The following is a 144,179-nucleotide window of genomic DNA, read 5'->3' as shown; positions in this document are numbered from 1 at the left end:
AGGGATTAGTACAGGAAAATGATAGAATCCGGGCGAGTACCTGGAAAATGTAGAATCCGTCCGAGTACCGAAAAACTGTCCGAACGAGTACCGAAAAATGGTAGAATCAGGGTCAATACAGGAAAATGATAGAATCCGGGCGAGTACCTGGAAAAGGTAGAATCCGTCCGAGTACCGAAAAACTGTCCGAACGAGTACCGAAAAATGGTAGAATCAGGGTCAGTACAGGAAAATGATAGAATCCGGGCGAGTACCTGGAAAATGTAGAATCCGTCCGAGTACCGAAAAACTGTCCGAACGAGTACCGAAAAATTGTAGAATCAGGGTCAGTACAGGAAAATGATAGAATCCGGGCGAGTACCTGGAAAAGGTAGAATCCGTCCGAGTACCGAAAAACTGTCCGAACGAGTACCGAAAAATGGTAGAATCAGGGTCAGTACAGGAAAATGATAGAATCCGGGCGAGTACCTGGACAAGGTAGAATCCGTCCGAGTACCGAAAAACTGTCCGAACGAGTACCGAAAAATGGTAGAATCAGGGTCAGTATAGGAAAAGGATAGAATCCGGGCGAGTACCTGGAAAAGGTAGAATCCGTCCGAGTACCGAAAAACTGTCCGAACGAGTACCGAAAAATGGTAGAATCTGGGTCAGTACAGGAAAATGATAGAATCCGGGCGAGTACCTGGAGAAGGTAGAATCCGTCCGAGTACCGAAAAACTGTCCGAACGAGTACCGAAAAATTGTAGAATCAGGGTCAGTACAGGAAAATGATAGAATCCGGGCGAGTACCTGGAAAAGGTAGAATCCGTCAGAGTACCGAAAAACTGTCCGAACGAGTACCGAAAAATGGTAGAATCAGGGTCAGTATAGGAAAAGGATAGAATCCGGGCGAGTACCTGGAAAAGGTTGAATCCGTCCGAGTACCGAAAAACTGTCCGAACGAGTACCGAAAAATGGTAGAATCAGGGTCAGTACAGGAAAATGATAGAATCCGGGCGAGTACCTGGAAAATGTAGAATCCGTCCGAGTACCGAAAAACTGTCCGAACGAGTACCGAAAAATGGTAGAATCAGGGTCAGTATAGGAAAAGGATAGAATCCGGGCGAGTACCTGGAAAAGGTAGAATCCGTCCGAGTACCGAAAAATTGACCGAACGAGTACCGAAAAATTGTAGAATCAGGGTCAGTACAGGAAAATGATAAAATCCGGGCGAGTACCTGGAAAAGGTAGAATCCGTCCGAGTACCGAACAACTGTCCGAACGAGTACCGAAAAATTGTAGAATCAGGGATTAGTACAGGAAAATGATAAAATCCGGGCGAGTACCTGGAAAAGGTAGAATCCGTCCGAGTACCGAAAAACTATCCGAACGAGTACCGAAAAATGGTAGAATCAGGGTCAATACAGGAAAATGATAGAATCCGGGCGAGTACCTGGAGAAGGTAGAATCCGTCCGAGTACCGAAAAACTGTCCGAACGAGTACCGAAAAATAGTAGAATCAGGGTCAGTACAGGAAAATGATAAAATCCGGGCGAGTACCTGGAAAAGGTAGAATCCGTCCGAGTACCGAACAACTGTCCGAACGAGTACCGAAAAATTGTAGAATCAGGGATTAGTACAGGAAAATGATAAAATCCGGGCGAGTACCTGGAAAAGGTAGAATCCGTCCGAGTACCGAAAAACTATCCGAACGAGTATCGAAAAATGGTAGAATCAGGGTCAATACAGGAAAATGATAGAATCCGGGCGAGTACCTGGAGAAGGTAGAATCCGTCCGAGTACCGAAAAACTGTCCGAACGAGTACCGAAAAATAGTAGAATCAGGGTCAGTATAGGAAAAGGATAGAATCCGGGCGAGTACCTGGAAAAGGTAGAATCCGTCCGAGTACCGAAAAACTGTCCGAACGAGTACCGAAAATTTGTAGAATCAGGGTCAGTACAGGAAAATGATAGAATCCGGGCGAGTACCTGCAGAAGGTAGAATCCGTCCGAGTACCGAAAAACTGTCCGAACGAGTACCGAAAAATGGTAGAATCTGGGTCAGTACAGGAAAATGATAGAATCCGGGCGAGTACCTGGAGAAGGTAGAATCCGTCTGAGTACCGAAAAACTGTCCGAACGAGTACCGAAAAATGGTAGAATCAGGGATTAGTACAGGAAAATGATAGAATCCGGGCGAGTACCTGGAAAATGTAGAATCCGTCCGAGTACCGAAAAACTGTCCGAACGAGTACCGAAAAATGGTAGAATCAGGGTCAAAACAGGAAAATGATAGAATCCGGGCGAGTACCTGGAAAAGGTAGAATCCGTCCGAGTACCGAAAAACTGTCCGAACGAGTACCGAAAAATGGTAGAATCAGGGTCAGTACAGGAAAATGATAGAATCCGGGCGAGTACCTGGAAAATGTAGAATCCGTCCGAGTACCGAAAAACTGTCCGAACGAGTACCGAAAAATTGTAGAATCAGAGTCAGTACAGGAAAATGATAGAATCCGGGCGAGTACCTGGAAAAGGTAGAATCCGTCCGAGTACCGAAAAACTGTCCGAACGAGTACCGAAAAATGGTAGAATCAGGGTCAGTACAGGAAAATGATAGAATCCGGGCGAGTACCTGGACAAGGTAGAATCCGTCCGAGTACCGAAAAACTGTCCGAACGAGTACCGAAAAATGGTAGAATCAGGGTCAGTATAGGAAAAGGATAGAATCCGGGCGAGTACCTGGAAAAGGTAGAATCCGTCCGAGTACCGAAAAACTGTCCGAACGAGTACCGAAAAATGGTAGAATCTGGGTCAGTACAGGAAAATGATAGAATCCGGGCGAGTACCTGGAGAAGGTAGAATCCGTCCGAGTACCGAAAAACTGTCCGAACGAGTACCGAAAAATTGTAGAATCAGGGTCAGTACAGGAAAATGATAGAATCCGGGCGAGTACCTGGAAAAGGTAGAATCCGTCAGAGTACCGAAAAACTGTCCGAACGAGTACCGAAAAATGGTAGAATCAGGGTCAGTATAGGAAAAGGATAGAATCCGGGCGAGTACCTGGAAAAGGTTGAATCCGTCCGAGTACCGAAAAACTGTCCGAACGAGTACCGAAAAATGGTAGAATCAGGGTCAGTACAGGAAAATGATAGAATCCGGGCGAGTACCTGGAAAATGTAGAATCCGTCCGAGTACCGAAAAACTGTCCGAACGAGTACCGAAAAATGGTAGAATTAGGGTCAGTATAGGAAAAGGATAGAATCCGGGCGAGTACCTGGAAAAGGTAGAATCCGTCCGAGTACCGAAAAATTGACCGAACGAGTACCGAAAAATGGTAGAATCTGGGTCAGTACAGGAAAATGATAGAATCCGGGCGAGTACCTGGAGAAGGTAGAATCCGTCTGAGTACCGAAAAACTGTCCGAACGAGTACCGAAAAATGGTAGAATCTGGGTCAGTACAGGAAAATGATAGAATCCGGGCGAGTACCTGGAGAAGGTAGAATCCGTCTGAGTACCGAAAAACTGTCCGAACGAGTACCGAAAAATGGTAGAATCAGGGATTAGTACAGGAAAATGATAGAATCCGGGCGAGTACCTGGAAAATGTAGAATCCGTCCGAGTACCGAAAAACTGTCCGAACGAGTACCGAAAAATGGTAGAATCAGGGTCAAAACAGGAAAATGATAGAATCCGGGCGAGTACCTGGAAAAGGTAGAATCCGTCCGAGTACCGAAAAACTGTCCGAACGAGTACCGAAAAATGGTAGAATCAGGGTCAGTACAGGAAAATGATAGAATCCGGGCGAGTACCTGGAAAATGTAGAATCCGTCCGAGTACCGAAAAACTGTCCGAACGAGTACCGAAAAATTGTAGAATCAGGGTCAGTACAGGAAAATGATAGAATCCGGGCGAGTACCTGGAAAAGGTAGAATCCGTCCGAGTACCGAAAAACTGTCCGAACGAGTACCGAAAAATGGTAGAATCAGGGTCAGTACAGGAAAATGATAGAATCCGGGCGAGTACCTGGACAAGGTAGAATCCGTCCGAGTACCGAAAAACTGTCCGAACGAGTACCGAAAAATGGTAGAATCAGGGTCAGTATAGGAAAAGGATAGAATCCGGGCGAGTACCTGGAAAAGGTAGAATCCGTCCGAGTACCGAAAAACTGTCCGAACGAGTACCGAAAAATGGTAGAATCTGGGTCAGTACAGGAAAATGATAGAATCCGGGCGAGTACCTGGAGAAGGTAGAATCCGTCCGAGTACCGAAAAACTGTCCGAACGAGTACCGAAAAATTGTAGAATCAGGGTCAGTACAGGAAAATGATAGAATCCGGGCGAGTACCTGGAAAAGGTAGAATCCGTCAGAGTACCGAAAAACTGTCCGAACGAGTACCGAAAAATGGTAGAATCAGGGTCAGTATAGGAAAAGGATAGAATCCGGGCGAGTACCTGGAAAAGGTTGAATCCGTCCGAGTACCGAAAAACTGTCCGAACGAGTACCGAAAAATGGTAGAATCAGGGTCAGTACAGGAAAATGATAGAATCCGGGCGAGTACCTGGAAAATGTAGAATCCGTCCGAGTACCGAAAAACTGTCCGAACGAGTACCGAAAAATGGTAGAATTAGGGTCAGTATAGGAAAAGGATAGAATCCGGGCGAGTACCTGGAAAAGGTAGAATCCGTCCGAGTACCGAAAAATTGACCGAACGAGTACCGAAAAATTGTAGAATCAGGGTCAGTACAGGAAAATGATAAAATCCGGGCGAGTACCTGGAAAAGGTAGAATCCGTCCGAGTACCGAACAACTGTCCGAACGAGTACCGAAAAATTGTAGAATCAGGGATTAGTACAGGAAAATGATAAAATCCGGGCGAGTACCTGGAAAAGGTAGAATCCGTCCGAGTACCGAAAAACTATCCGAACGAGTACCGAAAAATGGTAGAATCAGGGTCAATACAGGAAAATGATAGAATCCGGGCGAGTACCTGGAGAAGGTAGAATCCGTCCGAGTACCGAAAAACTGTCCGAACGAGTACCGAAAAATAGTAGAATCAGGGTCAGTATAGGAAAAGGATAGAATCCGGGCGAGTACCTGGAAAAGGTAGAATCCGTCCGAGTACCGAAAAATTGACCGAACGAGTACCGAAAAATTGTAGAATCAGGGTCAGTACAGGAAAATGATAAAATCCGGGCGAGTACCTGGAAAAGGTAGAATCCGTCCGAGTACCGAACAACTGTCCGAACGAGTACCGAAAAATTGTAGAATCAGGGATTAGTACAGGAAAATGATAAAATCCGGGCGAGTACCTGGAAAAGGTAGAATCCGTCCGAGTACCGAAAAACTATCCGAACGAGTATCGAAAAATGGTAGAATCAGGGTCAATACAGGAAAATGATAGAATCCGGGCGAGTACCTGGAGAAGGTAGAATCCGTCCGAGTACCGAAAAACTGTCCGAACGAGTACCGAAAAATAGTAGAATCAGGGTCAGTATAGGAAAAGGATAGAATCCGGGCGAGTACCTGGAAAAGGTAGAATCCGTCCGAGTACCGAACAACTGTCCGAACGAGTACCGAAAAATTGTAGAATCAGGGTCAGTACAGGAAAATGATAGAATCCGGGCGAGTACCTGGAAAAGGTAGAATCCGTCCGAGTACCGAAAAACTGTCCGAACGAGTACCGAAAAATGGTAGAATCAGGGTCAGTACAGGAAAATGATAGAATCCGGGCGAGTACCTGGACAAGGTAGAATCCGTCCGAGTACCGAAAAACTGTCCGAACGAGTACCGAAAAATGGTAGAATCAGGGTCAGTATAGGAAAAGGATAGAATCCGGGCGAGTACCTGGAAAAGGTAGAATCCGTCCGAGTACCGAAAAACTGTCCGAACGAGTACCGAAAAATGGTAGAATCTGGGTCAGTACAGGAAAATGATAGAATCCGGGCGAGTACCTGGAGAAGGTAGAATCCGTCCGAGTACCGAAAAACTGTCCGAACGAGTACCGAAAAATTGTAGAATCAGGGTCAGTACAGGAAAATGATAGAATCCGGGCGAGTACCTGGAAAAGGTAGAATCCGTCAGAGTACCGAAAAACTGTCCGAACGAGTACCGAAAAATGGTAGAATCAGGGTCAGTATAGGAAAAGGATAGAATCCGGGCGAGTACCTGGAAAAGGTTGAATCCGTCCGAGTACCGAAAAACTGTCCGAACGAGTACCGAAAAATGGTAGAATCAGGGTCAGTACAGGAAAATGATAGAATCCGGGCGAGTACCTGGAAAATGTAGAATCCGTCCGAGTACCGAAAAACTGTCCGAACGAGTACCGAAAAATGGTAGAATCAGGGTCAGTATAGGAAAAGGATAGAATCCGGGCGAGTACCTGGAAAAGGTAGAATCCGTCCGAGTACCGAAAAATTGACCGAACGAGTACCGAAAAATTGTAGAATCAGGGTCAGTACAGGAAAATGATAAAATCCGGGCGAGTACCTGGAAAAGGTAGAATCCGTCCGAGTACCGAACAACTGTCCGAACGAGTACCGAAAAATTGTAGAATCAGGGATTAGTACAGGAAAATGATAAAATCCGGGCGAGTACCTGGAAAAGGTAGAATCCGTCCGAGTACCGAAAAACTATCCGAACGAGTATCGAAAAATGGTAGAATCAGGGTCAATACAGGAAAATGATAGAATCCGGGCGAGTACCTGGAGAAGGTAGAATCCGTCCGAGTACCGAAAAACTGTCCGAACGAGTACCGAAAAATAGTAGAATCAGGGTCAGTATAGGAAAAGGATAGAATCCGGGCGAGTACCTGGAAAAGGTAGAATCCGTCCGAGTACCGAACAACTGTCCGAACGAGTACCGAAAAATTGTAGAATCAGGGTCAGTACAGGAAAATGATAGAATCCGGGCGAGTACCTGGAAAAGGTAGAATCCGTCCGAGTACCGAAAAACTGTCCGAACGAGTACCGAAAAATGGTAGAATCAGGGTCAGTACAGGAAAATGATAGAATCCGGGCGAGTACCTGGACAAGGTAGAATCCGTCCGAGTACCGAAAAACTGTCCGAACGAGTACCGAAAAATGGTAGAATCAGGGTCAGTATAGGAAAAGGATAGAATCCGGGCGAGTACCTGGAAAAGGTAGAATCCGTCCGAGTACCGAAAAACTGTCCGAACGAGTACCGAAAAATGGTAGAATCTGGGTCAGTACAGGAAAATGATAGAATCCGGGCGAGTACCTGGAGAAGGTAGAATCCGTCCGAGTACCGAAAAACTGTCCGAACGAGTACCGAAAAATTGTAGAATCAGGGTCAGTACAGGAAAATGATAGAATCCGGGCGAGTACCTGGAAAAGGTAGAATCCGTCAGAGTACCGAAAAACTGTCCGAACGAGTACCGAAAAATGGTAGAATCAGGGTCAGTATAGGAAAAGGATAGAATCCGGGCGAGTACCTGGAAAAGGTTGAATCCGTCCGAGTACCGAAAAACTGTCCGAACGAGTACCGAAAAATGGTAGAATCAGGGTCAGTACAGGAAAATGATAGAATCCGGGCGAGTACCTGGAAAATGTAGAATCCGTCCGAGTACCGAAAAACTGTCCGAACGAGTACCGAAAAATGGTAGAATCAGGGTCAGTATAGGAAAAGGATAGAATCCGGGCGAGTACCTGGAAAAGGTAGAATCCGTCCGAGTACCGAAAAATTGACCGAACGAGTACCGAAAAATTGTAGAATCAGGGTCAGTACAGGAAAATGATAAAATCCGGGCGAGTACCTGGAAAAGGTAGAATCCGTCCGAGTACCGAACAACTGTCCGAACGAGTACCGAAAAATTGTAGAATCAGGGATTAGTACAGGAAAATGATAAAATCCGGGCGAGTACCTGGAAAAGGTAGAATCCGTCCGAGTACCGAAAAACTATCCGAACGAGTACCGAAAAATGGTAGAATCAGGGTCAATACAGGAAAATGATAGAATCCGGGCGAGTACCTGGAGAAGGTAGAATCCGTCCGAGTACCGAAAAACTGTCCGAACGAGTACCGAAAAATAGTAGAATCAGGGTCAGTATAGGAAAAGGATAGAATCCGGGCGAGTACCTGGAAAAGGTAGAATCCGTCCGAGTACCGAAAAATTGACCGAACGAGTACCGAAAAATTGTAGAATCAGGGTCAGTACAGGAAAATGATAAAATCCGGGCGAGTACCTGGAAAAGGTAGAATCCGTCCGAGTACCGAACAACTGTCCGAACGAGTACCGAAAAATTGTAGAATCAGGGATTAGTACAGGAAAATGATAAAATCCGGGCGAGTACCTGGAAAAGGTAGAATCCGTCCGAGTACCGAAAAACTATCCGAACGAGTATCGAAAAATGGTAGAATCAGGGTCAATACAGGAAAATGATAGAATCCGGGCGAGTACCTGGAGAAGGTAGAATCCGTCCGAGTACCGAAAAACTGTCCGAACGAGTACCGAAAAATAGTAGAATCAGGGTCAGTATAGGAAAAGGATAGAATCCGGGCGAGTACCTGGAAAAGGTAGAATCCGTCCGAGTACCGAACAACTGTCCGAACGAGTACCGAAAAATTGTAGAATCAGGGTCAGTACAGGAAAATGATAGAATCCGGGCGAGTACCTGGAAAAGGTAGAATCCGTCCGAGTACCGAAAAACTGTCCGAACGAGTACCGAAAAATGGTAGAATCAGGGTCAGTACAGGAAAATGATAGAATCCGGGCGAGTACCTGGACAAGGTAGAATCCGTCCGAGTACCGAAAAACTGTCCGAACGAGTACCGAAAAATGGTAGAATCAGGGTCAGTATAGGAAAAGGATAGAATCCGGGCGAGTACCTGGAAAAGGTAGAATCCGTCCGAGTACCGAAAAACTGTCCGAACGAGTACCGAAAAATGGTAGAATCTGGGTCAGTACAGGAAAATGATAGAATCCGGGCGAGTACCTGGAGAAGGTAGAATCCGTCCGAGTACCGAAAAACTGTCCGAACGAGTACCGAAAAATTGTAGAATCAGGGTCAGTACAGGAAAATGATAGAATCCGGGCGAGTACCTGGAAAAGGTTGAATCCGTCCGAGTACCGAAAAACTGTCCGAACGAGTACCGAAAAATGGTAGAATCAGGGTCAGTACAGGAAAATGATAGAATCCGGGCGAGTACCTGGAAAATGTAGAATCCGTCCGAGTACCGAAAAACTGTCCGAACGAGTACCGAAAAATGGTAGAATCAGGGTCAGTATAGGAAAAGGATAGAATCCGGGCGAGTACCTGGAAAAGGTAGAATCCGTCCGAGTACCGAAAAATTGACCGAACGAGTACCGAAAAATTGTAGAATCAGGGTCAGTACAGGAAAATGATAAAATCCGGGCGAGTACCTGGAAAAGGTAGAATCCGTCCGAGTACCGAACAACTGTCCGAACGAGTACCGAAAAATTGTAGAATCAGGGATTAGTACAGGAAAATGATAAAATCCGGGCGAGTACCTGGAAAAGGTAGAATCCGTCCGAGTACCGAAAAACTATCCGAACGAGTATCGAAAAATGGTAGAATCAGGGTCAATACAGGAAAATGATAGAATCCGGGCGAGTACCTGGAGAAGGTAGAATCCGTCCGAGTACCGAAAAACTGTCCGAACGAGTACCGAAAAATAGTAGAATCAGGGTCAGTATAGGAAAAGGATAGAATCCGGGCGAGTACCTGGAAAAGGTAGAATCCGTCCGAGTACCGAACAACTGTCCGAACGAGTACCGAAAAATTGTAGAATCAGGGTCAGTACAGGAAAATGATAGAATCCGGGCGAGTACCTGGAAGGTAGAATCCGTCCGAGTACCGAACAACTGTCCGAACGAGTACCGAAAAATTGTAGAATCAGGGTCAGTACAGGAAAATGATAGAATCCGGGCGAGTACCTGGAAAAGGTAGAATCCGTCCGAGTACCGAAAAACTGTCCGAACGAGTACCGAAAAATGGTAGAATCAGGGTCAGTACAGGAAAATGATAGAATCCGGGCGAGTACCTGGACAAGGTAGAATCCGTCCGAGTACCGAAAAACTGTCCGAACGAGTACCGAAAAATGGTAGAATCAGGGTCAGTATAGGAAAAGGATAGAATCCGGGCGAGTACCTGGAAAAGGTAGAATCCGTCCGAGTACCGAAAAACTGTCCGAACGAGTACCGAAAAATGGTAGAATCTGGGTCAGTACAGGAAAATGATAGAATCCGGGCGAGTACCTGGAAGGTAGAATCCGTCCGAGTACCGAACAACTGTCCGAACGAGTACCGAAAAATTGTAGAATCAGGGTCAGTACAGGAAAATGATAGAATCCGGGCGAGTACCTGGAAAAGGTAGAATCCGTCCGAGTACCGAAAAACTGTCCGAACGAGTACCGAAAAATGGTAGAATCAGGGTCAGTACAGGAAAATGATAGAATCCGGGCGAGTACCTGGACAAGGTAGAATCCGTCCGAGTACCGAAAAACTGTCCGAACGAGTACCGAAAAATGGTAGAATCAGGGTCAGTATAGGAAAAGGATAGAATCCGGGCGAGTACCTGGAAAAGGTAGAATCCGTCCGAGTACCGAAAAACTGTCCGAACGAGTACCGAAAAATGGTAGAATCTGGGTCAGTACAGGAAAATGATAGAATCCGGGCGAGTACCTGGAGAAGGTAGAATCCGTCAGAGTACCGAAAAACTGTCCGAACGAGTACCGAAAAATGGTAGAATCAGGGTCAGTATAGGAAAAGGATAGAATCCGGGCGAGTACCTGGAAAAGGTTGAATCCGTCCGAGTACCGAAAAACTGTCCGAACGAGTACCGAAAAATGGTAGAATCAGGGTCAGTACAGGAAAATGATAGAATCCGGGCGAGTACCTGGAAAATGTAGAATCCGTCCGAGTACCGAAAAACTGTCCGAACGAGTACCGAAAAATGGTAGAATCAGGGTCAGTATAGGAAAAGGATAGAATCCGGGCGAGTACCTGGAAAAGGTAGAATCCGTCCGAGTACCGAAAAATTGACCGAACGAGTACCGAAAAATTGTAGAATCAGGGTCAGTACAGGAAAATGATAAAATCCGGGCGAGTACCTGGAAAAGGTAGAATCCGTCCGAGTACCGAACAACTGTCCGAACGAGTACCGAAAAATTGTAGAATCAGGGATTAGTACAGGAAAATGATAAAATCCGGGCGAGTACCTGGAAAAGGTAGAATCCGTCCGAGTACCGAAAAACTATCCGAACGAGTACCGAAAAATGGTAGAATCAGGGTCAATACAGGAAAATGATAGAATCCGGGCGAGTACCTGGAGAAGGTAGAATCCGTCCGAGTACCGAAAAACTGTCCGAACGAGTACCGAAAAATAGTAGAATCAGGGTCAGTATAGGAAAAGGATAGAATCCGGGCGAGTACCTGGAAAAGGTAGAATCCGTCCGAGTACCGAAAAATTGACCGAACGAGTACCGAAAAATTGTAGAATCAGGGTCAGTACAGGAAAATGATAAAATCCGGGCGAGTACCTGGAAAAGGTAGAATCCGTCCGAGTACCGAACAACTGTCCGAACGAGTACCGAAAAATTGTAGAATCAGGGATTAGTACAGGAAAATGATAAAATCCGGGCGAGTACCTGGAAAAGGTAGAATCCGTCCGAGTACCGAAAAACTATCCGAACGAGTATCGAAAAATGGTAGAATCAGGGTCAATACAGGAAAATGATAGAATCCGGGCGAGTACCTGGAGAAGGTAGAATCCGTCCGAGTACCGAAAAACTGTCCGAACGAGTACCGAAAAATAGTAGAATCAGGGTCAGTATAGGAAAAGGATAGAATCCGGGCGAGTACCTGGAAAAGGTAGAATCCGTCCGAGTACCGAAAAACTGTCCGAACGAGTACCGAAAATTTGTAGAATCAGGGTCAGTACAGGAAAATGATAGAATCCGGGCGAGTACCTGGAGAAGGTAGAATCCGTCCGAGTACCGAAAAACTGTCCGAACGAGTACCGAAAAATGGTAGAATCTGGGTCAGTACAGGAAAATGATAGAATCCGGGCGAGTACCTGGAGAAGGTAGAATCCGTCTGAGTACCGAAAAACTGTCCGAACGAGTACCGAAAAATGGTAGAATCAGGGATTAGTACAGGAAAATGATAGAATCCGGGCGAGTACCTGGAAAATGTAGAATCCGTCCGAGTACCGAAAAACTGTCCGAACGAGTACCGAAAAATGGTAGAATCAGGGTCAGTACAGGAAAATGATAGAATCCGGGCGAGTACCTGGAAAATGTAGAATCCGTCCGAGTACCGAAAAACTGTCCGAACGAGTACCGAAAAATTGTAGAATCAGGGTCAGTACAGGAAAATGATAGAATCCGGGCGAGTACCTGGAAAAGGTAGAATCCGTCCGAGTACCGAAAAACTGTCCGAACGAGTACCGAAAAATGGTAGAATCAGGGTCAGTACAGGAAAATGATAGAATCCGGGCGAGTACCTGGACAAGGTAGAATCCGTCCGAGTACCGAAAAACTGTCCGAACGAGTACCGAAAAATGGTAGAATCAGGGTCAGTATAGGAAAAGGATAGAATCCGGGCGAGTACCTGGAAAAGGTAGAATCCGTCCGAGTACCGAAAAACTGTCCGAACGAGTACCGAAAAATGGTAGAATCTGGGTCAGTACAGGAAAATGATAGAATCCGGGCGAGTACCTGGAGAAGGTAGAATCCGTCCGAGTACCGAAAAACTGTCCGAACGAGTACCGAAAAATGGTAGAATCAGGGTCAGTACAGGAAAATGATAGAATCCGGGCGAGTACCTGGAGAAGGTAGAATCCGTCAGAGTACCGAAAAACTGTCCGAACGAGTACCGAAAAATGGTAGAATCAGGGTCAGTATAGGAAAAGGATAGAATCCGGGCGAGTACCTGGAAAAGGTTGAATCCGTCCGAGTACCGAAAAACTGTCCGAACGAGTACCGAAAAATGGTAGAATCAGGGTCAGTACAGGAAAATGATAGAATCCGGGCGAGTACCTGGAAAATGTAGAATCCGTCCGAGTACCGAAAAACTGTCCGAACGAGTACCGAAAAATGGTAGAATCAGGGTCAGTATAGGAAAAGGATAGAATCCGGGCGAGTACCTGGAAAAGGTAGAATCCGTCCGAGTACCGAAAAATTGACCGAACGAGTACCGAAAAATTGTAGAATCAGGGTCAGTACAGGAAAATGATAAAATCCGGGCGAGTACCTGGAAAAGGTAGAATCCGTCCGAGTACCGAACAACTGTCCGAACGAGTACCGAAAAATTGTAGAATCAGGGATTAGTACAGGAAAATGATAAAATCCGGGCGAGTACCTGGAAAAGGTAGAATCCGTCCGAGTACCGAAAAACTATCCGAACGAGTACCGAAAAATGGTAGAATCAGGGTCAATACAGGAAAATGATAGAATCCGGGCGAGTACCTGGAGAAGGTAGAATCCGTCCGAGTACCGAAAAACTGTCCGAACGAGTACCGAAAAATAGTAGAATCAGGGTCAGTATAGGAAAAGGATAGAATCCGGGCGAGTACCTGGAAAAGGTAGAATCCGTCCGAGTACCGAAAAATTGACCGAACGAGTACCGAAAAATTGTAGAATCAGGGTCAGTACAGGAAAATGATAAAATCCGGGCGAGTACCTGGAAAAGGTAGAATCCGTCCGAGTACCGAACAACTGTCCGAACGAGTACCGAAAAATTGTAGAATCAGGGATTAGTACAGGAAAATGATAAAATCCGGGCGAGTACCTGGAAAAGGTAGAATCCGTCCGAGTACCGAAAAACTATCCGAACGAGTATCGAAAAATGGTAGAATCAGGGTCAATACAGGAAAATGATAGAATCCGGGCGAGTACCTGGAGAAGGTAGAATCCGTCCGAGTACCGAAAAACTGTCCGAACGAGTACCGAAAAATAGTAGAATCAGGGTCAGTATAGGAAAAGGATAGAATCCGGGCGAGTACCTGGAAAAGGTAGAATCCGTCCGAGTACCGAAAAACTGTCCGAACGAGTACCGAAAATTTGTAGAATCAGGGTCAGTACAGGAAAATGATAGAATCCGGGCGAGTACCTGGAGAAGGTAGAATCCGTCCGAGTACCGAAAAACTGTCCGAACGAGTACCGAAAAATGGTAGAATCTGGGTCAGTACAGGAAAATGATAGAATCCGGGCGAGTACCTGGAGAAGGTAGAATCCGTCTGAGTACCGAAAAACTGTCCGAACGAGTACCGAAAAATGGTAGAATCAGGGATTAGTACAGGAAAATGATAGAATCCGGGCGAGTACCTGGAAAATGTAGAATCCGTCCGAGTACCGAAAAACTGTCCGAACGAGTACCGAAAAATGGTAGAATCAGGGTCAGTACAGGAAAATGATAGAATCCGGGCGAGTACCTGGAAAATGTAGAATCCGTCCGAGTACCGAAAAACTGTCCGAACGAGTACCGAAAAATTGTAGAATCAGGGTCAGTACAGGAAAATGATAGAATCCGGGCGAGTACCTGGAAAAGGTAGAATCCGTCCGAGTACCGAAAAACTGTCCGAACGAGTACCGAAAAATGGTAGAATCAGGGTCAGTACAGGAAAATGATAGAATCCGGGCGAGTACCTGGACAAGGTAGAATCCGTCCGAGTACCGAAAAACTGTCCGAACGAGTACCGAAAAATGGTAGAATCAGGGTCAGTATAGGAAAAGGATAGAATCCGGGCGAGTACCTGGAAAAGGTAGAATCCGTCCGAGTACCGAAAAACTGTCCGAACGAGTACCGAAAAATGGTAGAATCTGGGTCAGTACAGGAAAATGATAGAATCCGGGCGAGTACCTGGAGAAGGTAGAATCCGTCCGAGTACCGAAAAACTGTCCGAACGAGTACCGAAAAATGGTAGAATCAGGGTCAGTACAGGAAAATGATAGAATCCGGGCGAGTACCTGGAAAAGGTAGAATCCGTCAGAGTACCGAAAAACTGTCCGAACGAGTACCGAAAAATGGTAGAATCAGGGTCAGTATAGGAAAAGGATAGAATCCGGGCGAGTACCTGGAAAAGGTTGAATCCGTCCGAGTACCGAAAAACTGTCCGAACGAGTACCGAAAAATGGTAGAATCAGGGTCAGTACAGGAAAATGATAGAATCCGGGCGAGTACCTGGAAAATGTAGAATCCGTCCGAGTACCGAAAAACTGTCCGAACGAGTACCGAAAAATGGTAGAATCAGGGTCAGTATAGGAAAAGGATAGAATCCGGGCGAGTACCTGGAAAAGGTAGAATCCGTCCGAGTACCGAAAAATTGACCGAACGAGTACCGAAAAATTGTAGAATCAGGGTCAGTACAGGAAAATGATAAAATCCGGGCGAGTACCTGGAAAAGGTAGAATCCGTCCGAGTACCGAACAACTGTCCGAACGAGTACCGAAAAATTGTAGAATCAGGGATTAGTACAGGAAAATGATAAAATCCGGGCGAGTACCTGGAAAAGGTAGAATCCGTCCGAGTACCGAAAAACTATCCGAACGAGTACCGAAAAATGGTAGAATCAGGGTCAATACAGGAAAATGATAGAATCCGGGCGAGTACCTGGAGAAGGTAGAATCCGTCCGAGTACCGAAAAACTGTCCGAACGAGTACCGAAAAATGGTAGAATCTGGGTCAGTACAGGAAAATGATAGAATCCGGGCGAGTACCTGGAGAAGGTAGAATCCGTCCGAGTACCGAAAAACTGTCCGAACGAGTACCGAAAAATTGTAGAATCAGGGTCAGTACAGGAAAATGATAGAATCCGGGCGAGTACCTGGAAAAGGTAGAATCCGTCCGAGTACCGAAAAACTGTCCGAACGAGTACCGAAAAATGGTAGAATCAGGGTCAGTACAGGAAAATGATAGAATCCGGGCGAGTACCTGGACAAGGTAGAATCCGTCCGAGTACCGAAAAACTGTCCGAACGAGTACCGAAAAATGGTAGAATCAGGGTCAGTATAGGAAAAGGATAGAATCCGGGCGAGTACCTGGAAAAGGTAGAATCCGTCCGAGTACCGAAAAACTGTCCGAACGAGTACCGAAAAATGGTAGAATCTGGGTCAGTACAGGAAAATGATAGAATCCGGGCGAGTACCTGGAGAAGGTAGAATCCGTCCGAGTACCGAAAAACTGTCCGAACGAGTACCGAAAAATGGTAGAATCAGGGTCAGTACAGGAAAATGATAGAATCCGGGCGAGTACCTGGAAAAGGTAGAATCCGTCAGAGTACCGAAAAACTGTCCGAACGAGTACCGAAAAATGGTAGAATCAGGGTCAGTATAGGAAAAGGATAGAATCCGGGCGAGTACCTGGAAAAGGTAGAATCCGTCCGAGTACCGAACAACTGTCCGAACGAGTACCGAAAAATTGTAGAATCAGGGTCAGTACAGGAAAATGATAGAATCCGGGCGAGTACCTGGAAAAGGTAGAATCCGTCCGAGTACCGAAAAACTGTCCGAACGAGTACCGAAAAATGGTAGAATCAGGGTCAGTATAGGAAAAGGATAGAATCCGGGCGAGTACCTGGAAAAGGTAGAATCCGTCCGAGTACCGAAAAACTGTCCGAACGAGTACCGAAAAATGGTAGAATCAGGGTCAGTATAGGAAAAGGATAGAATCCGGGCGAGTACCTGGAAAAGGTAGAATCCGTCCGAGTACCGAAAAACTGTCCGAACGAGTACCGAAAAATGGTAGAATCTGGGTCAGTACAGGAAAATGATAGAATCCGGGCGAGTACCTGGAGAAGGTAGAATCCGTCCGAGTACCGAAAAACTGTCCGAACGAGTACCGAAAAATGGTAGAATCAGGGTCAGTACAGGAAAATGATAGAATCCGGGCGAGTACCTGGAAAACGTAGAATCCGTCCGAGTACCGAAAAACTGTCCGAACGAGTACCGAAAAATTGTAGAATCAGGGTCAGTACAGGAAAATGATAGAATCCGGGCGAGTACCTGGAAAAGGTAGAATCCGTCCGAGTACCGAAAAACTGTCCGAACGAGTACCGAAAAATGGTAGAATCAGGGTCAGTATAGGAAAAGGATAGAATCCGGGCGAGTACCTGGAAAAGGTAGAATCCGTCCGAGTACCGAAAAATTGACCGAACGAGTACCGAAAAATTGTAGAATCAGGGTCAGTACAGGAAAATGATAAAATCCGGGCGAGTACCTGGAAAAGGTAGAATCCGTCCGAGTACCGAACAACTGTCCGAACGAGTACCGAAAAATTGTAGAATCAGGGATTAGTACAGGAAAATGATAAAATCCGGGCGAGTACCTGGAAAAGGTAGAATCCGTCCGAGTACCGAAAAACTATCCGAACGAGTACCGAAAAATGGTAGAATCAGGGTCAATACAGGAAAATGATAGAATCCGGGCGAGTACCTGGAGAAGGTAGAATCCGTCCGAGTACCGAAAAACTGTCCGAACGAGTACCGAAAAATGGTAGAATCTGGGTCAGTACAGGAAAATGATAGAATCCGGGCGAGTACCTGGAGAAGGTAGAATCCGTCCGAGTACCGAAAAACTGTCCGAACGAGTACCGAAAAATTGTAGAATCAGGGTCAGTACAGGAAAATGATAGAATCCGGGCGAGTACCTGGAAAAGGTAGAATCCGTCCGAGTACCGAAAAACTGTCCGAACGAGTACCGAAAAATGGTAGAATCAGGGTCAGTACAGGAAAATGATAGAATCCGGGCGAGTACCTGGACAAGGTAGAATCCGTCCGAGTACCGAAAAACTGTCCGAACGAGTACCGAAAAATGGTAGAATCAGGGTCAGTATAGGAAAAGGATAGAATCCGGGCGAGTACCTGGAAAAGGTAGAATCCGTCCGAGTACCGAAAAACTGTCCGAACGAGTACCGAAAAATGGTAGAATCTGGGTCAGTACAGGAAAATGATAGAATCCGGGCGAGTACCTGGAGAAGGTAGAATCCGTCCGAGTACCGAAAAACTGTCCGAACGAGTACCGAAAAATGGTAGAATCAGGGTCAGTACAGGAAAATGATAGAATCCGGGCGAGTACCTGGAAAAGGTAGAATCCGTCAGAGTACCGAAAAACTGTCCGAACGAGTACCGAAAAATGGTAGAATCAGGGTCAGTATAGGAAAAGGATAGAATCCGGGCGAGTACCTGGAAAAGGTAGAATCCGTCCGAGTACCGAACAACTGTCCGAACGAGTACCGAAAAATTGTAGAATCAGGGTCAGTACAGGAAAATGATAGAATCCGGGCGAGTACCTGGAAAAGGTAGAATCCGTCCGAGTACCGAAAAACTGTCCGAACGAGTACCGAAAAATGGTAGAATCAGGGTCAGTATAGGAAAAGGATAGAATCCGGGCGAGTACCTGGAAAAGGTAGAATCCGTCCGAGTACCGAAAAACTGTCCGAACGAGTACCGAAAAATGGTAGAATCAGGGTCAGTATAGGAAAAGGATAGAATCCGGGCGAGTACCTGGAAAAGGTAGAATCCGTCCGAGTACCGAAAAACTGTCCGAACGAGTACCGAAAAATGGTAGAATCTGGGTCAGTACAGGAAAATGATAGAATCCGGGCGAGTACCTGGAGAAGGTAGAATCCGTCCGAGTACCGAAAAACTGTCCGAACGAGTACCGAAAAATGGTAGAATCAGGGTCAGTACAGGAAAATGATAGAATCCGGGCGAGTACCTGGAAAACGTAGAATCCGTCCGAGTACCGAAAAACTGTCCGAACGAGTACCGAAAAATTGTAGAATCAGGGTCAGTACAGGAAAATGATAGAATCCGGGCGAGTACCTGGAAAAGGTAGAATCCGTCCGAGTACCGAAAAACTGTCCGAACGAGTACCGAAAAATGGTAGAATCAGGGTCAGTATAGGAAAAGGATAGAATCCGGGCGAGTACCTGGAAAAGGTAGAATCCGTCCGAGTACCGAAAAATTGACCGAACGAGTACCGAAAAATTGTAGAATCAGGGTCAGTACAGGAAAATGATAAAATCCGGGCGAGTACCTGGAAAAGGTAGAATCCGTCCGAGTACCGAACAACTGTCCGAACGAGTACCGAAAAATTGTAGAATCAGGGATTAGTACAGGAAAATGATAAAATCCGGGCGAGTACCTGGAAAAGGTAGAATCCGTCCGAGTACCGAAAAACTATCCGAACGAGTACCGAAAAATGGTAGAATCAGGGTCAATACAGGAAAATGATAGAATCCGGGCGAGTACCTGGAGAAGGTAGAATCCGTCCGAGTACCGAAAAACTGTCCGAACGAGTACCGAAAAATGGTAGAATCTGGGTCAGTACAGGAAAATGATAGAATCCGGGCGAGTACCTGGAGAAGGTAGAATCCGTCCGAGTACCGAAAAACTGTCCGAACGAGTACCGAAAAATTGTAGAATCAGGGTCAGTACAGGAAAATGATAGAATCCGGGCGAGTACCTGGAAAAGGTAGAATCCGTCCGAGTACCGAAAAACTGTCCGAACGAGTACCGAAAAATGGTAGAATCAGGGTCAGTACAGGAAAATGATAGAATCCGGGCGAGTACCTGGACAAGGTAGAATCCGTCCGAGTACCGAAAAACTGTCCGAACGAGTACCGAAAAATGGTAGAATCAGGGTCAGTATAGGAAAAGGATAGAATCCGGGCGAGTACCTGGAAAAGGTAGAATCCGTCCGAGTACCGAAAAACTGTCCGAACGAGTACCGAAAAATGGTAGAATCTGGGTCAGTACAGGAAAATGATAGAATCCGGGCGAGTACCTGGAGAAGGTAGAATCCGTCCGAGTACCGAAAAACTGTCCGAACGAGTACCGAAAAATGGTAGAATCAGGGTCAGTACAGGAAAATGATAGAATCCGGGCGAGTACCTGGAAAAGGTAGAATCCGTCAGAGTACCGAAAAACTGTCCGAACGAGTACCGAAAAATGGTAGAATCAGGGTCAGTATAGGAAAAGGATAGAATCCGGGCGAGTACCTGGAAAAGGTAGAATCCGTCCGAGTACCGAACAACTGTCCGAACGAGTACCGAAAAATTGTAGAATCAGGGTCAGTACAGGAAAATGATAGAATCCGGGCGAGTACCTGGAAAAGGTAGAATCCGTCCGAGTACCGAAAAACTGTCCGAACGAGTACCGAAAAATGGTAGAATCAGGGTCAGTATAGGAAAAGGATAGAATCCGGGCGAGTACCTGGAAAAGGTAGAATCCGTCCGAGTACCGAAAAACTGTCCGAACGAGTACCGAAAAATGGTAGAATCAGGGTCAGTATAAGAAAAGGATAGAATCCGGGCGAGTACCTGGAAAAGGTAGAATCCGTCCGAGTACCGAAAAACTGTCCGAACGAGTACCGAAAAATGGTAGAATCAGGGTCAGTATAGGAAAAGGATAGAATCCGGGCGAGTACCTGGAAAAGGTAGAATCCGTCCGAGTACCGAAAAACTGTCCGAACGAGTACCGAAAAATAGTAGAATCAGGGTCAGTATAGGAAAAGGATAGAATCCGGGCGAGTACCTGGAAAAGGTAGAATCCGTCCGAGTACCGAAAAACTGTCCGAACGAGTACCGAAAAATGGTAGAATCAGGGTCAGTACAGGAAAATGATAGAATCCGGGCGAGTACCTGGAGAAGGTAGAATCCGTCCGAGTACCGAAAAACTGTCCGAACGAGTACCGAAAAATGGTAGAATCAGGGTCAGTACAGGAAAATGATAGAATCCGGGCGAGTACCTGGAAAAGGTAGAATCCGTCAGAGTACCGAAAAACTGTCCGAACGAGTACCGAAAAATGGTAGAATCAGGGTCAGTATAGGAAAAGGATAGAATCCGGGCGAGTACCTGGAAAAGGTAGAATCCGTCCGAGTACCGAACAACTGTCCGAACGAGTACCGAAAAATTGTAGAATCAGGGTCAGTACAGGAAAATGATAGAATCCGGGCGAGTACCTGGAAAAGGTAGAATCCGTCCGAGTACCGAAAAACTGTCCGAACGAGTACCGAAAAATGGTAGAATCAGGGTCAGTATAGGAAAAGGATAGAATCCGGGCGAGTACCTGGAAAAGGTAGAATCCGTCCGAGTACCGAAAAACTGTCCGAACGAGTACCGAAAAATGGTAGAATCAGGGTCAGTATAGGAAAAGGATAGAATCCGGGCGAGTACCTGGAAAAGGTAGAATCCGTCCGAGTACCGAAAAACTGTCCGAACGAGTACCGAAAAATGGTAGAATCTGGGTCAGTACAGGAAAATGATAGAATCCGGGCGAGTACCTGGAGAAGGTAGAATCCGTCCGAGTACCGAAAAACTGTCCGAACGAGTACCGAAAAATGGTAGAATCAGGGTCAGTACAGGAAAATGATAGAATCCGGGCGAGTACCTGGAAAACGTAGAATCCGTCCGAGTACCGAAAAACTGTCCGAACGAGTACCGAAAAATTGTAGAATCAGGGTCAGTACAGGAAAATGATAGAATCCGGGCGAGTACCTGGAAAAGGTAGAATCCGTCCGAGTACCGAAAAACTGTCCGAACGAGTACCGAAAAATGGTAGAATCAGGGTCAGTATAGGAAAAGGATAGAATCCGGGCGAGTACCTGGAAAAGGTAGAATCCGTCCGAGTACCGAAAAATTGACCGAACGAGTACCGAAAAATTGTAGAATCAGGGTCAGTACAGGAAAATGATAAAATCCGGGCGAGTACCTGGAAAAGGTAGAATCCGTCCGAGTACCGAACAACTGTCCGAACGAGTACCGAAAAATTGTAGAATCAGGGATTAGTACAGGAAAATGATAAAATCCGGGCGAGTACCTGGAAAAGGTAGAATCCGTCCGAGTACCGAAAAACTATCCGAACGAGTACCGAAAAATGGTAGAATCAGGGTCAATACAGGAAAATGATAGAATCCGGGCGAGTACCTGGAGAAGGTAGAATCCGTCCGAGTACCGAAAAACTGTCCGAACGAGTACCGAAAAATGGTAGAATCTGGGTCAGTACAGGAAAATGATAGAATCCGGGCGAGTACCTGGAGAAGGTAGAATCCGTCCGAGTACCGAAAAACTGTCCGAACGAGTACCGAAAAATTGTAGAATCAGGGTCAGTACAGGAAAATGATAGAATCCGGGCGAGTACCTGGAAAAGGTAGAATCCGTCCGAGTACCGAAAAACTGTCCGAACGAGTACCGAAAAATGGTAGAATCAGGGTCAGTACAGGAAAATGATAGAATCCGGGCGAGTACCTGGACAAGGTAGAATCCGTCCGAGTACCGAAAAACTGTCCGAACGAGTACCGAAAAATGGTAGAATCAGGGTCAGTATAGGAAAAGGATAGAATCCGGGCGAGTACCTGGAAAAGGTAGAATCCGTCCGAGTACCGAAAAACTGTCCGAACGAGTACCGAAAAATGGTAGAATCTGGGTCAGTACAGGAAAATGATAGAATCCGGGCGAGTACCTGGAGAAGGTAGAATCCGTCCGAGTACCGAAAAACTGTCCGAACGAGTACCGAAAAATGGTAGAATCAGGGTCAGTACAGGAAAATGATAGAATCCGGGCGAGTACCTGGAAAAGGTAGAATCCGTCAGAGTACCGAAAAACTGTCCGAACGAGTACCGAAAAATGGTAGAATCAGGGTCAGTATAGGAAAAGGATAGAATCCGGGCGAGTACCTGGAAAAGGTAGAATCCGTCCGAGTACCGAACAACTGTCCGAACGAGTACCGAAAAATTGTAGAATCAGGGTCAGTACAGGAAAATGATAGAATCCGGGCGAGTACCTGGAAAAGGTAGAATCCGTCCGAGTACCGAAAAACTGTCCGAACGAGTACCGAAAAATGGTAGAATCAGGGTCAGTATAGGAAAAGGATAGAATCCGGGCGAGTACCTGGAAAAGGTAGAATCCGTCCGAGTACCGAAAAACTGTCCGAACGAGTACCGAAAAATGGTAGAATCAGGGTCAGTATAAGAAAAGGATAGAATCCGGGCGAGTACCTGGAAAAGGTAGAATCCGTCCGAGTACCGAAAAACTGTCCGAACGAGTACCGAAAAATGGTAGAATCTGGGTCAGTACAGGAAAATGATAGAATCCGGGCGAGTACCTGGAGAAGGTAGAATCCGTCCGAGTACCGAAAAACTGTCCGAACGAGTACCGAAAAATGGTAGAATCAGGGTCAGTACAGGAAAATGATAGAATCCGGGCGAGTACCTGGAAAACGTAGAATCCGTCCGAGTACCGAAAAACTGTCCGAACGAGTACCGAAAAATTGTAGAATCAGGGTCAGTACAGGAAAATGATAGAATCCGGGCGAGTACCTGGAAAAGGTAGAATCCGTCCGAGTACCGAAAAACTGTCCGAACGAGTACCGAAAAATGGTAGAATCAGGGTCAGTACAGGAAAATGATAGAATCCGGGCGAGTACCTGGACAAGGTAGAATCCGTCCGAGTACCGAAAAACTGTCCGAACGAGTACCGAAAAATGGTAGAATCAGGGTCAGTATAGGAAAAGGATAGAATCCGGGCGAGTACCTGGAAAAGGTAGAATCCGTCCGAGTACCGAAAAACTGTCCGAACGAGTACCGAAAAATGGTAGAATCTGGGTCAGTACAGGAAAATGATAGAATCCGGGCGAGTACCTGGAGAAGGTAGAATCCGTCCGAGTACCGAAAAACTGTCCGAACGAGTACCGAAAAATGGTAGAATCAGGGTCAATACAGGAAAATGATAGAATCCGGGCGAGTACCTGGAGAAGGTAGAATCCGTCCGAGTACCGAAAAACTGTCCGAACGAGTACCGAAAAATAGTAGAATCAGGGTCAGTATAGGAAAAGGATAGAATCCGGGCGAGTACCTGGAAAAGGTAGAATCCGTCCGAGTACCGAACAACTGTCCGAACGAGTACCGAAAAATTGTAGAATCAGGGTCAGTACAGGAAAATGATAGAATCCGGGCGAGTACTTGGAAAAGGTAGAATCCGTCCGAGTACCGAAAAATTGACCGAACGAGTACCGAAAAATTGTAGAATCAGGGTCAGTACAGGAAAATGATACAATCCGGGCGAGTACCTGGAAAAGGTAGAATCCGTCCGAGTACCGAAAAACTGTCCGAACGAGTACCGAAAATTTGTAGAATCAGGGTCAGTACAGGAAAATGATAGAATCCGGGCGAGTACCTGGAGAAGGTAGAATCCGTCCGAGTACCGAAAAACTGTCCGAACGAGTACCGAAAAATGGTAGAATCACGGTCAGTACAGGAAAATGATAGAATCCGGGCGAGTACCTGGAAAAGGTAGAATCCGTCCGAGTACCGAAAAACTGTCCGAACGAGTACCGAAAAATGGTAGAATCAGGGTCAGTACAGGAAAATGATAGAATCCGGGCGAGTACCTGGAGAAGGTAGAATCCGTCCGAGTACCGAAAAACTGTCCGAACGAGTACCGAAAAATAGTAGAATCAGGGTCAGTATAGGAAAAGGATAGAATCCGGGCGAGTACCTGGAAAAGGTAGAATCCGTCCGAGTACCGAAAAATTGACCGAACGAGTACCGAAAAATTGTAGAATCAGGGTCAGTACAGGAAAATGATAAAATCCGGGCGAGTACCTGGAAAAGGTAGAATCCGTCCGAGTACCGAACAACTGTCCGAACGAGTACCGAAAAATTGTAGAATCAGGGATTAGTACAGGAAAATGATAAAATCCGGGCGAGTACCTGGAAAAGGTAGAATCCGTCCGAGTACCGAAAAACTATCCGAACGAGTACCGAAAAATGGTAGAATCAGGGTCAATACAGGAAAATGATAGAATCCGGGCGAGTACCTGGAGAAGGTAGAATCCGTCCGAGTACCGAAAAACTGTCCGAACGAGTACCGAAAAATAGTAGAATCAGGGTCAGTATAGGAAAAGGATAGAATCCGGGCGAGTACCTGGAAAAGGTAGAATCCGTCCGAGTACCGAACAACTGTCCGAACGAGTACCGAAAAATTGTAGAATCAGGGTCAGTACAGGAAAATGATAGAATCCGGGCGAGTACCTGGAAAAGGTAGAATCCGTCCGAGTACCGAAAAACTGTCCGAACGAGTACCGAAAAATGGTAGAATCAGGGTCAGTACAGGAAAATGATAGAATCCGGACGAGTACCTGGACAAGGTAGAATCCGTCCGAGTACCGAAAAACTGTCCGAACGAGTACCGAAAAATGGTAGAATCAGGGTCAGTATAGGAAAAGGATAGAATCCGGGCGAGTACCTGGAAAAGGTAGAATCCGTCCGAGTACCGAAAAACTGTCCGAACGAGTACCGAAAAATGGTAGAATCTGGGTCAGTACAGGAAAATGATAGAATCCGGGCGAGTACCTGGAGAAGGTAGAATCCGTCCGAGTACCGAAAAACTGTCCGAACGAGTACCGAAAAATGGTAGAATCAGGGTCAGTACAGGAAAATGATAGAATCCGGGCGAGTACCTGGAAAATGTAGAATCCGTCCGAGTACCGAAAAACTGTCCGAACGAGTACCGAAAAATGGTAGAATCAGGGTCAGTATAGGAAAAGGATAGAATCCGGGCGAGTACCTGGAAAAGGTAGAATCCGTCCGAGTACCGAACAACTGTCCGAACGAGTACCGAAAAATTGTAGAATCAGGGTCAGTACAGGAAAATGATAGAATCCGGGCGAGTACCTGGAAAAGGTAGAATCCGTCCGAGTACCGAACAACTGTCCGAACGAGTACCGAAAAATGGTAGAATCAGGGATTAGTACAGGAAAATGATAAAATCCGGGCGAGTACCTGGAAAAGGTAGAATCCGTCCGAGTACCGAAAAACTATCCGAACGAGTACCGAAAAATGGTAGAATCAGGGTCAATACAGGAAAATGATAGAATCCGGGCGAGTACCTGGAGAAGGTAGAATCCGTCCGAGTACCGAAAAACTGTCCGAACGAGTACCGAAAAATAGTAGAATCAGGGTCAGTATAGGAAAAGGATAGAATCCGGGCGAGTACCTGGAAAAGGTAGAATCCGTCCGAGTACCGAACAACTGTCCGAACGAGTACCGAAAAATTGTAGAATCAGGGTCAGTACAGGAAAATGATAGAATCCGGGCGAGTACTTGGAAAAGGTAGAATCCGTCCGAGTACCGAAAAATTGACCGAACGAGTACCGAAAAATTGTAGAATCAGGGTCAGTACAGGAAAATGATAAAATCCGGGCGAGTACCTGGAAAAGGTAGAATCCGTCCGAGTACCGAACAACTGTCCGAACGAGTACCGAAAAATTGTAGAATCAGGGATTAGTACAGGAAAATGATAAAATCCGGGCGAGTACCTGGAAAAGGTAGAATCCGTCCGAGTACCGAAAAACTATCCGAACGAGTACCGAAAAATGGTAGAATCAGGGTCAATACAGGAAAATGATAGAATCCGGGCGAGTACCTGGAGAAGGTAGAATCCGTCCGAGTACCGAAAAACTGTCCGAACGAGTACCGAAAAATAGTAGAATCAGGGTCAGTATAGGAAAAGGATAGAATCCGGGCGAGTACCTGGAAAAGGTAGAATCCGTCCGAGTACCGAACAACTGTCCGAACGAGTACCGAAAAATTGTAGAATCAGGGTCAGTACAGGAAAATGATAGAATCCGGGCGAGTACCTGGAAAAGGTAGAATCCGTCCGAGTACCGAAAAACTGTCCGAACGAGTACCGAAAAATGGTAGAATCAGGGTCAGTACAGGAAAATGATAGAATCCGGACGAGTACCTGGACAAGGTAGAATCCGTCCGAGTACCGAAAAACTGTCCGAACGAGTACCGAAAAATGGTAGAATCAGGGTCAGTATAGGAAAAGGATAGAATCCGGGCGAGTACCTGGAAAAGGTAGAATCCGTCCGAGTACCGAAAAACTGTCCGAACGAGTACCGAAAAATGGTAGAATCTGGGTCAGTACAGGAAAATGATAGAATCCGGGCGAGTACCTGGAGAAGGTAGAATCCGTCCGAGTACCGAAAAACTGTCCGAACGAGTACCGAAAAATGGTAGAATCAGGGTCAGTACAGGAAAATGATAGAATCCGGGCGAGTACCTGGAAAATGTAGAATCCGTCCGAGTACCGAAAAACTGTCCGAACGAGTACCGAAAAATGGTAGAATCAGGGTCAGTATAGGAAAAGGATAGAATCCGGGCGAGTACCTGGAAAAGGTAGAATCCGTCCGAGTACCGAAAAATTGACCGAACGAGTACCGAAAAATTGTAGAATCAGGGTCAGTACAGGAAAATGATAAAATCCGGGCGAGTACCTGGAAAAGGTAGAATCCGTCCGAGTACCGAACAACTGTCCGAACGAGTACCGAAAAATTGTAGAATCACGGATTAGTACAGGAAAATGATAAAATCCGGGCGAGTACCTGGAAAAGGTAGAATCCGTCCGAGTACCGAAAAACTATCCGAACGAGTACCGAAAAATGGTAGAATCAGGGTCAATACAGGAAAATGATAGAATCCGGGCGAGTACCTGGAGAAGGTAGAATCCGTCCGAGTACCGAAAAACTGTCCGAACGAGTACCGAAAAATAGTAGAATCAGGGTCAGTATAGGAAAAGGATAGAATCCGGGCGAGTACCTGGAAAAGGTAGAATCCGTCCGAGTACCGAACAACTGTCCGAACGAGTACCGAAAAATTGTAGAATCAGGGTCAGTACAGGAAAATGATAGAATCCGGGCGAGTACTTGGAAAAGGTAGAATCCGTCCGAGTACCGAAAAATTGACCGAACGAGTACCGAAAAATTGTAGAATCAGGGTCAGTACAGGAAAATGATACAATCCGGGCGAGTACCTGGAAAAGGTAGAATCCGTCCGAGTACCGAAAAACTGTCCGAACGAGTACCGAAAATTTGTAGAATCAGGGTCAGTACAGGAAAATGATAGAATCCGGGCGAGTACCTGGAGAAGGTAGAATCCGTCCGAGTACCGAAAAACTGTCCGAACGAGTACCGAAAAATGGTAGAATCACGGTCAGTACAGGAAAATGATAGAATCCGGGCGAGTACCTGGAAAAGGTAGAATCCGTCCGAGTACCGAAAAACTGTCCGAACGAGTACCGAAAAATGGTAGAATCAGGGTCAGTACAGGAAAATGATAGAATCCGGGCGAGTACCTGGAGAAGGTAGAATCCGTCCGAGTACCAAAAAACAGTCCGAACGAGTACCGAAAAATTGTAGAATCAGGGTCAGTACAGGAAAATGATAGAATCCGGGCGAGTACCTGGAAAAGGTAGAATCCGTCAGAGTACCGAAAAACTGTCCGAACGAGTACCGAAAAATGGTAGAATCAGGGTCAGTATAGGAAAAGGATAGAATCCGGGCGAGTACCTGGAAAAGGTTGAATCCGTCCGAGTACCGAACAACTGTCCGAACGAGTACCGAAAAATTGTAGAATCAGGGTCAGTACAGGAAAATGATAGAATCCGGGCGAGTACCTGGACAAGGTAGAATCCGTCCGAGTACCGAAAAACTGTCCGAACGAGTACCGAAAAATGGTAGAATCAGGGTCAGTATAGGAAAAGGATAGAATCCGGGCGAGTACCTGGAAAAGGTAGAATCCGTCCGAGTACCGAAAAACTGTCCGAACGAGTACCGAAAAATGGTAGAATCTGGGTCAGTACAGGAAAATGATAGAATCCGGGCGAGTACCTGGAGAAGGTAGAATCCGTCCGAGTACCGAAAAACTGTCCGAACGAGTACCGAAAAATGGTAGAATCAGGGTCAGTACAGGAAAATGATAGAATCCGGGCGAGTACCTGGAAAATGTAGAATCCGTCCGAGTACCGAAAAACTGTCCGAACGAGTACCGAAAAATGGTAGAATCAGGGTCAGTATAGGAAAAGGATAGAATCCGGGCGAGTACCTGGAAAAGGTAGAATCCGTCCGAGTACCGAAAAATTGACCGAACGAGTACCGAAAAATTGTAGAATCAGGGTCAGTACAGGAAAATGATAAAATCCGGGCGAGTACCTGGAAAAGGTAGAATCCGTCCGAGTACCGAACAACTGTCCGAACGAGTACCGAAAAATTGTAGAATCACGGATTAGTACAGGAAAATGATAAAATCCGGGCGAGTACCTGGAAAAGGTAGAATCCGTCCGAGTACCGAAAAACTATCCGAACGAGTACCGAAAAATGGTAGAATCAGGGTCAATACAGGAAAATGATAGAATCCGGGCGAGTACCTGGAGAAGGTAGAATCCGTCCGAGTACCGAAAAACTGTCCGAACGAGTACCGAAAAATAGTAGAATCAGGGTCAGTATAGGAAAAGGATAGAATCCGGGCGAGTACCTGGAAAAGGTAGAATCCGTCCGAGTACCGAACAACTGTCCGAACGAGTACCGAAAAATTGTAGAATCAGGGTCAGTACAGGAAAATGATAGAATCCGGGCGAGTACTTGGAAAAGGTAGAATCCGTCCGAGTACCGAAAAATTGACCGAACGAGTACCGAAAAATTGTAGAATCAGGGTCAGTACAGGAAAATGATACAATCCGGGCGAGTACCTGGAAAAGGTAGAATCCGTCCGAGTACCGAAAAACTGTCCGAACGAGTACCGAAAATTTGTAGAATCAGGGTCAGTACAGGAAAATGATAGAATCCGGGCGAGTACCTGGAGAAGGTAGAATCCGTCCGAGTACCGAAAAACTGTCCGAACGAGTACCGAAAAATGGTAGAATCACGGTCAGTACAGGAAAATGATAGAATCCGGGCGAGTACCTGGAAAAGGTAGAATCCGTCCGAGTACCGAAAAACTGTCCGAACGAGTACCGAAAAATGGTAGAATCAGGGTCAGTACAGGAAAATGATAGAATCCGGGCGAGTACCTGGAGAAGGTAGAATCCGTCCGAGTACCAAAAAACAGTCCGAACGAGTACCGAAAAATTGTAGAATCAGGGTCAGTACAGGAAAATGATAGAATCCGGGCGAGTACCTGGAAAAGGTAGAATCCGTCAGAGTACCGAAAAACTGTCCGAACGAGTACCGAAAAATGGTAGAATCAGGGTCAGTATAGGAAAAGGATAGAATCCGGGCGAGTACCTGGAAAAGGTTGAATCCGTCCGAGTACCGAACAACTGTCCGAACGAGTACCGAAAAATTGTAGAATCAGGGTCAGTACAGGAAAATGATAGAATCCGGGCGAGTACCTGGACAAGGTAGAATCCGTCCGAGTACCGAAAAACTGTCCGAACGAGTACCGAAAAATGGTAGAATCAGGGTCAGTATAGGAAAAGGATAGAATCCGGGCGAGTACCGAAAAACTGTCCGAACGAGTACCGAAAAATGGTAGAATCTGGGTCAGTACAGGAAAATGATAGAATCCGGGCGAGTACCTGGAGAAGGTAGAATCCGTCCGAGTACCGAAAAACTGTCCGAACGAGTACCGAAAAATGGTAGAATCAGGGTCAGTACAGGAAAATGATAGAATCCGGGCGAGTACCTGGAAAAGGTAGAATCCGTCAGAGTACCGAAAAACTGTCCGAACGAGTACCGAAAAATGGTAGAATCAGGGTCAGTATAGGAAAAGGATAGAATCCGGGCGAGTACCTGGAAAAGGTAGAATCCGTCCGAGTACCGAACAACTGTCCGAACGAGTACCGAAAAATTGTAGAATCAGGGTCAGTACAGGAAAATGATAGAATCCGGGCGAGTACCTGGAAAAGGTAGAATCCGTCCGAGTACCGAAAAACTGTCCGAACGAGTACCGAAAAATGGTAGAATCAGGGTCAGTATAGGAAAAGGATAGAATCCGGGCGAGTACCTGGAAAAGGTAGAATCCGTCCGAGTACCGAAAAACTGTCCGAACGAGTACCGAAAAATGGTAGAATCAGGGTCAGTATAAGAAAAGGATAGAATCCGGGCGAGTACCTGGAAAAGGTAGAATCCGTCCGAGTACCGAAAAACTGTCCGAACGAGTACCGAAAAATGGTAGAATCAGGGTCAGTATAGGAAAAGGATAGAATCCGGGCGAGTACCTGGAAAAGGTAGAATCCGTCCGAGTACCGAAAAACTGTCCGAACGAGTACCGAAAAATAGTAGAATCAGGGTCAGTATAGGAAAAGGATAGAATCCGGGCGAGTACCTGGAAAAGGTAGAATCCGTCCGAGTACCGAAAAACTGTCCGAACGAGTACCGAAAAATGGTAGAATCAGGGTCAGTACAGGAAAATGATAGAATCCGGGCGAGTACCTGGAGAAGGTAGAATCCGTCCGAGTACCGAAAAACTGTCCGAACGAGTACCGAAAAATGGTAGAATCAGGGTCAGTACAGGAAAATGATAGAATCCGGGCGAGTACCTGGAAAAGGTAGAATCCGTCAGAGTACCGAAAAACTGTCCGAACGAGTACCGAAAAATGGTAGAATCAGGGTCAGTATAGGAAAAGGATAGAATCCGGGCGAGTACCTGGAAAAGGTAGAATCCGTCCGAGTACCGAACAACTGTCCGAACGAGTACCGAAAAATTGTAGAATCAGGGTCAGTACAGGAAAATGATAGAATCCGGGCGAGTACCTGGAAAAGGTAGAATCCGTCCGAGTACCGAAAAACTGTCCGAACGAGTACCGAAAAATGGTAGAATCAGGGTCAGTATAGGAAAAGGATAGAATCCGGGCGAGTACCTGGAAAAGGTAGAATCCGTCCGAGTACCGAAAAACTGTCCGAACGAGTACCGAAAAATGGTAGAATCAGGGTCAGTATAGGAAAAGGATAGAATCCGGGCGAGTACCTGGAAAAGGTAGAATCCGTCCGAGTACCGAAAAACTGTCCGAACGAGTACCGAAAAATGGTAGAATCTGGGTCAGTACAGGAAAATGATAGAATCCGGGCGAGTACCTGGAGAAGGTAGAATCCGTCCGAGTACCGAAAAACTGTCCGAACGAGTACCGAAAAATGGTAGAATCAGGGTCAGTACTGGAAAATGATAGAATCCGGGCGAGTACCTGGAAAACGTAGAATCCGTCCGAGTACCGAAAAACTGTCCGAACGAGTACCGAAAAATTGTAGAATCAGGGTCAGTACAGGAAAATGATAGAATCCGGGCGAGTACCTGGAAAAGGTAGAATCCGTCCGAGTACCGAAAAACTGTCCGAACGAGTACCGAAAAATGGTAGAATCAGGGTCAGTATAGGAAAAGGATAGAATCCGGGCGAGTACCTGGAAAAGGTAGAATCCGTCCGAGTACCGAAAAATTGACCGAACGAGTACCGAAAAATTGTAGAATCAGGGTCAGTACAGGAAAATGATAAAATCCGGGCGAGTACCTGGAAAAGGTAGAATCCGTCCGAGTACCGAACAACTGTCCGAACGAGTACCGAAAAATTGTAGAATCAGGGATTAGTACAGGAAAATGATAAAATCCGGGCGAGTACCTGGAAAAGGTAGAATCCGTCCGAGTACCGAAAAACTATCCGAACGAGTACCGAAAAATGGTAGAATCAGGGTCAATACAGGAAAATGATAGAATCCGGGCGAGTACCTGGAGAAGGTAGAATCCGTCCGAGTACCGAAAAACTGTCCGAACGAGTACCGAAAAATGGTAGAATCTGGGTCAGTACAGGAAAATGATAGAATCCGGGCGAGTACCTGGAGAAGGTAGAATCCGTCCGAGTACCGAAAAACTGTCCGAACGAGTACCGAAAAATTGTAGAATCAGGGTCAGTACAGGAAAATGATAGAATCCGGGCGAGTACCTGGAAAAGGTAGAATCCGTCCGAGTACCGAAAAACTGTCCGAACGAGTACCGAAAAATGGTAGAATCAGGGTCAGTACAGGAAAATGATAGAATCCGGGCGAGTACCTGGACAAGGTAGAATCCGTCCGAGTACCGAAAAACTGTCCGAACGAGTACCGAAAAATGGTAGAATCAGGGTCAGTATAGGAAAAGGATAGAATCCGGGCGAGTACCTGGAAAAGGTAGAATCCGTCCGAGTACCGAAAAACTGTCCGAACGAGTACCGAAAAATGGTAGAATCTGGGTCAGTACAGGAAAATGATAGAATCCGGGCGAGTACCTGGAGAAGGTAGAATCCGTCCGAGTACCGAAAAACTGTCCGAACGAGTACCGAAAAATGGTAGAATCAGGGTCAGTACAGGAAAATGATAGAATCCGGGCGAGTACCTGGAAAAGGTAGAATCCGTCAGAGTACCGAAAAACTGTCCGAACGAGTACCGAAAAATGGTAGAATCAGGGTCAGTATAGGAAAAGGATAGAATCCGGGCGAGTACCTGGAAAAGGTAGAATCCGTCCGAGTACCGAACAACTGTCCGAACGAGTACCGAAAAATTGTAGAATCAGGGTCAGTACAGGAAAATGATAGAATCCGGGCGAGTACCTGGAAAAGGTAGAATCCGTCCGAGTACCGAAAAACTGTCCGAACGAGTACCGAAAAATGGTAGAATCAGGGTCAGTATAGGAAAAGGATAGAATCCGGGCGAGTACCTGGAAAAGGTAGAATCCGTCCGAGTACCGAAAAACTGTCCGAACGAGTACCGAAAAATGGTAGAATCAGGGTCAGTATAAGAAAAGGATAGAATCCGGGCGAGTACCTGGAAAAGGTAGAATCCGTCCGAGTACCGAAAAACTGTCCGAACGAGTACCGAAAAATGGTAGAATCTGGGTCAGTACAGGAAAATGATAGAATCCGGGCGAGTACCTGGAGAAGGTAGAATCCGTCCGAGTACCGAAAAACTGTCCGAACGAGTACCGAAAAATGGTAGAATCAGGGTCAGTACAGGAAAATGATAGAATCCGGGCGAGTACCTGGAAAACGTAGAATCCGTCCGAGTACCGAAAAACTGTCCGAACGAGTACCGAAAAATTGTAGAATCAGGGTCAGTACAGGAAAATGATAGAATCCGGGCGAGTACCTGGAAAAGGTAGAATCCGTCCGAGTACCGAAAAACTGTCCGAACGAGTACCGAAAAATGGTAGAATCAGGGTCAGTACAGGAAAATGATAGAATCCGGGCGAGTACCTGGACAAGGTAGAATCCGTCCGAGTACCGAAAAACTGTCCGAACGAGTACCGAAAAATGGTAGAATCAGGGTCAGTATAGGAAAAGGATAGAATCCGGGCGAGTACCTGGAAAAGGTAGAATCCGTCCGAGTACCGAAAAACTGTCCGAACGAGTACCGAAAAATGGTAGAATCTGGGTCAGTACAGGAAAATGATAGAATCCGGGCGAGTACCTGGAGAAGGTAGAATCCGTCCGAGTACCGAAAAACTGTCCGAACGAGTACCGAAAAATGGTAGAATCAGGGTCAATACAGGAAAATGATAGAATCCGGGCGAGTACCTGGAGAAGGTAGAATCCGTCCGAGTACCGAAAAACTGTCCGAACGAGTACCGAAAAATAGTAGAATCAGGGTCAGTATAGGAAAAGGATAGAATCCGGGCGAGTACCTGGAAAAGGTAGAATCCGTCCGAGTACCGAACAACTGTCCGAACGAGTACCGAAAAATTGTAGAATCAGGGTCAGTACAGGAAAATGATAGAATCCGGGCGAGTACTTGGAAAAGGTAGAATCCGTCCGAGTACCGAAAAATTGACCGAACGAGTACCGAAAAATTGTAGAATCAGGGTCAGTACAGGAAAATGATACAATCCGGGCGAGTACCTGGAAAAGGTAGAATCCGTCCGAGTACCGAAAAACTGTCCGAACGAGTACCGAAAATTTGTAGAATCAGGGTCAGTACAGGAAAATGATAGAATCCGGGCGAGTACCTGGAGAAGGTAGAATCCGTCCGAGTACCGAAAAACTGTCCGAACGAGTACCGAAAAATGGTAGAATCACGGTCAGTACAGGAAAATGATAGAATCCGGGCGAGTACCTGGAAAAGGTAGAATCCGTCCGAGTACCGAAAAACTGTCCGAACGAGTACCGAAAAATGGTAGAATCAGGGTCAGTACAGGAAAATGATAGAATCCGGGCGAGTACCTGGAGAAGGTAGAATCCGTCCGAGTACCGAAAAACTGTCCGAACGAGTACCGAAAAATAGTAGAATCAGGGTCAGTATAGGAAAAGGATAGAATCCGGGCGAGTACCTGGAAAAGGTAGAATCCGTCCGAGTACCGAAAAATTGACCGAACGAGTACCGAAAAATTGTAGAATCAGGGTCAGTACAGGAAAATGATAAAATCCGGGCGAGTACCTGGAAAAGGTAGAATCCGTCCGAGTACCGAACAACTGTCCGAACGAGTACCGAAAAATTGTAGAATCAGGGATTAGTACAGGAAAATGATAAAATCCGGGCGAGTACCTGGAAAAGGTAGAATCCGTCCGAGTACCGAAAAACTATCCGAACGAGTACCGAAAAATGGTAGAATCAGGGTCAATACAGGAAAATGATAGAATCCGGGCGAGTACCTGGAGAAGGTAGAATCCGTCCGAGTACCGAAAAACTGTCCGAACGAGTACCGAAAAATAGTAGAATCAGGGTCAGTATAGGAAAAGGATAGAATCCGGGCGAGTACCTGGAAAAGGTAGAATCCGTCCGAGTACCGAACAACTGTCCGAACGAGTACCGAAAAATTGTAGAATCAGGGTCAGTACAGGAAAATGATAGAATCCGGGCGAGTACCTGGAAAAGGTAGAATCCGTCCGAGTACCGAAAAACTGTCCGAACGAGTACCGAAAAATGGTAGAATCAGGGTCAGTACAGGAAAATGATAGAATCCGGACGAGTACCTGGACAAGGTAGAATCCGTCCGAGTACCGAAAAACTGTCCGAACGAGTACCGAAAAATGGTAGAATCAGGGTCAGTATAGGAAAAGGATAGAATCCGGGCGAGTACCTGGAAAAGGTAGAATCCGTCCGAGTACCGAAAAACTGTCCGAACGAGTACCGAAAAATGGTAGAATCTGGGTCAGTACAGGAAAATGATAGAATCCGGGCGAGTACCTGGAGAAGGTAGAATCCGTCCGAGTACCGAAAAACTGTCCGAACGAGTACCGAAAAATGGTAGAATCAGGGTCAGTACAGGAAAATGATAGAATCCGGGCGAGTACCTGGAAAATGTAGAATCCGTCCGAGTACCGAAAAACTGTCCGAACGAGTACCGAAAAATGGTAGAATCAGGGTCAGTATAGGAAAAGGATAGAATCCGGGCGAGTACCTGGAAAAGGTAGAATCCGTCCGAGTACCGAACAACTGTCCGAACGAGTACCGAAAAATTGTAGAATCAGGGTCAGTACAGGAAAATGATAGAATCCGGGCGAGTACCTGGAAAAGGTAGAATCCGTCCGAGTACCGAACAACTGTCCGAACGAGTACCGAAAAATGGTAGAATCAGGGATTAGTACAGGAAAATGATAAAATCCGGGCGAGTACCTGGAAAAGGTAGAATCCGTCCGAGTACCGAAAAACTATCCGAACGAGTACCGAAAAATGGTAGAATCAGGGTCAATACAGGAAAATGATAGAATCCGGGCGAGTACCTGGAGAAGGTAGAATCCGTCCGAGTACCGAAAAACTGTCCGAACGAGTACCGAAAAATAGTAGAATCAGGGTCAGTATAGGAAAAGGATAGAATCCGGGCGAGTACCTGGAAAAGGTAGAATCCGTCCGAGTACCGAACAACTGTCCGAACGAGTACCGAAAAATTGTAGAATCAGGGTCAGTACAGGAAAATGATAGAATCCGGGCGAGTACTTGGAAAAGGTAGAATCCGTCCGAGTACCGAAAAATTGACCGAACGAGTACCGAAAAATTGTAGAATCAGGGTCAGTACAGGAAAATGATAAAATCCGGGCGAGTACCTGGAAAAGGTAGAATCCGTCCGAGTACCGAACAACTGTCCGAACGAGTACCGAAAAATTGTAGAATCAGGGATTAGTACAGGAAAATGATAAAATCCGGGCGAGTACCTGGAAAAGGTAGAATCCGTCCGAGTACCGAAAAACTATCCGAACGAGTACCGAAAAATGGTAGAATCAGGGTCAATACAGGAAAATGATAGAATCCGGGCGAGTACCTGGAGAAGGTAGAATCCGTCCGAGTACCGAAAAACTGTCCGAACGAGTACCGAAAAATAGTAGAATCAGGGTCAGTATAGGAAAAGGATAGAATCCGGGCGAGTACCTGGAAAAGGTAGAATCCGTCCGAGTACCGAACAACTGTCCGAACGAGTACCGAAAAATTGTAGAATCAGGGTCAGTACAGGAAAATGATAGAATCCGGGCGAGTACCTGGAAAAGGTAGAATCCGTCCGAGTACCGAAAAACTGTCCGAACGAGTACCGAAAAATGGTAGAATCAGGGTCAGTACAGGAAAATGATAGAATCCGGACGAGTACCTGGACAAGGTAGAATCCGTCCGAGTACCGAAAAACTGTCCGAACGAGTACCGAAAAATGGTAGAATCAGGGTCAGTATAGGAAAAGGATAGAATCCGGGCGAGTACCTGGAAAAGGTAGAATCCGTCCGAGTACCGAAAAACTGTCCGAACGAGTACCGAAAAATGGTAGAATCTGGGTCAGTACAGGAAAATGATAGAATCCGGGCGAGTACCTGGAGAAGGTAGAATCCGTCCGAGTACCGAAAAACTGTCCGAACGAGTACCGAAAAATGGTAGAATCAGGGTCAGTACAGGAAAATGATAGAATCCGGGCGAGTACCTGGAAAAGGTAGAATCCGTCAGAGTACCGAAAAACTGTCCGAACGAGTACCGAAAAATGGTAGAATCAGGGTCAGTATAGGAAAAGGATAGAATCCGGGCGAGTACCTGGAAAAGGTAGAATCCGTCCGAGTACCGAACAACTGTCCGAACGAGTACCGAAAAATTGTAGAATCAGGGTCAGTACAGGAAAATGATAGAATCCGGGCGAGTACCTGGAAAAGGTAGAATCCGTCCGAGTACCGAAAAACTGTCCGAACGAGTACCGAAAAATGGTAGAATCAGGGTCAGTATAGGAAAAGGATAGAATCCGGGCGAGTACCTGGAAAAGGTAGAATCCGTCCGAGTACCGAAAAACTGTCCGAACGAGTACCGAAAAATGGTAGAATCAGGGTCAGTATAAGAAAAGGATAGAATCCGGGCGAGTACCTGGAAAAGGTAGAATCCGTCCGAGTACCGAAAAACTGTCCGAACGAGTACCGAAAAATGGTAGAATCTGGGTCAGTACAGGAAAATGATAGAATCCGGGCGAGTACCTGGAGAAGGTAGAATCCGTCCGAGTACCGAAAAACTGTCCGAACGAGTACCGAAAAATGGTAGAATCAGGGTCAGTACAGGAAAATGATAGAATCCGGGCGAGTACCTGGAAAACGTAGAATCCGTCCGAGTACCGAAAAACTGTCCGAACGAGTACCGAAAAATTGTAGAATCAGGGTCAGTACAGGAAAATGATAGAATCCGGGCGAGTACCTGGAAAAGGTAGAATCCGTCCGAGTACCGAAAAACTGTCCGAACGAGTACCGAAAAATGGTAGAATCAGGGTCAGTACAGGAAAATGATAGAATCCGGGCGAGTACCTGGACAAGGTAGAATCCGTCCGAGTACCGAAAAACTGTCCGAACGAGTACCGAAAAATGGTAGAATCAGGGTCAGTATAGGAAAAGGATAGAATCCGGGCGAGTACCTGGAAAAGGTAGAATCCGTCCGAGTACCGAAAAACTGTCCGAACGAGTACCGAAAAATGGTAGAATCTGGGTCAGTACAGGAAAATGATAGAATCCGGGCGAGTACCTGGAGAAGGTAGAATCCGTCCGAGTACCGAAAAACTGTCCGAACGAGTACCGAAAAATGGTAGAATCAGGGTCAATACAGGAAAATGATAGAATCCGGGCGAGTACCTGGAGAAGGTAGAATCCGTCCGAGTACCGAAAAACTGTCCGAACGAGTACCGAAAAATAGTAGAATCAGGGTCAGTATAGGAAAAGGATAGAATCCGGGCGAGTACCTGGAAAAGGTAGAATCCGTCCGAGTACCGAACAACTGTCCGAACGAGTACCGAAAAATTGTAGAATCAGGGTCAGTACAGGAAAATGATAGAATCCGGGCGAGTACTTGGAAAAGGTAGAATCCGTCCGAGTACCGAAAAATTGACCGAACGAGTACCGAAAAATTGTAGAATCAGGGTCAGTACAGGAAAATGATACAATCCGGGCGAGTACCTGGAAAAGGTAGAATCCGTCCGAGTACCGAAAAACTGTCCGAACGAGTACCGAAAATTTGTAGAATCAGGGTCAGTACAGGAAAATGATAGAATCCGGGCGAGTACCTGGAGAAGGTAGAATCCGTCCGAGTACCGAAAAACTGTCCGAACGAGTACCGAAAAATGGTAGAATCACGGTCAGTACAGGAAAATGATAGAATCCGGGCGAGTACCTGGAAAAGGTAGAATCCGTCCGAGTACCGAAAAACTGTCCGAACGAGTACCGAAAAATGGTAGAATCAGGGTCAGTACAGGAAAATGATAGAATCCGGGCGAGTACCTGGAGAAGGTAGAATCCGTCCGAGTACCGAAAAACTGTCCGAACGAGTACCGAAAAATAGTAGAATCAGGGTCAGTATAGGAAAAGGATAGAATCCGGGCGAGTACCTGGAAAAGGTAGAATCCGTCCGAGTACCGAAAAATTGACCGAACGAGTACCGAAAAATTGTAGAATCAGGGTCAGTACAGGAAAATGATAAAATCCGGGCGAGTACCTGGAAAAGGTAGAATCCGTCCGAGTACCGAACAACTGTCCGAACGAGTACCGAAAAATTGTAGAATCAGGGATTAGTACAGGAAAATGATAAAATCCGGGCGAGTACCTGGAAAAGGTAGAATCCGTCCGAGTACCGAAAAACTATCCGAACGAGTACCGAAAAATGGTAGAATCAGGGTCAATACAGGAAAATGATAGAATCCGGGCGAGTACCTGGAGAAGGTAGAATCCGTCCGAGTACCGAAAAACTGTCCGAACGAGTACCGAAAAATAGTAGAATCAGGGTCAGTATAGGAAAAGGATAGAATCCGGGCGAGTACCTGGAAAAGGTAGAATCCGTCCGAGTACCGAACAACTGTCCGAACGAGTACCGAAAAATTGTAGAATCAGGGTCAGTACAGGAAAATGATAGAATCCGGGCGAGTACCTGGAAAAGGTAGAATCCGTCCGAGTACCGAAAAACTGTCCGAACGAGTACCGAAAAATGGTAGAATCAGGGTCAGTACAGGAAAATGATAGAATCCGGACGAGTACCTGGACAAGGTAGAATCCGTCCGAGTACCGAAAAACTGTCCGAACGAGTACCGAAAAATGGTAGAATCAGGGTCAGTATAGGAAAAGGATAGAATCCGGGCGAGTACCTGGAAAAGGTAGAATCCGTCCGAGTACCGAAAAACTGTCCGAACGAGTACCGAAAAATGGTAGAATCTGGGTCAGTACAGGAAAATGATAGAATCCGGGCGAGTACCTGGAGAAGGTAGAATCCGTCCGAGTACCGAAAAACTGTCCGAACGAGTACCGAAAAATGGTAGAATCAGGGTCAGTACAGGAAAATGATAGAATCCGGGCGAGTACCTGGAAAATGTAGAATCCGTCCGAGTACCGAAAAACTGTCCGAACGAGTACCGAAAAATGGTAGAATCAGGGTCAGTATAGGAAAAGGATAGAATCCGGGCGAGTACCTGGAAAAGGTAGAATCCGTCCGAGTACCGAACAACTGTCCGAACGAGTACCGAAAAATTGTAGAATCAGGGTCAGTACAGGAAAATGATAGAATCCGGGCGAGTACCTGGAAAAGGTAGAATCCGTCCGAGTACCGAACAACTGTCCGAACGAGTACCGAAAAATGGTAGAATCAGGGATTAGTACAGGAAAATGATAAAATCCGGGCGAGTACCTGGAAAAGGTAGAATCCGTCCGAGTACCGAAAAACTATCCGAACGAGTACCGAAAAATGGTAGAATCAGGGTCAATACAGGAAAATGATAGAATCCGGGCGAGTACCTGGAGAAGGTAGAATCCGTCCGAGTACCGAAAAACTGTCCGAACGAGTACCGAAAAATAGTAGAATCAGGGTCAGTATAGGAAAAGGATAGAATCCGGGCGAGTACCTGGAAAAGGTAGAATCCGTCCGAGTACCGAACAACTGTCCGAACGAGTACCGAAAAATTGTAGAATCAGGGTCAGTACAGGAAAATGATAGAATCCGGGCGAGTACTTGGAAAAGGTAGAATCCGTCCGAGTACCGAAAAATTGACCGAACGAGTACCGAAAAATTGTAGAATCAGGGTCAGTACAGGAAAATGATAAAATCCGGGCGAGTACCTGGAAAAGGTAGAATCCGTCCGAGTACCGAACAACTGTCCGAACGAGTACCGAAAAATTGTAGAATCAGGGATTAGTACAGGAAAATGATAAAATCCGGGCGAGTACCTGGAAAAGGTAGAATCCGTCCGAGTACCGAAAAACTATCCGAACGAGTACCGAAAAATGGTAGAATCAGGGTCAATACAGGAAAATGATAGAATCCGGGCGAGTACCTGGAGAAGGTAGAATCCGTCCGAGTACCGAAAAACTGTCCGAACGAGTACCGAAAAATAGTAGAATCAGGGTCAGTATAGGAAAAGGATAGAATCCGGGCGAGTACCTGGAAAAGGTAGAATCCGTCCGAGTACCGAACAACTGTCCGAACGAGTACCGAAAAATTGTAGAATCAGGGTCAGTACAGGAAAATGATAGAATCCGGGCGAGTACCTGGAAAAGGTAGAATCCGTCCGAGTACCGAAAAACTGTCCGAACGAGTACCGAAAAATGGTAGAATCAGGGTCAGTACAGGAAAATGATAGAATCCGGACGAGTACCTGGACAAGGTAGAATCCGTCCGAGTACCGAAAAACTGTCCGAACGAGTACCGAAAAATGGTAGAATCAGGGTCAGTATAGGAAAAGGATAGAATCCGGGCGAGTACCTGGAAAAGGTAGAATCCGTCCGAGTACCGAAAAACTGTCCGAACGAGTACCGAAAAATGGTAGAATCTGGGTCAGTACAGGAAAATGATAGAATCCGGGCGAGTACCTGGAGAAGGTAGAATCCGTCCGAGTACCGAAAAACTGTCCGAACGAGTACCGAAAAATGGTAGAATCAGGGTCAGTACAGGAAAATGATAGAATCCGGGCGAGTACCTGGAAAATGTAGAATCCGTCCGAGTACCGAAAAACTGTCCGAACGAGTACCGAAAAATGGTAGAATCAGGGTCAGTATAGGAAAAGGATAGAATCCGGGCGAGTACCTGGAAAAGGTAGAATCCGTCCGAGTACCGAAAAATTGACCGAACGAGTACCGAAAAATTGTAGAATCAGGGTCAGTACAGGAAAATGATAAAATCCGGGCGAGTACCTGGAAAAGGTAGAATCCGTCCGAGTACCGAACAACTGTCCGAACGAGTACCGAAAAATTGTAGAATCACGGATTAGTACAGGAAAATGATAAAATCCGGGCGAGTACCTGGAAAAGGTAGAATCCGTCCGAGTACCGAAAAACTATCCGAACGAGTACCGAAAAATGGTAGAATCAGGGTCAATACAGGAAAATGATAGAATCCGGGCGAGTACCTGGAGAAGGTAGAATCCGTCCGAGTACCGAAAAACTGTCCGAACGAGTACCGAAAAATAGTAGAATCAGGGTCAGTATAGGAAAAGGATAGAATCCGGGCGAGTACCTGGAAAAGGTAGAATCCGTCCGAGTACCGAACAACTGTCCGAACGAGTACCGAAAAATTGTAGAATCAGGGTCAGTACAGGAAAATGATAGAATCCGGGCGAGTACTTGGAAAAGGTAGAATCCGTCCGAGTACCGAAAAATTGACCGAACGAGTACCGAAAAATTGTAGAATCAGGGTCAGTACAGGAAAATGATACAATCCGGGCGAGTACCTGGAAAAGGTAGAATCCGTCCGAGTACCGAAAAACTGTCCGAACGAGTACCGAAAATTTGTAGAATCAGGGTCAGTACAGGAAAATGATAGAATCCGGGCGAGTACCTGGAGAAGGTAGAATCCGTCCGAGTACCGAAAAACTGTCCGAACGAGTACCGAAAAATGGTAGAATCACGGTCAGTACAGGAAAATGATAGAATCCGGGCGAGTACCTGGAAAAGGTAGAATCCGTCCGAGTACCGAAAAACTGTCCGAACGAGTACCGAAAAATGGTAGAATCAGGGTCAGTACAGGAAAATGATAGAATCCGGGCGAGTACCTGGAGAAGGTAGAATCCGTCCGAGTACCAAAAAACAGTCCGAACGAGTACCGAAAAATTGTAGAATCAGGGTCAGTACAGGAAAATGATAGAATCCGGGCGAGTACCTGGAAAAGGTAGAATCCGTCAGAGTACCGAAAAACTGTCCGAACGAGTACCGAAAAATGGTAGAATCAGGGTCAGTATAGGAAAAGGATAGAATCCGGGCGAGTACCTGGAAAAGGTTGAATCCGTCCGAGTACCGAACAACTGTCCGAACGAGTACCGAAAAATTGTAGAATCAGGGTCAGTACAGGAAAATGATAGAATCCGGGCGAGTACCTGGACAAGGTAGAATCCGTCCGAGTACCGAAAAACTGTCCGAACGAGTACCGAAAAATGGTAGAATCAGGGTCAGTATAGGAAAAGGATAGAATCCGGGCGAGTACCTGGAAAAGGTAGAATCCGTCCGAGTACCGAAAAACTGTCCGAACGAGTACCGAAAAATGGTAGAATCTGGGTCAGTACAGGAAAATGATAGAATCCGGGCGAGTACCTGGAGAAGGTAGAATCCGTCCGAGTACCGAAAAACTGTCCGAACGAGTACCGAAAAATGGTAGAATCAGGGTCAGTACAGGAAAATGATAGAATCCGGGCGAGTACCTGGAAAATGTAGAATCCGTCCGAGTACCGAAAAACTGTCCGAACGAGTACCGAAAAATGGTAGAATCAGGGTCAGTATAGGAAAAGGATAGAATCCGGGCGAGTACCTGGAAAAGGTAGAATCCGTCCGAGTACCGAAAAATTGACCGAACGAGTACCGAAAAATTGTAGAATCAGGGTCAGTACAGGAAAATGATAAAATCCGGGCGAGTACCTGGAAAAGGTAGAATCCGTCCGAGTACCGAACAACTGTCCGAACGAGTACCGAAAAATTGTAGAATCACGGATTAGTACAGGAAAATGATAAAATCCGGGCGAGTACCTGGAAAAGGTAGAATCCGTCCGAGTACCGAAAAACTATCCGAACGAGTACCGAAAAATGGTAGAATCAGGGTCAATACAGGAAAATGATAGAATCCGGGCGAGTACCTGGAGAAGGTAGAATCCGTCCGAGTACCGAAAAACTGTCCGAACGAGTACCGAAAAATAGTAGAATCAGGGTCAGTATAGGAAAAGGATAGAATCCGGGCGAGTACCTGGAAAAGGTAGAATCCGTCCGAGTACCGAACAACTGTCCGAACGAGTACCGAAAAATTGTAGAATCAGGGTCAGTACAGGAAAATGATAGAATCCGGGCGAGTACTTGGAAAAGGTAGAATCCGTCCGAGTACCGAAAAATTGACCGAACGAGTACCGAAAAATTGTAGAATCAGGGTCAGTACAGGAAAATGATACAATCCGGGCGAGTACCTGGAAAAGGTAGAATCCGTCCGAGTACCGAAAAACTGTCCGAACGAGTACCGAAAATTTGTAGAATCAGGGTCAGTACAGGAAAATGATAGAATCCGGGCGAGTACCTGGAGAAGGTAGAATCCGTCCGAGTACCGAAAAACTGTCCGAACGAGTACCGAAAAATGGTAGAATCACGGTCAGTACAGGAAAATGATAGAATCCGGGCGAGTACCTGGAAAAGGTAGAATCCGTCCGAGTACCGAAAAACTGTCCGAACGAGTACCGAAAAATGGTAGAATCAGGGTCAGTACAGGAAAATGATAGAATCCGGGCGAGTACCTGGAGAAGGTAGAATCCGTCCGAGTACCAAAAAACAGTCCGAACGAGTACCGAAAAATTGTAGAATCAGGGTCAGTACAGGAAAATGATAGAATCCGGGCGAGTACCTGGAAAAGGTAGAATCCGTCAGAGTACCGAAAAACTGTCCGAACGAGTACCGAAAAATGGTAGAATCAGGGTCAGTATAGGAAAAGGATAGAATCCGGGCGAGTACCTGGAAAAGGTTGAATCCGTCCGAGTACCGAACAACTGTCCGAACGAGTACCGAAAAATTGTAGAATCAGGGTCAGTACAGGAAAATGATAGAATCCGGGCGAGTACCTGGACAAGGTAGAATCCGTCCGAGTACCGAAAAACTGTCCGAACGAGTACCGAAAAATGGTAGAATCAGGGTCAGTATAGGAAAAGGATAGAATCCGGGCGAGTACCTGGAAAAGGTAGAATCCGTCCGAGTACCGAAAAACTGTCCGAACGAGTACCGAAAAATGGTAGAATCTGGGTCAGTACAGGAAAATGATAGAATCCGGGCGAGTACCTGGAGAAGGTAGAATCCGTCCGAGTACCGAAAAACTGTCCGAACGAGTACCGAAAAATGGTAGAATCAGGGTCAATACAGGAAAATGATAGAATCCGGGCGAGTACCTGGAAAAGGTAGAATCCGTCCGAGTACCGAACAACTGTCCGAACGAGTACCGAAAAATTGTAGAATCAGGGTCAGTACAGGAAAATGATAGAATCCGGGCGAGTACTTGGAAAAGGTAGAATCCGTCCGAGTACCGAAAAATTGACCGAACGAGTACCGAAAAATTGTAGAATCAGGGTCAGTACAGGAAAATGATACAATCCGGGCGAGTACCTGGAAAAGGTAGAATCCGTCCGAGTACCGAAAAACTGTCCGAACGAGTACCGAAAATTTGTAGAATCAGGGTCAGTACAGGAAAATGATAGAATCCGGGCGAGTACCTGGAGAAGGTAGAATCCGTCCGAGTACCGAAAAACTGTCCGAACGAGTACCGAAAAATGGTAGAATCACGGTCAGTACAGGAAAATGATAGAATCCGGGCGAGTACCTGGAAAAGGTAGAATCCGTCCGAGTACCGAAAAACTGTCCGAACGAGTACCGAAAAATGGTAGAATCTGGGTCAGTACAGGAAAATGATAGAATCCGGGCGAGTACCTGGAGAAGGTAGAATCCGTCCGAGTACCGAAAAACTGTCCGAACGAGTACCGAAAAATTGTAGAATCAGGGTCAGTACAGGAAAATGATAGAATCCGGGCGAGTACCTGGAAAAGGTAGAATCCGTCAGAGTACCGAAAAACTGTCCGAACGAGTACCGAAAAATGGTAGAATCAGGGTCAGTATAGGAAAAGGATAGAATCCGGGCGAGTACCTGGAAAAGGTTGAATCCGTCCGAGTACCGAAAAACTGTCCGAACGAGTACCGAAAAATGGTAGAATCAGGGTCAGTACAGGAAAATGATAGAATCCGGGCGAGTACCTGGAAAATGTAGAATCCGTCCGAGTACCGAAAAACTGTCCGAACGAGTACCGAAAAATGGTAGAATCAGGGTCAGTATAGGAAAAGGATAGAATCCGGGCGAGTACCTGGAAAAGGTAGAATCCGTCCGAGTACCGAAAAATTGACCGAACGAGTACCGAAAAATTGTAGAATCAGGGTCAGTACAGGAAAATGATAAAATCCGGGCGAGTACCTGGAAAAGGTAGAATCCGTCCGAGTACCGAACAACTGTCCGAACGAGTACCGAAAAATTGTAGAATCAGGGATTAGTACAGGAAAATGATAAAATCCGGGCGAGTACCTGGAAAAGGTAGAATCCGTCCGAGTACCGAAAAACTATCCGAACGAGTATCGAAAAATGGTAGAATCAGGGTCAATACAGGAAAATGATAGAATCCGGGCGAGTACCTGGAGAAGGTAGAATCCGTCCGAGTACCGAAAAACTGTCCGAACGAGTACCGAAAAATAGTAGAATCAGGGTCAGTATAGGAAAAGGATAGAATCCGGGCGAGTACCTGGAAAAGGTAGAATCCGTCCGAGTACCGAACAACTGTCCGAACGAGTACCGAAAAATTGTAGAATCAGGGTCAGTACAGGAAAATGATAGAATCCGGGCGAGTACCTGGAAAAGGTAGAATCCGTCCGAGTACCGAAAAACTGTCCGAACGAGTACCGAAAAATGGTAGAATCAGGGTCAGTACAGGAAAATGATAGAATCCGGACGAGTACCTGGACAAGGTAGAATCCGTCCGAGTACCGAAAAACTGTCCGAACGAGTACCGAAAAATGGTAGAATCAGGGTCAGTATAGGAAAAGGATAGAATCCGGGCGAGTACCTGGAAAAGGTAGAATCCGTCCGAGTACCGAAAAACTGTCCGAACGAGTACCGAAAAATGGTAGAATCTGGGTCAGTACAGGAAAATGATAGAATCCGGGCGAGTACCTGGAGAAGGTAGAATCCGTCCGAGTACCGAAAAACTGTCCGAACGAGTACCGAAAAATGGTAGAATCAGGGTCAGTACAGGAAAATGATAGAATCCGGGCGAGTACCTGGAAAATGTAGAATCCGTCCGAGTACCGAAAAACTGTCCGAACGAGTACCGAAAAATTGTAGAATCAGGGTCAGTACAGGAAAATGATAGAATCCGGGCGAGTACCTGGAAAAGGTAGAATCCGTCCGAGTACCGAAAAACTGTCCGAACGAGTACCGAAAAATGGTAGAATAAGGGTCAGTACAGGAAAATGATAGAATCCGGGCGAGTACCTGGACAAGGTAGAATCCGTCCGAGTACCGAAAAACTGTCCGAACGAGTACCGAAAAATGGTAGAATCAGGGTCAGTATAGGAAAAGGATAGAATCCGGGCGAGTACCTGGAAAAGGTAGAATCCGTCCGAGTACCGAAAAACTGTCCGAACGAGTACCGAAAAATGGTAGAATCTGGGTCAGTACAGGAAAATGATAGAATCCGGGCGAGTACCTGGAGAAGGTAGAATCCGTCCGAGTACCGAAAAACTGTCCGAACGAGTACCGAAAAATTGTAGAATCAGGGTCAGTACAGGAAAATGATAGAATCCGGGCGAGTACCTGGAAAAGGTAAAATCCGTCAGAGTACCGAAAAACTGTCCGAACGAGTACCGAAAAATGGTAGAATCAGGGTCAGTATAGGAAAAGGATAGAATCCGGGCGAGTACCTGGAAAAGGTTGAATCCGTCCGAGTACCGAAAAACTGTCCGAACGAGTACCGAAAAATGGTAGAATCAGGGTCAGTACAGGAAAATGATAGAATCCGGGCGAGTACCTGGAAAATGTAGAATCCGTCCGAGTACCGAAAAACTGTCCGAACGAGTACCGAAAAATGGTAGAATCAGGGTCAGTATAGGAAAAGGATAGAATCCGGGCGAGTACCTGGAAAAGGTAGAATCCGTCCGAGTACCGAAAAACTGTCCGAACGAGTACCGAAAAATGGTAGAATCAGGGTCAGTATAGGAAAAGGATAGAATCCGGGCGAGTACCTGGAAAAGGTAGAATCCGTCCGAGTACCGAACAACTGTCCGAACGAGTACCGAAAAATTGTAGAATCAGGGTCAGTACAGGAAAATGATAGAATCCGGGCGAGTACTTGGAAAAGGTAGAATCCGTCCGAGTACCGAAAAATTGACCGAACGAGTACCGAAAAATTGTAGAATCAGGGTCAGTACAGGAAAATGATAGAATCCGGGCGAGTACCTGGACAAGGTAGAATCCGTCCGAGTACCGAAAAATTGGCCGAACGAGTACCGAAAAATTGTAGAATCAGGGTCAGTACAGGAAAATGATAGAATCCGGGCGAGTCTTGGATAAGGTAGAATCCGTCCGAGTACCAAAAAACTGTCCGAACGAGTACCGAAAAATGGTAGAATCAGGGTCAGTGTAGGAAAAGGATAGAATCCGGGCGAGTACCTGGAAAAGGTAGAATCCGTCCGAGTACCGAACAACTGTCCGAACGAGTACCGAAAAATTGTAGAATCAGGGTCAGTACAGGAAAATGATAGAATCCGGGCGAGTACCTGGAAAAGGTAGAATCCGTCCGAGTACCGAACAACTGTCCGAACGAGTACCGAAAAATTGTAGAATCAGGGTCAGTACAGGAAAATGATAGAATCCGGGCGAGTACCTGGAAAAGGTAGAATCCGTCCGAGTACCGAACAACTGTCCGAACGAGTACAGAAAAATGGTAGAATCAGGGTCAGTACAGGAAAATGATAGAATCCGGGCGAGTACCTGGACAAGGTAGAATCCGTCCGAGTACCGAAAAACTGTCCGAACGAGTACCGAAAAATGGTAGAATCAGGGTCAGTATAGGAAAAGGATAGAATCCGGGCGAGTACCTGGAAAAGGTAGAATCCGTCCGAGTACCGAACAACTGTCCGAACGAGTACCGAAAAATTGTAGAATCAGGGTCAGTACAGGAAAATGATAGAATCCGGGCGAGTACCTGGACAAGGTAGAATCCGTCCGAGTACCGAAAAATTGGCCGAACGAGTACCGAAAAATTGTAGAATCAGGGTCAGTACAGGAAAATGATAGAATCCGGGCGAGTCTTGGATAAGGTAGAATCCGTCCGAGTACCAAAAAACTGTCCGAACGAGTACCGAAAAATGGTAGAATCAGGGTCAGTGTAGGAAAAGGATAGAATCCGGGCGAGTACCTGGAAAAGGTAGAATCCGTCCGAGTACCGAACAACTGTCCGAACGAGTACCGAAAAATTGTAGAATCAGGGTCAGTACAGGAAAATGATAGAATCCGGGCGAGTACCTGGAAAAGGTAGAATCCGTCCGAGTACCGAACAACTGTCCGAACGAGTACCGAAAAATTGTAGAATCAGGGTCAGTACAGGAAAATGATAGAATCCGGGCGAGTACCTGGAAAAGGTAGAATCCGTCCGAGTACCGAACAACTGTCCGAACGAGTACAGAAAAATGGTAGAATCAGGGTCAGTACAGGAAAATGATAGAATCCGGGCGAGTACCTGGACAAGGTAGAATCCGTCCGAGTACCGAAAAACTGTCCGAACGAGTACCGAAAAATGGTAGAATCAGGGTCAGTATAGGAAAAGGATAGAATCCGGGCGAGTACCTGGAAAAGGTAGAATCCGTCCGAGTACCGAACAACTGTCCGAACGAGTACCGAAAAATTGTAGAATCAGGGTCAGTACAGGAAAATGATAGAATCCGGGCGAGTACCTGGAAAAGGTAGAATCCGTCAGAGTACCGAAAAACTGTCCGAACGAGTACCGAAAAATGGTAGAATCAGGGTCAGTATAGGAAAAGGATAGAATCCGGGCGAGTACCTGGAAAAGGTTGAATCCGTCCGAGTACCGAAAAACTGTCCGAACGAGTACCGAAAAATGGTAGAATCAGGGTCAGTACAGGAAAATGATAGAATCCGGGCGAGTACCTGGAAAATGTAGAATCCGTCCGAGTACCGAAAAACTGTCCGAACGAGTACCGAAAAATGGTAGAATCAGGGTCAGTATAGGAAAAGGATAGAATCCGGGCGAGTACCTGGAAAAGGTAGAATCCGTCCGAGTACCGAAAAATTGACCGAACGAGTACCGAAAAATTGTAGAATCAGGGTCAGTACAGGAAAATGATAAAATCCGGGCGAGTACCTGGAAAAGGTAGAATCCGTCCGAGTACCGAACAACTGTCCGAACGAGTACCGAAAAATTGTAGAATCAGGGATTAGTACAGGAAAATGATAAAATCCGGGCGAGTACCTGGAAAAGGTAGAATCCGTCCGAGTACCGAAAAACTATCCGAACGAGTATCGAAAAATGGTAGAATCAGGGTCAATACAGGAAAATGATAGAATCCGGGCGAGTACCTGGAGAAGGTAGAATCCGTCCGAGTACCGAAAAACTGTCCGAACGAGTACCGAAAAATAGTAGAATCAGGGTCAGTATAGGAAAAGGATAGAATCCGGGCGAGTACCTGGAAAAGGTAGAATCCGTCCGAGTACCGAACAACTGTCCGAACGAGTACCGAAAAATTGTAGAATCAGGGTCAGTACAGGAAAATGATAGAATCCGGGCGAGTACCTGGAAAAGGTAGAATCCGTCCGAGTACCGAAAAACTGTCCGAACGAGTACCGAAAAATGGTAGAATCAGGGTCAGTACAGGAAAATGATAGAATCCGGACGAGTACCTGGACAAGGTAGAATCCGTCCGAGTACCGAAAAACTGTCCGAACGAGTACCGAAAAATGGTAGAATCAGGGTCAGTATAGGAAAAGGATAGAATCCGGGCGAGTACCTGGAAAAGGTAGAATCCGTCCGAGTACCGAAAAACTGTCCGAACGAGTACCGAAAAATGGTAGAATCTGGGTCAGTACAGGAAAATGATAGAATCCGGGCGAGTACCTGGAGAAGGTAGAATCCGTCCGAGTACCGAAAAACTGTCCGAACGAGTACCGAAAAATGGTAGAATCAGGGTCAGTACAGGAAAATGATAGAATCCGGGCGAGTACCTGGAAAATGTAGAATCCGTCCGAGTACCGAAAAACTGTCCGAACGAGTACCGAAAAATTGTAGAATCAGGGTCAGTACAGGAAAATGATAGAATCCGGGCGAGTACCTGGAAAAGGTAGAATCCGTCCGAGTACCGAAAAACTGTCCGAACGAGTACCGAAAAATGGTAGAATAAGGGTCAGTACAGGAAAATGATAGAATCCGGGCGAGTACCTGGACAAGGTAGAATCCGTCCGAGTACCGAAAAACTGTCCGAACGAGTACCGAAAAATGGTAGAATCAGGGTCAGTATAGGAAAAGGATAGAATCCGGGCGAGTACCTGGAAAAGGTAGAATCCGTCCGAGTACCGAAAAACTGTCCGAACGAGTACCGAAAAATGGTAGAATCTGGGTCAGTACAGGAAAATGATAGAATCCGGGCGAGTACCTGGAGAAGGTAGAATCCGTCCGAGTACCGAAAAACTGTCCGAACGAGTACCGAAAAATTGTAGAATCAGGGTCAGTACAGGAAAATGATAGAATCCGGGCGAGTACCTGGAAAAGGTAAAATCCGTCAGAGTACCGAAAAACTGTCCGAACGAGTACCGAAAAATGGTAGAATCAGGGTCAGTATAGGAAAAGGATAGAATCCGGGCGAGTACCTGGAAAAGGTTGAATCCGTCCGAGTACCGAAAAACTGTCCGAACGAGTACCGAAAAATGGTAGAATCAGGGTCAGTACAGGAAAATGATAGAATCCGGGCGAGTACCTGGAAAATGTAGAATCCGTCCGAGTACCGAAAAACTGTCCGAACGAGTACCGAAAAATGGTAGAATCAGGGTCAGTATAGGAAAAGGATAGAATCCGGGCGAGTACCTGGAAAAGGTAGAATCCGTCCGAGTACCGAAAAACTGTCCGAACGAGTACCGAAAAATGGTAGAATCAGGGTCAGTATAGGAAAAGGATAGAATCCGGGCGAGTACCTGGAAAAGGTAGAATCCGTCCGAGTACTGAACAACTGTCCGAACGAGTACCGAAAAATTGTAGAATCAGGGTCAGTACAGGAAAATGATAGAATCCGGGCGAGTACTTGGAAAAGGTAGAATCCGTCCGAGTACCGAAAAATTGACCGAACGAGTACCGAAAAATTGTAGAATCAGGGTCAGTACAGGAAAATGATAGAATCCGGGCGAGTACCTGGACAAGGTAGAATCCGTCCGAGTACCGAAAAACTATCCGAACGAGTATCGAAAAATGGTAGAATCAGGGTCAATACAGGAAAATGATAGAATCCGGGCGAGTACCTGGAGAAGGTAGAATCCGTCCGAGTACCGAAAAACTGTCCGAACGAGTACCGAAAAATAGTAGAATCAGGGTCAGTATAGGAAAAGGATAGAATCCGGGCGAGTACCTGGAAAAGGTAGAATCCGTCCGAGTACCGAACAACTGTCCGAACGAGTACCGAAAAATTGTAGAATCAGGGTCAGTACAGGAAAATGATAGAATCCGGGCGAGTACCTGGAAAAGGTAGAATCCGTCCGAGTACCGAAAAACTGTCCGAACGAGTACCGAAAAATGGTAGAATCAGGGTCAGTACAGGAAAATGATAGAATCCGGACGAGTACCTGGACAAGGTAGAATCCGTCCGAGTACCGAAAAACTGTCCGAACGAGTACCGAAAAATGGTAGAATCAGGGTCAGTATAGGAAAAGGATAGAATCCGGGCGAGTACCTGGAAAAGGTAGAATCCGTCCGAGTACCGAAAAACTGTCCGAACGAGTACCGAAAAATGGTAGAATCTGGGTCAGTACAGGAAAATGATAGAATCCGGGCGAGTACCTGGAGAAGGTAGAATCCGTCCGAGTACCGAAAAACTGTCCGAACGAGTACCGAAAAATGGTAGAATCAGGGTCAGTACAGGAAAATGATAGAATCCGGGCGAGTACCTGGAAAATGTAGAATCCGTCCGAGTACCGAAAAACTGTCCGAACGAGTACCGAAAAATTGTAGAATCAGGGTCAGTACAGGAAAATGATAGAATCCGGGCGAGTACCTGGAAAAGGTAGAATCCGTCCGAGTACCGAAAAACTGTCCGAACGAGTACCGAAAAATGGTAGAATAAGGGTCAGTACAGGAAAATGATAGAATCCGGGCGAGTACCTGGACAAGGTAGAATCCGTCCGAGTACCGAAAAACTGTCCGAACGAGTACCGAAAAATGGTAGAATCAGGGTCAGTATAGGAAAAGGATAGAATCCGGGCGAGTACCTGGAAAAGGTAGAATCCGTCCGAGTACCGAAAAACTGTCCGAACGAGTACCGAAAAATGGTAGAATCTGGGTCAGTACAGGAAAATGATAGAATCCGGGCGAGTACCTGGAGAAGGTAGAATCCGTCCGAGTACCGAAAAACTGTCCGAACGAGTACCGAAAAATTGTAGAATCAGGGTCAGTACAGGAAAATGATAGAATCCGGGCGAGTACCTGGAAAAGGTAAAATCCGTCAGAGTACCGAAAAACTGTCCGAACGAGTACCGAAAAATGGTAGAATCAGGGTCAGTATAGGAAAAGGATAGAATCCGGGCGAGTACCTGGAAAAGGTTGAATCCGTCCGAGTACCGAAAAACTGTCCGAACGAGTACCGAAAAATGGTAGAATCAGGGTCAGTACAGGAAAATGATAGAATCCGGGCGAGTACCTGGAAAATGTAGAATCCGTCCGAGTACCGAAAAACTGTCCGAACGAGTACCGAAAAATGGTAGAATCAGGGTCAGTATAGGAAAAGGATAGAATCCGGGCGAGTACCTGGAAAAGGTAGAATCCGTCCGAGTACCGAAAAACTGTCCGAACGAGTACCGAAAAATGGTAGAATCAGGGTCAGTATAGGAAAAGGATAGAATCCGGGCGAGTACCTGGAAAAGGTAGAATCCGTCCGAGTACTGAACAACTGTCCGAACGAGTACCGAAAAATTGTAGAATCAGGGTCAGTACAGGAAAATGATAGAATCCGGGCGAGTACTTGGAAAAGGTAGAATCCGTCCGAGTACCGAAAAATTGACCGAACGAGTACCGAAAAATTGTAGAATCAGGGTCAGTACAGGAAAATGATAGAATCCGGGCGAGTACCTGGACAAGGTAGAATCCGTCCGAGTACCGAAAAATTGGCCGAACGAGTACCGAAAAATTGTAGAATCAGGGTCAGTACAGGAAAATGATAGAATCCGGGCGAGTCTTGGATAAGGTAGAATCCGTCCGAGTACCAAAAAACTGTCCGAACGAGTACCGAAAAATGGTAGAATCAGGGTCAGTGTAGGAAAAGGATAGAATCCGGGCGAGTACCTGGAAAAGGTAGAATCCGTCCGAGTACCGAACAACTGTCCGAACGAGTACCGAAAAATTGTAGAATCAGGGTCAGTACAGGAAAATGATAGAATCCGGGCGAGTACCTGGAAAAGGTAGAATCCGTCCGAGTACCGAACAACTGTCCGAACGAGTACCGAAAAATTGTAGAATCAGGGTCAGTACAGGAAAATGATAGAATCCGGGCGAGTACCTGGAAAAGGTAGAATCCGTCCGAGTACCGAACAACTGTCCGAACGAGTACAGAAAAATGGTAGAATCAGGGTCAGTACAGGAAAATGATAGAATCCGGGCGAGTACCTGGACAAGGTAGAATCCGTCCGAGTACCGAAAAACTGTCCGAACGAGTACCGAAAAATGGTAGAATCAGGGTCAGTATAGGAAAAGGATAGAATCCGGGCGAGTACCTGGAAAAGGTAGAATCCGTCCGAGTACCGAACAACTGTCCGAACGAGTACCGAAAAATTGTAGAATCAGGGTCAGTACAGGAAAATGATAGAATCCGGGCGAGTACCTGGACAAGGTAGAATCCGTCCGAGTACCGAAAAATTGGCCGAACGAGTACCGAAAAATTGTAGAATCAGGGTCAGTACAGGAAAATGATAGAATCCGGGCGAGTCTTGGATAAGGTAGAATCCGTCCGAGTACCAAAAAACTGTCCGAACGAGTACCGAAAAATGGTAGAATCAGGGTCAGTGTAGGAAAAGGATAGAATCCGGGCGAGTACCTGGAAAAGGTAGAATCCGTCCGAGTACCGAACAACTGTCCGAACGAGTACCGAAAAATTGTAGAATCAGGGTCAGTACAGGAAAATGATAGAATCCGGGCGAGTACCTGGAAAAGGTAGAATCCGTCCGAGTACCGAACAACTGTCCGAACGAGTACCGAAAAATTGTAGAATCAGGGTCAGTACAGGAAAATGATAGAATCCGGGCGAGTACCTGGAAAAGGTAGAATCCGTCCGAGTACCGAACAACTGTCCGAACGAGTACAGAAAAATGGTAGAATCAGGGTCAGTACAGGAAAATGATAGAATCCGGGCGAGTACCTGGACAAGGTAGAATCCGTCCGAGTACCGAAAAACTGTCCGAACGAGTACCGAAAAATGGTAGAATCAGGGTCAGTATAGGAAAAGGATAGAATCCGGGCGAGTACCTGGAAAAGGTAGAATCCGTCCGAGTACCGAACAACTGTCCGAACGAGTACCGAAAAATTGTAGAATCAGGGTCAGTACAGGAAAATGATAGAATCCGGGCGAGTACCTGGAAAAGGTAGAATCCGTCCGAGTACCGAAAAACTGTCCGAACGAGTACCGAAAAATGGTAGAATCAGGGTCAGTACAGGAAAATGATACAATCCGGGCGAGTACCTGGAAAAGGTAGAATCCGTCCGAGTACCGAAAAACTGTCCGAACGAGTACCGAAAAATGGTAGAATCAGGGTCAGTATAGGAGAAGGATAGAATCCGGGCGAGTACCTGGAAAAGGTAGAATCCGTCCGAGTACCGAACAACTGTCCGAACGAGTACCGAAAAATTGTAGAATCAGGGTCAGTACAGGAAAATGATAGAATCCGGGCGAGTACTTGGAAAAGGTAGAATCCGTCCGAGTACCGAAAAATTGACCGAACGAGTACCGAAAAATTGTAGAATCAGGGTCAGTACAGGAAAATGATAGAATCCGGGCGAGTACCTGGACAAGGTAGAATCCGTCCGAGTACCGAAAAATTGGCCGAACGAGTACCGAAAAATTGTAGAATCAGGGTCAGTACAGGAAAATGATAGAATCCGGGCGAGTCTTGGATAAGGTAGAATCCGTCCGAGTACCAAAAAACTGTCCGAACGAGTACCGAAAAATGGTAGAATCAGGGTCAGTGTAGGAAAAGGATAGAATCCGGGCGAGTACCTGGAAAAGGTAGAATCCGTCCGAGTACCGAACAACTGTCCGAACGAGTACCGAAAAATTGTAGAATCAGGGTCAGTACAGGAAAATGATAGAATCCGGGCGAGTACCTGGAAAAGGTAGAATCCGTCCGAGTACCGAACAACTGTCCGAACGAGTACCGAAAAATTGTAGAATCAGGGTCAGTACAGGAAAATGATAGAATCCGGGCGAGTACCTGGAAAAGGTAGAATCCGTCCGAGTACCGAACAACTGTCCGAACGAGTACCGAAAAATGGTAGAATCAGGGTCAGTACAGGAAAATGATAGAATACGGGCGAGTACCTGGAAAAGGTAGAATCCGTCCGAGTACCGAACAACTGTCCGAACGAGTACCGAAAAATGGTAGAATCAGGGTCAGTACAGGAAAATGATAGAATCCGGGCGAGTACCTGGACAAGGTAGAATCCGTCCGAGTACCGAAAAACTGTCCGAACGAGTACCGAAAAATGGTAGAATCAGGGTCAGTATAGGAAAAGGATAGAATCCGGGCGAGTACCTGGAAAAGGTAGAATCCGTCCGAGTACCGAACAACTGTCCGAACGAGTACCGAAAAATTGTAGAATCAGGGTCAGTACAGGAAAATGATAGAATCCGGGCGAGTACCTGGAAAAGGTAGAATCCGTCCGAGTACCGAAAAACTGTCCGAACGAGTACCGAAAAATGGTAGAATCAGGGTCAGTACAGGAAAATGATACAATCCGGGCGAGTACCTGGAAAAGGTAGAATCCGTCCGAGTACCGAAAAACTGTCCGAACGAGTACCGAAAAATGGTAGAATCAGGGTCAGTATAGGAGAAGGATAGAATCCGGGCGAGTACCTGGAAAAGGTAGAATCCGTCCGAGTACCGAACAACTGTCCGAACGAGTACCGAAAAATTGTAGAATCAGGGTCAGTACAGGAAAATGATAGAATCCGGGCGAGTACTTGGAAAAGGTAGAATCCGTCCGAGTACCGAAAAATTGACCGAACGAGTACCGAAAAATTGTAGAATCAGGGTCAGTACAGGAAAATGATAGAATCCGGGCGAGTACCTGGACAAGGTAGAATCCGTCCGAGTACCGAAAAATTGGCCGAACGAGTACCGAAAAATTGTAGAATCAGGGTCAGTACAGGAAAATGATAGAATCCGGGCGAGTCTTGGATAAGGTAGAATCCGTCCGAGTACCAAAAAACTGTCCGAACGAGTACCGAAAAATGGTAGAATCAGGGTCAGTGTAGGAAAAGGATAGAATCCGGGCGAGTACCTGGAAAAGGTAGAATCCGTCCGAGTACCGAACAACTGTCCGAACGAGTACCGAAAAATTGTAGAATCAGGGTCAGTACAGGAAAATGATAGAATCCGGGCGAGTACCTGGAAAAGGTAGAATCCGTCCGAGTACCGAACAACTGTCCGAACGAGTACCGAAAAATTGTAGAATCAGGGTCAGTACAGGAAAATGATAGAATCCGGGCGAGTACCTGGAAAAGGTAGAATCCGTCCGAGTACCGAACAACTGTCCGAACGAGTACCGAAAAATGGTAGAATCAGGGTCAGTACAGGAAAATGATAGAATACGGGCGAGTACCTGGAAAAGGTAGAATCCGTCCGAGTACCGAACAACTGTCCGAACGAGTACCGAAAAATGGTAGAATCAGGGTCAGTACAGGAAAATGATAGAATCCGGGCGAGTACCTGGACAAGGTAGAATCCGTCCGAGTACCGAAAAACTGTCCGAACGAGTACCGAAAAATGGTAGAATCAGGGTCAGTATAGGAAAAGGATAGAATCCGGGCGAGTACCTGGAAAAGGTAGAATCCGTCCGAGTACCGAACAACTGTCCGAACGAGTACCGAAAAATTGTAGAATCAGGGTCAGTACAGGAAAATGATAGAATCCGGGCGAGTACCTGGAAAAGGTAGAATCCGTCCGAGTACCGAAAAACTGTCCGAACGAGTACCGAAAAATGGTAGAATCAGGGTCAGTACAGGAAAATGATACAATCCGGGCGAGTACCTGGAAAAGGTAGAATCCGTCCGAGTACCGAAAAACTGTCCGAACGAGTACCGAAAAATGGTAGAATCAGGGTCAGTATAGGAGAAGGATAGAATCCGGGCGAGTACCTGGAAAAGGTAGAATCCGTCCGAGTACCGAACAACTGTCCGAACGAGTACCGAAAAATTGTAGAATCAGGGTCAGTACAGGAAAATGATAGAATCCGGGCGAGTACTTGGAAAAGGTAGAATCCGTCCGAGTACCGAAAAATTGACCGAACGAGTACCGAAAAATTGTAGAATCAGGGTCAGTACAGGAAAATGATAGAATCCGGGCGAGTACCTGGACAAGGTAGAATCCGTCCGAGTACCGAAAAATTGGCCGAACGAGTACCGAAAAATTGTAGAATCAGGGTCAGTACAGGAAAATGATAGAATCCGGGCGAGTCTTGGATAAGGTAGAATCCGTCCGAGTACCAAAAAACTGTCCGAACGAGTACCGAAAAATGGTAGAATCAGGGTCAGTATAGGAAAAGGATAGAATCCGGGCGAGTACCTGGAAAAGGTAGAATCCGTCCGAGTACCGAAAAATTGACCGAACGAGTACCGAAAAATTGTAGAATCAGGGTCAGTACAGGAAAATGATAAAATCCGGGCGAGTACCTGGAAAAGGTAGAATCCGTCCGAGTACCGAACAACTGTCCGAACGAGTACCGAAAAATTGTAGAATCAGGGATTAGTACAGGAAAATGATAAAATCCGGGCGAGTACCTGGAAAAGGTAGAATCCGTCCGAGTACCGAAAAACTATCCGAACGAGTATCGAAAAATGGTAGAATCAGGGTCAATACAGGAAAATGATAGAATCCGGGCGAGTACCTGGAGAAGGTAGAATCCGTCCGAGTACCGAAAAACTGTCCGAACGAGTACCGAAAAATAGTAGAATCAGGGTCAGTATAGGAAAAGGATAGAATCCGGGCGAGTACCTGGAAAAGGTAGAATCCGTCCGAGTACCGAACAACTGTCCGAACGAGTACCGAAAAATTGTAGAATCAGGGTCAGTACAGGAAAATGATAGAATCCGGGCGAGTACCTGGAAAAGGTAGAATCCGTCCGAGTACCGAAAAACTGTCCGAACGAGTACCGAAAAATGGTAGAATCAGGGTCAGTACAGGAAAATGATAGAATCCGGACGAGTACCTGGACAAGGTAGAATCCGTCCGAGTACCGAAAAACTGTCCGAACGAGTACCGAAAAATGGTAGAATCAGGGTCAGTATAGGAAAAGGATAGAATCCGGGCGAGTACCTGGAAAAGGTAGAATCCGTCCGAGTACCGAAAAACTGTCCGAACGAGTACCGAAAAATGGTAGAATCTGGGTCAGTACAGGAAAATGATAGAATCCGGGCGAGTACCTGGAGAAGGTAGAATCCGTCCGAGTACCGAAAAACTGTCCGAACGAGTACCGAAAAATGGTAGAATCAGGGTCAGTACAGGAAAATGATAGAATCCGGGCGAGTACCTGGAAAATGTAGAATCCGTCCGAGTACCGAAAAACTGTCCGAACGAGTACCGAAAAATTGTAGAATCAGGGTCAGTACAGGAAAATGATAGAATCCGGGCGAGTACCTGGAAAAGGTAGAATCCGTCCGAGTACCGAAAAACTGTCCGAACGAGTACCGAAAAATGGTAGAATAAGGGTCAGTACAGGAAAATGATAGAATCCGGGCGAGTACCTGGACAAGGTAGAATCCGTCCGAGTACCGAAAAACTGTCCGAACGAGTACCGAAAAATGGTAGAATCAGGGTCAGTATAGGAAAAGGATAGAATCCGGGCGAGTACCTGGAAAAGGTAGAATCCGTCCGAGTACCGAAAAACTGTCCGAACGAGTACCGAAAAATGGTAGAATCTGGGTCAGTACAGGAAAATGATAGAATCCGGGCGAGTACCTGGAGAAGGTAGAATCCGTCCGAGTACCGAAAAACTGTCCGAACGAGTACCGAAAAATTGTAGAATCAGGGTCAGTACAGGAAAATGATAGAATCCGGGCGAGTACCTGGAAAAGGTAAAATCCGTCAGAGTACCGAAAAACTGTCCGAACGAGTACCGAAAAATGGTAGAATCAGGGTCAGTATAGGAAAAGGATAGAATCCGGGCGAGTACCTGGAAAAGGTTGAATCCGTCCGAGTACCGAAAAACTGTCCGAACGAGTACCGAAAAATGGTAGAATCAGGGTCAGTACAGGAAAATGATAGAATCCGGGCGAGTACCTGGAAAATGTAGAATCCGTCCGAGTACCGAAAAACTGTCCGAACGAGTACCGAAAAATGGTAGAATCAGGGTCAGTATAGGAAAAGGATAGAATCCGGGCGAGTACCTGGAAAAGGTAGAATCCGTCCGAGTACCGAAAAACTGTCCGAACGAGTACCGAAAAATTGTAGAATCAGGGTCAGTATAGGAAAAGGATAGAATCCGGGCGAGTACCTGGAAAAGGTAGAATCCGTCCGAGTACCGAACAACTGTCCGAACGAGTACCGAAAAATTGTAGAATCAGGGTCAGTACAGGAAAATGATAGAATCCGGGCGAGTACTTGGAAAAGGTAGAATCCGTCCGAGTACCGAAAAATTGACCGAACGAGTACCGAAAAATTGTAGAATCAGGGTCAGTACAGGAAAATGATAGAATCCGGGCGAGTACCTGGACAAGGTAGAATCCGTCCGAGTACCGAAAAATTGGCCGAACGAGTACCGAAAAATTGTAGAATCAGGGTCAGTACAGGAAAATGATAGAATCCGGGCGAGTCTTGGATAAGGTAGAATCCGTCCGAGTACCAAAAAACTGTCCGAACGAGTACCGAAAAATGGTAGAATCAGGGTCAGTGTAGGAAAAGGATAGAATCCGGGCGAGTACCTGGAAAAGGTAGAATCCGTCCGAGTACCGAACAACTGTCCGAACGAGTACCGAAAAATTGTAGAATCAGGGTCAGTACAGGAAAATGATAGAATCCGGGCGAGTACCTGGAAAAGGTAGAATCCGTCCGAGTACCGAACAACTGTCCGAACGAGTACCGAAAAATTGTAGAATCAGGGTCAGTACAGGAAAATGATAGAATCCGGGCGAGTACCTGGAAAAGGTAGAATCCGTCCGAGTACCGAACAACTGTCCGAACGAGTACAGAAAAATGGTAGAATCAGGGTCAGTACAGGAAAATGATAGAATCCGGGCGAGTACCTGGACAAGGTAGAATCCGTCCGAGTACCGAAAAACTGTCCGAACGAGTACCGAAAAATGGTAGAATCAGGGTCAGTATAGGAAAAGGATAGAATCCGGGCGAGTACCTGGAAAAGGTAGAATCCGTCCGAGTACCGAACAACTGTCCGAACGAGTACCGAAAAATTGTAGAATCAGGGTCAGTACAGGAAAATGATAGAATCCGGGCGAGTACCTGGACAAGGTAGAATCCGTCCGAGTACCGAAAAATTGGCCGAACGAGTACCGAAAAATTGTAGAATCAGGGTCAGTACAGGAAAATGATAGAATCCGGGCGAGTCTTGGATAAGGTAGAATCCGTCCGAGTACCAAAAAACTGTCCGAACGAGTACCGAAAAATGGTAGAATCAGGGTCAGTGTAGGAAAAGGATAGAATCCGGGCGAGTACCTGGAAAAGGTAGAATCCGTCCGAGTACCGAACAACTGTCCGAACGAGTACCGAAAAATTGTAGAATCAGGGTCAGTACAGGAAAATGATAGAATCCGGGCGAGTACCTGGAAAAGGTAGAATCCGTCCGAGTACCGAACAACTGTCCGAACGAGTACCGAAAAATTGTAGAATCAGGGTCAGTACAGGAAAATGATAGAATCCGGGCGAGTACCTGGAAAAGGTAGAATCCGTCCGAGTACCGAACAACTGTCCGAACGAGTACAGAAAAATGGTAGAATCAGGGTCAGTACAGGAAAATGATAGAATCCGGGCGAGTACCTGGACAAGGTAGAATCCGTCCGAGTACCGAAAAACTGTCCGAACGAGTACCGAAAAATGGTAGAATCAGGGTCAGTATAGGAAAAGGATAGAATCCGGGCGAGTACCTGGAAAAGGTAGAATCCGTCCGAGTACCGAACAACTGTCCGAACGAGTACCGAAAAATTGTAGAATCAGGGTCAGTACAGGAAAATGATAGAATCCGGGCGAGTACCTGGAAAAGGTAGAATCCGTCAGAGTACCGAAAAACTGTCCGAACGAGTACCGAAAAATGGTAGAATAAGGGTCAGTACAGGAAAATGATAGAATCCGGGCGAGTACCTGGACAAGGTAGAATCCGTCCGAGTACCGAAAAACTGTCCGAACGAGTACCGAAAAATGGTAGAATCAGGGTCAGTATAGGAAAAGGATAGAATCCGGGCGAGTACCTGGAAAAGGTAGAATCCGTCCGAGTACCGAAAAACTGTCCGAACGAGTACCGAAAAATGGTAGAATCTGGGTCAGTACAGGAAAATGATAGAATCCGGGCGAGTACCTGGAGAAGGTAGAATCCGTCCGAGTACCGAAAAACTGTCCGAACGAGTACCGAAAAATTGTAGAATCAGGGTCAGTACAGGAAAATGATAGAATCCGGGCGAGTACCTGGAAAAGGTAAAATCCGTCAGAGTACCGAAAAACTGTCCGAACGAGTACCGAAAAATGGTAGAATCAGGGTCAGTATAGGAAAAGGATAGAATCCGGGCGAGTACCTGGAAAAGGTTGAATCCGTCCGAGTACCGAAAAACTGTCCGAACGAGTACCGAAAAATGGTAGAATCAGGGTCAGTACAGGAAAATGATAGAATCCGGGCGAGTACCTGGAAAATGTAGAATCCGTCCGAGTACCGAAAAACTGTCCGAACGAGTACCGAAAAATGGTAGAATCAGGGTCAGTATAGGAAAAGGATAGAATCCGGGCGAGTACCTGGAAAAGGTAGAATCCGTCCGAGTACCGAAAAACTGTCCGAACGAGTACCGAAAAATTGTAGAATCAGGGTCAGTATAGGAAAAGGATAGAATCCGGGCGAGTACCTGGAAAAGGTAGAATCCGTCCGAGTACCGAACAACTGTCCGAACGAGTACCGAAAAATTGTAGAATCAGGGTCAGTACAGGAAAATGATAGAATCCGGGCGAGTACTTGGAAAAGGTAGAATCCGTCCGAGTACCGAAAAATTGACCGAACGAGTACCGAAAAATTGTAGAATCAGGGTCAGTACAGGAAAATGATAGAATCCGGGCGAGTACCTGGACAAGGTAGAATCCGTCCGAGTACCGAAAAATTGGCCGAACGAGTACCGAAAAATTGTAGAATCAGGGTCAGTACAGGAAAATGATAGAATCCGGGCGAGTCTTGGATAAGGTAGAATCCGTCCGAGTACCAAAAAACTGTCCGAACGAGTACCGAAAAATGGTAGAATCAGGGTCAGTGTAGGAAAAGGATAGAATCCGGGCGAGTACCTGGAAAAGGTAGAATCCGTCCGAGTACCGAACAACTGTCCGAACGAGTACCGAAAAATTGTAGAATCAGGGTCAGTACAGGAAAATGATAGAATCCGGGCGAGTACCTGGAAAAGGTAGAATCCGTCCGAGTACCGAACAACTGTCCGAACGAGTACCGAAAAATTGTAGAATCAGGGTCAGTACAGGAAAATGATAGAATCCGGGCGAGTACCTGGAAAAGGTAGAATCCGTCCGAGTACCGAACAACTGTCCGAACGAGTACAGAAAAATGGTAGAATCAGGGTCAGTACAGGAAAATGATAGAATCCGGGCGAGTACCTGGACAAGGTAGAATCCGTCCGAGTACCGAAAAACTGTCCGAACGAGTACCGAAAAATGGTAGAATCAGGGTCAGTATAGGAAAAGGATAGAATCCGGGCGAGTACCTGGAAAAGGTAGAATCCGTCCGAGTACCGAACAACTGTCCGAACGAGTACCGAAAAATTGTAGAATCAGGGTCAGTACAGGAAAATGATAGAATCCGGGCGAGTACCTGGACAAGGTAGAATCCGTCCGAGTACCGAAAAATTGGCCGAACGAGTACCGAAAAATTGTAGAATCAGGGTCAGTACAGGAAAATGATAGAATCCGGGCGAGTCTTGGATAAGGTAGAATCCGTCCGAGTACCAAAAAACTGTCCGAACGAGTACCGAAAAATGGTAGAATCAGGGTCAGTGTAGGAAAAGGATAGAATCCGGGCGAGTACCTGGAAAAGGTAGAATCCGTCCGAGTACCGAACAACTGTCCGAACGAGTACCGAAAAATTGTAGAATCAGGGTCAGTACAGGAAAATGATAGAATCCGGGCGAGTACCTGGAAAAGGTAGAATCCGTCCGAGTACCGAACAACTGTCCGAACGAGTACCGAAAAATTGTAGAATCAGGGTCAGTACAGGAAAATGATAGAATCCGGGCGAGTACCTGGAAAAGGTAGAATCCGTCCGAGTACCGAACAACTGTCCGAACGAGTACAGAAAAATGGTAGAATCAGGGTCAGTACAGGAAAATGATAGAATCCGGGCGAGTACCTGGACAAGGTAGAATCCGTCCGAGTACCGAAAAACTGTCCGAACGAGTACCGAAAAATGGTAGAATCAGGGTCAGTATAGGAAAAGGATAGAATCCGGGCGAGTACCTGGAAAAGGTAGAATCCGTCCGAGTACCGAACAACTGTCCGAACGAGTACCGAAAAATTGTAGAATCAGGGTCAGTACAGGAAAATGATAGAATCCGGGCGAGTACCTGGAAAAGGTAGAATCCGTCCGAGTACCGAAAAACTGTCCGAACGAGTACCGAAAAATGGTAGAATCAGGGTCAGTACAGGAAAATGATACAATCCGGGCGAGTACCTGGAAAAGGTAGAATCCGTCCGAGTACCGAAAAACTGTCCGAACGAGTACCGAAAAATGGTAGAATCAGGGTCAGTATAGGAGAAGGATAGAATCCGGGCGAGTACCTGGAAAAGGTAGAATCCGTCCGAGTACCGAACAACTGTCCGAACGAGTACCGAAAAATTGTAGAATCAGGGTCAGTACAGGAAAATGATAGAATCCGGGCGAGTACTTGGAAAAGGTAGAATCCGTCCGAGTACCGAAAAATTGACCGAACGAGTACCGAAAAATTGTAGAATCAGGGTCAGTACAGGAAAATGATAGAATCCGGGCGAGTACCTGGACAAGGTAGAATCCGTCCGAGTACCGAAAAATTGGCCGAACGAGTACCGAAAAATTGTAGAATCAGGGTCAGTACAGGAAAATGATAGAATCCGGGCGAGTCTTGGATAAGGTAGAATCCGTCCGAGTACCAAAAAACTGTCCGAACGAGTACCGAAAAATGGTAGAATCAGGGTCAGTGTAGGAAAAGGATAGAATCCGGGCGAGTACCTGGAAAAGGTAGAATCCGTCCGAGTACCGAACAACTGTCCGAACGAGTACCGAAAAATTGTAGAATCAGGGTCAGTACAGGAAAATGATAGAATCCGGGCGAGTACCTGGAAAAGGTAGAATCCGTCCGAGTACCGAACAACTGTCCGAACGAGTACCGAAAAATTGTAGAATCAGGGTCAGTACAGGAAAATGATAGAATCCGGGCGAGTACCTGGAAAAGGTAGAATCCGTCCGAGTACCGAACAACTGTCCGAACGAGTACCGAAAAATGGTAGAATCAGGGTCAGTACAGGAAAATGATAGAATACGGGCGAGTACCTGGAAAAGGTAGAATCCGTCCGAGTACCGAACAACTGTCCGAACGAGTACCGAAAAATGGTAGAATCAGGGTCAGTACAGGAAAATGATAGAATCCGGGCGAGTACCTGGACAAGGTAGAATCCGTCCGAGTACCGAAAAACTGTCCGAACGAGTACCGAAAAATGGTAGAATCAGGGTCAGTATAGGAAAAGGATAGAATCCGGGCGAGTACCTGGAAAAGGTAGAATCCGTCCGAGTACCGAACAACTGTCCGAACGAGTACCGAAAAATTGTAGAATCAGGGTCAGTACAGGAAAATGATAGAATCCGGGCGAGTACCTGGAAAAGGTAGAATCCGTCCGAGTACCGAAAAACTGTCCGAACGAGTACCGAAAAATGGTAGAATCAGGGTCAGTACAGGAAAATGATACAATCCGGGCGAGTACCTGGAAAAGGTAGAATCCGTCCGAGTACCGAAAAACTGTCCGAACGAGTACCGAAAAATGGTAGAATCAGGGTCAGTATAGGAGAAGGATAGAATCCGGGCGAGTACCTGGAAAAGGTAGAATCCGTCCGAGTACCGAACAACTGTCCGAACGAGTACCGAAAAATTGTAGAATCAGGGTCAGTACAGGAAAATGATAGAATCCGGGCGAGTACTTGGAAAAGGTAGAATCCGTCCGAGTACCGAAAAATTGACCGAACGAGTACCGAAAAATTGTAGAATCAGGGTCAGTACAGGAAAATGATAGAATCCGGGCGAGTACCTGGACAAGGTAGAATCCGTCCGAGTACCGAAAAATTGGCCGAACGAGTACCGAAAAATTGTAGAATCAGGGTCAGTACAGGAAAATGATAGAATCCGGGCGAGTCTTGGATAAGGTAGAATCCGTCCGAGTACCAAAAAACTGTCCGAACGAGTACCGAAAAATGGTAGAATCAGGGTCAGTGTAGGAAAAGGATAGAATCCGGGCGAGTACCTGGAAAAGGTAGAATCCGTCCGAGTACCGAACAACTGTCCGAACGAGTACCGAAAAATTGTAGAATCAGGGTCAGTACAGGAAAATGATAGAATCCGGGCGAGTACCTGGAAAAGGTAGAATCCGTCCGAGTACCGAACAACTGTCCGAACGAGTACCGAAAAATTGTAGAATCAGGGTCAGTACAGGAAAATGATAGAATCCGGGCGAGTACCTGGAAAAGGTAGAATCCGTCCGAGTACCGAACAACTGTCCGAACGAGTACCGAAAAATGGTAGAATCAGGGTCAGTACAGGAAAATGATAGAATACGGGCGAGTACCTGGAAAAGGTAGAATCCGTCCGAGTACCGAACAACTGTCCGAACGAGTACCGAAAAATGGTAGAATCAGGGTCAGTACAGGAAAATGATAGAATCCGGGCGAGTACCTGGAAAAGGTAGAATCCGTCCGAGTACCGAAAAACTGTCCGAACGAGTACCGAAAAATGGTAGAATCAGGGTCAGTATAGGAAAAGGATAGAATCCGGGCGAGTACCTGGAAAAGGTAGAATCCGTCCGAGTACCGAACAACTGTCCGAACGAGTACCGAAAAATTGTAGAATCAGGGTCAGTACAGGAAAATGATAGAATCCGGGCGAGTACCTGGAAAAGGTAGAATCCGTCCGAGTACCGAAAAACTGTCCGAACGAGTACCGAAAAATGGTAGAATCAGGGTCAGTACAGGAAAATGATAGAATCCGGGCGAGTACCTGGAAAAGGTAGAATCCGTCCGAGTACCGAAAAACTGTCCGAACGAGTACCGAAAAATGGTAGAATCAGGGTCAGTATAGGAAAAGGATAGAATCCGGGCGAGTACCTGGAAAAGGTAGAATCCGTCCGAGTACCGAACAACTGTCCGAACGAGTACCGAAAAATTGTAGAATCAGGGTCAGTACAGGAAAATGATAGAATCCGGGCGAGTACTTGGAAAAGGTTGAATCCGTCCGAGTACCGAAAAATTGACCGAACGAGTACCGAAAAATTGTAGAATCAGGGTCAGTACAGGAAAATGATAGAATCCGGGCGAGTACCTGGACAAGGTAGAATCCGTCCGAGTACCGAAAAATTGGCCGAACGAGTACCGAAAAATTGTAGAATCAGGGTCAGTACAGGAAAATGATAGAATCCGGGCGAGTCTTGGATAAGGTAGAATCCGTCCGAGTACCAAAAAACTGTCCGAACGAGTACCGAAAAATGGTAGAATCAGGGTCAGTGTAGGAAAAGGATAGAATCCGGGCGAGTACCTGGAAAAGGTAGAATCCGTCCGAGTACCGAACAACTGTCCGAACGAGTACCGAAAAATTGTAGAATCAGGGTCAGTACAGGAAAATGATAGAATCCGGGCGAGTACCTGGAAAAGGTAGAATCCGTCCGAGTACCGAACAACTGTCCGAACGAGTACCGAAAAATTGTAGAATCAGGGTCAGTACAGGAAAAGGATAGAATCCGGGCGAGTACCTGGAAAAGGTAGAATCCGTCCGAGTACCGAACAACTGTCCGAACGAGTACCGAAAAATGGTAGAATCAGGGTCAGTACAGGAAAATGATAGAATCCGGGCGAGTACCTGGAAAAGGTAGAATCCGTCCGAGTACCGAAAAACTGTCCGAACGAGTACCGAAAAATGGTAGAATCAGGGTCAATACAGGAAAATGATAGAATCCGGGCGAGTACCAGGAAAAGGTAGAATCCGTCCGAGTACCGAACAACTGTCCGAACGAGTACCGAAAAATTGTAGAATCAGGGTCAGTACAGGAAAATGATAGAATCCGGGCGAGTACTTGGAAAAGGTAGAATCCGTCCGAGTACCGAAAAATTGACCGAACGAGTACCGAAAAATTGTAGAATCAGGGTCAGTACAGGAAAATGATAGAATCCGGGCGAGTATCTGGACAAGGTAGAATCCGTCCGAGTACCGAAAAATTGGCCGAACGAGTACCGAAAAATTGTAGAATCAGGGTCAGTACAGGAAAATGATAGAATCCGGGCGAGTACCTGGAAAAGGTAGAATCCGTCCGAGTACCAAAAAACTGTCCGAACGAGTACCGAAAAATGGTAGAATCAGGGTCAGTATAGGAAAAGGATAGAATCCGGGCGAGTACCTGGAAAAGGTAGAATCCGTCCGAGTACCGAACAACTGTCCGAACGAGTACCGAAAAATTGTAGAATCAGGGTCAGTACAGGAAAATGATAGAATCCGGGCGAGTACCTGGAAAAGGTAGAATCCGTCCGAGTACCGAACTACTGTCCGAACGAGTACCGAAAAATTGTAGAATCAGGGTCAGTACAGGAAAATGATAGAATCCGGGCGAGTACCTGGACAAGGTAGAATCCGTCCGAGTACCGAAAAATTGGCCGAACGAGTACCGAAAAATTGTAGAATCAGGGTCAGTACAGGAAAATGATAGAATCCGGGCGAGTCTTGGATAAGGTAGAATCCGTCCGAGTACCAAAAAACTGTCCGAACGAGTACCGAAAAATGGTAGAATCAGGGTCAGTGTAGGAAAAGGATAGAATCCGGGCGAGTACCTGGAAAAGGTAGAATCCGTCCGAGTACCGAACAACTGTCCGAACGAGTACCGAAAAATTGTAGAATCAGGGTCAGTACAGGAAAATGATAGAATCCGGGCGAGTACCTGGAAAAGGTAGAATCCGTCCGAGTACCGAACAACTGTCCGAACGAGTACCGAAAAATTGTAGAATCAGGGTCAGTACAGGAACATGATAGAATCCGGGCGAGTACCTGGAAAAGGTAGAATCCGTCCGAGTACCGAACAACTGTCCGAACGAGTACCGAAAAATGGTAGAATCAGGGTCAGTACAGGAAAATGATAGAATCCGGGCGAGTACCTGGAAAAGGTAGAATCCGTCCGAGTACCGAAAAACTGTCCGAACGAGTACCGAAAAATGGTAGAATCAGGGTCAGTACAGGAAAATGATAGAATCCGGGCGAGTACCAGGAAAAGGTAGAATCCGTCCGAGTACCGAAAAACTGTCCGAACGAGTACCGAAAAATGGTAGAATCAGGGTCAGTATAGGAAAAGGATAGAATCCGGGCGAGTACCTGGAAAAGGTAGAATCCGTCCGAGTACCGAACAACTGTCCGAACGAGTACCGAAAAATTGTAGAATCAGGGTCAGTACAGGAAAATGATAGAATCCGGGCGAGTACCTGGAAAAGGTAGAATCCGTCCGAGTACCGAAAAACTGTCCGAACGAGTACCGAAAAATGGTAGAATCAGGGTCAGTACAGGAAAATGATAGAATCCGGGCGAGTACCTGGAAAAGGTAGAATCCGTCCGAGTACCGAAAAACTGTCCGAACGAGTACCGAAAAATGGTAGAATCAGGGTCAGTATAGGAAAAGGATAGAATCCGGGCGAGTACCTGGAAAAGGTAGAATCCGTCCGAGTACCGAACAACTGTCCGAACGAGTACCGAAAAATTGTAGAATCAGGGTCAGTACAGGAAAATGATAGAATCCGGGCGAGTACTTGGAAAAGGTAGAATCCGTCCGAGTACCGAAAAATTGACCGAACGAGTACCGAAAAATTGTAGAATCAGGGTCAGTACAGGAAAATGATAGAATCCGGGCGAGTACCTGGACAAGGTAGAATCCGTCCGAGTACCGAAAAACTGTCCGAACGAGTACCGAAAAATGGTAGAATCAGGGTCAGTATAGGAAAAGGATAGAATCCGGGCGAGTACCTGGAAAAGGTAGAATCCGTCCGAGTACCGAACAACTGTCCGAACGAGTACAGAAAAATGGTAGAATCAGGGTCAGTACAGGAAAATGATAGAATCCGGGCGAGTTCCTGGAAAAGGTAGAATCCGTCCGAGTACCGAAAAACTGTCCGAACGAGTACCGAAAAATGGTAGAATCAGGGTCAGTGTAGGAAAAGGATAGAATCCGGGCGAGTACCTGGAAAAGGTAGAATCCGTCCGAGTACCGAACAACTGTCCGAACGAGTACCGAAAAATTGTAGAATCAGGGTCAGTACAGGAAAATGATAGAATCCGGGCGAGTACCTGGAAAAGGTAGAATCCGTCCGAGTACCGAACAACTGTCCGAACGAGTACCGAAAAATTGTAGAATCAGGGTCAGTACAGGAAAAGGATAGAATCCGGGCGAGTACCTGGAAAAGGTAGAATCCGTCCGAGTACCGAACAACTGTCCGAACGAGTACCGAAAAATGGTAGAATCAGGGTCAGTACAGGAAAATGATAGAATCCGGGCGAGTACCTGGAAAAGGTAGAATCCGTCCGAGTACCGAAAAACTGTCCGAACGAGTACCGAAAAATGGTAGAATCAGGGTCAATACAGGAAAATGATAGAATCCGGGCGAGTACCAGGAAAAGGTAGAATCCGTCCGAGTACCGAACAACTGTCCGAACGAGTACCGAAAAATTGTAGAATCAGGGTCAGTACAGGAAAATGATAGAATCCGGGCGAGTACTTGGAAAAGGTAGAATCCGTCCGAGTACCGAAAAATTGACCGAACGAGTACCGAAAAATTGTAGAATCAGGGTCAGTACAGGAAAATGATAGAATCCGGGCGAGTATCTGGACAAGGTAGAATCCGTCCGAGTACCGAAAAATTGGCCGAACGAGTACCGAAAAATTGTAGAATCAGGGTCAGTACAGGAAAATGATAGAATCCGGGCGAGTACCTGGAAAAGGTAGAATCCGTCCGAGTACCAAAAAACTGTCCGAACGAGTACCGAAAAATGGTAGAATCAGGGTCAGTATAGGAAAAGGATAGAATCCGGGCGAGTACCTGGAAAAGGTAGAATCCGTCCGAGTACCGAACAACTGTCCGAACGAGTACCGAAAAATTGTAGAATCAGGGTCAGTACAGGAAAATGATAGAATCCGGGCGAGTACCTGGAAAAGGTAGAATCCGTCCGAGTACCGAACTACTGTCCGAACGAGTACCGAAAAATTGTAGAATCAGGGTCAGTACAGGAAAATGATAGAATCCGGGCGAGTACCTGGACAAGGTAGAATCCGTCCGAGTACCGAAAAATTGGCCGAACGAGTACCGAAAAATTGTAGAATCAGGGTCAGTACAGGAAAATGATAGAATCCGGGCGAGTCTTGGATAAGGTAGAATCCGTCCGAGTACCAAAAAACTGTCCGAACGAGTACCGAAAAATGGTAGAATCAGGGTCAGTGTAGGAAAAGGATAGAATCCGGGCGAGTACCTGGAAAAGGTAGAATCCGTCCGAGTACCGAACAACTGTCCGAACGAGTACCGAAAAATTGTAGAATCAGGGTCAGTACAGGAAAATGATAGAATCCGGGCGAGTACCTGGAAAAGGTAGAATCCGTCCGAGTACCGAACAACTGTCCGAACGAGTACCGAAAAATTGTAGAATCAGGGTCAGTACAGGAACATGATAGAATCCGGGCGAGTACCTGGAAAAGGTAGAATCCGTCCGAGTACCGAACAACTGTCCGAACGAGTACCGAAAAATGGTAGAATCAGGGTCAGTACAGGAAAATGATAGAATCCGGGCGAGTACCTGGAAAAGGTAGAATCCGTCCGAGTACCGAAAAACTGTCCGAACGAGTACCGAAAAATGGTAGAATCAGGGTCAGTACAGGAAAATGATAGAATCCGGGCGAGTACCAGGAAAAGGTAGAATCCGTCCGAGTACCGAAAAACTGTCCGAACGAGTACCGAAAAATGGTAGAATCAGGGTCAGTATAGGAAAAGGATAGAATCCGGGCGAGTACCTGGAAAAGGTAGAATCCGTCCGAGTACCGAACAACTGTCCGAACGAGTACCGAAAAATTGTAGAATCAGGGTCAGTACAGGAAAATGATAGAATCCGGGCGAGTACCTGGAAAAGGTAGAATCCGTCCGAGTACCGAACTACTGTCCGAACGAGTACCGAAAAATTGTAGAATCAGGGTCAGTACAGGAAAATGATAGAATCCGGGAGAGTACCTGGAAAAGGTAGAATCCGTCCGAGTACCGAACAACTGTCCGAACGAGTACAGAAAAATGGTAGAATCAGGGTCAGTACAGGAAAATGATAGAATCCGGGCGAGTACCTGGAAAAGGTAGAATCCGTCCGAGTACCGAAAAACTGTCCGAACGAGTACCGAAAAATGGTAGAATCAGGGTCAGTATAGGAAAAGGATAGAATCCGGGCGAGTACCTGGAAAAGGTAGAATCCGTCCGAGTACCGAACAACTGTCCGAACGAGTACCGAAAAATTGTAGAATCAGGGTCAGTACAGGAAAATGATAGAATCCGGGCGAGTACTTGGAAAAGGTAGAATCCGTCCGAGTACCGAAAAATTGACCGAACGAGTACCGAAAAATTGTAGAATCAGGGTCAGTACAGGAAAATGATAGAATCCGGGCGAGTACCTGGACAAGGTAGAATCCGTCCGAGTACCGAAAAATTGGCCGAACGAGTACCGAAAAATTGTAGAATCAGGGTCAGTACAGGAAAAAGATAGAATCCGGGCGAGTACCTGGACAAGGTAGAATCCGTCCGAGTACCGAAAAATTGGCCGAACGAGTACCGAAAAATTGTAGAATCAGGGTCAGTACAGGAAAATGATAGAATCCGGGCGAGTACCTGGAAAAGGTAGAATCCGTCCGAGTACCAAAAAACTGTCCGAACGAGTACCGAAAAATTGTAGAATCAGGGTCAGTGTAGGAAAAGGATAAAATCCGGGCGAGTACCTGGAAAAGGTAGAATCCGTCCGAGTACCGAACAACTGTCCGAACGAGTACCGAAAAATTGTAGAATCAGGGTCAGTACAGGAAAATGATAGAATCCGGGCGAGTACCTGGAAAAGGTAGAATCCGTCCGAGTACCGAACAACTGTCCGAACGAGTACCGAAAAATGGTAGAATCAGGGTCAGTACAGGAAAATGATAGAATCCGGGCGAGTACCTGGAAAAGGTAGAATCCGTCCGAGTACCGAAAAACTGTCCGAACGAGTACCGAAAAATGGTAGAATCAGGGTCAGTACAGGAAAATGATAGAATCCGGGCGAGTACCAGGAAAAGGTAGAATCCGTCCGAGTACCGAAAAACTGTCCGAACGAGTACCGAAAAATGGTAGAATCAGGGTCAGTATAGGAAAAGGATAGAATCCGGGCGAGTACCTGGAAAAGGTAGAATCCGTCCGAGTACCGAACAACTGTCCGAACGAGTACCGAAAAATTGTAGAATCAGGGTCAGTACAGGAAAATGATAGAATCCGGGCGAGTACCTGGAAAAGGTAGAATCCGTCCGAGTACCGAAAAACTGTCCGAACGAGTACCGAAAAATGGTAGAATCAGGGTCAGTACAGGAAAATGATAGAATCCGGGCGAGTACCTGGAAAAGGTAGAATCCGTCCGAGTACCGAAAAACTGTCCGAACGAGTACCGAAAAATGGTAGAATCAGGGTCAGTATAGGAAAAGGATAGAATCCGGGCGAGTACCTGGAAAAGGTAGAATCCGTCCGAGTACCGAACAACTGTCCGAACGAGTACCGAAAAATTGTAGAATCAGGGTCAGTACAGGAAAATGATAGAATCCGGGCGAGTACTTGGAAAAGGTAGAATCCGTCCGAGTACCGAAAAATTGACCGAACGAGTACCGAAAAATTGTAGAATCAGGGTCAGTACAGGAAAATGATAGAATCCGGGCGAGTACCTGGACAAGGTAGAATCCGTCCGAGTACCGAAAAACTGTCCGAACGAGTACCGAAAAATGGTAGAATCAGGGTCAGTATAGGAAAAGGATAGAATCCGGGCGAGTACCTGGAAAAGGTAGAATCCGTCCGAGTACCGAACAACTGTCCGAACGAGTACAGAAAAATGGTAGAATCAGGGTCAGTACAGGAAAATGATAGAATCCGGGCGAGTACCTGGAAAAGGTAGAATCCGTCCGAGTACCGAAAAACTGTCCGAACGAGTACCGAAAAATGGTAGAATCAGGGTCAGTATAGGAAAAGGATAGAATCCGGGCGAGTACCTGGAAAAGGTAGAATCCGTCCGAGTACCGAACAACTGTCCGAACGAGTACCGAAAAATTGTAGAATCAGGGTCAGTACAGGAAAATGATAGAATCCGGGCGAGTACCTGGAAAAGGTAGAATCCGTCCGAGTACCGAACAACTGTCCGAACGAGTACAGAAAAATGGTAGAATCAGGGTCAGTACAGGAAAATGATAGAATCCGGGCGAGTACCTGGAAAAGGTAGAATCCGTCCGAGTACCGAAAAACTGTCCGAACGAGTACCGAAAAATGGTAGAATCAGGGTCAGTATAGGAAAAGGATAGAATCCGGGCGAGTACCTGGAAAAGGTAGAATCCGTCCGAGTACCGAACAACTGTCCGAACGAGTACAGAAAAATGGTAGAATCAGGGTCAGTACAGGAAAATGATAGAATCCGGGCGAGTACCTGGAAAAGGTAGAATCCGTCCGAGTACCGAAAAACTGTCCGAACGAGTACCGAAAAATGGTAGAATCAGGGTCAGTATAGGAAAAGGATAGAATCCGGGCGAGTACCTGGAAAAGGTAGAATCCGTCCGAGTACCGAACAACTGTCCGAACGAGTACCGAAAAATTGTAGAATCAGGGTCAGTACAGGAAAATGATAGAATCCGGGCGAGTACCTGGAAAAGGTAGAATCCGTCCGAGTACCGAGCAACTGTCCGAACGAGTACCGAAAAATGGTAGAATCAGGGTCAGTACAGGAAAATGATACAATCCGGGCGAGTACCTGGAAAAGGTAGAATCCGTCCGAGTACCGAAAAACTGTCCGAACGAGTACCGAAAAATGGTAGAATCAGGGTCAGTATAGGAAAAGGATAGAATCCGGGCGAGTACCTGGAAAAGGTAGAATCCGTCCGAGTACCGAACAACTGTCCGAACGAGTACCGAAAAATTGTAGAATCAGGGTCAGTACAGGAAAATGATAGAATCCGGGCGAGTACTTGGAAAAGGTAGAATCCGTCCGAGTACCGAAAAATTGACCGAACGAGTACCGAAAAATTGTAGAATCAGGGTCAGTACAGGAAAATGATAGAATCCGGGCGAGTATCTGGACAAGGTAGAATCCGTCCGAGTACCGAAAAATTGGCCGAACGAGTACCGAAAAATTGTAGAATCAGGGTCAGTACAGGAAAATGATAGAATCCGGGCGAGTACCTGGAAAAGGTAGAATCCGTCCGAGTACCAAAAAACTGTCCGAACGAGTACCGAAAAATGGTAGAATCAGGGTCAGTATAGGAAAAGGATAGAATCCGGGCGAGTACCTGGAAAAGGTAGAATCCGTCCGAGTACCGAACAACTGTCCGAACGAGTACCGAAAAATTGTAGAATCAGGGTCAGTACAGGAAAATGATAGAATCCGGGCGAGTACCTGGAAAAGGTAGAATCCGTCCGAGTACCGAACTACTGTCCGAACGAGTACCGAAAAATTGTAGAATCAGGGTCAGTACAGGAAAATGATAGAATCCGGGCGAGTACCTGGAAAAGGTAGAATCCGTCCGAGTACCGAACAACTGTCCGAACGAGTACAGAAAAATGGTAGAATCAGGGTCAGTACAGGAAAATGATAGAATCCGGGCGAGTACCTGGAAAAGGTAGAATCCGTCCGAGTACCGAAAAACTGTCCGAACGAGTACCGAAAAATGGTAGAATCAGGGTCAGTATAGGAAAAGGATAGAATCCGGGCGAGTACCTGGAAAAGGTAGAATCCGTCCGAGTACCGAACAACTGTCCGAACGAGTACCGAAAAATTGTAGAATCAGGGTCAGTACAGGAAAATGATAGAATCCGGGCGAGTACTTGGAAAAGGTAGAATCCGTCCGAGTACCGAAAAATTGACCGAACGAGTACCGAAAAATTGTAGAATCAGGGTCAGTACAGGAAAATGATAGAATCCGGGCGAGTACCTGGACAAGGTAGAATCCGTCCGAGTACCGAAAAATTGGCCGAACGAGTACCGAAAAATTGTAGAATCAGGGTCAGTACAGGAAAAAGATAGAATCCGGGCGAGTACCTGGACAAGGTAGAATCCGTCCGAGTACCGAAAAATTGGCCGAACGAGTACCGAAAAATTGTAGAATCAGGGTCAGTACAGGAAAATGATAGAATCCGGGCGAGTACCTGGAAAAGGTAGAATCCGTCCGAGTACCAAAAAACTGTCCGAACGAGTACCGAAAAATGGTAGAATCAGGGTCAGTGTAGGAAAAGGATAAAATCCGGGCGAGTACCTGGAAAAGGTAGAATCCGTCCGAGTACCGAACAACTGTCCGAACGAGTACCGAAAAATTGTAGAATCAGGGTCAGTACAGGAAAATGATAGAATCCGGGCGAGTACCTGGAAAAGGTAGAATCCGTCCGAGTACCGAACAACTGTCCGAACGAGTACCGAAAAATTGTAGAATCAGGGTCAGTACAGGAAAATGATAGAATCCGGGCGAGTACCTGGAAAAGGTAGAATCCGTCCGAGTACCGAACAACTGTCCGAACGAGTACCGAAAAATGGTAGAATCAGGGTCAGTACAGGAAAATGATACAATCCGGGCGAGTACCAGGAAAAGGTAGAATCCGTCCGAGTACCGAAAAACTGTCCGAACGAGTACCGAAAAATGGTAGAATCAGGGTCAGTATAGGAAAAGGATAGAATCCGGGCGAGTACCTGGAAAAGGTAGAATCCGTCCGAGTACCGAACAACTGTCCGAACGAGTACCGAAAAATTGTAGAATCAGGGTCAGTACAGGAAAATGATAGAATCCGGGCGAGTACTTGGAAAAGGTAGAATCCGTCCGAGTACCGAAAAATTGACCGAACGAGTACCGAAAAATTGTAGAATCAGGGTCAGTACAGGAAAATGATAGAATCCGGGCGAGTATCTGGACAAGGTAGAATCCGTCCGAGTACCGAAAAATTGGCCGAACGAGTACCGAAAAATTGTAGAATCAGGGTCAGTACAGGAAAATGATAGAATCCGGGCGAGTACCTGGAAAAGGTAGAATCCGTCCGAGTACCAAAAAACTGTCCGAACGAGTACCGAAAAATGGTAGAATCAGGGTCAGTATAGGAAAAGGATAGAATCCGGGCGAGTACCTGGAAAAGGTAGAATCCGTCCGAGTACCGAACAACTGTCCGAACGAGTACCGAAAAATTGTAGAATCAGGGTCAGTACAGGAAAATGATAGAATCCGGGCGAGTACCTGGAAAAGGTAGAATCCGTCCGAGTACCGAACTACTGTCCGAACGAGTACCGAAAAATTGTAGAATCAGGGTCAGTACAGGAAAATGATAGAATCCGGGCGAGTACTTGGAAAAGGTAGAATCCGTCCGAGTACCGAAAAATTGACCGAACGAGTACCGAAAAATTGTAGAATCAGGGTCAGTACAGGAAAATGATAGAATCCGGGCGAGTACCTGGACAAGGTAGAATCCGTCCGAGTACCGAAAAATTGGCCGAACGAGTACCGAAAAATTGTAGAATCAGGGTCAGTACAGGAAAAAGATAGAATCCGGGCGAGTACCTGGACAAGGTAGAATCCGTCCGAGTACCGAAAAATTGGCCGAACGAGTACCGAAAAATTGTAGAATCAGGGTCAGTACAGGAAAATGATAGAATCCGGGCGAGTACCTGGAAAAGGTAGAATCCGTCCGAGTACCAAAAAACTGTCCGAACGAGTACCGAAAAATGGTAGAATCAGGGTCAGTGTAGGAAAAGGATAAAATCCGGGCGAGTACCTGGAAAAGGTAGAATCCGTCCGAGTACCGAACAACTGTCCGAACGAGTACCGAAAAATTGTAGAATCAGGGTCAGTACAGGAAAATGATAGAATCCGGGCGAGTACCTGGAAAAGGTAGAATCCGTCCGAGTACCGAACAACTGTCCGAACGAGTACCGAAAAATTGTAGAATCAGGGTCAGTACAGGAAAATGATAGAATCCGGGCGAGTACCTGGAAAAGGTAGAATCCGTCCGAGTACCGAACAACTGTCCGAACGAGTACCGAAAAATGGTAGAATCAGGGTCAGTACAGGAAAATGATACAATCCGGGCGAGTACCAGGAAAAGGTAGAATCCGTCCGAGTACCGAAAAACTGTCCGAACGAGTACCGAAAAATGGTAGAATCAGGGTCAGTATAGGAAAAGGATAGAATCCGGGCGAGTACCTGGAAAAGGTAGAATCCGTCCGAGTACCGAACAACTGTCCGAACGAGTACCGAAAAATTGTAGAATCAGGGTCAGTACAGGAAAATGATAGAATCCGGGCGAGTACTTGGAAAAGGTAGAATCCGTCCGAGTACCGAAAAATTGACCGAACGAGTACCGAAAAATTGTAGAATCAGGGTCAGTACAGGAAAATGATAGAATCCGGGCGAGTATCTGGACAAGGTAGAATCCGTCCGAGTACCGAAAAATTGGCCGAACGAGTACCGAAAAATTGTAGAATCAGGGTCAGTACAGGAAAATGATAGAATCCGGGCGAGTACCTGGAAAAGGTAGAATCCGTCCGAGTACCAAAAAACTGTCCGAACGAGTACCGAAAAATGGTAGAATCAGGGTCAGTATAGGAAAAGGATAGAATCCGGGCGAGTACCTGGAAAAGGTAGAATCCGTCCGAGTACCGAACAACTGTCCGAACGAGTACCGAAAAATTGTAGAATCAGGGTCAGTACAGGAAAATGATAGAATCCGGGCGAGTACCTGGAAAAGGTAGAATCCGTCCGAGTACCGAACTACTGTCCGAACGAGTACCGAAAAATTGTAGAATCAGGGTCAGTACAGGAAAATGATAGAATCCGGGCGAGTACCTGGAAAAGGTAGAATCCGTCCGAGTACCGAACAACTGTCCGAACGAGTACAGAAAAATGGTAGAATCAGGGTCAGTACAGGAAAATGATAGAATCCGGGCGAGTACCTGGAAAAGGTAGAATCCGTCCGAGTACCGAAAAACTGTCCGAACGAGTACCGAAAAATGGTAGAATCAGGGTCAGTATAGGAAAAGGATAGAATCCGGGCGAGTACCTGGAAAAGGTAGAATCCGTCCGAGTACCGAACAACTGTCCGAACGAGTACCGAAAAATTGTAGAATCAGGGTCAGTACAGGAAAATGATAGAATCCGGGCGAGTACTTGGAAAAGGTAGAATCCGTCCGAGTACCGAAAAATTGACCGAACGAGTACCGAAAAATTGTAGAATCAGGGTCAGTACAGGAAAATGATAGAATCCGGGCGAGTACCTGGACAAGGTAGAATCCGTCCGAGTACCGAAAAATTGGCCGAACGAGTACCGAAAAATTGTAGAATCAGGGTCAGTACAGGAAAAAGATAGAATCCGGGCGAGTACCTGGACAAGGTAGAATCCGTCCGAGTACCGAAAAATTGGCCGAACGAGTACCGAAAAATTGTAGAATCAGGGTCAGTACAGGAAAATGATAGAATCCGGGCGAGTACCTGGAAAAGGTAGAATCCGTCCGAGTACCAAAAAACTGTCCGAACGAGTACCGAAAAATGGTAGAATCAGGGTCAGTGTAGGAAAAGGATAAAATCCGGGCGAGTACCTGGAAAAGGTAGAATCCGTCCGAGTACCGAACAACTGTCCGAACGAGTACCGAAAAATTGTAGAATCAGGGTCAGTACAGGAAAATGATAGAATCCGGGCGAGTACCTGGAAAAGGTAGAATCCGTCCGAGTACCGAACAACTGTCCGAACGAGTACCGAAAAATTGTAGAATCAGGGTCAGTACAGGAAAATGATAGAATCCGGGCGAGTACCTGGAAAAGGTAGAATCCGTCCGAGTACCGAACAACTGTCCGAACGAGTACCGAAAAATGGTAGAATCAGGGTCAGTACAGGAAAATGATACAATCCGGGCGAGTACCAGGAAAAGGTAGAATCCGTCCGAGTACCGAAAAACTGTCCGAACGAGTACCGAAAAATGGTAGAATCAGGGTCAGTATAGGAAAAGGATAGAATCCGGGCGAGTACCTGGAAAAGGTAGAATCCGTCCGAGTACCGAACAACTGTCCGAACGAGTACCGAAAAATTGTAGAATCAGGGTCAGTACAGGAAAATGATAGAATCCGGGCGAGTACTTGGAAAAGGTAGAATCCGTCCGAGTACCGAAAAATTGACCGAACGAGTACCGAAAAATTGTAGAATCAGGGTCAGTACAGGAAAATGATAGAATCCGGGCGAGTATCTGGACAAGGTAGAATCCGTCCGAGTACCGAAAAATTGGCCGAACGAGTACCGAAAAATTGTAGAATCAGGGTCAGTACAGGAAAATGATAGAATCCGGGCGAGTACCTGGAAAAGGTAGAATCCGTCCGAGTACCAAAAAACTGTCCGAACGAGTACCGAAAAATGGTAGAATCAGGGTCAGTATAGGAAAAGGATAGAATCCGGGCGAGTACCTGGAAAAGGTAGAATCCGTCCGAGTACCGAACAACTGTCCGAACGAGTACCGAAAAATTGTAGAATCAGGGTCAGTACAGGAAAATGATAGAATCCGGGCGAGTACCTGGAAAAGGTAGAATCCGTCCGAGTACCGAACTACTGTCCGAACGAGTACCGAAAAATTGTAGAATCAGGGTCAGTACAGGAAAATGATAGAATCCGGGCGAGTACTTGGAAAAGGTAGAATCCGTCCGAGTACCGAAAAATTGACCGAACGAGTACCGAAAAATTGTAGAATCAGGGTCAGTACAGGAAAATGATAGAATCCGGGCGAGTACCTGGACAAGGTAGAATCCGTCCGAGTACCGAAAAATTGGCCGAACGAGTACCGAAAAATTGTAGAATCAGGGTCAGTACAGGAAAAAGATAGAATCCGGGCGAGTACCTGGACAAGGTAGAATCCGTCCGAGTACCGAAAAATTGGCCGAACGAGTACCGAAAAATTGTAGAATCAGGGTCAGTACAGGAAAATGATAGAATCCGGGCGAGTACCTGGAAAAGGTAGAATCCGTCCGAGTACCAAAAAACTGTCCGAACGAGTACCGAAAAATGGTAGAATCAGGGTCAGTGTAGGAAAAGGATAAAATCCGGGCGAGTACCTGGAAAAGGTAGAATCCGTCCGAGTACCGAACAACTGTCCGAACGAGTACCGAAAAATTGTAGAATCAGGGTCAGTACAGGAAAATGATAGAATCCGGGCGAGTACCTGGAAAAGGTAGAATCCGTCCGAGTACCGAACAACTGTCCGAACGAGTACCGAAAAATTGTAGAATCAGGGTCAGTACAGGAAAATGATAGAATCCGGGCGAGTACCTGGAAAAGGTAGAATCCGTCCGAGTACCGAACAACTGTCCGAACGAGTACCGAAAAATGGTAGAATCAGGGTCAGTACAGGAAAATGATACAATCCGGGCGAGTACCAGGAAAAGGTAGAATCCGTCCGAGTACCGAAAAACTGTCCGAACGAGTACCGAAAAATGGTAGAATCAGGGTCAGTATAGGAAAAGGATAGAATCCGGGCGAGTACCTGGAAAAGGTAGAATCCGTCCGAGTACCGAACAACTGTCCGAACGAGTACCGAAAAATTGTAGAATCAGGGTCAGTACAGGAAAATGATAGAATCCGGGCGAGTACTTGGAAAAGGTAGAATCCGTCCGAGTACCGAAAAATTGACCGAACGAGTACCGAAAAATTGTAGAATCAGGGTCAGTACAGGAAAATGATAGAATCCGGGCGAGTATCTGGACAAGGTAGAATCCGTCCGAGTACCGAAAAATTGGCCGAACGAGTACCGAAAAATTGTAGAATCAGGGTCAGTACAGGAAAATGATAGAATCCGGGCGAGTACCTGGAAAAGGTAGAATCCGTCCGAGTACCAAAAAACTGTCCGAACGAGTACCGAAAAATGGTAGAATCAGGGTCAGTATAGGAAAAGGATAGAATCCGGGCGAGTACCTGGAAAAGGTAGAATCCGTCCGAGTACCGAACAACTGTCCGAACGAGTACCGAAAAATTGTAGAATCAGGGTCAGTACAGGAAAATGATAGAATCCGGGCGAGTACCTGGAAAAGGTAGAATCCGTCCGAGTACCGAACTACTGTCCGAACGAGTACCGAAAAATTGTAGAATCAGGGTCAGTACAGGAAAATGATAGAATCCGGGCGAGTACTTGGAAAAGGTAGAATCCGTCCGACTACCGAAAAATTGACCGAACGAGTACCGAAAAATTGTAGAATCAGGGTCAGTACAGGAAAATGATAGAATCCGGGCGAGTACCTGGACAAGGTAGAATCCGTCCGAGTACCGAAAAATTGGCCGAACGAGTACCGAAAAATTGTAGAATCAGGGTCAGTACAGGAAAAAGATAGAATCCGGGCGAGTACCTGGACAAGGTAGAATCCGTCCGAGTACCGAAAAATTGGCCGAACGAGTACCGAAAAATTGTAGAATCAGGGTCAGTACAGGAAAATGATAGAATCCGGGCGAGTACCTGGAAAAGGTAGAATCCGTCCGAGTACCAAAAAACTGTCCGAACGAGTACCGAAAAATGGTAGAATCAGGGTCAGTGTAGGAAAAGGATAAAATCCGGGCGAGTACCTGGAAAAGGTAGAATCCGTCCGAGTACCGAACAACTGTCCGAACGAGTACCGAAAAATTGTAGAATCAGGGTCAGTACAGGAAAATGATAGAATCCGGGCGAGTACCTGGAAAAGGTAGAATCCGTCCGAGTACCGAACAACTGTCCGAACGAGTACCGAAAAATTGTAGAATCAGGGTCAGTACAGGAAAATGATAGAATCCGGGCGAGTACCTGGAAAAGGTAGAATCCGTCCGAGTACCGAACAACTGTCCGAACGAGTACCGAAAAATGGTAGAATCAGGGTCAGTACAGGAAAATGATACAATCCGGGCGAGTACCAGGAAAAGGTAGAATCCGTCCGAGTACCGAAAAACTGTCCGAACGAGTACCGAAAAATGGTAGAATCAGGGTCAGTATAGGAAAAGGATAGAATCCGGGCGAGTACCTGGAAAAGGTAGAATCCGTCCGAGTACCGAACAACTGTCCGAACGAGTACCGAAAAATTGTAGAATCAGGGTCAGTACAGGAAAATGATAGAATCCGGGCGAGTACTTGGAAAAGGTAGAATCCGTCCGAGTACCGAAAAATTGACCGAACGAGTACCGAAAAATTGTAGAATCAGGGTCAGTACAGGAAAATGATAGAATCCGGGCGAGTACCTGGACAAGGTAGAATCCGTCCGAGTACCGAAAAATTGGCCGAACGAGTACCGAAAAATTGTAGAATCAGGGTCAGTACAGGAAAATGATAGAATCCGGGCGAGTACCTGGAAAAGGTAGAATCCGTCCGAGTACCAAAAAACTGTCCGAACGAGTACCGAAAAATGGTAGAATCAGGGTCAGTATAGGAAAAGGATAGAATCCGGGCGAGTACCTGGAAAAGGTAGAATCCGTCCGAGTACCGAACAACTGTCCGAACGAGTACCGAAAAATTGTAGAATCAGGGTCAGTACAAGAAAATGATAGAATCCGGGCGAGTACCTGGAAAAGGTAGAATCCGTCCGAGTACCGAACTACTGTCCGAACGAGTACCGAAAAATTGTAGAATCAGGGTCAGTACAGGAAAATGATAGAATCCGGGCGAGTACCTGGAAAAGGTAGAATCCGTCCGAGTACCGAACAACTGTCCGAACGAGTACAGAAAAATGGTAGAATCAGGGTCAGTACAGGAAAATGATACAATCCGGGCGAGTACCTGGAAAAGGTAGAATCCGTCCGAGTACCGAAAAACTGTCCGAACGAGTACCGAAAAATGGTAGAATCAGGGTCAGTATAGGAAAAGGATAGAATCCGGGCGAGTACCTGGAAAAGGTAGAATCCGTCCGAGTACCGAACAACTGTCCGAACGAGTACCGAAAAATTGTAGAATCAGGGTCAGTACAGGAAAATGATAGAATCCGGGCGAGTACTTGGAAAAGGTAGAATCCGTCCGAGTACCGAAAAATTGACCGAACGAGTACCGAAAAATTGTAGAATCAGGGTCAGTACAGGAAAATGATAGAATCCGGGCGAGTACCTGGACAAGGTAGAATCCGTCCGAGTACCGAACAACTGTCCGAACGAGTACCGAAAAATTGTAGAATCAGGGTCAGTATAGGAAAAGGATAGAATCCGGGCGAGTACCTGGAAAAGGTAGAATCCGTCCGAGTACCGAAAAACTGTCCGAACGAGTACCGAAAAATGGTAGAATCAGGGTCAGTATAGGAAAAGGATAGAATCCGGGCGAGTACCTGGAAAAGGTAGAATCCGTCCGAGTACCGAACAACTGTCCGAACGAGTACCGAAAAATTGTAGAATCAGGGTCAGTACATGAAAATGATAGAATCCGGGCGAGTACTTGGAAAAGGTAGAATCCGTCCGAGTACCGAAAAATTGACCGAACGAGTACCGAAAAATTGTAGAATCAGGGTCAGTACAGGAAAATGATAGAATCCGGGCGAGTACCTGGACAAGGTAGAATCCGTCCGAGTACCGAAAAATTGGCCGAACGAGTACCGAAAAATTGTAGAATCAGGGTCAGTACAGGAAAATGATAGAATCCGGGCGAGTCTTGGATAAGGTAGAATCCGTCCGAGTACCAAAAAACTGTCCGAACGAGTACCGAAAAATGGTAGAATCAGGGTCAGTGTAGGAAAAGGATAGAATCCGGGCGAGTACCTGGAAAAGGTAGAATCCGTCCGAGTACCGAACAACTGTCCGAACGAGTACCGAAAAATGGTAGAATCAGGGTCAGTACAGGAAAAGGATAGAATCCGGGCGAGTACCTGGAAAAGGTAGAATCCGTCCGAGTACCGAACAACTGTCCGAACGAGTACCGAAAAATTGTAGAATCAGGGTCAGTACAGGAAAATGATAGAATCCGGGCGAGTACCTGGAAAAGGTAGAATCCGTCCGAGTACCGAACAACTGTCCGAACGAGTACCGAAAAATTGTAGAATCAGGGTCAGTACAGGAAAATGATAGAATCCGGGCGAGTACCTGGAAAAGGTAGAATCCGTCCGAGTACCGAACAACTGTCCGAACGAGTACCGAAAAATGGTAGAATCAGGGTCAGTACAGGAAAATGATAGAATCCGGGCGAGTACCTGGAAAAGGTAGAATCCGTCCGAGTACCGAAAAACTGTCCGAACGAGTACCGAAAAATGGTAGAATCAGGGTCAGTACAGGAAAATGATAGAATCCGGGCGAGTACCAGGAAAAGGTAGAATCCGTCCGAGTACCGAAAAACTGTCCGAACGAGTACCGAAAAATGGTAGAATCAGGGTCAGTATAGGAAAAGGATAGAATCCGGGCGAGTACCTGGAAAAGGTAGAATCCGTCCGAGTACCGAACAACTGTCCGAACGAGTACCGAAAAATTGTAGAATCAGGGTCAGTACAGGAAAATGATAGAATCCGGGCGAGTACCTGGAAAAGGTAGAATCCGTCCGAGTACCGAAAAACTGTCCGAACGAGTACCGAAAAATGGTAGAATCAGGGTCAGTACAGGAAAATGATAGAATCCGGGCGAGTACCTGGAAAAGGTAGAATCCGTCCGAGTACCGAAAAACTGTCCGAACGAGTACCGAAAAATGGTAGAATCAGGGTCAGTATAGGAAAAGGATAGAATCCGGGCGAGTACCTGGAAAAGGTAGAATCCGTCCGAGTACCGAACAACTGTCCGAACGAGTACCGAAAAATTGTAGAATCAGGGTCAGTACAGGAAAATGATAGAATCCGGGCGAGTACTTGGAAAAGGTAGAATCCGTCCGAGTACCGAAAAATTGACCGAACGAGTACTGAAAAATTGTAGAATCAGGGTCAGTACAGGAAAATGATAGAATCCGGGCGAGTACCTGGACAAGGTAGAATCCGTCCGAGTACCGAAAAATTGGCCGAACGAGTACCGAAAAATTGTAGAATCAGGGTCAGTACAGGAAAATGATAGAATCCGGGCGAGTCTTGGATAAGGTAGAATCCGTCCGAGTACCAAAAAACTGTCCGAACGAGTACCGAAAAATGGTAGAATCAGGGTCAGTGTAGGAAAAGGATAGAATCCGGGCGAGTACCTGGAAAAGGTAGAATCCGTCCGAGTACCGAACAACTGTCCGAACGAGTACCGAAAAATGGTAGAATCAGGGTCAGTACAGGAAAAGGATAGAATCCGGGCGAGTACCTGGAAAAGGTAGAATCCGTCCGAGTACCGAACAACTGTCCGAACGAGTACCGAAAAATTGTAGAATCAGGGTCAGTACAGGAAAATGATAGAATCCGGGCGAGTACCTGGAAAAGGTAGAATCCGTCCGAGTACCGAACAACTGTCCGAACGAGTACAGAAAAATGGTAGAATCAGGGTCAGTACAGGAAAATGATAGAATCCGGGCGAGTACCTGGAAAAGGTAGAATCCGTCCGAGTACCGAAAAACTGTCCGAACGAGTACCGAAAAATGGTAGAATCAGGGTCAGTATAGGAAAAGGATAGAATCCGGGCGAGTACCTGGAAAAGGTAGAATCCGTCCGAGTACCGAACAACTGTCCGAACGAGTACAGAAAAATGGTAGAATCAGGGTCAGTACAGGAAAATGATAGAATCCGGGCGAGTACCTGGAAAAGGTAGAATCCGTCCGAGTACCGAAAAACTGTCCGAACGAGTACCGAAAAATGGTAGAATCAGGGTCAGTATAGGAAAAGGATAGAATCCGGGCGAGTACCTGGAAAAGGTAGAATCCGTCCGAGTACCGAACAACTGTCCGAACGAGTACCGAAAAATTGTAGAATCAGGGTCAGTACAGGAAAATGATAGAATCCGGGCGAGTACCTGGAAAAGGTAGAATCCGTCCGAGTACCGAACAACTGTCCGAACGAGTACCGAAAAATGGTAGAATCAGGGTCAGTACAGGAAAATGATACAATCCGGGCGAGTACCTGGAAAAGGTAGAATCCGTCCGAGTACCGAAAAACTGTCCGAACGAGTACCGAAAAATGGTAGAATCAGGGTCAGTATAGGAAAAGGATAGAATCCGGGCGAGTACCTGGAAAAGGTAGAATCCGTCCGAGTACCGAACAACTGTCCGAACGAGTACCGAAAAATTGTAGAATCAGGGTCAGTACAGGAAAATGATAGAATCCGGGCGAGTACTTGGAAAAGGTAGAATCCGTCCGAGTACCGAAAAATTGACCGAACGAGTACCGAAAAATTGTAGAATCAGGGTCAGTACAGGAAAATGATAGAATCCGGGCGAGTAGCTGGACAAGGTAGAATCCGTCCGAGTACCGAAAAATTGGCCGAACGAGTACCGAAAAATTGTAGAATCAGGGTCAGTACAGGAAAATGATAGAATCCGGGCGAGTACCTGGAAAAGGTAGAATCCGTCCGAGTACCGAAAAACTGTCCGAACGAGTACCGAAAAATGGTAGAATCAGGGTCAGTATAGGAAAAGGATAGAATCCGGGCGAGTACCTGGAAAAGGTAGAATCCGTCCGAGTACCGAACAACTGTCCGAACGAGTACCGAAAAATTGTAGAATCAGGGTCAGTACAGGAAAATGATAGAATCCGGGCGAGTACTTGGAAAAGGTAGAATCCGTCCGAGTACCGAAAAATTGACCGAACGAGTACCGAAAAATTGTAGAATCAGGGTCAGTACAGGAAAATGATAGAATCCGGGCGAGTACCTGGACAAGGTAGAATCCGTCCGAGTACCGAAAAATTGGCCGAACGAGTACCGAAAAATTGTAGAATCAGGGTCAGTACAGGAAAATGATAGAATCCGGGCGAGTCTTGGATAAGGTAGAATCCGTCCGAGTACCAAAAAACTGTCCGAACGAGTACCGAAAAATGGTAGAATCAGGGTCAGTGTAGGAAAAGGATAGAATCCGGGCGAGTACCTGGAAAAGGTAGAATCCGTCCGAGTACCGAACAACTGTCCGAACGAGTACCGAAAAATGGTAGAATCAGGGTCAGTACAGGAAAAGGATAGAATCCGGGCGAGTACCTGGAAAAGGTAGAATCCGTCCGAGTACCGAACAACTGTCCGAACGAGTACCGAAAAATTGTAGAATCAGGGTCAGTACAGGAAAATGATAGAATCCGGGCGAGTACCTGGAAAAGGTAGAATCCGTCCGAGTACCGAACAACTGTCCGAACGAGTACAGAAAAATGGTAGAATCAGGGTCAGTACAGGAAAATGATAGAATCCGGGCGAGTACCTGGAAAAGGTAGAATCCGTCCGAGTACCGAAAAACTGTCCGAACGAGTACCGAAAAATGGTAGAATCAGGGTCAGTATAGGAAAAGGATAGAATCCGGGCGAGTACCTGGAAAAGGTAGAATCCGTCCGAGTACCGAACAACTGTCCGAACGAGTACAGAAAAATGGTAGAATCAGGGTCAGTACAGGAAAATGATAGAATCCGGGCGAGTACCTGGAAAAGGTAGAATCCGTCCGAGTACCGAAAAACTGTCCGAACGAGTACCGAAAAATGGTAGAATCAGGGTCAGTATAGGAAAAGGATAGAATCCGGGCGAGTACCTGGAAAAGGTAGAATCCGTCCGAGTACCGAACAACTGTCCGAACGAGTACCGAAAAATTGTAGAATCAGGGTCAGTACAGGAAAATGATAGAATCCGGGCGAGTACCTGGAAAAGGTAGAATCCGTCCGAGTACCGAACAACTGTCCGAACGAGTACAGAAAAATGGTAGAATCAGGGTCAGTACAGGAAAATGATAGAATCCGGGCGAGTACCTGGAAAAGGTAGAATCCGTCCGAGTACCGAAAAACTGTCCGAACGAGTACCGAAAAATGGTAGAATCAGGGTCAGTATAGGAAAAGGATAGAATCCGGGCGAGTACCTGGAAAAGGTAGAATCCGTCCGAGTACCGAACAACTGTCCGAACGAGTACAGAAAAATGGTAGAATCAGGGTCAGTACAGGAAAATGATAGAATCCGGGCGAGTACCTGGAAAAGGTAGAATCCGTCCGAGTACCGAAAAACTGTCCGAACGAGTACCGAAAAATGGTAGAATCAGGGTCAGTACAGGAAAATGATAGAATCCGGGCGAGTACCTGGAAAAGGTAGAATCCGTCCGAGTACCGAACAACTGTCCGAACGAGTACAGAAAAATGGTAGAATCAGGGTCAGTACAGGAAAATGATAGAATCCGGGCGAGTACCTGGAAAAGGTAGAATCCGTCCGAGTACCGAACAACTGTCCGAACGAGTACAGAAAAATGGTAGAATCAGGGTCAGTACAGGAAAATGATAGAATCCGGGCGAGTACCTGGAAAAGGTAGAATCCGTCCGAGTACCGAAAAACTGTCCGAACGAGTACCGAAAAATGGTAGAATCAGGGTCAGTACAGGAAAATGATAGAATCCGGGCGAGTACCTGGAAAAGGTAGAATCCGTCCGAGTACCGAACAACTGTCCGAACGAGTACAGAAAAATGGTAGAATCAGGGTCAGTACAGGAAAATGATACAATCCGGGCGAGTACCTGGAAAAGGTAGAATCCGTCCGAGTACCGAAAAACTGTCCGAACGAGTACCGAAAAATGGTAGAATCAGGGTCAGTATAGGAAAAGGATAGAATCCGGGCGAGTACCTGGAAAAGGTAGAATCCGTCCGAGTACCGAACAACTGTCCGAACGAGTACCGAAAAATTGTAGAATCAGGGTCAGTACAGGAAAATGATAGAATCCGGGCGAGTACTTGGAAAAGGTAGAATCCGTCCGAGTACCGAAAAATTGACCGAACGAGTACCGAAAAATTGTAGAATCAGGGTCAGTACAGGAAAATGATAGAATCCGGGCGAGTATCTGGACAAGGTAGAATCCGTCCGAGTACCGAAAAATTGGCCGAACGAGTACCGAAAAATTGTAGAATCAGGGTCAGTACAGGAAAATGATAGAATCCGGGCGAGTACCTGGAAAAGGTAGAATCCGTCCGAGTACCAAAAAACTGTCCGAACGAGTACCGAAAAATGGTAGAATCAGGGTCAGTATAGGAAAAGGATAGAATCCGGGCGAGTACCTGGAAAAGGTAGAATCCGTCCGAGTACCGAACAACTGTCCGAACGAGTACCGAAAAATTGTAGAATCAGGGTCAGTACAGGAAAATGATAGAATCCGGGCGAGTACCTGGAAAAGGTAGAATCCGTCCGAGTACCGAACTACTGTCCGAACGAGTACCGAAAAATTGTAGAATCAGGGTCAGTACAGGAAAATGATAGAATCCGGGCGAGTACCTGGAAAATGTAGAATCCGTCCGAGTACCGAACAACTGTCCGAACGAGTACAGAAAAATGGTAGAATCAGGGTCAGTACAGGAAAATGATAGAATCCGGGCGAGTACCTGGAAAAGGTAGAATCCGTCCGAGTACCGAAAAACTGTCCGAACGAGTACCGAAAAATGGTAGAATCAGGGTCAGTATAGGAAAAGGATAGAATCCGGGCGAGTACCTGGAAAAGGTAGAATCCGTCCGAGTACCGAACAACTGTCCGAACGAGTACCGAAAAATTGTAGAATCAGGGTCAGTACAGGAAAATGATAGAATCCGGGCGAGTACCTGGAAAAGGTAGAATCCGTCCGAGTACCGAACAACTGTCCGAACGAGTACAGAAAAATGGTAGAATCAGGGTCAGTACAGGAAAATGATAGAATCCGGGCGAGTACCTGGAAAAGGTAGAATCCGTCCGAGTACCGAAAAACTGTCCGAACGAGTACCGAAAAATGGTAGAATCAGGGTCAGTATAGGAAAAGGATAGAATCCGGGCGAGTACCTGGAAAAGGTAGAATCCGTCCGAGTACCGAACAACTGTCCGAACGAGTACAGAAAAATGGTAGAATCAGGGTCAGTACAGGAAAATGATAGAATCCGGGCGAGTACCTGGAAAAGGTAGAATCCGTCCGAGTACCGAAAAACTGTCCGAACGAGTACCGAAAAATGGTAGAATCAGGGTCAGTATAGGAAAAGGATAGAATCCGGGCGAGTACCTGGAAAAGGTAGAATCCGTCCGAGTACCGAACAACTGTCCGAACGAGTACAGAAAAATGGTAGAATCAGGGTCAGTACAGGAAAATGATAGAATCCGGGCGAGTACCTGGAAAAGGTAGAATCCGTCCGAGTACCGAAAAACTGTCCGAACGAGTACCGAAAAATGGTAGAATCAGGGTCAGTATAGGAAAAGGATAGAATCCGGGCGAGTACCTGGAAAAGGTAGAATCCGTCCGAGTACCGAACAACTGTCCGAACGAGTACCGAAAAATTGTAGAATCAGGGTCAGTACAGGAAAATGATAGAATCCGGGCGAGTACCTGGAAAAGGTAGAATCCGTCCGAGTACCGAACAACTGTCCGAACGAGTACAGAAAAATGGTAGAATCAGGGTCAGTACAGGAAAATGATAGAATCCGGGCGAGTACCTGGAAAAGGTAGAATCCGTCCGAGTACCGAAAAACTGTCCGAACGAGTACCGAAAAATGGTAGAATCAGGGTCAGTATAGGAAAAGGATAGAATCCGGGCGAGTACCTGGAAAAGGTAGAATCCGTCCGAGTACCGAACAACTGTCCGAACGAGTACAGAAAAATGGTAGAATCAGGGTCAGTACAGGAAAATGATAGAATCCGGGCGAGTACCTGGAAAAGGTAGAATCCGTCCGAGTACCGAAAAACTGTCCGAACGAGTACCGAAAAATGGTAGAATCAGGGTCAGTATAGGAAAAGGATAGAATCCGGGCGACTACCTGGAAAAGGTAGAATCCGTCCGAGTACCGAACAACTGTCCGAACGAGTACCGAAAAATTGTAGAATCAGGGTCAGTACAGGAAAATGATAGAATCCGGGCGAGTACCTGGAAAAGGTAGAATCCGTCCGAGTACCGAACAACTGTCCGAACGAGTACCGAAAAATGGTAGAATCAGGGTCAGTACAGGAAAATGATACAATCCGGGCGAGTACCTGGAAAAGGTAGAATCCGTCCGAGTACCGAAAAACTGTCCGAACGAGTACCGAAAAATGGTAGAATCAGGGTCAGTATAGGAAAAGGATAGAATCCGGGCGAGTACCTGGAAAAGGTAGAATCCGTCCGAGTACCGAACAACTGTCCGAACGAGTACCGAAAAATTGTAGAATCAGGGTCAGTACAGGAAAATGATAGAATCCGGGCGAGTACTTGGAAAAGGTAGAATCCGTCCGAGTACCGAAAAATTGACCGAACGAGTACCGAAAAATTGTAGAATCAGGGTCAGTACAGGAAAATGATAGAATCCGGGCGAGTATCTGGACAAGGTAGAATCCGTCCGAGTACCGAAAAATTGGCCGAACGAGTACCGAAAAATTGTAGAATCAGGGTCAGTACAGGAAAATGATAGAATCCGGGCGAGTACCTGGAAAAGGTAGAATCCGTCCGAGTACCAAAAAACTGTCCGAACGAGTACCGAAAAATGGTAGAATCAGGGTCAGTATAGGAAAAGGATAGAATCCGGGCGAGTACCTGGAAAAGGTAGAATCCGTCCGAGTACCGAACAACTGTCCGAACGAGTACCGAAAAATTGTAGAATCAGGGTCAGTACAGGAAAATGATAGAATCCGGGCGAGTACCTGGAAAAGGTAGAATCCGTCCGAGTACCGAACTACTGTCCGAACGAGTACCGAAAAATTGTAGAATCAGGGTCAGTACAGGAAAATGATAGAATCCGGGCGAGTACCTGGAAAATGTAGAATCCGTCCGAGTACCGAACAACTGTCCGAACGAGTACAGAAAAATGGTAGAATCAGGGTCAGTACAGGAAAATGATAGAATCCGGGCGAGTACCTGGAAAAGGTAGAATCCGTCCGAGTACCGAAAAACTGTCCGAACGAGTACCGAAAAATGGTAGAATCAGGGTCAGTATAGGAAAAGGATAGAATCCGGGCGAGTACCTGGAAAAGGTAGAATCCGTCCGAGTACCGAACAACTGTCCGAACGAGTACCGAAAAATTGTAGAATCAGGGTCAGTACAGGAAAATGATAGAATCCGGGCGAGTACCTGGAAAAGGTAGAATCCGTCCGAGTACCGAACAACTGTCCGAACGAGTACAGAAAAATGGTAGAATCAGGGTCAGTACAGGAAAATGATAGAATCCGGGCGAGTACCTGGAAAAGGTAGAATCCGTCCGAGTACCGAAAAACTGTCCGAACGAGTACCGAAAAATGGTAGAATCAGGGTCAGTATAGGAAAAGGATAGAATCCGGGCGAGTACCTGGAAAAGGTAGAATCCGTCCGAGTACCGAACAACTGTCCGAACGAGTACAGAAAAATGGTAGAATCAGGGTCAGTACAGGAAAATGATAGAATCCGGGCGAGTACCTGGAAAAGGTAGAATCCGTCCGAGTACCGAAAAACTGTCCGAACGAGTACCGAAAAATGGTAGAATCAGGGTCAGTATAGGAAAAGGATAGAATCCGGGCGAGTACCTGGAAAAGGTAGAATCCGTCCGAGTACCGAACAACTGTCCGAACGAGTACAGAAAAATGGTAGAATCAGGGTCAGTACAGGAAAATGATAGAATCCGGGCGAGTACCTGGAAAAGGTAGAATCCGTCCGAGTACCGAAAAACTGTCCGAACGAGTACCGAAAAATGGTAGAATCAGGGTCAGTATAGGAAAAGGATAGAATCCGGGCGAGTACCTGGAAAAGGTAGAATCCGTCCGAGTACCGAACAACTGTCCGAACGAGTACCGAAAAATTGTAGAATCAGGGTCAGTACAGGAAAATGATAGAATCCGGGCGAGTACCTGGAAAAGGTAGAATCCGTCCGAGTACCGAACAACTGTCCGAACGAGTACCGAAAAATGGTAGAATCAGGGTCAGTACAGGAAAATGATACAATCCGGGCGAGTACCTGGAAAAGGTAGAATCCGTCCGAGTACCGAAAAACTGTCCGAACGAGTACCGAAAAATGGTAGAATCAGGGTCAGTATAGGAAAAGGATAGAATCCGGGCGAGTACCTGGAAAAGGTAGAATCCGTCCGAGTACCGAACAACTGTCCGAACGAGTACCGAAAAATTGTAGAATCAGGGTCAGTACAGGAAAATGATAGAATCCGGGCGAGTACTTGGAAAAGGTAGAATCCGTCCGAGTACCGAAAAATTGACCGAACGAGTACCGAAAAATTGTAGAATCAGGGTCAGTACAGGAAAATGATAGAATCCGGGCGAGTATCTGGACAAGGTAGAATCCGTCCGAGTACCGAAAAATTGGCCGAACGAGTACCGAAAAATTGTAGAATCAGGGTCAGTACAGGAAAATGATAGAATCCGGGCGAGTACCTGGAAAAGGTAGAATCCGTCCGAGTACCAAAAAACTGTCCGAACGAGTACCGAAAAATGGTAGAATCAGGGTCAGTATAGGAAAAGGATAGAATCCGGGCGAGTACCTGGAAAAGGTAGAATCCGTCCGAGTACCGAACAACTGTCCGAACGAGTACCGAAAAATTGTAGAATCAGGGTCAGTACAGGAAAATGATAGAATCCGGGCGAGTACCTGGAAAAGGTAGAATCCGTCCGAGTACCGAACTACTGTCCGAACGAGTACCGAAAAATTGTAGAATCAGGGTCAGTACAGGAAAATGATAGAATCCGGGCGAGTACCTGGAAAAGGTAGAATCCGTCCGAGTACCGAACAACTGTCCGAACGAGTACAGAAAAATGGTAGAATCAGGGTCAGTACAGGAAAATGATAGAATCCGGGCGAGTACCTGGAAAAGGTAGAATCCGTCCGAGTACCGAAAAACTGTCCGAACGAGTACCGAAAAATGGTAGAATCAGGGTCAGTATAGGAAAAGGATAGAATCCGGGCGAGTACCTGGAAAAGGTAGAATCCGTCCGAGTACCGAACAACTGTCCGAACGAGTACCGAAAAATTGTAGAATCAGGGTCAGTACAGGAAAATGATAGAATCCGGGCGAGTACTTGGAAAAGGTAGAATCCGTCCGAGTACCGAAAAATTGACCGAACGAGTACCGAAAAATTGTAGAATCAGGGTCAGTACAGGAAAATGATAGAATCCGGGCGAGTATCTGGACAAGGTAGAATCCGTCCGAGTACCGAAAAATTGGCCGAACGAGTACCGAAAAATTGTAGAATCAGGGTCAGTACAGGAAAATGATAGAATCCGGGCGAGTACCTGGAAAAGGTAGAATCCGTCCGAGTACCAAAAAACTGTCCGAACGAGTACCGAAAAATGGTAGAATCAGGGTCAGTATAGGAAAAGGATAGAATCCGGGCGAGTACCTGGAAAAGGTAGAATCCGTCCGAGTACCGAACAACTGTCCGAACGAGTACCGAAAAATTGTAGAATCAGGGTCAGTACAGGAAAATGATAGAATCCGGGCGAGTACCTGGAAAAGGTAGAATCCGTCCGAGTACCGAACTACTGTCCGAACGAGTACCGAAAAATTGTAGAATCAGGGTCAGTACAGGAAAATGATAGAATCCGGGCGAGTACCTGGAAAATGTAGAATCCGTCCGAGTACCGAACAACTGTCCGAACGAGTACAGAAAAATGGTAGAATCAGGGTCAGTACAGGAAAATGATAGAATCCGGGCGAGTACCTGGAAAAGGTAGAATCCGTCCGAGTACCGAAAAACTGTCCGAACGAGTACCGAAAAATGGTAGAATCAGGGTCAGTATAGGAAAAGGATAGAATCCGGGCGAGTACCTGGAAAAGGTAGAATCCGTCCGAGTACCGAACAACTGTCCGAACGAGTACCGAAAAATTGTAGAATCAGGGTCAGTACAGGAAAATGATAGAATCCGGGCGAGTACCTGGAAAAGGTAGAATCCGTCCGAGTACCGAACAACTGTCCGAACGAGTACAGAAAAATGGTAGAATCAGGGTCAGTACAGGAAAATGATAGAATCCGGGCGAGTACCTGGAAAAGGTAGAATCCGTCCGAGTACCGAAAAACTGTCCGAACGAGTACCGAAAAATGGTAGAATCAGGGTCAGTATAGGAAAAGGATAGAATCCGGGCGAGTACCTGGAAAAGGTAGAATCCGTCCGAGTACCGAACAACTGTCCGAACGAGTACAGAAAAATGGTAGAATCAGGGTCAGTACAGGAAAATGATAGAATCCGGGCGAGTACCTGGAAAAGGTAGAATCCGTCCGAGTACCGAAAAACTGTCCGAACGAGTACCGAAAAATGGTAGAATCAGGGTCAGTATAGGAAAAGGATAGAATCCGGGCGAGTACCTGGAAAAGGTAGAATCCGTCCGAGTACCGAACAACTGTCCGAACGAGTACAGAAAAATGGTAGAATCAGGGTCAGTACAGGAAAATGATAGAATCCGGGCGAGTACCTGGAAAAGGTAGAATCCGTCCGAGTACCGAAAAACTGTCCGAACGAGTACCGAAAAATGGTAGAATCAGGGTCAGTATAGGAAAAGGATAGAATCCGGGCGAGTACCTGGAAAAGGTAGAATCCGTCCGAGTACCGAACAACTGTCCGAACGAGTACCGAAAAATTGTAGAATCAGGGTCAGTACAGGAAAATGATAGAATCCGGGCGAGTACCTGGAAAAGGTAGAATCCGTCCGAGTACCGAACAACTGTCCGAACGAGTACCGAAAAATGGTAGAATCAGGGTCAGTACAGGAAAATGATACAATCCGGGCGAGTACCTGGAAAAGGTAGAATCCGTCCGAGTACCGAAAAACTGTCCGAACGAGTACCGAAAAATGGTAGAATCAGGGTCAGTATAGGAAAAGGATAGAATCCGGGCGAGTACCTGGAAAAGGTAGAATCCGTCCGAGTACCGAACAACTGTCCGAACGAGTACCGAAAAATTGTAGAATCAGGGTCAGTACAGGAAAATGATAGAATCCGGGCGAGTACTTGGAAAAGGTAGAATCCGTCCGAGTACCGAAAAATTGACCGAACGAGTACCGAAAAATTGTAGAATCAGGGTCAGTACAGGAAAATGATAGAATCCGGGCGAGTATCTGGACAAGGTAGAATCCGTCCGAGTACCGAAAAATTGGCCGAACGAGTACCGAAAAATTGTAGAATCAGGGTCAGTACAGGAAAATGATAGAATCCGGGCGAGTACCTGGAAAAGGTAGAATCCGTCCGAGTACCAAAAAACTGTCCGAACGAGTACCGAAAAATGGTAGAATCAGGGTCAGTATAGGAAAAGGATAGAATCCGGGCGAGTACCTGGAAAAGGTAGAATCCGTCCGAGTACCGAACAACTGTCCGAACGAGTACCGAAAAATTGTAGAATCAGGGTCAGTACAGGAAAATGATAGAATCCGGGCGAGTACCTGGAAAAGGTAGAATCCGTCCGAGTACCGAACTACTGTCCGAACGAGTACCGAAAAATTGTAGAATCAGGGTCAGTACAGGAAAATGATAGAATCCGGGCGAGTACCTGGAAAAGGTAGAATCCGTCCGAGTACCGAACAACTGTCCGAACGAGTACAGAAAAATGGTAGAATCAGGGTCAGTACAGGAAAATGATAGAATCCGGGCGAGTACCTGGAAAAGGTAGAATCCGTCCGAGTACCGAAAAACTGTCCGAACGAGTACCGAAAAATGGTAGAATCAGGGTCAGTATAGGAAAAGGATAGAATCCGGGCGAGTACCTGGAAAAGGTAGAATCCGTCCGAGTACCGAACAACTGTCCGAACGAGTACCGAAAAATTGTAGAATCAGGGTCAGTACAGGAAAATGATAGAATCCGGGCGAGTACTTGGAAAAGGTAGAATCCGTCCGAGTACCGAAAAATTGACCGAACGAGTACCGAAAAATTGTAGAATCAGGGTCAGTACAGGAAAATGATAGAATCCGGGCGAGTACCTGGACAAGGTAGAATCCGTCCGAGTACCGAAAAATTGGCCGAACGAGTACCGAAAAATTGTAGAATCAGGGTCAGTACAGGAAAAAGATAGAATCCGGGCGAGTACCTGGACAAGGTAGAATCCGTCCGAGTACCGAAAAATTGGCCGAACGAGTACCGAAAAATTGTAGAATCAGGGTCAGTACAGGAAAATGATAGAATCCGGGCGAGTACCTGGAAAAGGTAGAATCCGTCCGAGTACCAAAAAACTGTCCGAACGAGTACCGAAAAATGGTAGAATCAGGGTCAGTGTAGGAAAAGGATAAAATCCGGGCGAGTACCTGGAAAAGGTAGAATCCGTCCGAGTACCGAACAACTGTCCGAACGAGTACCGAAAAATTGTAGAATCAGGGTCAGTACAGGAAAATGATAGAATCCGGGCGAGTACCTGGAAAAGGTAGAATCCGTCCGAGTACCGAACAACTGTCCGAACGAGTACCGAAAAATGGTAGAATCAGGGTCAGTACAGGAAAATGATAGAATCCGGGCGAGTACCTGGAAAAGGTAGAATCCGTCCGAGTACCGAAAAACTGTCCGAACGAGTACCGAAAAATGGTAGAATCAGGGTCAGTACAGGAAAATGATAGAATCCGGGCGAGTACCAGGAAAAGGTAGAATCCGTCCGAGTACCGAAAAACTGTCCGAACGAGTACCGAAAAATGGTAGAATCAGGGTCAGTATAGGAAAAGGATAGAATCCGGGCGAGTACCTGGAAAAGGTAGAATCCGTCCGAGTACCGAACAACTGTCCGAACGAGTACCGAAAAATTGTAGAATCAGGGTCAGTACAGGAAAATGATAGAATCCGGGCGAGTACCTGGAAAAGGTAGAATCCGTCCGAGTACCGAAAAACTGTCCGAACGAGTACCGAAAAATGGTAGAATCAGGGTCAGTACAGGAAAATGATAGAATCCGGGCGAGTACCTGGAAAAGGTAGAATCCGTCTGAGTACCGAAAAACTGTCCGAACGAGTACCGAAAAATGGTAGAATCAGGGTCAGTATAGGAAAAGGATAGAATCCGGGCGAGTACCTGGAAAAGGTAGAATCCGTCCGAGTACCGAACAACTGTCCGAACGAGTACCGAAAAATTGTAGAATCAGGGTCAGTACAGGAAAATGATAGAATCCGGGCGAGTACTTGGAAAAGGTAGAATCCGTCCGAGTACCGAAAAATTGACCGAACGAGTACCGAAAAATTGTAGAATCAGGGTCAGTACAGGAAAATGATAGAATCCGGGCGAGTACCTGGACAAGGTAGAATCCGTCCGAGTACCGAAAAATTGTAGAATCAGGGTCAGTACAGGAAAATGATAGAATCCGGGCGAGTCTTGGATAAGGTAGAATCCGTCCGAGTACCAAAAAACTGTCCGAACGAGTACCTAAAAATGGTAGAATCAGGGTCAGTGTAGGAAAAGGATAGAATCCGGGCGAGTACCTGGAAAAGGTAGAATCCGTCCGAGTACCGAAAAACTGTCCGAACGAGTACCGAAAAATGGTAGAATCAGGGTCAGTACAGGAAAAGGATAGAATCCGGGCGAGTACCTGGAAAAGGTAGAATCCGTCCGAGTACCGAACAACTGTCCGAACGAGTACCGAAAAATTGTAGAATCAGGGTCAGTACAGGAAAATGATAGAATCCGGGCGAGTACCTGGAAAAGGTAGAATCCGTCCGAGTACCGAACAACTGTCCGAACGAGTACAGAAAAATGGTAGAATCAGGGTCAGTACAGGAAAATGATAGAATCCGGGCGAGTACCTGGAAAAGGTAGAATCCGTCCGAGTACCGAAAAACTGTCCGAACGAGTACCGAAAAATGGTAGAATCAGGGTCAGTATAGGAAAAGGATAGAATCCGGGCGAGTACCTGGAAAAGGTAGAATCCGTCCGAGTACCGAACAACTGTCCGAACGAGTACAGAAAAATGGTAGAATCAGGGTCAGTACAGGAAAATGATAGAATCCGGGCGAGTACCTGGACAAGGTAGAATCCGTCCGAGTACCGAAAAATTGTAGAATCAGGGTCAGTACAGGAAAATGATAGAATCCGGGCGAGTCTTGGATAAGGTAGAATCCGTCCGAGTACCAAAAAACTGTCCGAACGAGTACCTAAAAATGGTAGAATCAGGGTCAGTGTAGGAAAAGGATAGAATCCGGGCGAGTACCTGGAAAAGGTAGAATCCGTCCGAGTACCGAAAAACTGTCCGAACGAGTACCGAAAAATGGTAGAATCAGGGTCAGTATAGGAAAAGGATAGAATCCGGGCGAGTACCTGGAAAAGGTAGAATCCGTCCGAGTACCGAACAACTGTCCGAACGAGTACCGAAAAATTGTAGAATCAGGGTCAGTACAGGAAAATGATAGAATCCGGGCGAGTACCTGGAAAAGGTAGAATCCGTCCGAGTACCGAACAACTGTCCGAACGAGTACCGAAAAATGGTAGAATCAGGGTCAGTACAGGAAAATGATACAATCCGGGCGAGTACCTGGAAAAGGTAGAATCCGTCCGAGTACCGAAAAACTGTCCGAACGAGTACCGAAAAATGGTAGAATCAGGGTCAGTATAGGAAAAGGATAGAATCCGGGCGAGTACCTGGAAAAGGTAGAATCCGTCCGAGTACCGAACAACTGTCCGAACGAGTACCGAAAAATTGTAGAATCAGGGTCAGTACAGGAAAATGATAGAATCCGGGCGAGTACCTGGAAAAGGTAGAATCCGTCCGAGTACCGAACAACTGTCCGAACGAGTACCGAAAAATTGTAGAATCAGGGTCAGTACAGGAAAATGATAGAATCCGGGCGAGTACCTGGAAAAGGTAGAATCCGTCCGAGTACCGAACAACTGTCCGAACGAGTACCGAAAAATGGTAGAATCAGGGTCAGTACAGGAAAATGATACAATCCGGGCGAGTACCTGGAAAAGGTAGAATCCGTCCGAGTACCGAAAAACTGTCCGAACGAGTACCGAAAAATGGTAGAATCAGGGTCAGTATAGGAAAAGGATAGAATCCGGGCGAGTACCTGGAAAAGGTAGAATCCGTCCGAGTACCGAACAACTGTCCGAACGAGTACCGAAAAATTGTAGAATCAGGGTCAGTACAGGAAAATGATAGAATCCGGGCGAGTACTTGGAAAAGGTAGAATCCGTCCGAGTACCGAAAAATTGACCGAACGAGTACCGAAAAATTGTAGAATCAGGGTCAGTACAGGAAAATGATAGAATCCGGGCGAGTACCTGGACAAGGTAGAATCCGTCCGAGTACCGAAAAATTGGCCGAACGAGTACCGAAAAATTGTAGAATCAGGGTCAGTACAGGAAAAAGATAGAATCCGGGCGAGTACCTGGACAAGGTAGAATCCGTCCGAGTACCGAAAAATTGGCCGAACGAGTACCGAAAAATTGTAGAATCAGGGTCAGTACAGGAAAATGATAGAATCCGGGCGAGTACCTGGAAAAGGTAGAATCCGTCCGAGTACCAAAAAACTGTCCGAACGAGTACCGAAAAATGGTAGAATCAGGGTCAGTGTAGGAAAAGGATAAAATCCGGGCGAGTACCTGGAAAAGGTAGAATCCGTCCGAGTACCGAACAACTGTCCGAACGAGTACCGAAAAATTGTAGAATCAGGGTCAGTACAGGAAAATGATAGAATCCGGGCGAGTACCTGGAAAAGGTAGAATCCGTCCGAGTACCGAACAACTGTCCGAACGAGTACCGAAAAATGGTAGAATCAGGGTCAGTACAGGAAAATGATAGAATCCGGGCGAGTACCTGGAAAAGGTAGAATCCGTCCGAGTACCGAAAAACTGTCCGAACGAGTACCGAAAAATGGTAGAATCAGGGTCAGTACAGGAAAATGATAGAATCCGGGCGAGTACCAGGAAAAGGTAGAATCCGTCCGAGTACCGAAAAACTGTCCGAACGAGTACCGAAAAATGGTAGAATCAGGGTCAGTATAGGAAAAGGATAGAATCCGGGCGAGTACCTGGAAAAGGTAGAATCCGTCCGAGTACCGAACAACTGTCCGAACGAGTACCGAAAAATTGTAGAATCAGGGTCAGTACAGGAAAATGATAGAATCCGGGCGAGTACCTGGAAAAGGTAGAATCCGTCCGAGTACCGAAAAACTGTCCGAACGAGTACCGAAAAATGGTAGAATCAGGGTCAGTACAGGAAAATGATAGAATCCGGGCGAGTACCTGGAAAAGGTAGAATCCGTCTGAGTACCGAAAAACTGTCCGAACGAGTACCGAAAAATGGTAGAATCAGGGTCAGTATAGGAAAAGGATAGAATCCGGGCGAGTACCTGGAAAAGGTAGAATCCGTCCGAGTACCGAACAACTGTCCGAACGAGTACCGAAAAATTGTAGAATCAGGGTCAGTACAGGAAAATGATAGAATCCGGGCGAGTACTTGGAAAAGGTAGAATCCGTCCGAGTACCGAAAAATTGACCGAACGAGTACCGAAAAATTGTAGAATCAGGGTCAGTACAGGAAAATGATAGAATCCGGGCGAGTACCTGGACAAGGTAGAATCCGTCCGAGTACCGAAAAATTGTAGAATCAGGGTCAGTACAGGAAAATGATAGAATCCGGGCGAGTCTTGGATAAGGTAGAATCCGTCCGAGTACCAAAAAACTGTCCGAACGAGTACCTAAAAATGGTAGAATCAGGGTCAGTGTAGGAAAAGGATAGAATCCGGGCGAGTACCTGGAAAAGGTAGAATCCGTCCGAGTACCGAAAAACTGTCCGAACGAGTACCGAAAAATGGTAGAATCAGGGTCAGTACAGGAAAAGGATAGAATCCGGGCGAGTACCTGGAAAAGGTAGAATCCGTCCGAGTACCGAACAACTGTCCGAACGAGTACCGAAAAATTGTAGAATCAGGGTCAGTACAGGAAAATGATAGAATCCGGGCGAGTACCTGGAAAAGGTAGAATCCGTCCGAGTACCGAACAACTGTCCGAACGAGTACAGAAAAATGGTAGAATCAGGGTCAGTACAGGAAAATGATAGAATCCGGGCGAGTACCTGGAAAAGGTAGAATCCGTCCGAGTACCGAAAAACTGTCCGAACGAGTACCGAAAAATGGTAGAATCAGGGTCAGTATAGGAAAAGGATAGAATCCGGGCGAGTACCTGGAAAAGGTAGAATCCGTCCGAGTACCGAACAACTGTCCGAACGAGTACAGAAAAATGGTAGAATCAGGGTCAGTACAGGAAAATGATAGAATCCGGGCGAGTACCTGGACAAGGTAGAATCCGTCCGAGTACCGAAAAATTGTAGAATCAGGGTCAGTACAGGAAAATGATAGAATCCGGGCGAGTCTTGGATAAGGTAGAATCCGTCCGAGTACCAAAAAACTGTCCGAACGAGTACCTAAAAATGGTAGAATCAGGGTCAGTGTAGGAAAAGGATAGAATCCGGGCGAGTACCTGGAAAAGGTAGAATCCGTCCGAGTACCGAAAAACTGTCCGAACGAGTACCGAAAAATGGTAGAATCAGGGTCAGTATAGGAAAAGGATAGAATCCGGGCGAGTACCTGGAAAAGGTAGAATCCGTCCGAGTACCGAACAACTGTCCGAACGAGTACCGAAAAATTGTAGAATCAGGGTCAGTACAGGAAAATGATAGAATCCGGGCGAGTACCTGGAAAAGGTAGAATCCGTCCGAGTACCGAACAACTGTCCGAACGAGTACCGAAAAATGGTAGAATCAGGGTCAGTACAGGAAAATGATACAATCCGGGCGAGTACCTGGAAAAGGTAGAATCCGTCCGAGTACCGAAAAACTGTCCGAACGAGTACCGAAAAATGGTAGAATCAGGGTCAGTATAGGAAAAGGATAGAATCCGGGCGAGTACCTGGAAAAGGTAGAATCCGTCCGAGTACCGAACAACTGTCCGAACGAGTACCGAAAAATTGTAGAATCAGGGTCAGTACAGGAAAATGATAGAATCCGGGCGAGTACCTGGAAAAGGTAGAATCCGTCCGAGTACCGAACAACTGTCCGAACGAGTACCGAAAAATTGTAGAATCAGGGTCAGTACAGGAAAATGATAGAATCCGGGCGAGTACCTGGAAAAGGTAGAATCCGTCCGAGTACCGAACAACTGTCCGAACGAGTACCGAAAAATGGTAGAATCAGGGTCAGTACAGGAAAATGATACAATCCGGGCGAGTACCTGGAAAAGGTAGAATCCGTCCGAGTACCGAAAAACTGTCCGAACGAGTACCGAAAAATGGTAGAATCAGGGTCAGTATAGGAAAAGGATAGAATCCGGGCGAGTACCTGGAAAAGGTAGAATCCGTCCGAGTACCGAACAACTGTCCGAACGAGTACCGAAAAATTGTAGAATCAGGGTCAGTACAGGAAAATGATAGAATCCGGGCGAGTACTTGGAAAAGGTAGAATCCGTCCGAGTACCGAAAAATTGACCGAACGAGTACCGAAAAATTGTAGAATCAGGGTCAGTACAGGAAAATGATAGAATCCGGGCGAGTATCTGGACAAGGTAGAATCCGTCCGAGTACCGAAAAATTGGCCGAACGAGTACCGAAAAATTGTAGAATCAGGGTCAGTACAGGAAAATGATAGAATCCGGGCGAGTACCTGGAAAAGGTAGAATCCGTCCGAGTACCAAAAAACTGTCCGAACGAGTACCGAAAAATGGTAGAATCAGGGTCAGTATAGGAAAAGGATAGAATCCGGGCGAGTACCTGGAAAAGGTAGAATCCGTCCGAGTACCGAACAACTGTCCGAACGAGTACCGAAAAATTGTAGAATCAGGGTCAGTACAGGAAAATGATAGAATCCGGGCGAGTACCTGGAAAAGGTAGAATCCGTCCGAGTACCGAACTACTGTCCGAACGAGTACCGAAAAATTGTAGAATCAGGGTCAGTACAGGAAAATGATAGAATCCGGGCGAGTACCTGGAAAAGGTAGAATCCGTCCGAGTACCGAACAACTGTCCGAACGAGTACAGAAAAATGGTAGAATCAGGGTCAGTACAGGAAAATGATACAATCCGGGCGAGTACCTGGAAAAGGTAGAATCCGTCCGAGTACCGAAAAACTGTCCGAACGAGTACCGAAAAATGGTAGAATCAGGGTCAGTATAGGAAAAGGATAGAATCCGGGCGAGTACCTGGAAAAGGTAGAATCCGTCCGAGTACCGAACAACTGTCCGAACGAGTACCGAAAAATTGTAGAATCAGGGTCAGTACAGGAAAATGATAGAATCCGGGCGAGTACTTGGAAAAGGTAGAATCCGTCCGAGTACCGAAAAATTGACCGAACGAGTACCGAAAAATTGTAGAATCAGGGTCAGTACAGGAAAATGATAGAATCCGGGCGAGTACCTGGACAAGGTAGAATCCGTCCGAGTACCGAAAAATTGGCCGAACGAGTACCGAAAAATTGTAGAATCAGGGTCAGTACAGGAAAAAGATAGAATCCGGGCGAGTACCTGGACAAGGTAGAATCCGTCCGAGTACCGAAAAATTGGCCGAACGAGTACCGAAAAATTGTAGAATCAGGGTCAGTACAGGAAAATGATAGAATCCGGGCGAGTACCTGGAAAAGGTAGAATCCGTCCGAGTACCGAACAACTGTCCGAACGAGTACCGAAAAATGGTAGAATCAGGGTCAGTACAGGAAAAGGATAGAATCCGGGCGAGTACCTGGACAAGGTAGAATCCGTCCGAGTACCGAAAAATTGGCCGAACGAGTACCGAAAAATTGTAGAATCAGGGTCAGTACAGGAAAATGATAGAATCCGGGCGAGTACCTGGAAAAGGTAGAATCCGTCCGAGTACCAAAAAACTGTCCGAACGAGTACCGAAAAATGGTAGAATCAGGGTCAGTATAGGAAAAGGATAGAATCCGGGCGAGTACCTGGAAAAGGATAGAATCCGGGCGAGTACCTGGAAAAGGTAGAATCCGTCCGAGTACCGAACAACTGTCCGAACGAGTACCGAAAAATTGTAGAATCAGGGTCAGTACAGGAAAATGATAGAATCCGGGCGAGTACCTGGACAAGGTAGAATCCGTCCGAGTACCGAAAAATTGGCCGAACGAGTACCGAAAAATTGTAGAATCAGGGTCAGTACAGGAAAATGATAGAATCCGGGCGAGTACCTGGAAAAGGTAGAATCCGTCCGAGTACCAAAAAACTGTCCGAACGAGTACCGAAAAATGGTAGAATCAGGGTCAGTATAGGAAAAGGATAGAATCCGGGCGAGTACCTGGAAAAGGTAGAATCCGTCCGAGTACCGAACAACTGTCCGAACGAGTACCGAAAAATTGTAGAATCAGGGTCAGTACAGGAAAATGATAGAATCCGGGCGAGTACCTGGAAAAGGTAGAATCCGTCCGAGTACCGAACTACTGTCCGAACGAGTACCGAAAAATTGTAGAATCAGGGTCAGTACAGGAAAATGATAGAATCCGGGCGAGTACCTGGAAAAGGTAGAATCCGTCCGAGTACCGAACAACTGTCCGAACGAGTACAGAAAAATGGTAGAATCAGGGTCAGTACAGGAAAATGATAGAATCCGGGCGAGTACCTGGAAAAGGTAGAATCCGTCCGAGTACCGAAAAACTGTCCGAACGAGTACCGAAAAATGGTAGAATCAGGGTCAGTATAGGAAAAGGATAGAATCCGGGCGAGTACCTGGAAAAGGTAGAATCCGTCCGAGTACCGAACAACTGTCCGAACGAGTACCGAAAAATTGTAGAATCAGGGTCAGTACAGGAAAATGATAGAATCCGGGCGAGTACTTGGAAAAGGTAGAATCCGTCCGAGTACCGAAAAATTGACCGAACGAGTACCGAAAAATTGTAGAATCAGGGTCAGTACAGGAAAATGATAGAATCGGGGCGAGTACCTGGACAAGGTAGAATCCGTCCGAGTACCGAAAAATTGGCCGAACGAGTACCGAAAAATTGTAGAATCAGGGTCAGTACAGGAAAAAGATAGAATCCGGGCGAGTACCTGGACAAGGTAGAATCCGTCCGAGTACCGAAAAATTGGCCGAACGAGTACCGAAAAATTGTAGAATCAGGGTCAGTACAGGAAAATGATAGAATCCGGGCGAGTACCTGGAAAAGGTAGAATCCGTCCGAGTACCAAAAAACTGTCCGAACGAGTACCGAAAAATGGTAGAATCAGGGTCAGTGTAGGAAAAGGATAGAATCCGGGCGAGTACCTGGAAAAGGTAGAATCCGTCCGAGTACCGAACAACTGTCCGAACGAGTACCGAAAAATTGTAGAATCAGGGTCAGTACAGGAAAAGGATAGAATCCGGGCGAGTACCTGGAAAAGGTAGAATCCGTCCGAGTACCGAACAACTGTCCGAACGAGTACCGAAAAATTGTAGAATCAGGGTCAGTACAGGAAAATGATAGAATCCGGGCGAGTACCTGGAAAAGGTAGAATCCGTCCGAGTACCGAACAACTGTCCGAACGAGTACCGAAAAATGGTAGAATCAGGGTCAGTACAGGAAAATGATACAATCCGGGCGAGTACCTGGAAAAGGTAGAATCCGTCCGAGTACCGAAAAACTGTCCGAACGAGTACCGAAAAATGGTAGAATCAGGGTCAGTATAGGAAAAGGATAGAATCCGGGCGAGTACCTGGAAAAGGTAGAATCCGTCCGAGTACCGAACAACTGTCCGAACGAGTACCGAAAAATGGTAGAATCAGGGTCAGTATAGGAAAAGGATAGAATCCGGGCGAGTACCTGGAAAAGGTAGAATCCGTCCGAGTACCGAACAACTGTCCGAACGAGTACCGAAAAATTGTAGAATCAGGGTCAGTACAGGAAAATGATAGAATCCGGGCGAGTACCTGGAAAAGGTAGATTCCGTCCGAGTACCGAACAACTGTCCGAACGAGTACCGAAAAATTGTAGAATCAGGGTCAGTACAGGAAAATGATAGAATCCGGGCGAGTACCTGGAAAAGGTAGAATCCGTCCGAGTACCGAACAACTGTCCGAACGAGTACCGAAAAATGGTAGAATCAGGGTCAGTACAGGAAAATGATACAATCCGGGCGAGTACCTGGAAAAGGTAGAATCCGTCCGAGTACCAAAAAACTGTCCGAACGAGTACCGAAAAATGGTAGAATCAGGGTCAGTATAGGAAAAGGATAGAATCCGGGCGAGTACCTGGAAAAGGTAGAATCCGTCCGAGTACCGAACAACTGTCCGAACGAGTACCGAAAAATTGTAGAATCAGGGTAAGTACAGGAAAATGATAGAATCCGGGCGAGTACTTGGAAAAGGTAGAATCCGTCCGAGTACCGAAAAATTGACCGAACGAGTACCGAAAAATTGTAGAATCAGGGTCAGTACAGGAAAATGATAGAATCCGGGCGAGTACCTGGACAAGGTAGAATCCGTCCGAGTACCGAACAACTGTCCGAACGAGTACCGAAAAATTGTAGAATCAGGGTCAGTACAGGAAAATGATAGAATCCGGGCGAGTACCTGGAAAAGGTAGAATCCGTCCGAGTACCGAAAAACTGTCCGAACGAGTACCGAAAAATTGTAGAATCACGGTCAGTACAGGAAAATGATAGAATCCGGGCGAGTACCTGGAAAAGGTAGAATCCGTCCGAGTACCGAAAAACTGTCCGAACGAGTACCGAAAAATGGTAGAATCAGGGTCAGTACAGGAAAATGATAGAATCCGGGCGAGTACCTGGAAAAGGTAGAATCCGTCCGAGTACCGAACAACTGTCCGAACGAGTACCGAAAAATGGTAGAATCAGGGTCAGTACAGGAAAATGATACAATCCGGGCGAGTACCTGGAAAAGGTAGAATCCGTCCGAGTACCGAAAAACTGTCCGAACGAGTACCGAAAAATGGTAGAATCAGGGTCAGTATAGGAAAAGGATAGAATCCGGGCGAGTACCTGGAAAAGGTAGAATCCGTCCGAGTACCGAACAACTGTCCGAACGAGTACCGAAAAATTGTAGAATCAGGGTCAGTACAGGAAAATGATAGAATCCGGGCGAGTACTTGGAAAAGGTAGAATCCGTCCGATTACCGAAAAATTGACCGAACGAGTACCGAAAAATTGTAGAATCAGGGTCAGTACAGGAAAATGATAGAATCCGGGCGAGTACCTGGACAAGGTAGAATCCGTCCGAGTACCGAACAACTGTCCGAACGAGTACCGAAAAATGGTAGAATCAGGGTCAGTACAGGAAAATGATACAATCCGGGCGAGTACCTGGAAAAGGTAGAATCCGTCCGAGTACCGAAAAACTGTCCGAACGAGTACCGAAAAATGGTAGAATCAGGGTCAGTATAGGAAAAGGATAGAATCCGGGCGAGTACCTGGAAAAGGTAGAATCCGTCCGAGTACCGAACAACTGTCCGAACGAGTACCGAAAAATTGTAGAATCAGGGTCAGTACAGGAAAATGATAGAATCCGGGCGAGTACTTGGAACAGGTAGAATCCGTCCGAGTACCGAAAAATTGACCGAACGAGTACCGAAAAATTGTAGAATCAGGGTCAGTACAGGAAAATGATAGAATCCGGGCGAGTATCTGGACAAGGTAGAATCCGTCCGAGTACCGAAAAATTGGCCGAACGAGTACCGAAAAATTGTAGAATCAGGGTCAGTACAGGAAAATGATAGAATCCGGGCGAGTACCTGGACAAGGTAGAATCCGTCCGAGTACCGAAAAATTGGCCGAACGAGTACCGAAAAATTGTAGAATCAGGGTCAGTACAGGAAAAAGATAGAATCCGGGCGAGTACCTGGACAAGGTAGAATCCGTCCGAGTACCGAAAAATTGGCCGAACGAGTACCGAAAAATTGTAGAATCAGGGTCAGTACAGGAAAATGATAGAATCCGGGCGAGTACCTGGAAAAGGTAGAATCCGTCCGAGTACCAAAAAACTGTCCGAACGAGTACCGAAAAATGGTAGAATCAGGGTCAGTATAGGAAAAGGATAGAATCCGGGCGAGTACCTGGAAAAGGTAGAATCCGTCCGAGTACCGAAAAACTGTCCGAACGAGTACCGAAAAATTGTATAATCACGGTCAGTACAGGAAAATGATAGAATCCGGGCGAGTACCTGGAAAAGGTAGAATCCGTCCGAGTACCGAAAAACTGTCCGAACGAGTACCGAAAAATGGTAGAATCAGGGTCAGTACAGGAAAATGATAGAATCCGGGCGAGTACCTGGAAAAGGTAGAATCCGTCCGAGTACCGAACAACTATCCGAACGAGTACCGAAAAATGGTAGAATCAGGGTCAGTACAGGAAAATGATACAATCCGGGCGAGTACCTGGAAAAGGTAGAATCCGTCCGAGTACCGAAAAACTGTCCGAACGAGTACCAAAAAATGGTAGAATCAGGGTCAGTATAGGAAAAGGATAGAATCCGGGCGAGTACCAGGAAAAGGTAGAATCCGTCCGAGTACCGAACAACTGTCCGAACGAGTACCGAAAAATTGTAGAATCAGGGTCAGTACAGGAAAATGATAGAATCCGGGCGAGTACTTGGAAAAGGTAGAATCCGTCCGAGTACCGAAAAATTGACCGAACGAGTACCGAAAAATTGTAGAATCAGGGTCAGTACAGGAAAATGATAGAATCCGGGCGAGTACCTGGACAAGGTAGAATCCGTCCGAGTACCGAACAACTGTCCGAACGAGTACCGAAAAATTGTAGAATCAGGGTCAGTATAGGAAAAGGATAGAATCCGGGCGAGTACCTGGAAAAGGTAGAATCCGTCCGAGTACCGAAAAACTGTCCGAACGAGTACCGAAAAATGGTAGAATCAGGGTCAGTATAGGAAAAGGATAGAATCCGGGCGAGTACCTGGAAAAGGTAGAATCCGTCCGAGTACCGAACAACTGTCCGAACGAGTACCGAAAAATTGTAGAATCAGGGTCAGTACAGGAAAATGATAGAATCCGGGCGAGTACCTGGAAAAGGTAGATTCCGTCCGAGTACCGAACAACTGTCCGAACGAGTACCGAAAAATTGTAGAATCAGGGTCAGTACAGGAAAATGATAGAATCCGGGCGAGTACCTGGAAAAGGTAGAATCCGTCCGAGTACCGAACAACTGTCCGAACGAGTACCGAAAAATGGTAGAATCAGGGTCAGTACAGGAAAATGATACAATCCGGGCGAGTACCTGGAAAAGGTAGAATCCGTCCGAGTACCAAAAAACTGTCCGAACGAGTACCGAAAAATGGTAGAATCAGGGTCAGTATAGGAAAAGGATAGAATCCGGGCGAGTACCAGGAAAAGGTAGAATCCGTCCGAGTACCGAACAACTGTCCGAACGAGTACCGAAAAATTGTAGAATCAGGGTCAGTACAGGAAAATGATAGAATCCGGGCGAGTACTTGGAAAAGGTAGAATCCGTCCGAGTACCGAAAAATTGACCGAACGAGTACCGAAAAATTGTAGAATCAGGGTCAGTACAGGAAAATGATAGAATCCGGGCGAGTACCTGGACAAGGTAGAATCCGTCCGAGTACCGAACAACTGTCCGAACGAGTACCGAAAAATTGTAGAATCAGGGTCAGTATAGGAAAAGGATAGAATCCGGGCGAGTACCTGGAAAAGGTAGAATCCGTCCGAGTACCGAAAAACTGTCCGAACGAGTACCGAAAAATGGTAGAATCAGGGTCAGTATAGGAAAAGGATAGAATCCGGGCGAGTACCTGGAAAAGGTAGAATCCGTCCGAGTACCGAACAACTGTCCGAACGAGTACCGAAAAATTGTAGAATCAGGGTCAGTACAGGAAAATGATAGAATCCGGGCGAGTACCTGGAAAAGGTAGATTCCGTCCGAGTACCGAACAACTGTCCGAACGAGTACCGAAAAATTGTAGAATCAGGGTCAGTACAGGAAAATGATAGAATCCGGGCGAGTACCTGGAAAAGGTAGAATCCGTCCGAGTACCGAACAACTGTCCGAACGAGTACCGAAAAATGGTAGAATCAGGGTCAGTACAGGAAAATGATACAATCCGGGCGAGTACCTGGAAAAGGTAGAATCCGTCCGAGTACCAAAAAACTGTCCGAACGAGTACCGAAAAATGGTAGAATCAGGGTCAGTATAGGAAAAGGATAGAATCCGGGCGAGTACCAGGAAAAGGTAGAATCCGTCCGAGTACCGAACAACTGTCCGAACGAGTACCGAAAAATTGTAGAATCAGGGTCAGTACAGGAAAATGATAGAATCCGGGCGAGTACTTGGAAAAGGTAGAATCCGTCCGAGTACCGAAAAATTGACCGAACGAGTACCGAAAAATTGTAGAATCAGGGTCAGTACAGGAAAATGATAGAATCCGGGCGAGTACCTGGACAAGGTAGAATCCGTCCGAGTACCGAACAACTGTCCGAACGAGTACCGAAAAATGGTAGAATCAGGGTCAGTATAGGAAAAGGATAGAATCCGGGCGAGTACCTGGAAAAGGTAGAATCCGTCCGAGTACCGAACAACTGTCCGAACGAGTACCGAAAAATTGTAGAATCAGGGTCAGTACAGGAAAATGATAGAATCCGGGCGAGTACCTGGAAAAGGTAGATTCCGTCCGAGTACCGAACAACTGTCCGAACGAGTACCGAAAAATTGTAGAATCAGGGTCAGTACAGGAAAATGATAGAATCCGGGCGAGTACCTGGAAAAGGTAGAATCCGTCCGAGTACCGAACAACTGTCCGAACGAGTACCGAAAAATGGTAGAATCAGGGTCAGTACAGGAAAATCATACAATCCGGGCGAGTACCTGGAAAAGGTAGAATCCGTCCGAGTACCAAAAAACTGTCCGAACGAGTACCGAAAAATGGTAGAATCAGGGTTAGTATAGGAAAAGGATAGAATCCGGGCGAGTACCAGGAAAAGGTAGAATCCGTCCGAGTACCGAACAACTGTCCGAACGAGTACCGAAAAATTGTAGAATCAGGGTCAGTACAGGAAAATGATAGAATCCGGGCGAGTACTTGGAAAAGGTAGAATCCGTCCGAGTACCGAAAAATTGACCGAACGAGTACCGAAAAATTGTAGAATCAGGGTCAGTACAGGAAAATGATAGAATCCGGGCGAGTACCTGGACAAGGTAGAATCCGTCCGAGTACCGAACAACTGTCCGAACGAGTACCGAAAAATTGTAGAATCAGGGTCAGTATAGGAAAAGGATAGAATCCGGGCGAGTACCTGGAAAAGGTAGAATCCGTCCGAGTACCGAAAAACTGTCCGAACGAGTACCGAAAAATGGTAGAATCAGGGTCAGTATAGGAAAAGGATAGAATCCGGGCGAGTACCTGGAAAAGGTAGAATCCGTCCGAGTACCGAACAACTGTCCGAACGAGTACCGAAAAATTGTAGAATCAGGGTCAGTACAGGAAAATGATAGAATCCGGGCGAGTACCTGGAAAAGGTAGATTCCGTCCGAGTACCGAACAACTGTCCGAACGAGTACCGAAAAATTGTAGAATCAGGGTCAGTACAGGAAAATGATAGAATCCGGGCGAGTACCTGGAAAAGGTAGAATCCGTCCGAGTACCGAACAACTGTCCGAACGAGTACCGAAAAATGGTAGAATCAGGGTCAGTACAGGAAAATGATACAATCCGGGCGAGTACCTGGAAAAGGTAGAATCCGTCCGAGTACCAAAAAACTGTCCGAACGAGTACCGAAAAATGGTAGAATCAGGGTCAGTATAGGAAAAGGATAGAATCCGGGCGAGTACCTGGAAAAGGTAGAATCCGTCCGAGTACCGAACAACTGTCCGAACGAGTACCGAAAAATTGTAGAATCAGGGTAAGTACAGGAAAATGATAGAATCCGGGCGAGTACTTGGAAAAGGTAGAATCCGTCCGAGTACCGAAAAATTGACCGAACGAGTACCGAAAAATTGTAGAATCAGGGTCAGTACAGGAAAATGATAGAATCCGGGCGAGTACCTGGACAAGGTAGAATCCGTCCGAGTACCGAACAACTGTCCGAAGGAGTACCGAAAAATTGTAGAATCAGGGTCAGTACAGGAAAATGATAGAATCCGGGCGAGTACCTGGAAAAGGTAGAATCCGTCCGAGTACCGAAAAACTGTCCGAACGAGTACCGAAAAATTGTAGAATCACGGTCAGTACAGGAAAATGATAGAATCCGGGCGAGTACCTGGAAAAGGTAGAATCCGTCCGAGTACCGAAAAACTGTCCGAACGAGTACCGAAAAATGGTAGAATCAGGGTCAGTACAGGAAAATGATAGAATCCGGGCGAGTACCTGGAAAAGGTAGAATCCGTCCGAGTACCGAACAACTGTCCGAACGAGTACCGAAAAATGGTAGAATCAGGGTCAGTACAGGAAAATGATACAATCCGGGCGAGTACCTGGAAAAGGTAGAATCCGTCCGAGTACCGAAAAACTGTCCGAACGAGTACCGAAAAATGGTAGAATCAGGGTCAGTATAGGAAAAGGATAGAATCCGGGCGAGTACCTGGAAAAGGTAGAATCCGTCCGAGTACCGAACAACTGTCCGAACGAGTACCGAAAAATTGTAGAATCAGGGTCAGTACAGGAAAATGATAGAATCCGGGCGAGTACTTGGAAAAGGTAGAATCCGTCCGATTACCGAAAAATTGACCGAACGAGTACCGAAAAATTGTAGAATCAGGGTCAGTACAGGAAAATGATAGAATCCGGGCGAGTACCTGGACAAGGTAGAATCCGTCCGAGTACCGAACAACTGTCCGAACGAGTACCGAAAAATTGTAGAATCAGGGTCAGTATAGGAAAAGGATAGAATCCGGGCGAGTACCTGGAAAAGGTAGAATCCGTCCGAGTACCGAAAAACTGTCCGAACGAGTACCGAAAAATGGTAGAATCAGGGTCAGTATAGGAAAAGGATAGAATCCGGGCGAGTACCTGGAAAAGGTAGAATCCGTCCGAGTACCGAACAACTGTCCGAACGAGTACCGAAAAATTGTAGAATCAGGGTCAGTACAGGAAAATGATAGAATCCGGGCGAGTACCTGGAAAAGGTAGATTCCGTCCGAGTACCGAACAACTGTCCGAACGAGTACCGAAAAATTGTAGAATCAGGGTCAGTACAGGAAAATGATAGAATCCGGGCGAGTACCTGGAAAAGGTAGAATCCGTCCGAGTACCGAACAACTGTCCGAACGAGTACCGAAAAATGGTAGAATCAGGGTCAGTACAGGAAAATGATACAATCCGGGCGAGTACCTGGAAAAGGTAGAATCCGTCCGAGTACCAAAAAACTGTCCGAACGAGTACCGAAAAATGGTAGAATCAGGGTCAGTATAGGAAAAGGATAGAATCCGGGCGAGTACCTGGAAAAGGTAGAATCCGTCCGAGTACCGAACAACTGTCCGAACGAGTACCGAAAAATTGTAGAATCAGGGTAAGTACAGGAAAATGATAGAATCCGGGCGAGTACTTGGAAAAGGTAGAATCCGTCCGAGTACCGAAAAATTGACCGAACGAGTACCGAAAAATTGTAGAATCAGGGTCAGTACAGGAAAATGATAGAATCCGGGCGAGTACCTGGACAAGGTAGAATCCGTCCGAGTACCGAACAACTGTCCGAAGGAGTACCGAAAAATTGTAGAATCAGGGTCAGTACAGGAAAATGATAGAATCCGGGCGAGTACCTGGAAAAGGTAGAATCCGTCCGAGTACCGAAAAACTGTCCGAACGAGTACCGAAAAATTGTAGAATCACGGTCAGTACAGGAAAATGATAGAATCCGGGCGAGTACCTGGAAAAGGTAGAATCCGTCCGAGTACCGAAAAACTGTCCGAACGAGTACCGAAAAATGGTAGAATCAGGGTCAGTACAGGAAAATGATAGAATCCGGGCGAGTACCTGGAAAAGGTAGAATCCGTCCGAGTACCGAACAACTGTCCGAACGAGTACCGAAAAATGGTAGAATCAGGGTCAGTACAGGAAAATGATACAATCCGGGCGAGTACCTGGAAAAGGTAGAATCCGTCCGAGTACCGAAAAACTGTCCGAACGAGTACCGAAAAATGGTAGAATCAGGGTCAGTATAGGAAAAGGATAGAATCCGGGCGAGTACCTGGAAAAGGTAGAATCCGTCCGAGTACCGAACAACTGTCCGAACGAGTACCGAAAAATTGTAGAATCAGGGTCAGTACAGGAAAATGATAGAATCCGGGCGAGTACTTGGAAAAGGTAGAATCCGTCCGATTACCGAAAAATTGACCGAACGAGTACCGAAAAATTGTAGAATCAGGGTCAGTACAGGAAAATGATAGAATCCGGGCGAGTACCTGGACAAGGTAGAATCCGTCCGAGTACCGAACAACTGTCCGAACGAGTACCGAAAAATGGTAGAATCAGGGTCAGTACAGGAAAATGATACAATCCGGGCGAGTACCTGGAAAAGGTAGAATCCGTCCGAGTACCGAAAAACTGTCCGAACGAGTACCGAAAAATGGTAGAATCAGGGTCAGTATAGGAAAATGATAGAATCCGGGCGAGTACCTGGAAAAGGTAGAATCCGTCCGAGTACCGAACAACTGTCCGAACGAGTACCGAAAAATTGTAGAATCAGGGTCAGTACAGGAAAATGATAGAATCCGGGCGAGTACTTGGAACAGGTAGAATCCGTCCGAGTACCGAAAAATTGACCGAACGAGTACCGAAAAATTGTAGAATCAGGGTCAGTACAGGAAAATGATAGAATCCGGGCGAGTACCTGGAAAAGGTAGAATCCGTCCGAGTACCGAAAAACTGTCCGAACGAGTACCGAAAAATTGTAGAATCACGGTCAGTACAGGAAAATGATAGAATCCGGGCGAGTACCTGGAAAAGGTAGAATCCGTCCGAGTACCGAAAAACTGTCCGAACGAGTACCGAAAAATGGTAGAATCAGGGTCAGTACAGGAAAATGATAGAATCCGGGCGAGTACCTGGAAAAGGTAGAATCCGTCCGAGTACCGAACAACTGTCCGAACGAGTACCGAAAAATGGTAGAATCAGGGTCAGTACAGGAAAATGATACAATCCGGGCGAGTACCTGGAAAAGGTAGAATCCGTCCGAGTACCGAAAAACTGTCCGAACGAGTACCGAAAAATGGTAGAATCAGGGTCAGTATAGGAAAAGGATAGAATCCGGGCGAGTACCTGGAAAAGGTAGAATCCGTCCGAGTACCGAACAACTGTCCGAACGAGTACCGAAAAATGGTAGAATCAGGGTCAGTACAGGAAAATGATACAATCCGGGCGAGTACCTGGAAAAGGTAGAATCCGTCCGAGTACCGAAAAACTGTCCGAACGAGTACCGAAAAATGGTAGAATCAGGGTCAGTATAGGAAAAGGATAGAATCCGGGCGAGTACCTGGAAAAGGTAGAATCCGTCCGAGTACCGAACAACTGTCCGAACGAGTACCGAAAAATTGTAGAATCAGGGTCAGTACAGGAAAATGATAGAATCCGGGCGAGTACTTGGAAAAGGTAGAATCCGTCCGAGTACCGAAAAATTGACCGAACGAGTACCGAAAAATTGTAGAATCAGGGTCAGTACAGGAAAATGATAGAATCCGGGCGAGTACCTGGACAAGGTAGAATCCGTCCGAGTACCGAACAACTGTCCGAACGAGTACCGAAAAATTGTAGAATCAGGGTCAGTACAGGAAAATGATAGAATCCGGGCGAGTACCTGGAAAAGGTAGAATCCGTCCGAGTACCGAAAAACTGTCCGAACGAGTACCGAAAAATTGTAGAATCACGGTCAGTACAGGAAAATGATAGAATCCGGGCGAGTACCTGGAAAAGGTAGAATCCGTCCGAGTACCGAAAAACTGTCCGAACGAGTACCGAAAAATGGTAGAATCAGGGTCAGTACAGGAAAATGATAGAATCCGGGCGAGTACCTGGAAAAGGTAGAATCCGTCCGAGTACCGAACAACTGTCCGAACGAGTACCGAAAAATGGTAGAATCAGGGTCAGTACAGGAAAATGATACAATCCGGGCGAGTACCTGGAAAAGGTAGAATCCGTCCGAGTACCGAAAAACTGTCCGAACGAGTACCGAAAAATGGTAGAATCAGGGTCAGTATAGGAAAAGGATAGAATCCGGGCGAGTACCTGGAAAAGGTAGAATCCGTCCGAGTACCGAACAACTGTCCGAACGAGTACCGAAAAATTGTAGAATCAGGGTCAGTACAGGAAAATGATAGAATCCGGGCGAGTACTTGGAAAAGGTAGAATCCGTCCGAGTACCGAAAAATTGACCGAACGAGTACCGAAAAATTGTAGAATCAGGGTCAGTACAGGAAAATGATAGAATCCGGGCGAGTACCTGGACAAGGTAGAATCCGTCCGAGTACCGAACAACTGTCCGAACGAGTACCGAAAAATGGTAGAATCAGGGTCAGTACAGGAAAATGATACAATCCGGGCGAGTACCTGGAAAAGGTAGAATCCGTCCGAGTACCGAAAAACTGTCCGAACGAGTACCGAAAAATGGTAGAATCAGGGTCAGTATAGGAAAAGGATAGAATCCGGGCGAGTACCTGGAAAAGGTAGAATCCGTCCGAGTACCGAACAACTGTCCGAACGAGTACCGAAAAATTGTAGAATCAGGGTCAGTACAGGAAAATGATAGAATCCGGGCGAGTACTTGGAAAAGGTAGAATCCGTCCGAGTACCGAAAAATTGACCGAACGAGTACCGAAAAATTGTAGAATCAGGGTCAGTACAGGAAAATGATAGAATCCGGGCGAGTACCTGGACAAGGTAGAATCCGTCCGAGTACCGAACAACTGTCCGAACGAGTACCGAAAAATTGTAGAATCAGGGTCAGTACAGGAAAATGATAGAATCCGGGCGAGTACCTGGAAAAGGTAGAATCCGTCCGAGTACCGAAAAACTGTCCGAACGAGTACCGAAAAATTGTAGAATCACGGTCAGTACAGGAAAATGATAGAATCCGGGCGAGTACCTGGAAAAGGTAGAATCCGTCCGAGTACCGAAAAACTGTCCGAACGAGTACCGAAAAATGGTAGAATCAGGGTCAGTACAGGAAAATGATAGAATCCGGGCGAGTACCTGGAAAAGGTAGAATCCGTCCGAGTACCGAACAACTGTCCGAACGAGTACCGAAAAATGGTAGAATCAGGGTCAGTACAGGAAAATGATACAATCCGGGCGAGTACCTGGAAAAGGTAGAATCCGTCCGAGTACCGAAAAACTGTCCGAACGAGTACCGAAAAATGGTAGAATCAGGGTCAGTATAGGAAAAGGATAGAATCCGGGCGAGTACCTGGAAAAGGTAGAATCCGTCCGAGTACCGAACAACTGTCCGAACGAGTACCGAAAAATTGTAGAATCAGGGTCAGTACAGGAAAATGATAGAATCCGGGCGAGTACTTGGAAAAGGTAGAATCCGTCCGAGTACCGAAAAATTGACCGAACGAGTACCGAAAAATTGTAGAATCAGGGTCAGTACAGGAAAATGATAGAATCCGGGCGAGTACCTGGACAAGGTAGAATCCGTCCGAGTACCGAACAACTGTCCGAACGAGTACCGAAAAATGGTAGAATCAGGGTCAGTACAGGAAAATGATACAATCCGGGCGAGTACCTGGAAAAGGTAGAATCCGTCCGAGTACCGAAAAACTGTCCGAACGAGTACCGAAAAATGGTAGAATCAGGGTCAGTATAGGAAAAGGATAGAATCCGGGCGAGTACCTGGAAAAGGTAGAATCCGTCCGAGTACCGAAAAACTGTCCGAACGAGTACCGAAAAATGGTAGAATCAGGGTCAGTACAGGAAAATGATAGAATCCGGGCGAGTACCTGGAAAAGGTAGAATCCGTCCGAGTACCGAACAACTGTCCGAACGAGTACCGAAAAATGGTAGAATCAGGGTCAGTACAGGAAAATGATACAATCCGGGCGAGTACCTGGAAAAGGTAGAATCCGTCCGAGTACCGAAAAACTGTCCGAACGAGTACCGAAAAATGGTAGAATCAGGGTCAGTATAGGAAAAGGATAGAATCCGGGCGAGTACCTGGAAAAGGTAGAATCCGTCCGAGTACCGAACAACTGTCCGAACGAGTACCGAAAAATTGTAGAATCAGGGTCAGTACAGGAAAATGATAGAATCCGGGCGAGTACTTGGAAAAGGTAGAATCCGTCCGAGTACCGAAAAATTGACCGAACGAGTACCGAAAAATTGTAGAATCAGGGTCAGTACAGGAAAATGATAGAATCCGGGCGAGTACCTGGACAAGGTAGAATCCGTCCGAGTACCGAACAACTGTCCGAACGAGTACCGAAAAATGGTAGAATCAGGGTCAGTACAGGAAAATGATACAATCCGGGCGAGTACCTGGAAAAGGTAGAATCCGTCCGAGTACCGAAAAACTGTCCGAACGAGTACCGAAAAATGGTAGAATCAGGGTCAGTATAGGAAAAGGATAGAATCCGGGCGAGTACCTGGAAAAGGTAGAATCCGTCCGAGTACCGAAAAACTGTCCGAACGAGTACCGAAAAATGGTAGAATCAGGGTCAGTACAGGAAAATGATAGAATCCGGGCGAGTACCTGGAAAAGGTAGAATCCGTCCGAGTACCGAACAACTGTCCGAACGAGTACCGAAAAATGGTAGAATCAGGGTCAGTACAGGAAAATGATACAATCCGGGCGAGTACCTGGAAAAGGTAGAATCCGTCCGAGTACCGAAAAACTGTCCGAACGAGTACCGAAAAATGGTAGAATCAGGGTCAGTATAGGAAAAGGATAGAATCCGGGCGAGTACCTGGAAAAGGTAGAATCCGTCCGAGTACCGAACAACTGTCCGAACGAGTACCGAAAAATTGTAGAATCAGGGTCAGTACAGGAAAATGATAGAATCCGGGCGAGTACTTGGAAAAGGTAGAATCCGTCCGAGTACCGAAAAATTGACCGAACGAGTACCGAAAAATTGTAGAATCAGGGTCAGTACAGGAAAATGATAGAATCCGGGCGAGTACCTGGACAAGGTAGAATCCGTCCGAGTACCGAACAACTGTCCGAACGAGTACCGAAAAATGGTAGAATCAGGGTCAGTACAGGAAAATGATACAATCCGGGCGAGTACCTGGAAAAGGTAGAATCCGTCCGAGTACCGAAAAACTGTCCGAACGAGTACCGAAAAATGGTAGAATCAGGGTCAGTATAGGAAAAGGATAGAATCCGGGCGAGTACCTGGAAAAGGTAGAATCCGTCCGAGTACCGAACAACTGTCCGAACGAGTACCGAAAAATTGTAGAATCAGGGTCAGTACAGGAAAATGATAGAATCCGGGCGAGTACTTGGAACAGGTAGAATCCGTCCGAGTACCGAAAAATTGACCGAACGAGTACCGAAAAATTGTAGAATCAGGGTCAGTACAGGAAAATGATAGAATCCGGGCGAGTATCTGGACAAGGTAGAATCCGTCCGAGTACCGAAAAATTGGCCGAACGAGTACCGAAAAATTGTAGAATCAGGGTCAGTACAGGAAAATGATAGAATCCGGGCGAGTACCTGGAAAAGGTAGAATCCGTCCGAGTACCAAAAAACTGTCCGAACGAGTACCGAAAAATGGTAGAATCAGGGTCAGTATAGGAAAAGGATAGAATCCGGGCGAGTACCTGGAAAAGGTAGAATCCGTCCGAGTACCGAACAACTGTCCGAACGAGTACCGAAAAATTGTAGAATCAGGGTCAGTACAGGAAAATGATAGAATCCGGGCGAGTACCTGGAAAAGGTAGAATCCGTCCGAGTACCGAACTACTGTCCGAACGAGTACCGAAAAATTGTAGAATCAGGGTCAGTACAGGAAAATGATAGAATCCGGGCGAGTACCTGGACAAGGTAGAATCCGTCCGAGTACCGAACAACTGTCCGAACGAGTACCGAAAAATTGTAGAATCAGGGTCAGTACAGGAAAATGATAGAATCCGGGCGAGTACCTGGAAAAGGTAGAATCCGTCCGAGTACCGAACAACTGTCCGAACGAGTACAGAAAAATTGTAGAATCACGGTCAGTACAGGAAAATGATACAATCCGGGCGAGTACCTGGAAAAGGTAGAATCCGTCCGAGTACCGAAAAACTGTCCGAACGAGTACCGAAAAATGGTAGAATCAGGGTCAGTACAGGAAAATGATAGAATCCGGGCGAGTACCTGGAAAAGGTAGAATCCGTCCGAGTACCGAACAACTGTCCGAACGAGTACCGAAAAATGGTAGAATCAGGGTCAGTACAGGAAAATGATACAATCCGGGCGAGTACCTGGAAAAGGTAGAATCCGTCCGAGTACCGAAAAACTGTCCGAACGAGTACCGAAAAATGGTAGAATCAGGGTCAGTATAGGAAAAGGATAGAATCCGGGCGAGTACCTGGAAAAGGTAGAATCCGTCCGAGTACCGAACAACTGTCCGAACGAGTACCGAAAAATTGTAGAATCAGGGTCAGTACAGGAAAATGATAGAATCCGGGCGAGTACTTGGAAAAGGTAGAATCCGTCCGAGTACCGAAAAATTGACCGAACGAGTACCGAAAAATTGTAGAATCAGGGTCAGTACAGGAAAATGATAGAATCCGGGCGAGTACCTGGACAAGGTAGAATCCGTCCGAGTACCGAACAACTGTCCGAACGAGTACCGAAAAATGGTAGAATCAGGGTCAGTACAGGAAAATGATACAATCCGGGCGAGTACCTGGAAAAGGTAGAATCCGTCCGAGTACCGAAAAACTGTCCGAACGAGTACCGAAAAATGGTAGAATCAGGGTCAGTATAGGAAAAGGATAGAATCCGGGCGAGTACCTGGAAAAGGTAGAATCCGTCCGAGTACCGAACAACTGTCCGAACGAGTACCGAAAAATTGTAGAATCAGGGTCAGTACAGGAAAATGATAGAATCCGGGCGAGTACTTGGAAAAGGTAGAATCCGTCCGAGTACCGAAAAATTGACCGAACGAGTACCGAAAAATTGTAGAATCAGGGTCAGTACAGGAAAATGATAGAATCCGGGCGAGTACCTGGACAAGGTAGAATCCGTCCGAGTACCGAACAACTGTCCGAACGAGTACCGAAAAATTGTAGAATCAGGGTCAGTACAGGAAAATGATAGAATCCGGGCGAGTACCTGGAAAAGGTAGAATCCGTCCGAGTACCGAAAAACTGTCCGAACGAGTACCGAAAAATTGTAGAATCACGGTCAGTACAGGAAAATGATAGAATCCGGGCGAGTACCTGGAAAAGGTAGAATCCGTCCGAGTACCGAACTACTGTCCGAACGAGTACCGAAAAATTGTAGAATCAGGGTCAGTACAGGAAAATGATAGAATCCGGGCGAGTACCTGGAAAAGGTAGAATCCGTCCGAGTACCGAACAACTGTCCGAACGAGTACAGAAAAATGGTAGAATCAGGGTCAGTACAGGAAAATGATACAATCCGGGCGAGTACCTGGAAAAGGTAGAATCCGTCCGAGTACCGAAAAACTGTCCGAACGAGTACCGAAAAATGGTAGAATCAGGGTCAGTATAGGAAAAGGATAGAATCCGGGCGAGTACCTGGAAAAGGTAGAATCCGTCCGAGTACCGAACAACTGTCCGAACGAGTACCGAAAAATTGTAGAATCAGGGTCAGTACAGGAAAATGATAGAATCCGGGCGAGTACTTGGAAAAGGTAGAATCCGTCCGAGTACCGAAAAATTGACCGAACGAGTACCGAAAAATTGTAGAATCAGGGTCAGTACAGGAAAATGATAGAATCCGGGCGAGTACCTGGACAAGGTAGAATCCGTCCGAGTACCGAAAAATTGGCCGAACGAGTACCGAAAAATTGTAGAATCAGGGTCAGTACAGGAAAAAGATAGAATCCGGGCGAGTACCTGGACAAGGTAGAATCCGTCCGAGTACCGAAAAATTGGCCGAACGAGTACCGAAAAATTGTAAAATCAGGGTCAGTACAGGAAAATGATAGAATCCGGGCGAGTACCTGGAAAAGGTAGAATCCGTCCGAGTACCAAAAAACTGTCCGAACGAGTACCGAAAAATGGTAGAATCAGGGTCAGTATAGGAAAAGGATAGAATCCGGGCGAGTACCTGGAAAAGGTAGAATCCGTCCGAGTACCGAAAAACTGTCCGAACGAGTACCGAAAAATTGTATAATCACGGTCAGTACAGGAAAATGATAGAATCCGGGCGAGTACCTGGAAAAGGTAGAATCCGTCCGAGTACCGAAAAACTGTCCGAACGAGTACCGAAAAATGGTAGAATCAGGGTCAGTACAGGAAAATGATAGAATCCGGGCGAGTACCTGGAAAAGGTAGAATCCGTCCGAGTACCGAACAACTGTCCGAACGAGTACCGAAAAATGGTAGAATCAGGGTCAGTACAGGAAAATGATACAATCCGGGCGAGTACCTGGAAAAGGTAGAATCCGTCCGAGTACCGAAAAACTGTCCGAACGAGTACCGAAAAATGGTAGAATCAGGGTCAGTATAGGAAAAGGATAGAATCCGGGCGAGTACCAGGAAAAGGTAGAATCCGTCCGAGTACCGAACAACTGTCCGAACGAGTACCGAAAAATTGTAGAATCAGGGTCAGTACAGGAAAATGATAGAATCCGGGCGAGTACTTGGAAAAGGTAGAATCCGTCCGAGTACCGAAAAATTGACCGAACGAGTACCGAAAAATTGTAGAATCAGGGTCAGTACAGGAAAATGATAGAATCCGGGCGAGTACCTGGACAAGGTAGAATCCGTCCGAGTACCGAACAACTGTCCGAACGAGTACCGAAAAATTGTAGAATCAGGGTCAGTATAGGAAAAGGATAGAATCCGGGCGAGTACCTGGAAAAGGTAGAATCCGTCCGAGTACCGAAAAACTGTCCGAACGAGTACCGAAAAATGGTAGAATCAGGGTCAGTATAGGAAAAGGATAGAATCCGGGCGAGTACCTGGAAAAGGTAGAATCCGTCCGAGTACCGAACAACTGTCCGAACGAGTACCGAAAAATTGTAGAATCAGGGTCAGTACAGGAAAATGATAGAATCCGGGCGAGTACCTGGAAAAGGTAGATTCCGTCCGAGTACCGAACAACTGTCCGAACGAGTACCGAAAAATTGTAGAATCAGGGTCAGTACAGGAAAATGATAGAATCCGGGCGAGTACCTGGAAAAGGTAGAATCCGTCCGAGTACCGAACAACTGTCCGAACGAGTACCGAAAAATGGTAGAATCAGGGTCAGTACAGGAAAATGATACAATCCGGGCGAGTACCTGGAAAAGGTAGAATCCGTCCGAGTACCAAAAAACTGTCCGAACGAGTACCGAAAAATGGTAGAATCAGGGTCAGTATAGGAAAAGGATAGAATCCGGGCGAGTACCTGGAAAAGGTAGAATCCGTCCGAGTACCGAACAACTGTCCGAACGAGTACCGAAAAATTGTAGAATCAGGGTAAGTACAGGAAAATGATAGAATCCGGGCGAGTACTTGGAAAAGGTAGAATCCGTCCGAGTACCGAAAAATTGACCGAACGAGTACCGAAAAATTGTAGAATCAGGGTCAGTACAGGAAAATGATAGAATCCGGGCGAGTACCTGGACAAGGTAGAATCCGTCCGAGTACCGAACAACTGTCCGAACGAGTACCGAAAAATTGTAGAATCAGGGTCAGTACAGGAAAATGATAGAATCCGGGCGAGTACCTGGAAAAGGTAGAATCCGTCCGAGTACCGAAAAACTGTCCGAACGAGTACCGAAAAATTGTAGAATCACGGTCAGTACAGGAAAATGATAGAATCCGGGCGAGTACCTGGAAAAGGTAGAATCCGTCCGAGTACCGAAAAACTGTCCGAACGAGTACCGAAAAATGGTAGAATCAGGGTCAGTACAGGAAAATGATAGAATCCGGGCGAGTACCTGGAAAAGGTAGAATCCGTCCGAGTACCGAAAAACTGTCCGAACGAGTACCGAAAAATGGTAGAATCAGGGTCAGTATAGGAAAAGGATAGAATCCGGGCGAGTACCTGGAAAAGGTAGAATCCGTCCGAGTACCGAACAACTGTCCGAACGAGTACCGAAAAATTGTAGAATCAGGGTCAGTACAGGAAAATGATAGAATCCGGGCGAGTACTTGGAAAAGGTAGAATCCGTCCGAGTACCGAAAAATTGACCGAACGAGTACCGAAAAATTGTAGAATCAGGGTCAGTACAGGAAAATGATAGAATCCGGGCGAGTACCTGGACAAGGTAGAATCCGTCCGAGTACCGAACAACTGTCCGAACGAGTACCGAAAAATTGTAGAATCAGGGTCAGTATAGGAAAAGGATAGAATCCGGGCGAGTACCTGGAAAAGGTAGAATCCGTCCGAGTACCGAAAAACTGTCCGAACGAGTACCGAAAAATGGTAGAATCAGGGTCAGTATAGGAAAAGGATAGAATCCGGGCGAGTACCTGGAAAAGGTAGAATCCGTCCGAGTACCGAACAACTGTCCGAACGAGTACCGAAAAATTGTAGAATCAGGGTCAGTACAGGAAAATGATAGAATCCGGGCGAGTACCTGGAAAAGGTAGATTCCGTCCGAGTACCGAACAACTGTCCGAACGAGTACCGAAAAATTGTAGAATCAGGGTCAGTACAGGAAAATGATAGAATCCGGGCGAGTACCTGGAAAAGGTAGAATCCGTCCGAGTACCGAACAACTGTCCGAACGAGTACCGAAAAATGGTAGAATCAGGGTCAGTACAGGAAAATGATACAATCCGGGCGAGTACCTGGAAAAGGTAGAATCCGTCCGAGTACCAAAAAACTGTCCGAACGAGTACCGAAAAATGGTAGAATCAGGGTCAGTATAGGAAAAGGATAGAATCCGGGCGAGTACCTGGAAAAGGTAGAATCCGTCCGAGTACCGAACAACTGTCCGAACGAGTACCGAAAAATTGTAGAATCAGGGTAAGTACAGGAAAATGATAGAATCCGGGCGAGTACTTGGAAAAGGTAGAATCCGTCCGAGTACCGAAAAATTGACCGAACGAGTACCGAAAAATTGTAGAATCAGGGTCAGTACAGGAAAATGATAGAATCCGGGCGAGTACCTGGAAAAGGTAGATTCCGTCCGAGTACCGAACAACTGTCCGAACGAGTACCGAAAAATTGTAGAATCAGGGTCAGTACAGGAAAATGATAGAATCCGGGCGAGTACCTGGAAAAGGTAGAATCCGTCCGAGTACCGAACAACTGTCCGAACGAGTACCGAAAAATTGTAGAATCAGGGTCAGTACAGGAAAATGATACAATCCGGGCGAGTACCTGGAAAAGGTAGAATCCGTCCGAGTACCAAAAAACTGTCCGAACGAGTACCGAAAAATGGTAGAATCAGGGTCAGTATAGGAAAAGGATAGAATCCGGGCGAGTACCTGGAAAAGGTAGAATCCGTCCGAGTACCGAACAACTGTCCGAACGAGTACCGAACAACTGTCCGAACGAGTACCGAACAACTGTCCGAACAAGTACCGAAAAATTGTAGAATCAGGGTCAGTACAGGAAAATGATAGAATCCGGGCGAGTACCTGGAAAAGGTAGATTCCGTCCGAGTACCGAACAACTGTCCGAACGAGTACCGAAAAATTGTAGAATCAGGGTCAGTACAGGAAAATGATAGAATCCGGGCGAGTACCTGGAAAAGGTAGAATCCGTCCGAGTACCGAACAACTGTCCGAACGAGTACCGAAAAATGGTAGAATCAGGGTCAGTACAGGAAAATGATACAATCCGGGCGAGTACCTGGAAAAGGTAGAATCCGTCCGAGTACCAAAAAACTGTCCGAACGAGTACCGAAAAATGGTAGAATCAGGGTCAGTATAGGAAAAGGATAGAATCCGGGCGAGTACCTGGAAAAGGTAGAATCCGTCCGAGTACCGAACAACTGTCCGAACGAGTACCGAAAAATTGTAGAATCAGGGTAAGTACAGGAAAATGATAGAATCCGGGCGAGTACTTGGAAAAGGTAGAATCCGTCCGAGTACCGAAAAATTGACCGAACGAGTACCGAAAAATTGTAGAATCAGGGTCAGTACAGGAAAATGATAGAATCCGGGCGAGTACCTGGACAAGGTAGAATCCGTCCGAGTACCGAACAACTGTCCGAACGAGTACCGAAAAATTGTAGAATCAGGGTCAGTACAGGAAAATGATAGAATCCGGGCGAGTACCTGGAAAAGGTAGAATCCGTCCGAGTACCGAAAAACTGTCCGAACGAGTACCGAAAAATTGTAGAATCACGGTCAGTACAGGAAAATGATAGAATCCGGGCGAGTACCTGGAAAAGGTAGAATCCGTCCGAGTACCGAAAAACTGTCCGAACGAGTACCGAAAAATGGTAGAATCAGGGTCAGTACAGGAAAATGATAGAATCCGGGCGAGTACCTGGAAAAGGTAGAATCCGTCCGAGTACCGAAAAACTGTCCGAACGAGTACCGAAAAATGGTAGAATCAGGGTCAGTATAGGAAAAGGATAGAATCCGGGCGAGTACCTGGAAAAGGTAGAATCCGTCCGAGTACCGAACAACTGTCCGAACGAGTACCGAAAAATTGTAGAATCAGGGTCAGTACAGGAAAATGATAGAATCCGGGCGAGTACTTGGAAAAGGTAGAATCCGTCCGAGTACCGAAAAATTGACCGAACGAGTACCGAAAAATTGTAGAATCAGGGTCAGTACAGGAAAATGATAGAATCCGGGCGAGTACCTGGACAAGGTAGAATCCGTCCGAGTACCGAACAACTGTCCGAACGAGTACCGAAAAATTGTAGAATCAGGGTCAGTATAGGAAAAGGATAGAATCCGGGCGAGTACCTGGAAAAGGTAGAATCCGTCCGAGTACCGAAAAACTGTCCGAACGAGTACCGAAAAATGGTAGAATCAGGGTCAGTATAGGAAAAGGATAGAATCCGGGCGAGTACCTGGAAAAGGTAGAATCCGTCCGAGTACCGAACAACTGTCCGAACGAGTACCGAAAAATTGTAGAATCAGGGTCAGTACAGGAAAATGATAGAATCCGGGCGAGTACCTGGAAAAGGTAGATTCCGTCCGAGTACCGAACAACTGTCCGAACGAGTACCGAAAAATTGTAGAATCAGGGTCAGTACAGGAAAATGATAGAATCCGGGCGAGTACCTGGAAAAGGTAGAATCCGTCCGAGTACCGAACAACTGTCCGAACGAGTACCGAAAAATGGTAGAATCAGGGTCAGTACAGGAAAATGATACAATCCGGGCGAGTACCTGGAAAAGGTAGAATCCGTCCGAGTACCAAAAAACTGTCCGAACGAGTACCGAAAAATGGTAGAATCAGGGTCAGTATAGGAAAAGGATAGAATCCGGGCGAGTACCTGGAAAAGGTAGAATCCGTCCGAGTACCGAACAACTGTCCGAACGAGTACCGAAAAATTGTAGAATCAGGGTAAGTACAGGAAAATGATAGAATCCGGGCGAGTACTTGGAAAAGGTAGAATCCGTCCGAGTACCGAAAAATTGACCGAACGAGTACCGAAAAATTGTAGAATCAGGGTCAGTACAGGAAAATGATAGAATCCGGGCGAGTACCTGGACAAGGTAGAATCCGTCCGAGTACCGAACAACTGTCCGAACGAGTACCGAAAAATTGTAGAATCAGGGTCAGTACAGGAAAATGATAGAATCCGGGCGAGTACCTGGAAAAGGTAGAATCCGTCCGAGTACCGAAAAACTGTCCGAACGAGTACCGAAAAATTGTAGAATCACGGTCAGTACAGGAAAATGATAGAATCCGGGCGAGTACCTGGAAAAGGTAGAATCCGTCCGAGTACCGAAAAACTGTCCGAACGAGTACCGAAAAATGGTAGAATCAGGGTCAGTACAGGAAAATGATAGAATCCGGGCGAGTACCTGGAAAAGGTAGAATCCGTCCGAGTACCGAACAACTGTCCGAACGAGTACCGAAAAATGGTAGAATCAGGGTCAGTACAGGAAAATGATACAATCCGGGCGAGTACCTGGAAAAGGTAGAATCCGTCCGAGTACCGAAAAACTGTCCGAACGAGTACCGAAAAATGGTAGAATCAGGGTCAGTATAGGAAAAGGATAGAATCCGGGCGAGTACCTGGAAAAGGTAGAATCCGTCCGAGTACCGAACAACTGTCCGAACGAGTACCGAAAAATTGTAGAATCAGGGTCAGTACAGGAAAATGATAGAATCCGGGCGAGTACTTGGAAAAGGTAGAATCCGTCCGAGTACCGAAAAATTGACCGAACGAGTACCGAAAAATTGTAGAATCAGGGTCAGTACAGGAAAATGATAGAATCCGGGCGAGTACCTGGACAAGGTAGAATCCGTCCGAGTACCGAACAACTGTCCAAACGAGTACCGAAAAATTGTAGAATCAGGGTCAGTATAGGAAAAGGATAGAATCCGGGCGAGTACCTGGAAAAGGTAGAATCCGTCCGAGTACCAAAAAACTGTCCGAACGAGTACCGAAAAATGGTAGAATCAGGGTCAGTACAGGAAAATGATAGAATCCGGGCGAGTACCTGGAAAAGGTAGAATCCGTCCGAGTACCGAACAACTGTCCGAACGAGTACCGAAAAATTGTAGAATCAGGGTCAGTACAGGAAAATGATAGAATCCGGGCGAGTACTTGGAAAAGGTAGAATCCGTCCGAGTACCGAAAAATTGACCGAACGAGTACCGAAAAATTGTAGAATCAGGGTCAGTACAGGAAAATGATAGAATCCGGGCGAGTACCTGGACAAGGTAGAATCCGTCCGAGTACCGAACAACTGTCCGAACGAGTACCGAAAAATTGTAGAATCAGGGTCAGTATAGGAAAAGGATAGAATCCGGGCGAGTACCTGGAAAAGGTAGAATCCGTCCGAGTACCGAAAAACTGTCCGAACGAGTACCGAAAAATGGTAGAATCAGGGTCAGTATAGGAAAAGGATAGAATCCGGGCGAGTACCTGGAAAAGGTAGAATCCGTCCGAGTACCGAACAACTGTCCGAACGAGTACCGAAAAATTGTAGAATCAGGGTCAGTACAGGAAAATGATAGAATCCGGGCGAGTACCTGGAAAAGGTAGATTCCGTCCGAGTACCGAACAACTGTCCGAACGAGTACCGAAAAATTGTAGAATCAGGGTCAGTACAGGAAAATGATAGAATCCGGGCGAGTACCTGGAAAAGGTAGAATCCGTCCGAGTACCGAACAACTGTCCGAACGAGTACCGAAAAATGGTAGAATCAGGGTCAGTACAGGAAAATGATACAATCCGGGCGAGTACCTGGAAAAGGTAGAATCCGTCCGAGTACCAAAAAACTGTCCGAACGAGTACCGAAAAATGGTAGAATCAGGGTCAGTATAGGAAAAGGATAGAATCCGGGCGAGTACCTGGAAAAGGTAGAATCCGTCCGAGTACCGAACAACTGTCCGAACGAGTACCGAAAAATTGTAGAATCAGGGTAAGTACAGGAAAATGATAGAATCCGGGCGAGTACTTGGAAAAGGTAGAATCCGTCCGAGTACCGAAAAATTGACCGAACGAGTACCGAAAAATTGTAGAATCAGGGTCAGTACAGGAAAATGATAGAATCCGGGCGAGTACCTGGACAAGGTAGAATCCGTCCGAGTACCGAACAACTGTCCGAACGAGTACCGAAAAATTGTAGAATCAGGGTCAGTACAGGAAAATGATAGAATCCGGGCGAGTACCTGGAAAAGGTAGAATCCGTCCGAGTACCGAAAAACTGTCCGAACGAGTACCGAAAAATTGTAGAATCACGGTCAGTACAGGAAAATGATAGAATCCGGGCGAGTACCTGGAAAAGGTAGAATCCGTCCGAGTACCGAAAAACTGTCCGAACGAGTACCGAAAAATGGTAGAATCAGGGTCAGTACAGGAAAATGATAGAATCCGGGCGAGTACCTGGAAAAGGTAGAATCCGTCCGAGTACCGAACAACTGTCCGAACGAGTACCGAAAAATGGTAGAATCAGGGTCAGTACAGGAAAATGATACAATCCGGGCGAGTACCTGGAAAAGGTAGAATCCGTCCGAGTACCGAAAAACTGTCCGAACGAGTACCGAAAAATGGTAGAATCAGGGTCAGTATAGGAAAAGGATAGAATCCGGGCGAGTACCTGGAAAAGGTAGAATCCGTCCGAGTACCGAACAACTGTCCGAACGAGTACCGAAAAATTGTAGAATCAGGGTCAGTACAGGAAAATGATAGAATCCGGGCGAGTACTTGGAAAAGGTAGAATCCGTCCGAGTACCGAAAAATTGACCGAACGAGTACCGAAAAATTGTAGAATCAGGGTCAGTACAGGAAAATGATAGAATCCGGGCGAGTACCTGGACAAGGTAGAATCCGTCCGAGTACCGAACAACTGTCCAAACGAGTACCGAAAAATTGTAGAATCAGGGTCAGTATAGGAAAAGGATAGAATCCGGGCGAGTACCTGGAAAAGGTAGAATCCGTCCGAGTACCAAAAAACTGTCCGAACGAGTACCGAAAAATGGTAGAATCAGGGTCAGTACAGGAAAATGATAGAATCCGGGCGAGTACCTGGAAAAGGTAGAATCCGTCCGAGTACCGAACAACTGTCCGAACGAGTACCGAAAAATGGTAGAATCAGGGTCAGTACAGGAAAATGATACAATCCGGGCGAGTACCTGGAAAAGGTAGATTCCGTCCGAGTACCGAACAACTGTCCGAACGAGTACCGAAAAATTGTAGAATCAGGGTCAGTACAGGAAAACGATAGAATCCGGGCGAGTACCTGGAAAAGGTAGAATCCGTCCGAGTACCGAAAAACTGTCCGAACGAGTACCGAAAAATGGTAGAATCAGGGTCAGTATAGGAAAAGGATAGAATCCGGGCGAGTACCTGGAAAAGGTAGAATCCGTCCGAGTACCGAACAACTGTCCGAACGAGTACCGAAAAATTGTAGAATCAGGGTAAGTACAGGAAAATGATAGAATCCGGGCGAGTACTTGGAAAAGGTAGAATCCGTCCGAGTACCGAAAAACTGTCCGAAGAGTACCGAAAAATTGTAGAATCAGGGTCAGTATAGGAAAAGGATAGAATCCGGGCGAGTACCTGGAAAAGGTAGAATCCGTCCGAGTACCAAAAAACTGTCCGAACGAGTACCGAAAAATGGTAGAATCAGGGTCAGTATAGGAAAAGGATAGAATCCGGGCGAGTACCTGGAAAAGGTAGAATCCGTCCGAGTACCGAACAACTGTCCGAACGAGTACCGAAAAATTGTAGAATCAGGGTCAGTACAGGAAAATGATAGAATCCGGGCGAGTACCTGGAAAAGGTAGATTCCGTCCGAGTACCGAACAACTGTCCGAACGAGTACCGAAAAATTGTAGAATCAGGGTCAGTACAGGAAAATGATAGAATCCGGGCGAGTACCTGGAAAAGGTAGAATCCGTCCGAGTACCGAACAACTGTCCGAACGAGTACCGAAAAATGGTAGAATCAGGGTCAGTACAGGAAAATGATACAATCCGGGCGAGTACCTGGAAAAGGTAGATTCCGTCCGAGTACCGAACAACTGTCCGAACGAGTACCGAAAAATTGTAGAATCAGGGTCAGTACAGGAAAACGATAGAATCCGGGCGAGTACCTGGAAAAGGTAGAATCCGTCCGAGTACCGAAAAACTGTCCGAACGAGTACCGAAAAATGGTAGAATCAGGGTCAGTATAGGAAAAGGATAGAATCCGGGCGAGTACCTGGAAAAGGTAGAATCCGTCCGAGTACCGAACAACTGTCCGAACGAGTACCGAAAAATTGTAGAATCAGGGTAAGTACAGGAAAATGATAGAATCCGGGCGAGTACTTGGAAAAGGTAGAAATCGTCCGAGTACCGAAAAACTGTCCGAAGAGTACCGAAAAATTGTAGAATCAGGGTCAGTATAGGAAAAGGATAGAATCCGGGCGAGTACCTGGAAAAGGTAGAATCCGTCCGAGTACCAAAAAACTGTCCGAACGAGTACCGAAAAATGGTAGAATCAGGGTCAGTATAGGAAAAGGATAGAATCCGGGCGAGTACCTGGAAAAGGTAGAATCCGTCCGAGTACCGAACAACTGTCCGAACGAGTACCGAAAAATTGTAGAATCAGGGTCAGTACAGGAAAATGATAGAATCCGGGCGAGTACCTGGAAAAGGTAGATTCCGTCCGAGTACCGAACAACTGTCCGAACGAGTACCGAAAAATTGTAGAATCAGGGTCAGTACAGGAAAATGATAGAATCCGGGCGAGTACCTGGAAAAGGTAGAATCCGTCCGAGTACCGAAAAACTGTCCGAACGAGTACCGAAAAATGGTAGAATCAGGGTCAGTATAGGAAAAGGATAGAATCCGGGCGAGTACCTGGAAAAGGTAGAATCCGTCCGAGTACCGAACAACTGTCCGAACGAGTACCGAAAAATTATAGAATCAGGGTCAGTACAGGAAAATGATAGAATCCGGGCGAGTACCTGGAAAAGGTAGAATCCGTCCGAGTACCGAAAAACTGTCCGAACGAGTACCGAAAAATGGTAGAATCAGGGTCAGTATAGGAAAAGGATAGAATCCGGGCGAGTACCTGGAAAAGGTAGAATCCGTCCGAGTACCGAACAACTGTCCGAACGAGTACCGAAAAATTGTAGAATCAGGGTCAGTACAGGAAAATGATAGAATCCGGGCGAGTACCTGGACAAGGTAGAATCCGTCCGAGTACCGAACAACTGTCCGAAAGAGTACCGAAAAATTGTAGAATCAGGGTCAGTATAGGAAAAGGATAGAATCCGGGCGAGTACCTGGAAAAGGTAGAATCCGTCCGAGTACCAAAAAACTGTCCGAACGAGTACCGAAAAATGGTAGAATCAGGGTCAGTATAGGAAAAGGATAGAATCCGGGCGAGTACCTGGAAAAGGTAGAATCCGTCCGAGTACCGAACAACTGTCCGAACGAGTACCGAAAAATTGTAGAATCAGGGTCAGTACAGGAAAATGATAGAATCCGGGCGAGTACCTGGAAAAGGTAGAATCCGTCCGAGTACCGAAAAACTGTCCGAACGAGTACCGAAAAATTGTAGAATCACGGTCAGTACAGGAAAATGATAGAATCCGGGCGAGTACCTGGAAAAGGTAGAATCCGTCCGAGTACCGAAAAACTGTCCGAACGAGTACCGAAAAATGGTAGAATCAGGGTCAGTACAGGAAAATGATACAATCCGGGCGAGTACCTGGAAAAGGTAGAATCCGTCCGAGTACCGAACAACTGTCCGAACGAGTACCGAAAAATGGTAGAATCAGGGTCAGTACAGGAAAATGATACAATCCGGGCGAGTACCTGGAAAAGGTAGAATCCGTCCGAGTACCAAAAAACTGTCCGAACGAGTACCGAAAAATGGTAGAATCAGGGTCAGTATAGGAAAAGGATAGAATCCGGGCGAGTACCTGGAAAAGGTAGAATCCGTCCGAGTACCGAACAACTGTCCGAACGAGTACCGAAAAATTGTAGAATCAGGGTAAGTACAGGAAAATGATAGAATCCGGGCGAGTACTTGGAAAAGGTAGAATCCGTCCGAGTACCGAAAAATTGACCGAACGAGTACCGAAAAATTGTAGAATCAGGGTCAGTACAGGAAAATGATAGAATCCGGGCGAGTACCTGGACAAGGTAGAATCCGTCCGAGTACCGAACAACTGTCCGAACGAGTACCGAAAAATTGTAGAATCAGGGTCAGTACAGGAAAATGATAGAATCCGGGCGAGTACCTGGAAAAGGTAGAATCCGTCCGAGTACCGAAAAACTGTCCGAACGAGTACCGAAAAATTGTAGAATCAGGGTCAGTACAGGAAAATGATAGAATCCGGGCGAGTACCTGGAAAAGGTAGAATCCGTCCGAGTACCGAACAACTGTCCGAACGAGTACCGAAAAATGGTAGAATCAGGGTCAGTACAGGAAAATGATACAATCCGGGCGAGTACCTGGAAAAGGTAGAATCCGTCCGAGTACCGAAAAACTGTCCGAACGAGTACCGAAAAATGGTAGAATCAGGGTCAGTATAGGAAAAGGATAGAATCCGGGCGAGTACCAGGAAAAGGTAGAATCCGTCCGAGTACCGAACAACTGTCCGAACGAGTACCGAAAAATTGTAGAATCAGGGTCAGTACAGGAAAATGATAGAATCCGGGCGAGTACTTGGAAAAGGTAGAATCCGTCCGAGTACCGAAAAATTGACCGAACGAGTACCGAAAAATTGTAGAATCAGGGTCAGTACAGGAAAATGATAGAATCCGGGCGAGTACCTGGACAAGGTAGAATCCGTCCGAGTACCGAACAACTGTCCGAACGAGTACCGAAAAATTGTAGAATCAGGGTCAGTATAGGAAAAGGATAGAATCCGGGCGAGTACCTGGAAAAGGTAGAATCCGTCCGAGTACCGAAAAACTGTCCGAACGAGTACCGAAAAATGGTAGAATCAGGGTCAGTATAGGAAAAGGATAGAATCCGGGCGAGTACCTGGAAAAGGTAGAATCCGTCCGAGTACCGAACAACTGTCCGAACGAGTACCGAAAAATTATAGAATCAGGGTCAGTACAGGAAAATGATAGAATCCGGGCGAGTACCTGGAAAAGGTAGATTCCGTCCGAGTACCGAACAACTGTCCGAACGAGTACCGAAAAATTGTAGAATCAGGGTCAGTACAGGAAAATGATAGAATCCGGGCGAGTACCTGGAAAAGGTAGAATCCGTCCGAGTACCGAACAACTGTCCGAACGAGTACCGAAAAATGGTAGAATCAGGGTCAGTACAGGAAAATGATACAATCCGGGCGAGTACCTGGAAAAGGTAGAATCCGTCCGAGTACCAAAAAACTGTCCGAACGAGTACCGAAAAATGGTAGAATCAGGGTCAGTATAGGAAAAGGATAGAATCCGGGCGAGTACCTGGAAAAGGTAGAATCCGTCCGAGTACCGAACAACTGTCCGAACGAGTACCGAAAAATTGTAGAATCAGGGTAAGTACAGGAAAATGATAGAATCCGGGCGAGTACTTGGAAAAGGTAGAATCCGTCCGAGTACCGAAAAATTGACCGAACGAGTACCGAAAAATTGTAGAATCAGGGTCAGTACAGGAAAATGATAGAATCCGGGCGAGTACCTGGACAAGGTAGAATCCGTCCGAGTACCGAACAACTGTCCGAACGAGTACCGAAAAATTGTAGAATCAGGGTCAGTACAGGAAAATGATAGAATCCGGGCGAGTACCTGGAAAAGGTAGAATCCGTCCGAGTACCGAAAAACTGTCCGAACGAGTACCGAAAAATTGTAGAATCACGGTCAGTACAGGAAAATGATAGAATCCGGGCGAGTACCTGGAAAAGGTAGAATCCGTCCGAGTACCGAAAAACTGTCCGAACGAGTACCGAAAAATGGTAGAATCAGGGTCAGTACAGGAAAATGATAGAATCCGGGCGAGTACCTGGAAAAGGTAGAATCCGTCCGAGTACCGAACAACTGTCCGAACGAGTACCGAAAAATGGTAGAATCAGGGTCAGTACAGGAAAATGATACAATCCGGGCGAGTACCTGGAAAAGGTAGAATCCGTCCGAGTACCGAAAAACTGTCCGAACGAGTACCGAAAAATGGTAGAATCAGGGTCAGTATAGGAAAAGGATAGAATCCGGGCGAGTACCTGGAAAAGGTAGAATCCGTCCGAGTACCGAACAACTGTCCGAACGAGTACCGAAAAATTGTAGAATCAGGGTCAGTACAGGAAAATGATAGAATCCGGGCGAGTACTTGGAAAAGGTAGAATCCGTCCGAGTACCGAAAAATTGACCGAACGAGTACCGAAAAATTGTAGAATCAGGGTCAGTACAGGAAAATGATAGAATCCGGGCGAGTACCTGGACAAGGTAGAATCCGTCCGAGTACCGAACAACTGTCCGAACGAGTACCGAAAAATTGTAGAATCAGGGTCAGTATAGGAAAAGGATAGAATCCGGGCGAGTACCTGGAAAAGGTAGAATCCGTCCGAGTACCAAAAAACTGTCCGAACGAGTACCGAAAAATGGTAGAATCAGGGTCAGTACAGGAAAATGATAGAATCCGGGCGAGTACCTGGAAAAGGTAGAATCCGTCCGAGTACCGAACAACTGTCCGAACGAGTACCGAAAAATGGTAGAATCAGGGTCAGTACAGGAAAATGATACAATCCGGGCGAGTACCTGGAAAAGGTAGATTCCGTCCGAGTACCGAACAACTGTCCGAACGAGTACCGAAAAATTGTAGAATCAGGGTCAGTACAGGAAAACGATAGAATCCGGGCGAGTACCTGGAAAAGGTAGAATCCGTCCGAGTACCGAAAAACTGTCCGAACGAGTACCGAAAAATGGTAGAATCAGGGTCAGTATAGGAAAAGGATAGAATCCGGGCGAGTACCTGGAAAAGGTAGAATCCGTCCGAGTACCGAACAACTGTCCGAACGAGTACCGAAAAATTGTAGAATCAGGGTAAGTACAGGAAAATGATAGAATCCGGGCGAGTACTTGGAAAAGGTAGAATCCGTCCGAGTACCGAAAAACTGTCCGAAGAGTACCGAAAAATTGTAGAATCAGGGTCAGTATAGGAAAAGGATAGAATCCGGGCGAGTACCTGGAAAAGGTAGAATCCGTCCGAGTACCAAAAAACTGTCCGAACGAGTACCGAAAAATGGTAGAATCAGGGTCAGTATAGGAAAAGGATAGAATCCGGGCGAGTACCTGGAAAAGGTAGAATCCGTCCGAGTACCGAACAACTGTCCGAACGAGTACCGAAAAATTGTAGAATCAGGGTCAGTACAGGAAAATGATAGAATCCGGGCGAGTACCTGGAAAAGGTAGATTCCGTCCGAGTACCGAACAACTGTCCGAACGAGTACCGAAAAATTGTAGAATCAGGGTCAGTACAGGAAAATGATAGAATCCGGGCGAGTACCTGGAAAAGGTAGAATCCGTCCGAGTACCGAACAACTGTCCGAACGAGTACCGAAAAATGGTAGAATCAGGGTCAGTACAGGAAAATGATACAATCCGGGCGAGTACCTGGAAAAGGTAGAATCCGTCCGAGTACCGAAAAACTGTCCGAACGAGTACCGAAAAATGGTAGAATCAGGGTCAGTATAGGAAAAGGATAGAATCCGGGCGAGTACCTGGAAAAGGTAGAATCCGTCCGAGTACCGAACAACTGTCCGAACGAGTACCGAAAAATTGTAGAATCAGGGTAAGTACAGGAAAATGATAGAATCCGGGCGAGTACTTGGAAAAGGTAGAATCCGTCCGAGTACCGAAAAATTGACCGAACGAGTACCGAAAAATTGTAGAATCAGGGTCAGTACAGGAAAATGATAGAATCCGGGCGAGTACCTGGACAAGGTAGAATCCGTCCGAGTACCGAACAACTGTCCGAACGAGTACCGAAAAATTGTAGAATCAGGGTCAGTACAGGAAAATGATAGAATCCGGGCGAGTACCTGGAAAAGGTAGAATCCGTCCGAGTACCGAAAAACTGTCTGAACGAGTACCGAAAAATTGTAGAATCACGGTCAGTACAGGAAAATGATAGAATCCGGGCGAGTACCTGGAAAAGGTAGAATCCGTCCGAGTACCGAAAAACTGTCCGAACGAGTACCGAAAAATGGTAGAATCAGGGTCAGTACAGGAAAATGATAGAATCCGGGCGAGTACCTGGAAAAGGTAGAATCCGTCCGAGTACCGAACAACTGTCCGAACGAGTACCGAAAAATGGTAGAATCAGGGTCAGTACAGGAAAATGATACAATCCGGGCGAGTACCTGGAAAAGGTAGAATCCGTCCGAGTACCGAAAAACTGTCCGAACGAGTACCGAAAAATGGTAGAATCAGGGTCAGTATAGGAAAAGGATAGAATCCGGGCGAGTACCTGGAAAAGGTAGAATCCGTCCGAGTACCGAACAACTGTCCGAACGAGTACCGAAAAATGGTAGAATCAGGGTCAGTACAGGAAAATGATACAATCCGGGCGAGTACCTGGAAAAGGTAGAATCCGTCCGAGTACCGAAAAACTGTCCGAACGAGTACCGAAAAATGGTAGAATCAGGGTCAGTATAGGAAAAGGATAGAATCCGGGCGAGTACCTGGAAAAGGTAGAATCCGTCCGAGTACCGAACAACTGTCCGAACGAGTACCGAAAAATTGTAGAATCAGGGTAAGTACAGGAAAATGATAGAATCCGGGCGAGTACTTGGAAAAGGTAGAATCCGTCCGAGTACCGAAAAATTGACCGAACGAGTACCGAAAAATTGTAGAATCAGGGTCAGTACAGGAAAATGATAGAATCCGGGCGAGTACCTGGACAAGGTAGAATCCGTCCGAGTACCGAACAACTGTCCGAACGAGTACCGAAAAATTGTAGAATCAGGGTCAGTACAGGAAAATGATAGAATCCGGGCGAGTACCTGGAAAAGGTAGATTCCGTCCGAGTACCGAACAACTGTCCGAACGAGTACCGAAAAATTGTAGAATCAGGGTCAGTACAGGAAAATGATAGAATCCGGGCGAGTACCTGGAAAAGGTAGATTCCGTCCGAGTACCGAACAACTGTCCGAACGAGTACCGAAAAATTGTAGAATCAGGGTCAGTACAGGAAAATGATAGAATCCGGGCGAGTACCTGGAAAAGGTAGAATCCGTCCGAGTACCGAACAACTGTCCGAACGAGTACCGAAAAATGGTAGAATCAGGGTCAGTACAGGAAAATGATACAATCCGGGCGAGTACCTGGAAAAGGTAGAATCCGTCCGAGTACCGAAAAACTGTCCGAACGAGTACCGAAAAATGGTAGAATCAGGGTCAGTATAGGAAAAGGATAGAATCCGGGCGAGTACCTGGAAAAGGTAGAATCCGTCCGAGTACCGAACAACTGTCCGAACGAGTACCGAAAAATTGTAGAATCAGGGTAAGTACAGGAAAATGATAGAATCCGGGCGAGTACTTGGAAAAGGTAGAATCCGTCCGAGTACCGAAAAATTGACCGAACGAGTACCGAAAAATTGTAGAATCAGGGTCAGTACAGGAAAATGATAGAATCCGGGCGAGTACCTGGACAAGGTAGAATCCGTCCGAGTACCGAACAACTGTCCGAACGAGTACCGAAAAATTGTAGAATCAGGGTCAGTACAGGAAAATGATAGAATCCGGGCGAGTACCTGGAAAAGGTAGAATCCGTCCGAGTACCGAAAAACTGTCCGAACGAGTACCGAAAAATTGTAGAATCACGGTCAGTACAGGAAAATGATAGAATCCGGGCGAGTACCTGGAAAAGGTAGAATCCGTCCGAGTACCGAAAAACTGTCCGAACGAGTACCGAAAAATGGTAGAATCAGGGTCAGTACAGGAAAATGATAGAATCCGGGCGAGTACCTGGAAAAGGTAGAATCCGTCCGAGTACCGAACAACTGTCCGAACGAGTACCGAAAAATGGTAGAATCAGGGTCAGTACAGGAAAATGATACAATCCGGGCGAGTACCTGGAAAAGGTAGAATCCGTCCGAGTACCGAAAAACTGTCCGAACGAGTACCGAAAAATGGTAGAATCAGGGTCAGTATAGGAAAAGGATAGAATCCGGGCGAGTACCTGGAAAAGGTAGAATCCGTCCGAGTACCGAACAACTGTCCGAACGAGTACCGAAAAATTGTAGAATCAGGGTCAGTACAGGAAAATGATAGAATCCGGGCGAGTACCTGGAAAAGGTAGAATCCGTCCGAGTACCGAAAAACTGTCCGAACGAGTACCGAAAAATTGTAGAATCACGGTCAGTACAGGAAAATGATAGAATCCGGGCGAGTACCTGGAAAAGGTAGAATCCGTCCGAGTACCGAAAAACTGTCCGAACGAGTACCGAAAAATGGTAGAATCAGGGTCAGTACAGGAAAATGATAGAATCCGGGCGAGTACCTGGAAAAGGTAGAATCCGTCCGAGTACCGAACAACTGTCCGAACGAGTACCGAAAAATGGTAGAATCAGGGTCAGTACAGGAAAATGATACAATCCGGGCGAGTACCTGGAAAAGGTAGAATCCGTCCGAGTACCGAAAAACTGTCCGAACGAGTACCGAAAAATGGTAGAATCAGGGTCAGTATAGGAAAAGGATAGAATCCGGGCGAGTACCTGGAAAAGGTAGAATCCGTCCGAGTACCGAACAACTGTCCGAACGAGTACCGAAAAATTGTAGAATCAGGGTCAGTACAGGAAAATGATAGAATCCGGGCGAGTACTTGGAAAAGGTAGAATCCGTCCGAGTACCGAAAAATTGACCGAACGAGTACCGAAAAATTGTAGAATCAGGGTCAGTACAGGAAAATGATAGAATCCGGGCGAGTACCTGGACAAGGTAGAATCCGTCCGAGTACCGAACAACTGTCCGAACGAGTACCGAAAAATTGTAGAATCAGGGTCAGTATAGGAAAAGGATAGAATCCGGGCGAGTACCTGGAAAAGGTAGAATCCGTCCGAGTACCAAAAAACTGTCCGAACGAGTACCGAAAAATGGTAGAATCAGGGTCAGAGAGGGAAAATGATAGAATCCGGGCGAGTACCTGGAAAAGGTAGAATCCGTCCGAGTACCGAACAACTGTCCGAACGAGTATCGAAAAATGGTAGAATCAGGGTCAGTACAGGAAAATGATACAATCCGGGCGAGTACCTGGAAAAGGTAGATTCCGTCCGAGTACCGAACAACTGTCCGAACGAGTACCAAAAAATTGTAGAATCAGGGTCAGTATAGGAAAAGGATAGAATCCGGGCGAGTACCTGGAAAAGGTAGAATCCGTCCGAGTACCGAAAAACTGTCCGAACGAG

This window comes from Vitis vinifera, chromosome 1 (genome assembly GCF_030704535.1).
Source record: "Vitis vinifera cultivar Pinot Noir 40024 chromosome 1, ASM3070453v1".
NCBI classification, from domain to species: domain Eukaryota; kingdom Viridiplantae; phylum Streptophyta; class Magnoliopsida; order Vitales; family Vitaceae; genus Vitis; species Vitis vinifera.
This window is presented reverse-complemented; position numbering follows the sequence as displayed.